A 110,903-nucleotide genomic window follows, 5' to 3' on the forward strand; every position below is an offset into this window, starting at 1 on the left:
AGATTCAAGACTTCGTGCTTTTCAGCTAAAATTATTATATAGAATTCTCGCCACCAACAAAAATGTGGAATATTTGGGGCATAAAATCATTGAAGCTCTGCAGATTTTGTTGTGATGATACAGAATCAATAGACCATTAATTTTGGCATTGCCACTCAGGTAGCCTGTTTCTGGTCTCAGGTTCAGGAATGGCTAAAAATGCATAGCATTGATCAAAATTTACCCTAGAAATAGTACTGTTAGGAGGTCTGGAGAGACCGGGTCAGTCAATTATTAATACTCCTAGTAAAAGTATTTATCTTCAACTCACAATCTGTGGATTCTATTAAATTAGATAGATTGAAATTGGACGTTAAACATCACAGCATAGTTGAAAGATTTACAGTGGGGATAACAAGTATTTGATACACTGCCGATTTACAAAGCATGTTAGGGTAGGTTTTAATAGTCACAGTGGGTCCAACATTTCCTATACACTTCCTGAGAATCGGCTTCCTATTTCGCAACAAAGCATCCTTCACACATGCTGCCAAACATACCCTCGTAAAACTGACCATCCTACCGATCCTCGACTTCAGCGATGTAATTTACAAATTAGCCTCCAACACTCTACTCAGCAAATTGGATGCAGTCTATCACAGTGCCATCCGTTTTGTCACCAAAGCCCCATATACTACCCACCACTGCTACCTGTATGCTCTCGTTCGCTGGCTCTCGCTTCATACTTGTCACCAAACCCACAGGCTCCAGGTCATCTATAAGTCTTTGATAGGTAAGGCCCCGCCTAATCTCAGCTCACTGGTCACCATAGCAGCACCCACCCGTAGCACGCGCTCCAGCAGGTATATCTCACTGGTCACCCCCAAAGCCAATTCTTCCTTTGGCCACCTCTCCTTCCAGTTCTCTGCTGCCAATGACTGGAACGAACTGAAAAAATCTCTGAAGCTGGAGACTCATATCTCCCTCACTAGCTTCCTGTTTGAGTTTCTGCCTATAGGAAGGGAGGAGCAAAATGGAGTTTATTAGATTTGCCGAGGGCCTTGTAGGTATCCTGGAAGTTGGAGTTGCAGTGGTTGAGTGTTTTAGCAGCACGAGTACTACAGTCAATGTGTTGATAGAACTTCAGTAACATTTTTCTCAAATTTGCTTTGTTAAAATCTCCAGCTACAATAAATGTGGCCTCAGGATATGTCGTTTCCAGTTTGCATTAAGTCCAGTGAAGTTCTTTGAGGGCCGTTGTGGTATCGGCTTGAGAGGGAATATACACGGCTGTGAATATAACCGAAGAGAATTGTCTTGGGAGGTAATACGGTTGGCATTTGATTTAGGTATTCTAGGTTGATGAACAAAAGGACTTGAGTTCCTGTATGTTATCACAATCACACCATGAGTCATGAAACATGACACCCTTCTTCCCAAAGAGATATTTATTCATGTCTGCGTGATGAACTGAGAACCCAACTGGCTTTACGGACTCGGACAGTATATCCCGAGAGAGCCTTGTTTCTGTGAAACAGGGTATGTTACAATCCCTGATGTCTCTCTGGAAGGAAATCCTCGCCCTGAGCTCAACAACTTTATTATCCAGAGACTGAACATTAGCGAGTAACATACTCGGAAGTGGTGGGTGGTGTATGCGCCTCCTGAGTCGGACTAGAAGTCCACTCCGAGCACCTCTTTTCTGCCTGGCGGTGTTTTGGATCAGCCTCTGGAATCAGTTCAATCGCCTTGGGGTGTACAAACAAAGGATCCGATTCGGGAAAGTCGTATTCCTGGTCATAATTCTGATAATGCTGGTGAGTTACCGCCGCTCTGATTTCCAAAAGTTATTCCCGGCAGTATGTAATAACAAAACATTTCCTGGGCTAATAATGTAAGAAATAACACAAACTAAATACTGCAAAGTTTTCTAAAAGCTAGAAGCACAGCAGCCCTATCCGTTAGCGACATTTTCCGCGTCATACCCTTCAGGGATCGACCCTTGTTGTGCTTTGCTCTCCAGAGCAGGGCACCGTTCAAAAGAGTGATCAGTGGGGTAGCATTGAGTGTAGAGGTTGATCAAATAAATAAAAAATATTCCTGGTGTTTGACGCCCAGTTTGGTGAGACATAGACCTGGTGGCAATGGCAAGACTGAGAATAATCTGTCTTGTTGAGCTTTGACACAGAGTTTCTCCCTGGTAAGGTAATATTTGTTATTTTGTGAGGGCCTAGGTTCTGAACCGGGCCTAGGTTCTGAACCTGGCCTAGGTTTCGGACATGTTGCAGCAGTGTGATCCCACAATGTGAGATATGTGCAGGATGGCATAGTCAGAGGGAGTTTAAAGTTGGGATAGAGAATGCCTGGGGACCAGAATTCTTTTAAATACACCGTCTGGAACAAGACAGTGTTTCATTCTGGAAATGGTCCTATACAAGCCGAAATGTTGAATAAAATTATATTTGAACTTACTCTTTCAATTTTCCGTGGTCCTTCGAGACAAAATATTCACAGGAAAGTATTATTTACCTGACTTGTTAGAGTGGTACTGAAGTAGACATTTCTATCACATTTGCAAAAACATGTAAACACCTGCAAGACTTTGGTTAGTATGCATGGTTTGCGTGTGTGTGCCTACGGTTCTGAGAAAAACATATTGATTGCCACACACATAGACCCGTGTTTTGAAGTTGGTTTAATAATACTTTCCTGTGGAAAACCGGCAGAGTAAGTTAAGATATAATTTTATTCAACACTCGTTGTCTACATAATTTAGTGACTAGGATTGAGAAAGCACTGTGTGTCAACTATGTGGGCGCCCAAGATGTACTCTTAAAAAGTCTAAATCGATTCTCAATTGCGATGCGGTTCTAGAAACAAAGCCCTTTACTTTAATACCACATCAAAATAGTTTCACAAATGCAAATTATACACTTACTGTTTTAACTGGCTTTATTAAAAGACAGTATTATTCAGTTACAAGTTTCTGGCAGCCTCCTTCCGTTACACACAGGGGTTCAAAGCATGTTAGATAGCTAATTAGCACAGGAGGTCCTTCTGTCTTCTGTAAACATGTGCTGCAACATGGAGATATGGGCTGCGTTTCAAACTCATAAAATACTTACCCTCGCCTTATGCTCCTGGGGGAATCCCCGCGGCCATCTTTGCCGTTGGTCCAAATTATTAGTCAAGCAAGGGAAGTTGGCAACGTAAGCACCTCAGCCCTCGTTTTTGATAGTTTGCGAGTGTACAACTATGTTCACTCCGGGCCTGAAACGCCCCATAATTCAATTCATGATGATTGTACACCCACTAAGAAAAGTCTGCCAAAACTTAAAACCAACATTAATATGGAGAAGTCAACATACAAGTTGTCTTGTTTTGCACACTTTGTACAAAATAATAAAATGCAGTACTATAGGATATTTCTTAACATAGCTCTTTATTAGCTAGCTATAACTGGCATGTTCACGTATCGCCAACCAGGATCAATGTCACGCCCTGGTCTAAGTATTTTGTGTTTTCTTTATTATTTTGGTCAGGCCAGGGTGTGACATGGGTTTATTATGTGGTGTGTTTAGTCTTGTTTTTTTTTGTAGGTTTTGTGATTGTGGTATAGTGGGGTTTTCTAGAAAAGTCTATGGTTGCCGGAAGTGGTTCTCAATCAGAGGCAGGTGTTTATCGTTGTCTCTGATTGGGAACCATATTTAGGCAGCCAAATTCTTTGAGTGTTTCGTGGGTGATTGTTCCTGTCTCTGTGTTAGTTTGCACCAGATTAGGCTGTTTAGGTTTTCGCGTTACGTTTCTTGTTTTGTATTGTTCGTGTTCTTTCTTTTATTAAACATGTATCAAAATTACCACGCTGCATTTTGGTCCGCCTCTCCTTCGACGGAAGAAAACCGTAACAATCAAACTGACCATGACCTAACCATTTGGGTGGTCTTAACCAATCATAGCACAGTATGATATGGTGGTAAACTGCATCCAATTACAATTCAGTATGTTTACACATATGAATATTACACAAGTGTAAGTAAAAAATAATGCAAATAAGTTTGAAATTGTCCTACTAATGCACTTAAGGGCTCAAATACCTATCATATCAGTAATTATGTTTTGTTTGGTTAGCTTTTGGAAACGTTAACTTGCGCACATAACTTTCCCTGAAATCACGTACATTGTAATTTTCGATTTACCTGATATAACGTATTAGGATGGCTAACATTCGATGTCTACGGATGCATTGTCTTCTAGCCAAGATATGAAATGCAATCATAATTGACTTTAGCGCATATAAGGCACACACAACAGTTACCATGATGACTGAAAACACAACGGTGGGATGAATGAGTGACAAATTTCCGGGCAAGAGGGGCCCATTTAAAATTCATTAATTCTTCCCTCGCCCCTTTCCCTGCAAGTGTCAACTCGTCAGACGTCATGATACGACATCAGAAGTGTCCACTTAATTTGAGGGCTGAGGGGCAAGCGTGTGTATTTGAAGTGTTTGGAATGCTGCCATTGACGTCTGGGAACACTAATCCTAACCCTATAAAGGCCTGTTTTAACCTTGTATTATTTTTGCTGATATAAAACTTGCATTCCTTATGTTTCCAAAACCGTACCGCAAGCGATATGTGTTGACGTTTAGAGCTAACATCAATTCTATCATTAATAGGCGGTAGTTAACGTGTATGAATGGGGTAGGGCACCCATACAGCTGGGGATACGAGGTGCTCTGTGAGAGAGACGAGTTTGAGTGGGGCAGAAAGTTTCCTATGCTGAGGCAGTGAAGAGAGTAGAGGATAGCCCAAGGGTAAGTGATTTGACTGGGAGCCCCCAGTGAGTAGGCCTGAAGAGAGCAATCCAGGATGAGTTTTAGTGAGGTAGTATTTATTGCTCTTATTGCTATGGTTACTAATTGTCTGCACTGATGGAGCGTAAATCCCATAAAATAGATGTAGTAGTGGCAGCAGCTGCTGGCCTGTAGTAGGATCTAGTAGGGTATTGGTTTATTGTTGTATATGTGTAGAGTTAGATAGTGGTGCGATTTATTTTCCACCCATCTTTTCTGTGGCATAATGTGCAATTCATACTCCGACCTGTAAAAGACAGCAAGACAGTGTCAATTCTGCCTGCCGGAAACTCACAGGAAGAAGTAAACCTATGCTAGGACATTTGAATATTTACCTTACTGAGTCTTTGGAATAAAGTTATTTCTTATTTTCTATTCTATTCTAACACACTGTTATTTGTAAGCAAGTCTGCTTTGAGCTTGAAAGATACTGATCAGAGGAGATTTTATGTGTAATGTAATAAGGAGTACCGTAATTCAAAGGACAGCGCGCATTCCTTTTTCATTTAACCACACCCTTTAAGCTATGACGCCAACAAATAAGATTCCTTTCTCTTCTGTGTAAACGGAAGTGAACAGGTGACTTAGAACCATTTCCAAGCTAACGTTTTTATTGTTGTTATTTGGACGTTTATTAACGCAATAGAACCTTAAAATATGATCCATTTAACTGCACAGCATCACATACTTACCTCATGTAGTCTTTAATTCGCGTTGGAGATAGGACTTGATATATGTTATGTAGGTAATGCTAGCTAGCTGCAAAAGTTAGCAAACAATGGCTAACTGTATGGTTTTTCACACTCAAATAGCCTCCATCATGGAGGTACTAGCGAATGCAGCAGTGGCAGAGATCTGTAAAATCGTAGACGACGACTATGCAGTGTTTCGTTTGGAAATTTCTCAAAGCCAGAAAGAAAACAGGGGACTGCGGAGGAAGCTACAGCTATCGGAACTAAAGGTGTCACGGGAGCGCGCAGAGAGGACAATTCGAGAGCGCGTCCTCGCCAGTCGTCCCAGTAGTGTCAAGATCCTCGACCGATACAGAGGAATGGCAAGAGGTACATTTTGCAGGGGCCTGTCGCCCCGTTTCCCTCATGTGTTCAGATGTGTTACCCAGAATTGAGTCTTGGTCAGTTTTTGGATAGTATGCAACTTCCCCTGATTACTTAGAATAAAAACGTTTTCGCAAGATAGCTATCTTATTTTACCTGGCACATCAATTAAGAACAAATTCTTCTTGCACAAAGACACTATCCTATTATAACCAAATTCTTGAATTTCCTATTGTTATACTTAATATTTTGGGGGGGATACATGGAATATAATCCATCAAATTGTATATCAAAAAGTTATGAATAAGTGTTACCTTACATCCTTGCCAATTGTAGACAGTGACAATAGTGTACAATATACCTTTGAGCATTGACAGTACATAACTTAACCACCTCTTTTCCCACAATCACTCTCAGGTGAAGGACATCTTATTGGAGGCCACAGGGGCTTTGTGAAGCCAGCGGGACACAACTCGTGGAGAGATGACCAACCCATATCTATAGATGAGGGTTGTGGAACCTCAACCCAGCATGTTATCGTAATAGAGGTTGGTGTCATAGTGTAACATAAAAAATGACAGTACATTGAATGTGACTAGTTTATTTCAGAAAGGCTCCCCTCAGCTATTCATTTGTACATCCTTATTTATCTGCCACAGGGGAGCTTGTGAGACTTCCCTACAACATTGTTATCCAATTCAACTCATGTACCGACAATAACTTCCTCTCTTCTTGTGTCAGTCTGCAGATGCAGAGGCTGCAGGTCCTGGAGAATCGTCTCTCGTCAAGCAGGAGAGGACTGAAGGAGATGACCCACGACACAGCATCCAGACTGGCGTAGTGGCTGGAGTGGTGCCCCCTTTAGCCACGGAGGACCCCGCTGCCCCGCCCCAGCCTAAGAACCGATGCAGCATCATGGAGGTCAGTGGAACGCTGAACGCCGTCCTCAAGTCAGAGACAGAAAGCGAGAATTTAATTGTGACACACAGGCTCTTACACACAGGACCTGACCACAGATCAGACCCAGAGAGACTGGAGTTGGGACCACTGGGGTGTGCTCCTGCTCCCGGCTCAGAGTATTTGCTTTACGGTATTACGAGCCCGAGGATGGTTCATTCCCATCGGGACTCAGGTTGTGTGTTAGAGACTGGCAATGATCTGTCTTGTTCTTCCACTACAGAGATGGACCCTGGCAACATGCCCTTGGGTTTAGAGACACATACTGATCTGTCTAGAGGGGACTGGAACCAGTACAGTAGTAGTATACACTCTGAAGGGTGCCTAGATAAGAATGGGGAGGATCTAGTGGTAGATGACGTGAAAGTGGAGGGCGACGGGCCTCTGACATGGAATGTCGATGAGACTCACTTAGATGAAGGACACTCACAAGGCAGATATTTCTTAGATTACAGGGAAAGCTTGGAGACAAATTCAAATGTCGTGACCCACTCCCATTTGCACGTGCTCAGATATCGTGAACCTGTGTCCACGTCGATGGGGCCTTCCAATTCACATGGCTGTGTCCTTTTCGATCAGGTATTGAACTCAGAAGACCAAAGGGCCAAGGTTCAGGGACAGACACCAACATCCGGCAATAGCAAAGAGAAACGGTTCCTCTGTGTGTTCTGTAACAAAGGCTTCAGCTGCCCCCAGAAGGTGGAGATCCACCAGAGGGTCCACACAGGGATAAAACCCTTCAGCTATACCCAGTGTCACATGCGCTTTGCTGATGCTGGAAACCTGAAGAGGCACCAGAGAGTCCACACAGGGGAGAAACCCTTCAGCTGCCCCCGGGGTCATATGTGCTTTGCCCAGGCTGGCAACCTGAAGGTCCACACGGAAGAGAGGCCGTTTTCCTGTTTGCACTGCGGGAAGAGGTTCTCAGAAAGGAGCTACCTCAAGATACACCTGCAGAAAAAAAATACAATTTCACTCGATAGCTTCTGATTTTCATTCTTGTCAGCAGAAAAGATCCACAGATGCATTCGGAATAATGAGACTAACAGATTTCAGTGTTGAATATTACTGGGTAGAATATTGCATCCAGATATTGTGTGATATACAACGCATATATAAGCCTAAAAAGTCTGTTACATATTGTGTTTGTACTTTGTAGGCTGTTTGGTGTTCAGAAATGCCTGTTTCATTACCTCCATTCAACTACTTAATTTCTTATCCAAGACCATTTTTAGGAAACATTTTATGGAGAAAATTCAGGTTCCTGATGATTGTTTTGTGAAGACATTACATTTAAAATGTAGTCATTTAGCAGATGCTCTTATCCAGAGCAACTCATCATAGCATCATAGTTTACCTCAATAAAGTAGTTCTTTATTCAGCAATATCTGTGCAAGTAGGAAAATACTATTTGTATTTATTTATTTTAATGGGGGGGGGGTTGTTTTACAATCAGATGAAAACATGACGTGTTGTGTTCATGCCACATTAAAAGGTAGACTAATACATTTTTTTACAGTTAAACTACATGTCATTACTATAAAACTCACAATAGAAGCTCTAAAGCAATCATATGGACTGCTCTATTTAAAAAAAAAAAAATGTATTAGGCTTCTCTGCTATTTTTTAACGTCATGCCCCCCTCCATCCTTGACTTTTCCTAAATAAGTCTATAATACACACTTTCAGAATCTTAATATCACAAACAGAACTGGTGTTAGAACGTTTTAGGAGGGCATGTCATTTTGGTTTTCCAAGTTGCCCCTTCTCCCCACAATAAGGCCTTCTCCGATAGTTGAAGATGCCATGCCCAGTTGATAATCATGCCGATAATTGTCTCAAAGCTGAAACTAAACTATACCGAAACTAAATTCACACACATAATAACAGATTAAATAAATGAAGTAGGCTAAAGTATGATGGGTTGATGAGCAAGGGGAAGCAAACAATGCATAATTATGTAATCACCAATTGTTGATGAAGGACAGGGCGGGCCATTCTATTTTATTGATCTATTCTAATAAAAAACTGGTATGTACTCTTTCAGTCTATTCTGGCCCACTTGGAGTACACAGTGAGAGCGTGTGTAATTTACAATGGCAAGAAGGCCAAGATGAATGGATGCACTCGTTAGCGTTGCTACAAAATCTGAATAAAATATTTGGATTTCATGTAATGGTCATACACAAAATAGTCCAAATTGGTGAAGTGAAATGAAAAAAATTACTTGTTAGGTCAGGGACAAAGTTGTGGAGAAGTACAGATCAGGGTTGGGTTATAAAAAAATATCAGAAACATTGAACATCCCACGGACCACCATTAAATCCATTATTAAAAACTAGAAAGAATATGGCACCACAACAAACCTGCCAAGAGAGGGCCGCCCACCAAAATTCACGGACCAGGCAACGAGTGCATTAATCAGAGGCAACAAAGAGACCAAAGATAACCTTGAAGGCGCTGCAAAGCGCCACAGTGGAGATTGGAGTATCTGTCCATAGGACCACTTTAAGCCGCACACTCCACAGAGCTAGGCTTTACGGAAGCGTGGCCAGAAAAAGCCTTTGCTTAAAGAAAAAAATAAGCAAACACGTTTGGTGTTCACAAAAAGGCATGTGGGAGACTCTCCAAACATATGGAAGAAGGTACTTGGGGTGATGAGTGCTTTTTGGCCATCAAGGAAAATGCTATGTCTGGCGCAAACCCAACACCTCTCATCACCCTGAGAATACCATCCCCACAGTGATGCATGGTGGTGGCAGCATCATGCTGTGGGGATGTTTTTCATTGGCAAGGACTGGGAGACTGGTCCAAATTGAAGGAATGATGGACACAGGGAAATTCTTGAGGGAAACCTGTTTGTCTTCCAGAGATTTGAGACTGGGACGGAGGTTCACCTTCCAGCAGGACAATGACCCGAAGCATACTGCTAAAGCAACACTTGAGTGATTTAAGGGGAACATTTAAATGTCTTGGAATGGCCTAATCAAAGCCCAGACCTCAATCCAATTGAGAATCTGTGGTATGAATAAAAGATTGCTGTACACCAGCGGAACCCATCCAACTTGAAGGAGCTGGAGCAGTTTTGCCTTGAAGAATGGGCAAAATTCTAGTGGCTAGATGTGCCAAGCTTATAGAGACATACCCCAAGAGACTTGCAGCTTTAATTGCTGCAAAAGATGTCTCTACAAAGTACTGACTTAGGGGGGTGAATATATATTTTTTTTGTTGTCTTATTCCTTGTTTTACAAGAAAAAATATTTTGCATCTTCAAAGTGGTAGGTAATGTTGTGTAAATCAAATGATACAAACCCACAAAAATCTATTTTAATTACAGGTTGTAAGGCAACAAAATAGTAAAAATACCAAGGGGGTGAATACTTTCGCAAGCCACTGTATCTGTGTGTGCGTGTGTACATAATGTATCTGATGAAGTGTATGTCTATTTAATCAGTATCACCTCTCTTCCAGGAAGAGGAGGGTCCAGAGGTGCTGCTGCTGAAGGAGGAGGGGTGTGAGGATGGTCTGAGGAACCCTGAGGGGACCATGGTCATGGAGGACAACCAGACTCCACCTCCTCCTGAACCCACAGAGGAACCAGCTGAGAAGCACAGGACCACACACAGTCTCACTGAGGTGAGCCCACTGAACTACTGTCTGTATGGTATTAGGTCAGGGCCCGTATCCACAAAGCTTCTCCCAGTAGGAGTGCTGATCTAGGGTCAGTTTAGCCTTTTAGATCATAATGAATAAGACTATATAGACAGGTGTGGACCTAATCGTCAGCACTCTTACTCTGAGATGCTTTGTGGATTTAATTTTGTCTAAACTGTGGGACCATGCCTTTTAATGATCAAACCATTAGAGTGTCAAGTAATCAATATAACTAACATGTTTTTTATTTTAAATGTATTTCATCAGGGAGTCATACTGAGACCAAGGTCTCTTTTACAGATGAGCCCTGAATAACAAACATTTAAGAAAATACACACAAAACATAAATCCAAAATGAAACCAGAATGAAAAACAGTCATAAAAAACAAACACATTAAACAGTAATAAGGTCCTCAATTAGCCTTCTGAATTGCCTTAGAGGCACCAAAACATCAAATGTAACAACATTTGGAAGATTGTTCCACAAAGAAGGTGCAAGAACCTAACTTAGTAGATACCAAAGGAATTCCCTGAGTTTGCCAACCCTGACACCGGTTGTGGTAACTCATAAGTCTAAAGTTTAGCAATAATGTTAGGTACAGTGGGAGTATTTGTAAAAAGGCTTTATAAATGAAAATATAGCAATGTATCAACCTACGTGACATCAAAAAGGGCCAACCGACCTTCTTATAGCGATTGCGTTGATGAGTTCTAAATCTGTCGCCCGTAATAAAGCACTATGATAACAGCATCTAACAGCTTTAATGAAGTGGCAGCTGCGTTCATATAGGTGATGTCGCCATAGACTGAATAATTTGCTGTCTACTATTTAGCGAGAGGCATGACCTATTTCTTTAGAAGCCTATTTTTATTCTCAGCTTCTTAAATAGCTCATCCATGTTCTTTTTAAATACCAGCTTTTCAGCTATAAAGATGCCCAGACTTTTGTAGGCAGGGACACGATCAATATGGACACTGTCCAAAGTACATATGCTGTACTGTGATGTGAGAAACGTTTTGCTGTCTGGTTACAGCTGTACAGAACCTTTGGGAAGAATTAAACTTGGTTAAAGCTTCTCTAGTGTCCGTGAGTTATTTACTCTGAAAAATAAGAACACAACACACTGTAGTTGCTTAACAAGAAGACAGTGAATGTTCCTGAGTGGATAATCTACTTGAAAATATATGGCAAGACCTGAAATTGATTGTCTAGCAATGTACAACAACCAATTTGACAGAGCTTGTAGAATTTTGGAAAGAATAATGGGCAAATGTTGCACATTTCAGGTGTGGAAAGGTCTTAGAGACTTAACCAGAAAGATTCAGAGCTGTACTCGATGGTGCAAAATATTGACTCGGGTGTGAATACTTATGTAAAATAGATATTTCTGTATTTCATTTTCAATAAATGTACAAAAATATCTAAAAACATGTTTTCACTTTGTCATTATGAGGTATTGTGTGTGTGTGTGTATATGGGTGAGATAAAACATATATTTATTCCATTTTGAATGCAGGCTTCAATGTCTTTTTCAGAGACAGAACCATTTAACCATGTTTCCGAGAGAACCAGAATGTCAGGACACTAGTTATGTATCCAAATGACAATTGTGCCCATTTTTTTTATCATACTACGCACATTTAGGTGCATTACCCCCTACGAGATTTAGAGGGGGTATTCAGCTCATCCACTTAAGGGTTAACAGGCATGGAATAATCTGCAGCTATTTGCTGAGTAAGCTGAGGCATTGCCAGGTCCTTGGCCATCCACGTAAGAGCAGAGTAGACTGAGCGTTCGACAGATCTCCTTCAAGTTGCTGGATGCAATGGTTGGAGCGGGAACTGGGTGAGCAGTGTTGGCAGAGCTCAGTCCACCCGGATAAAGCTCTCATAGTATCAAATTACCTAACATGGGTCACTATAAGTACTATGCAAACATCAGAATATGCTCCATCACAGGGTGCTCATATCAGATTTCTTGATCCAACATCCTCTCACTCTGTGTCTCTTACAGTCAGTACACATGGAGGATGGGAAGCCTGATCTGCTGCTGGTCAAAGAAGAGACAATGAAGGACGGACCAGAGAGCATTGACCTGCGGAGTGGACTAAAGATGGGGGAGCAAGGTAAGGAAGAAATACATATAGCCTAGATACAGTAATTGATCTTCAAATGGAATAGTAATGCATATTATTCATTCTTGATTTTCTTCATTGATCAAATGAAATCAATACAACTTATGTTTACATACTAAAGCACACATTATAATGTATGAACTTGACCCGGTAATTGACTCAAACTCCATTGGTCTATGAGTTCTTTGCCATGTTTGTAAAGTCTATTTTGTAACCTCTTCCTGCAGGTGGTTGGCTGGAGGCAAACAGAGGAGACTGGGCGGCCATCTTGGATTCCCAGACTCTGACCGGTGCAGCAAAGGGCCCAGGGGACAACATCACTGAACAGGCCAGGACCAGAAGCGACATAGTGGAGGTCAGTGGATTGGACAGCGTCCTTAACTCTGGGCTGGGGAACAAAACTGTTAACCAGAAACGGACAGTTGAACACAAAACAGCAACCGAACTAAGTCTCCATGACAACAGACTGGCTGAGACCAGGGTGAGGCGTAGATTTGGTCTGCGGGGACGGGGAGGTGTCTGTATGAGAACAGCCACAGACTCGGCTAGCAATGCTCCGTCCTGCTCCTATAGTTTTGATTCAGAGAGACTGATGGCGCCTCAGGTTAACCCCGTAACAGGTGCTGCCTTCAGCCTGCCTTCTATAGGATCTATCAACTGGAACATGGACTCTGCGACAACACAGACACTCCCTGGCCTTCATCCTCCTCACGATCTCCTAATGTTAAACCAGACCTCAGACAATTCCAATGCCGCAACACTAAATGGCAACACAAGCCCATTCACAAATGACAGTAGAAGTAATGGTATCAGTAGATCCGGTGGCAAAGAGAAGCGCTTCCCATGTTCATTCTGTGAGAAAGCCTTCAGTTTCACCAAACAGGTGGAGATCCACCAGAGGATGCATACGGGGGAGAAATTGTTGGGCTGCCACCTGTGCTGGGACGTTTTTCTGACTCGTACCACATGAAGAGGCACCAGAGGGTCCACACAGGGGAGAAACCTTTCAGCTTCCCCCAATGTGAGAAGAGGTTTTCTCACCAGTTGAAGATGCACCTGATGGTCCACACGGGAGAGAGGCCGTTCTCCTTTACACACAGCTAGAAGAGGTTCTCAGAGAGGAGCTACCTCAGGATACACCAGCAGAAAATGCACACAGTCCATGTATAGTGACATGTAACGTAGTACTAGTTAGTTCGTTTGTAGTTCATTCTGTTGGTTTAGGATGTAGTAGGGAACTGGATGAGATGAACTGAGGAAAGAATGAGTATGATGAGGCAGAGTCGATGTCTATAAAAATGCTTCATTATTGAAAAGTGTTTTCATGTAATGTTGAACCTTTTCAAAAGTATCCCCCAACCCGGTTATATCCCTATACCCCCATTGACGGTGGTTAATATTTCAGTATATCTTGTCATGTTTCTGTGTGTACAGCAAAAAGTTTGTTATATAAACCATTATGATTTCTCTTCTATTTGTTTTTACAGTCTGCAGTCAATGAGGACTTGTTGATATCCAGTGTTGAAGGTGGGAGAGACTGGACCTCTGAGGTGGCTGGTCACCAGCCCTGGCCCCGGATCAGGATCATGGATCAGGAGCCGCCGCTCTTCCTTCCTGAGTCGGATCCACGACAGAGAATCCACCACCACACAGAACACAACCAGTGGACAGGTGGACTGAACAATCTCAGTCATGGTGGTCATCAGAGAGACCGAGGCTCCAGTCAGGGATCCAGTCTGCAGCCCAGACCCTTCTCTTCACAGTCTCAGTGCAGGGATGAAGCAGGGCCTGGGGCTGATAGAGATGGACCCTCCTGTTCCTATGATACAAACACCGCAGTATCCATGATGAACAGAGCAGGTCACCCTGGGCTTCAGCCTTCAGAGAGAGTGGTAGGAGACTCCCCTGATGGGAATCTAACAGGAAATCTGTCTTCTCTTTCAGGGTCTCGTCTAATGCCTAGTGACTGGGTTCATAAAAGGCCTGGACCTGGGTCTAGTCTTCCTCAGCTACCTCATCGTTACCCTACCAACACAACACACAATCCCAACAACACCCAAACAATGGCTAGAAGTCAAGGAGGGAGCTCAAACACTAACCACATGAGGGTGGTGGCTCCTGCTTCTACCTCCTCTGGTGTCATTGGGTCACAATGTGGGAGGCTGAGTATTAGGACAGATGCCGACAAGCCGTACGCCTGCCCCACATGTGGGAAGCGCTTCGCTCAGGCGAATTATGTGAAGATGCATCAGACCGTTCACACCAAGGAGAAGCCCTTCAAGTGCAAACTATGTTACAAGAGCTTCTCCTTCCTGACTAACCTTACCAGACATAGGAGTGTCCACAATGGGGAGAAATCGTAGCAGTGTGGTTTTAGATGTACACAGAGGATATCTGGGAACTATTCTTTAGCTGACATATTATCGCTATCTTGTGAAGTGTCTTGGGGTAAGTCCCTCAGTTCAGTGGCGACCCCAGACATTTTTCATCGGGGTGGCCAGATGGGGCCACTGAAAATATTGGGGTGGCAGACCAAAACCAAAAGCCTTAACTGAATTTCAGGAATTCTATTATGCTTTTGTAGTATATAGGCAAGTTGAAAACGATGTCAAAATGAGAGTTAAAGAATCGCATACGGATATACTTTGGTTTCTTATTTTACAGTTAATGTTACTATTTATCTGATGTGCATAGACTAATAACGGTACAATTAACATTTTGAGTTCCACAACAATCCTGTTTTAATGTGTCATGTATCTGTATATACATGTGTTTAGGCGATTCATTGTTCGTCAAATAGGCTTGTTGTCCTTTTCCTTAAAAATACAAATATACAGCTTTAATTTGAAGGAGTACATTGATTGTAAGGAACAATACATTTACTGGGAACAAGCCTACTTGAGTTTAAAAACACCACACAGAGGCCTCCAATTATATTCAATACAGCTTTATTTGGCTGTTGCTGTGTCTTTTTGTAAACAAAAATATTATATATGTCCCAAAATGAAAAACGAAAGCATAATCATGGACAACAATATACATTTTACTATAGCCTACTCACAACCTATTCATATCCCTGCTTTATTAGGCTACATTATTTTCAGTACAGCTTTATTCGCCTGTTGCTGTGTCTTTTGGCAAACACATCCACAAAATTCTTGACTCTACACTTAATCAAGACTGTCTTGAGAAATACAATGAGGGACGAGCGATTGAGCAATTTTGGGGTGTTAACTTTAGCACAGAAAAACGGCGCTCACATGCTGATTCAAGGCTTGTATCCCTTGCATTATGACACAATTTTCTTCAGAAAATCTTCTCTTCACCTCAGAGAGAAGCACGTCAACAATTGGAATGAATGAACTTGCCCGAAATGACTCCTTATCTGTGTTGACCTGTCTTTGAACTATTGGAGTGGAAATGTAATACCCTTGATGTGCCCAAGTTGAATTGTGGGGACTGTAAAATATCTGATAGATGTTTTATCTCACCAAAAACATTGGTGAATGTTATAAGGAGGCCAACAAACTTTAGATATATTTGGGCTAATAGACCTCTTGCCTCTACAGCTCTGTCACCATTTCTCTCTTCAGATATTTCTTTCAGTAGACGTATGATGGCTGGCAGTCAATCCCTCACGGTCTTGCAAGCATTGTACCTACATGCCCACCATGTCTCTATCAGTTGTTGTAACTCTCTCGGGGCCCCCTGAAACATCTCCCTTTGTACCTCTAGCCACCTTTGGTGCACATATGACCCTGACACAAAGACATACAGTTTCTGCAAAATAGAAAAGAAACAATAGGCTTCAGGGATGCATTTTACACTGTCAACTAATACTACATTTAAGCAATGTGCATTTCGGTGAACATAAAAAGCTAATGGGGCCTCTGATTTAATGTGTGCTTGCACACCTGTGTCCTTTCCACTCATGACAGAGGCACCATCATATGCTTGCCCTACTAGGTGGTTTCTGTAGTCAAGGCCATACTTCTGCAGTATTTGTACAATTTTCTGTAAAAGTGCTGTAGCATCCTGGCGCTCTGCTGCTTCAAAGGTGAGGAAACTTTCACATATTGACCCATTGTAATAGTATCGAATTACAAAGGACATCTGTTCCTTCTTGCTAATGTCTTTGGTCTCGTCAACCATAATGCTGAAAGCCTCACTTTGTGCAACTTCACAAATTATTGAGGTGCGTACCATTTCAGCCAGGCAAGCAATTATTTTGTTTTGTGTACAATGCCCAGAGTATGTTGCATTTCTTTGACTTGTCATTTTTCTTTTGACTGTGATCATGCTTGGCTAGCAGTTCCATAGCAGAGAAGAAATGTCCTTTTTATTCTGACCTGCAGTGTCTTTATGTGCTCTCTGTGCAACGTTTTGCATAGCTGTGAGGAGCAGGGTTTCTCCCAACAGTTTTAATGTACTCTCTATTTCCCCTCACTAATTTATTAGATTCTCCATTTAAAGAGGTTGAGAGGGAGCGTTTGCTTGCAGTCGGCTTTTCATATTCTGCCCATGCTAACATAGCATTAGTATGTGATTCTAATTTTTTCATCTTTGTAAGTAGCTTTTTTCAAATTTTTGAACCACTCTTCAGATGTAAACACTGAATCACCTGAGGGGGAGACTGAAGTGCCGGCAAGCATAGCAGTAGGCAGAGTCTTTACTCTGAGAGTATTCTAGTAATTTATGCGTACTGTACCACTCTTTCATGAAGCCTCGTCTTCTATCCCCCTGAAGGGTCAGAGGGAAAAACTACAGATGTGACTGTTTTGGCCCCTCTGCTCTTGACTGGGATATATCTAGGATGAAACAAGAGGCAAAATCAGTTATTCTGATTTTAAAATAATAATAATAATAATAATAACAATATGAGTAGCTAGCCCCGCTCCATAGTAATTACCGTTTACATTTGTAATATCGGCCTATAGACAATTCTATTCAGACTATTCAATCTCAACTACCAATAAACATGAATCAGAAGGCGTTATGGGATTATGTCATGACTCAATGTAGACACGCTATAACCATACATTTATCCAGACAACGTTACTCTCTAGCCACCCATTTCATTATCAGGGGCACTGTCACACCGTCATAACTTCCCCTGTTGGTCCAGGAACGGGTTGATAGCGCTAGCTGAGTCCTGCCTCGTTTGGTTGTCAACCACTGACTGTTGTTGATGCCTGTTCCGTACTTTTGTGCCATGCTGCTGTCTGTCAATGCACATCAAACTGTATTTGTCACTTTCCCCCCAATACAACATGTGTAGACCTTACTGTAAAATGCTTACTTACAAGCCCTTAACCAACAGTGCAGTTCAAGAAGAGTTAAGAAAATATTTACGAAATACACCGTTTTTTTTTATGTAAAACAAAAGTAACACAATAAGAATAACAATAACGAGGCTACAGTTGAAGTTGGAAGTTTACATACACCTTAGCCAAATATATTTAATATTTAAACTCAGTTTTTCACACTTCCTGATATTTAATCCTAGTAAAAATTCCCTGTCTTAGGTCAGTTAGGATCACCACTTTTTATTTTCAGAATGTGAAATGTCAGAATAATAGCAGAGAGAATGATTTATTTCAGATGTTAATTCTTTCATCACATTCCCAGTGGATCAGAAGTTTACATACACTCAATTAGTATTTGGTAGCATTGTCTTTAAATGGTTTAACTTGGGTCAAATGTTTCGGGTAGTCTTCCACAAGCTTCCCACAATAAGTTGGGTGAATTTTGGCCCATTCCTCCTGACAGAGCTGATGTAACTGAGTCAGGTTTTTAGGCCTCCTTGCTCGCACACGCTTTTTCCAGTTCTGCCCACACATTTTCTATAGGATTGAGGTCAGGGCTTTGTTATGGCCACTCCAATACCTTGACTTTGTTGTCCTTAAGCCATTTTCCCATGATGTCAAGCAAAGAGGCACTGAGTTTGAAGGTTGGCCTTGAAATACATCCACAAGTACACCTCCAATTGACTCAAATGATTAGTCAATTAGCCTATCAGAAGCCTCTAAAGCCATGACATCATTTTCTGGAATTTTCCAAGCTGTTTAAAGGCACTGTCAACTTAGTGTATGTAATCTTCTGACCCACTTGAATTGTGATACAGTGAATTAAGTGAAATAATCTGTCTGTAAACAATTGTTTGAAAATTACTTGTGTCATGCACAAAGTAGATGTCCTAACCGACTTGCCAAAACTATAGTTTGTTAATTAACAAGAAATTTGTGGAGTGGTTGAAAAACAAGTTTTAATGACTCCAACCTAAGTGTATGTAAACTTCCAACTTCAACTGTATATACAGGGGGTACTGGTACCGAGTCAGTGTGCGGGGGTACAGGTTATTTGAGGTAATTTGAACATTTAGGTAGGTGTGAAGTGACAATGTATAGATAACAAACAGCGAGTAGCAGCAGTGTACAAAAGGGGGGGTCAATGTAAATAGTCCGGTGGCGATTTTATTAAATGTTCAGCAGTCTTATGGCTTGGGGGTAGAAGCTGTTGAGGAGCCTTTTGGTCCTAGACTTGACGCTCTAGTACCACTTGCCGTGCGGTAGCAGAGAAAGTCTATAACTTGTGTGACTGGAGTCTCTGACAATTTTATGGGCTTTCCTCTGACACCACCTATTATATAGGTCCTGGATGGCAAGAAGCTAGGCCCCAGTGATGTACTGCGCCGTATGCGCTACTCTCTGTAGCGCCTTATGGTCAGAGGCCGAGCAGTTGTCATACAAGGCGGTGATGCAACCGGTCAGGATGCTCTCGATGTGCAGCTGTAGAACCTTTTGAGGATCTGGGGACCGTGCCAAATCTTTTCAGTTCTTCTGAGGGGGGAAAGGTTTTGTCGAGCCCTCTTCACAACTATCTTGGTATGTTTGGACCATGATAGTTTGTTGGTGATGTGGACACCAAGGAACTTGAAACTCTTGACCCAGTCCACTACAGCCCCGTCAATGTTAATATGGGCCTATTCGGCCCACTTTTTCCTGTAGTCCACGATCAGCTCCATTGTCTTGCTCACATTGAGGGAGAGGTTGTTGTCCTGGCACCACAATGTCAGTTCTCTGACCTTGTCCCTGTAGGCCGTCTCGTCGTTGTTGTGATCAGACCTACCACTGTTGTGTCGTCAGCAAACTTAATGATGGTGTTGAAGTCATGTTTGGCCACGCAGTCGTGGGTGAGCAGGGAGTACTGAAGGGGACTAAGTACACAACCCTGAGGGGCCCCAATGTTAAGGATCAGCATAGCAGGCGTGTTGTTGCCTACTCTTACCACCTGGGGTGGCGGCCCTTCAGGAAGTCCAGGATCCAGTTGCAGAGGGAGGTTTTTAGTCCCAGAGTCCTTAGCTTTGTGGGCACTTCAGTGTTGAATGCTGAGCTGTAGTCAATGAACAGCATTCTCACATAGGTGTTCATTTTGTCCAGGTGGGAAAGGGCAGTGTGGAGTGCGATTGTGTCATCTGTGGATCTTTTGGGGCGGTATGCGAATTGGAGTGGGTCTAGGGTGTCCGGGAGGATGCTGTTGATGTGAGCCATGACCAGCCTTTCAAAGCACTTCATGGCTACCGACATGAGTGCTACGGAGTGGTAATCCTTTAGGCAGGTTACATTCGCTTCCTTGGGCACAGAAACTATGGTAGTTTGCTTGAAACATGTAGGTATTACAGACTGTCAGGGAGAGGTTGAAAATGTCAGTGAATACACTTGACAGTTGGTCCGCGCATGCTTTGAGTACACGTCCTGGTAATCAGTCTGGCCCAGCGGCTTTGTGAATGTTGACCTGTTTAAAGGATTTGTTCACATCGGCTACCATGAGTATTATCACACAGTCATCCAGAACAGTAGGTCACTGATGTTGCCTGTGCCTGTTTGTCACTGTCATGCTCTCTCGCTACCTCTGCCTGTTCATTGGCTTGATCAGTGATGTTATCGTCATCTTCGACTTTATCCTCATTAACGTTAACCCTCTGCTGCATCTTCCCTGTCCTACTTTTCTTCTTAAAGAAAGAAGAGATATCTGTGGACTTTCTCTTCATTGTCTGCAAATTGTCATAGCTACAGTGACTAACTAACGTAAGCTAGCTAGCTATTTCGACACCATCAAAAAAACGAGCCGTTAACTAAATACGTACATTTTTTTTACTCTACGTAGTATTGTATGACTTACTTACTAGTAAGCAGTCTGGTGGTCTCAACTCAACAGGCCAGCTAGGCTACCTTCTGACGATGCCACCAGAGACACGAGGCTGAGCTCAGCTGCTGCTGTCCATGAGGCAGACTGTTATCTGGCAGTGCACTGTGCAGTAGCAGGCCGGGGGAGGAGTGACGCAGTGACGGACGGTCAAAAGCGACTGGCTGGCTATGCATTTGTTTGTTCTTTCACATGAAAGATTAAGAAAAATATACATTATTGATTTAAATGAAAAGTACCTAATGTAAAATGTCAGATAGAAGCATATTATGTGACTCGTGAGGGGGAGCCAATGGGGGGGGGCAGTGATTGTATCAGGGTGGCCGTGACCCCTTGGCGGCGCCACTGCCTCAGTTGAGCATCTGGGTACACTCACATTCTCAGATATACAGACTTGTTTGGGGTGCTAGCATAGCCAAAACACTGCCATGTTATTGAAGAGCAACACATTTCCCCTCTAAATTTGGTTTTGCTTATGTTCTATTCATAACAAATATAACGACCCTCCCAACATTATTTGGCATAATCAGGTATCTGTTCCTTTATGTACTATAATTAGGTGATCAAATCTGTTAATAAATTAGAATGAATGTTGTCCTTTTGATTATGTTGATTTTGTATTTCCTTGTTTATCATTTAGAATTCAAATTGGCCTTAGTTTCCTTGTCTTATAGTGCTTTGAGCTTGAAAGATACTTTGAATAGGAGTTTTTATGTGTAATGTAATAAGCAATACTGTACTTTAAAGCCCCCATGCAGTCTTTTGAATTGTATTTTTAAATCATTGTGGTTGTTTATTTCATGAAATTAACTCAAATATATTTATTATTTATTTATTTTCCTGAACCTCTCTTTGCCATTGAAATGCTCAGGGGTAAATCAATGTTTATTCAATTACTGTGACTGCATCCTTGTTGATTTAAATAAAACTTCCATACGTTTGCCCATGGAAGAAGTGGTCAGAAAGTGACTTTTTTTTCATACCTGAATGACAACAAATTTAATGTACAATTACTGCAGAAAAAACTGGATGAACTCCGTTCAAGACTATCCTATCAACGGGACCTGAAGAACTGAAATATCCTATGTTTCTCGGAAACTTGGCTGACCAAGGACATGGATAATATACATCTGGCTGTTTTTTTCTGTGCATCAGCAGGACAGAACGGCAGCGTTGGGTAAACTCAGGGGGGGTGGTGTGTCTCGTTAACAACAGCTGGTGGGCAACCTTTAATATTAATGAAGTCTCAAGGTTCTGCTTGCCTGAGTTAGAATACCTCATGATAAGCTATAGACCATACTATTTACCATGCTGGCATTAAGACAGGACTCAATGAGCTGTATAGGGCCATAAGCAAAGAAGGAAATACTCATCCAGAGGTGGCGCTCCTAGTGGCCGGTGATTTGAATGCAGGAAAACTGAAATCCGCCAGCATGTCACCTGTGCAACTAGAGGCAAACACTCTAGATCATTATCTCCACACACAGGCATGCATCCAAAGATCTCCCTCGTCCTTCATTTGGCAAATCTGACCATAACTCTATTCTGATTCCTGCTTACAAGCAAAAACCCAAACAGGAAGTACAAGTGACATGCTCAATATGGGTCACTGGTACTTCCTATGGATGGATGGTAAGCTACAGGACTGTTTCGCACATTTTATTTTTATTTATGTTTTATTTCACCTTTATTTAACCAGGTAGGCTAGTTGAGAACAAGTTCTCATTTACAACTGCGACCTGGCCAAGATAAAGCATAGCAGTGTGAACAGACAACAACACAGAGTTACACATGGAGTAAACAATAAACAAGTCAATAACACAGTAGGAAAAAAAAGAGTCTATATACATTGCATGCAAAAGGCATGAGGAGGTAAGCGAATAATTACAATTTAGCAGATTAACACTGGAGTGATAAATGCTACACATCAGCTATAAGTGCATTGATGACATTGTCCCCACAGTTACCGTTCATACAGTTGAAGTCGGAAGTTTACATACACTTTGGTTGGAGTCATTAAAACTTGTTTTTCAAACACCCCACAAATTTCTTGTTAAACTATAGTTTTGGCAAGTCTGTTAGGACATCTACTTTGTGCATGACACAAGTCATTTTTCCAACAATTGTTTACAGACAGATTATTTCACTTATAATTCACTGTATCACAATTCCAGACATCATGGGAAAATCAAAAGAAATCAGCCAAGACCTCAGAAAAAAATTGTAGACCTCCACAAGTCTGGTTCATCCTTGGGAACAATTTCCAAACGCCTGAAGGTACCACGGTCATCTGTACAAACAATAGTATGCAAGTATAAACACCATGGGACCACGCAGCCGTCATACCGCTCAGGAAGGAGATGCGTTCTGTCTCCTAGAGAAGAACATACTTTGGTGCGAAAAGTGCCAATCAATCCCAGAACAACAGTAAAAGATCTTGTGAAGATGCTGGAGGAAACCGGTACAAAAGTATCTATATCGAAATAACCTGAAAGGCCGCTCAGCAAGGAAGAAGCCACTGCTCCAAAACCGCAATAAAAAAGCCAGACTACGGTTTGCAACTGCACATAGGGACAAAGATCGTACTTTTTGGAGAAATGTCCTCCGGTCTGATGAAACAAAAATAGAACTGTTTGGCCATAATGACCATCGTTATGTTTGTAGGAAAAGGAGGAGGCTTGCAAGCCGAAGAACACCATCCCAACCGTGAAGCACGAGGGTGGCAGCATCATGTAGTGGGGGTGCTTTGCTGCAGGAGGGCCTGGTGCACTTCACAAATATATGGCATCAAGAGGAAAGAAAATGATGTGGATATATTGAAGCAACATCTCAAGACATCAGTTATAGCTTGGTCGCCAATGGGTCTTCCAAATGGACAACGACCCCAGGCATACTTCCAAAGTTGTGGCAAACTGGCTTAAGGACAACAAAGTCAAGGTATTGGAGTGGCCATCACAAAGCCCTGACCTCAATCCCATAGAAAATTTATGGGCAGACCTGAAAAAGCATGTGTGAGCAAGGAGGCCTACAAACCTGACTCAGTTACACCAGCTCTGTCAGGAGGAATGGGCCAAAATTCACCCAACTTATTGTGGGAAGCTTGTGGAAGGCTACCCAAAACGTTTGACCCAAGTTAAACAATTTAAAGGCACTTCTACCAAATACTAATTGAGTGTATGTAAACTTCTGACCCCACTCCAATTTGCATACAGCCCAACCGATCCATAGATGACACAATCTCTATTCCACTCCACACTTCCCTTTCCCACTTAGACATCACTAAGCTAAGGACCCTGGGACTGAACTCTTCCCTCTACAACTGGATCCTAGACTTCCTGACAGGACGCCCCCAGGTGATGAGGGTAGGCAACAATACATCCACCACGCTGACCCTGAACATGAGGGCCCCTCAGGCATGATTGCCAGGTCTAGCAAACATTTCAAGCCCAATGACCACTCAAAAACCACCTAAAGGGCCTGAGAATTAGGCAATTTTTATTTCCCACAGTAAGAGAGGAGTTGCCACACATCTTCAAGTTCCTCCGTGTCCACATCACTAAGGATCTGTCATGGGCATGACAACGCCTCTTCCCTCTCAGGAACCGGAAATGATTTGGCATCAAGTTTAGAGCATCTTCACTGGCTGCATCATCGCTTGGTATGGCAACTGCTTAGCATCCAAACAACAAGGCGCTACAGAGGGTATTGCGTACATAGAAATACTCCAGCCACCCAAGTCAGACTGTTCTCTCTGCAACCGCACGGCAAGTGGTACCGATGCGGGGACCAACCGGACCCTGAACAGCTTTTACCCCCAAGCCATAAGACTGCTAAATAGTCTGGGTAGCTATTTAGTTAACTATTTAACTATCTGCATTGGCCCTTTTTGGCACAAATGTTTTTTTACTCATCACATACGCTGCTGCTACTGTTGACTATCTGTCACTTTATTTCTACTTATGTACAGTACCAGTCCAAAAATTGGACACACCTACTCATTCAAAGGTGTTTCTTAATTTTTTAATATTTCCTAAATTGTAGAATAATAGTGAAGACATCAAAACTATGAAATAACACATAGGGAATCATGTAACCAAAAAAGCGTTAAACAAATCAAAATATTTGTTAGATTCTTCAAAGTAGACACCCTTTGTCTTGATGACAACTTTGCACACTCTTGGCATTCTCTCAAACAGCTTAATGCATTTCAATTAACAGGTGTACTTTGTTAAAAGTTTCCTTCTTAATGGATTTGAGCCAATCAGTTGTGTTGTGACAAGGTAAGGGTGGTATACAGGAGATAGCCCTATTTGGTAAAATACCAAGTCCATATTATGGCAAGAACAGCTCAAATAAGAAAAGACAGCATCATTACTTTAAGACATGAAGGTCAGTCAATCCAGAAAATGTCAAGAACTTTGAAAGTTTCTTCAAGTGTAGTCACAAAAACCATCACGCGCTACGATGAAACTGACTCTCATGACAACCGCCACAGGAAAGGAAGACCCAGAGTTACCTTTGCTGCAGAGTATAAATGAATTAAATTTAACTACACCTCAGATTGCAGCCCAAATAAATGCTTCACAGAGTTAAAGTAACAGACACAGCTCCACTGTTCAGAGGAGACTGCGTGAATCAGGCCTTCGTGGTCAAATTGCTGCAAAGAAACCACTACTAAAGGGAACCAATAATAAGAAGAGACTTTCTTGGGCAAAGAAACACGAGCAATGGACATTAAACCGCTGGAAATCTGTCCTTTGGTCTGATGAGTCTAAATTTTAGATTTTTGGTTCCAACCGCCGTGTCTGTGAGACGCAGAGTAAGTGAACAGATGACCTCCGCATGTGTGGTTCCCACCGTGAAGCATGGAGGTGGTGTTCAATTAACTTTTAACAAGGCACACCTGTTAATTGAAATGCATTCCAGGTGACTACCTCATGAACTGGTTGAGAGAATGCCAAGAGTGTGTAAAGTTGTCAAGACAAAGGGTGGCTACAAAAGCTTTATTGCTCAAGGTTTTCTACACAACTTGTACCAGTGTGATTTATCCAGTGTTTCCTGACCCTGAGTTCTCTCTGGAACATTTCTGCTCTATTTTTATTCTCTTTGCTGATAACACACCCCTTTTAAAATAGCAGTGTCAAAGACAGATCAAATCATTGGTATACCCCAGAGCTTTCGGAGTTCATTCAACTGAGAAACCAGGCCTGGTCCAAAGCAAGGCAAACTGACTCTGTAGCTGATTGGCAATTTTTCAGACAATTTAGAAACATATGTACTATTTTGATTAAGAAAGCTAAATCAAGCTACTTTATAAGCTCTCTCTGACTATGGAGGTAAACAAATTATGCAAATTCCTCTCCTCTGCCTAAGCACGTTTTGTCAGACTGGCATCATTACCGAAAGAATTGTAATACGTGATGCATTTTATTTCGTCAGGCTATTTATTTGCGAGAAATTGTGGTTTAAATAACTTTGGTCAGTCAGTTTGTTGCTCTTCTCACTCCTAGCCTCAAGCTGACTTCACGGTTAACCTGTCAACTACAGGTGAATCTGTATATTCATAACTACCTGTCAGTGGTGATTTTAGCATGTAAATCTTGGTGGGGTAAAAAAAATAATAATATTGTTTTAGATGCATGCCATCAAACCCACTACACAACACATTAATTGCACTATAACGGTGACAAACAGTGCCCACCAACTGTTAGGGCCTACAAAAACCTGTCCCAACAGCAGAGTCTCAACAGCAGTCCCAACACCTTACTACTGCTGCACCTGGCTATCAGTTGAGCCTTGTCTGGCAGCGAAACAGTTCATTCAGCCTCATTTACTGCCTTTTAGAAAAACATACAGTGGGGAGAACAAGTATTTGACACACTGCCGATTTAGCAGGTTTTCCTACTTGCAAATATGTAGAGGTCTGTAATTTTTATCAAAAATCCAGAAAATCACATTGTATGATTTTTAAGTAATTAATTTGCATTTTATTGCATGCCATAAGTATTTGATCACCTACCAACCAGTAAGAATTCCGGCTCTCACAGACCTGTTAGTTTTTCTTTAAGAACCCTCCTGTTCTCCACTCATTACCTGTATTAACTGCATCTGTTTTGAACTCGTTACCTGTATAAAAGACACCTGTCCACACACTCAATCAAACAGACGCCAACCTCTCCACAATGGCCAAGACCAGAGAGCTGTGTAAGGACATCAGGGATAAAATTGTAGACCTGCACAAGGCTGGGATGGGCTACAGGACAATAGGCAAGCAGCTTGGTGAGAAGGCAACAACTGTTGGCGCAATTATTAGAAAATGGAAGAAGTTCAAGATGACGGTCAATCACCCTCGGTCTGGGGCTCCATGCAAGATCTCACCTCGTGGGGCATCAATGATCATGAGGAAGGTGAGGGATCAGCCCAGAACTACACGGCAGGACCTGGTCAATGACCTGAAGAGAGCTGGGACCACAGTCTCAAAGAAAACCATTAGTAACACATTACGCCGTCATGGATTAAAATCCTGCAGCGCACGCAAGGTCCCCCTGCTCAAGCCAGCACATGTCCAGGCCCGTCTGAAGTTTGCCAATGACCATCTGGATGATACAGAGGAGGAATGGGAGAAGGTCATGTGGTCTGATGAGACAAAAATAGCTTTTTGTCTAAACTCCACTCGCCGTGTTTGGAGGGAGAAGAAGGATGAGTTCAACCCCAAGAACACCATCCCAACCGTGAAGCATGGAGGTGGAAACATCATTATTTGGAGATGCTTTTCTGCAAAGGGGACAGAACGACTGCACCGTATTGAGGGGAGGATGGATGGGGCCATGTATCGCGAGACCTTGGCCAACAACCTCCTTCCCTCAGTAAGAGCATTGAAGATGGGTCGTGGCTGGGTCTTACAGCATGACAACGACCCGAAACACACAGCCAGGGCAACTAAGGAGTGGCTCCGTAAGAAGCATCTCAAGGTCCTGGAGTGGCCTAGCCAGTGTCCAGACCTGAACCCAATAGAACATCTTTGGAGGGAGCTGATAGTCCGTATTGCCCAGCGACAGCGCCAAAACCTGAAGGATCTGGAGAAGGTCTGTATGGATGAGTGGGCCAAAATCCCTGCTGCAGTGTGTGTAAACCTGGTCAAGAACTACAGGGAAGGTATGATCTCTGTATTTGCAAACAAAGGTTTCTGTACCAAATATTAAGTTCTGCTTTTCTGATGTATCAAATACTTATGGCATGCAATAAAATGCTAATTAATTACTTAAAAATCATACAATGTGATTTTCTGGATTTTTGTTTTAGATTCCGTCTCTCACAGTTGAAGTGTACCTATGATAAAGATTACAGACCTCTACATGCTTTGTAAGTAGGAAAACCTGCAAAATCGGCAGTGTATCAAATACTTGTTCTCCCCACTGTATATAAGGTCCCACAGTTGACAGTGCATGTCAGAACAAAAACCAAGCCATGAGGTCGAAGGAATTGTCCGTAGAGCTCCGAGACAGGAATGTGTAGAGGCACAGATCTGGGATAGGGTACCAAATAATGTCTGTAGCATTGAAGGTCCCCAAGAAGACAGTGGCCTCCATCATTCTTAAATGGAAGAAGTTTGGAAGGGGTCTGAATACTTTCCGAATGCCCTGTAGGGTTTGGCAGGGCAAGAGCCCGGGCTTGAGGAGGGGGATCAGAATCTGTCAATAGTAAAGAAAACCGGTTCCTCTGCATGTTCTGTAACAAAGGCTTGAGCTGCCCCCAGAAGGTGGAGATCCACCAGAGGGTCCACACAGGAGAGAAACCCTACAGCTGCCCCCAGTGTGATAAGAGGTTCTCCCGTCAGTACCAGCTGAAGATGCACCTGAAGGTCCACACGGGAGAGCAGAAAAAGCAGTAGAAAAAACAAGCAGCAGAAAAAACATTCCCTTCTATAACATGGAAAGTAACCATTCCAGTTCATTCAGATTTGTAGTTGAGACCTTTGTATGTGTGCTTTTTCTATGGTCTATTTAATTTGTTTATGTTTAATAAACAAAACATTAGACTTTTAATTCCGACTTTCATTGAGACCCTCTTTAATATACATCACATCTGATCATATAAATCACACAACAGCACTTTATAACCGATATAAATATATTGCTATTTTAAAAACAAGCCATAGAAAGCTGGTTGCTATTTCAGTTTAATCCACCAGAAAAGACAGAACAAATATTACAAAATATTATGGTTAAACTCAAATTGATTAAAAACATAACCCCCCCCCCCCCCCCAAAAAAAAACTGTATAATCACTGTACATGATATAAATAGGACTGGTGTAGTTATTTCACATATACAGTTAACAAAAATATTGAAGTGTCTGCTCTATCCAAAATTACAACCAACTGCAGCATTACCGCAAAAATGGACGAGGCAAGTGGAAGAAGGTAAGGAATTTTTATCTGTCAGCCCTGCATTAAAGACCAAAATTGATTGAAGAAAAATGTGATAAATAAAAGTATACCAGTTTCATTTTAGGACAAAAAAAATAGTTGAGAATAGACTTTCGATGTACCGATTCCATGGCACATGGTTAATGTGCCAACTACGCTTAACATTGAGTCTTTCATTTTAAATTATTATACAAAATTCTTGCAACCAATAGATATACACAGTGTGTATAATATTCTATCTATCTACAGTGCATTCAGAAACTATTCAGACCCCTTTCTTTTTCCACATTTTATGTTGAAAGCTTTATTCTAAAATTGTTCTCATCAATCTACACACAATTCCCCATAATGACAAAGCAAAAACTGTTTTTTGAAAGTAGCAACATTTTTTTTTTAAATGTACAAAATGGAAACATTACATTTTACATAAGTATTCAGACCCTTTACTCAGTACTTTGTTGAAGCGCCTTAGGCAGCGATTACAGCCTTGACTCTTCTTGGGTATGACGCTAAAAGCTTTGCACACCTTTATTTGGGGAGTTCCTCCCATTCTTTTCTGCAGATCCTCTGTCGGATGAGGAGCGTCACTGCACAGCTATTTTCAGGTCTCTCCAGAGATGTTAGATCGGGTTCAAGTCAGGCTGGGCCACTCAAGGACATTCAGAGACTTGTTCCGAAGCCACTCCTGCATTGTCCTGTTGGAAGGTGAACCTTCTCCCCAGTCTGAGGTCTTGAGCACTCTGGAGCCAGTCTTCATCAAGGATCTCTTGTACTTTGCTCCGTTCATATTTCCCTCGATCCTGACTAGTCTCCCAGTCCCTGCCGCTGAAAACATCCCCAGCATGATGCTGCCACCCCCATGCTTCACTGTAGGGATGGTGCCAGGTTTCCTCCAGATGTGACGCTTGGCATTCAGGCCAAAGAGTTCAATCTTGGTTTCATCAGACCAGAGAATCTTGTTTCTCATGGTCTGAGAGTCCTTTAGGTGCCTTTTGGCGAACTCCAAGCAGGCTGTCATGTGGCTTTTACTGAGGAGTTGCTGGCCACTCTACCATAAAGGCCTGATTGGTGGAGTGTTGCAGAAATTGTTGACCTTCTGGAAAGTTCTCCCATCTCCACAGATTCTCTCTGAGTGACCATCGAGTTCTTCGTCACCTCCCTGACCAAGGCCCTTCTCCCCCAATTGCTCAGTTTGGTCGGTCGGCCAGCTCTAGGAAGAGTCTTATTCCATTTAAGAATGATGGAGGCCACTATGTTCTTGGGGACCTTCAATGCTGCAGAAATGTTTTGGTACCCTTCCCCAGATCTGTGCCTCGACACAATCCTGTCTCGGAGCTCTATGGACAATTCCTTCGACTTCATGGCTTGGTTTCTGCTCTGACATGCACTGTCAACTGTGGGAACTTATATAGTCAAGTGTGTGCCTTTCCAAATCATGTCCAATCAATTGAATTTATCACAGGTGGATTTGAATCAGGTTGTAGAAACATCTCAAGGATGATCAATGGAAACAGGATGCACCTGAGCTCAATTTCGAGTCTCATGGTGAAGGGTCTGAATATATATGTAAATAAGGTATTTCAGTTGATAATTTTTTTAAATAAATGCTCAAAAATGTCTAAAAACCTGTTTTCGCTTTGTCATTATGGGGTATTGTGTGTAGATTGATGAGGAAAAATATTAATTGAATCCATTTTAAAATAAGGCTGTAACATAACAAAATCTGGAAAATGGGAAGGGGTCTGAATAATTTCCGAATAGTTTTTGCTGCGAAGGGATAGAATCGTTAGATCACTTGTTTTGGTATTGCCCATATGTAGCTTGTTTTTGTTCGCAGGTTCAGGAATGGCTGAAGAATTGCTACATTTACCTGGTACAAACTCTGTAAATAGCACTGTTGGGTGATTTGAAAAGTCATAGTCAATCAATCCAAAATATAATAATACTCTTAGGAAAAATGTTCATTAATTGACAATTATAGAAACTATGAATTTAGCGTGCTGCCTTTTCAGCGGAATGTTGTCGAGGGGTTCCGCTAGCGGAAAGCCTGCGCTAGAAAGGTTAAGAAGTTTTAAGAAAAATATGTGTTAAGTAAAAAATAGAAAATAAAATTCATTATTTGTTAAACAGCAGCAGTAAAATAACAATAGCGTTATGACATTCAGGCATTTCAAGTATACTCGATTTTCATAATGTCACGTACTAGTAACCTTTCATTTTTTCGTATACTCAAACTGCTTACTATTTAGGACACAAATATGGGTATACGGAAACGGGCCATGTCTTTCAATGATCAAACCATGAATGACTGTCAAATAATAAAATAAAATAAATTAATACATTTACATAGTATCAAATTAACTAAAATGTTTGAATACTACTCGTAGCGAATTTCTTAATCCAACATCCTCTCATTCTGTATCTCTTACAGACAGTAGACATGGAGGATGGTAAACCTGATCTGCTAGTAGTCAAAGAGGAGACAATAGAAGACAAACCAGAGAGCATTGATCTGTTGAGTGGACTAAAGATGGGGGAGCAAAGTAAGGGAGAAATACATATAGCCTCCATACAGTAACATCAGGATGTTGGAATGGACATAAACCTAACAACTTAAAAATACACATTTCTCTGAACGGGGATGGGGGGGGTTTGGGGGGGTCACCAAAGGGTCCATGGGTAGAGTTTGACAGTTTATTTGGATTACTCATGTCCAAATTATTGTTAGAAAAAAGTTGGGTCCAAATCGGATGTTAGGTGTTATATTTATTGAACAATATATGAATCCTATAAATTAAAATGGCCAATTTTGGGTGCAATCAATTCCCTTAATTTCTCAGAGATTAAATTATATTTCAATTAAATAATGTTGCAGGAATGCTAATCTTATCTGTTTCAGACAACAAAAACAATTTTAGCACAATCTGAGATGGTGGGTGTCGAAATCGTCTTGAGGTGGAACAACCCTAAAGCAGCCTTACCAGGAGTCCACCCACACATTCCGATACTCAAATTAACTGCATCACATGCAAAAATGAGTCTGAACAATTGGCTCAAAGTGTAAGATGCCTAGTTCTTTTTTGTGTGTTGAAAAGAAAAGTGCAGTCACCTTAAAAATTACACAAACAAACATACTGCTAGGACCTAAACATATCTTTAGTATATGAGGCTGCGTGGTTGTGTACTCTTGCCTACATGTAGGATAGGGCTACAACATTTTTTTAATGCGTTTTTAGAAATATCTAGCTTACCTTGTCTCACGTGTAACAAAGTATAAATTGACTGGTCTGGGTAGGTTCACCAAGTGTCCAGTGAGGGCGCAGCTTCTCCAGGAATCCACTGACGTGAAGCCTAACCTTCTTCTGGCTTCACAACTTATAGTCACAGACCAAAACGCTTGCTATAAAACAGGCTTAATACAGAAATATTTGTCGCTACAATGAACATAGGCCAAAGTTACTTAGACATGTACACTTACTTGTACAAGGTTTTATATGCATTTTGATAATCGGCTATTTCACTTGATGGCCAGCAGTGGAGGGTTCTCTCTTTTAAAAATAATCTTGCCCCGAATGGGATTTGAACTCACAGCCACCATATGCCAACATCTGGAGTGGATCACTTTAGTGTATGACGCCACTACTCTGCTTAGACCATAGGTAACAAATTCAACCAAGCAGTTGGCCAAATTGACTTATTGAACAAATGCGAATGGATGGCGGCTCAACCGTTTAAGGTCTCTGATGGGTTGATTTGTTATTTTGTTACCGGATATAATTACAGTGCCTTGCGAAAGTATTCGGCCCCCTTGAACTTTGCGACCTTTTGCCACATTTCAGGCTTCAAACATAAAGATATAAAACTGTATTTTTTTGTGAAGAATCAACAACAAGTGGGACACAATCATGAAGTGGAACGACATTTATTGGATATTTCAAACTTTTTTAACAAATCAAAAACTGAAAAATTGGGCGTGCAAAATTATTCAGCCCCTTTACTTTCAGTGCAGCAAACTCTCTCCAGAAGTTCAGTGAGGATCTCTGAATGATCCAATGTTGACCTAAATGACTAATGATGATAAATACAATCCACCTGTGTGTAATCAAGTGTCCGTATAAATGCACCTGCACTGTGATAGTCTCAGAGGTCCGTTAAAAGCGCAGAGAGCATCATGAAGAACAAGGAACACACCAGGCAGGTCCGAGATACTGTTGTGAAGAAGTTTAAAGCCGGATTTGGATACAAAAAGATTTCCCAAGCTTTAAACATCCCAAGGAGCACTGTGCAAGCGATAATATTGAAATGGAAGGAGTATCAGACCACTGCAAATCTACCAAGACCTGGCCGTCCCTCTAAACTTTCAGCTCATACAAGGAGAAGACTGATCATAAATGCAGCCAAGAGGCCCATGATCACTCTGGATGAACTGCAGAGATCTACAGCTGAGGTGGGAGACTCTGTCCATAGGACAACAATCAGTCGTATATTGCACAAATCTGGCCTTTATGGAAGAGTGGCAAGAAGAAAGCCATTTCTTAAAGATATCCATAAAAAGTGTTGTTTAAAGTTTGCCACAAGCCACCTGGGAGACACACCAAACATGTGGAAGAAGGTGCTCTGGTCAGATGAAACCAAAATTGAACTTTTTGGCAACAATGCAAAATGTTATGTTTGGCGTAAAAGCAACACAGCTGAACACACCATCCCCACTGTCAAACATGGTGGTGGCAGCATCATGGTTTGGGCCTGCTTTTCTTCAGCAGGGACAGGGAAGATGGTTAAAATTGATGGGAAGATGGATGGAGCCAAATACAGGACCATTCTGGAAGAAAACCTGATGGAGTCTGCAAAAAAACCTGAGACTGGGACAGAGATTTGTCTTCCAACAAGACAATGATCCAAAACATAAAGCAAAATCTACAATGGAATGGTTCAAAAATAACCATATCCAGGTGTTAGAATGGCCAAGTCAAAGTCCAGACCTGAATCCAATCGAGAATCTGTGGAAAGAACTGAAAACTGCTGTTCACAAATGCTCTCCATCCAACCTCACTGAGCTCGAGCTGTTTTGCTAGGAGGAATGGGAAAACATTTCAGTCTCTCGATGTGCAAAACTGATAGAGACATACCCCAAGCGACTTACAGCTGTAATCGCAGCAAAAGGTGGCGCTACAAAGTATTAACTTAAGGGGGCTGAATAATTTTGCACGCCCAATTTGTCAGTTTTTGATTTGTTAAAAAAGTTTGAAATATCCAATAAATGTCGTTCCACTTCATGATTGTGTCCCACTTGTTGTTGATTCTTCACAAACAAATACAGTTTTATATCTTTATGTTTGAAGCCTGAAATGTGGCAAAAGGTTGCAAAGTTCAAGGGGGCCGAATACTCGCAAGGCACTGTATATGCTCAGCTGGCCGTCCACAGCGTTGTGGCTAATTTGGTCAGGTTGCCCTATGAGAAAAGCTAGCAGCTAGCCATTTTAGACTGATGGATTAAACAATGGTCTAAGCAAACATTCACAAGTACGGTCCCCATATGTAGAGTTGTCTCTGCTATGTTTTTAAACATCTTTTTTCTAACCTCTTCCTGCAGGTGGTTGGCTGGAGGCTAACAGAGGAGACTGGGCAGACATCTTGGATTCCCAGACCCAGATGGGTGCAGCCAAGGTTCCGGGGGATGACATCATTGAGCAGGCCAATACCAGAGGCGACATGGCTGAGGTCAGTGGATGGGAATCCATTTGGGAGTTGTTTTTTTTACCAGTTGAAGATGCACCTGAAGGTCCACACGGGAGAGAGGCTGTTTGCCTGTATGCACTGCGGGAAGAGGTTCTCAGAGAGGAGCTTCCGGATGTAGTAGGAAACTGGATGAGGTGAACTGGTGAAAGTATGAGGCAGAGAAGATGATATGGTGATGTTTGGTGTGATGGTTGTGGTAGCAGAATCAGAACTATTTAGGTAACATTGATAAATAAGATGTTTTATTAATTTTCATAAGTATGCTTATGTGGAAAAAGTTGCTTGGGCCCAGAGAGGAGAGAGGTCGGGTTAGTCTTATCTGTGAATGTGTCTGTAACTATTCCTAAACCATGTGAAGGGATGGTGTGATTAATGGGGAACCAGTTAGGTGGCTCCACAATGTCTGTGTGCCAATCACTCTTCTCTCTGTAAGCTTGTCCAGGAGGGGTTGTATTTTTTATGGGAGTATCTAGAAATGGATATATGCCATTGGATGAGGTAATGTTTTGTTTCTAAGTGGTACCAAGAACGAGTTAAGAACTTCGGTTTGGGAGACCAAACTGAAGGATAATTTATAGCTAATGCTGTCTAGCTATAGGATACTCCTTTTTCCAAGTGAAAGGTTCTTTGTGTAATGTTCCTAAGATCTGTTATTTGTCATATGAGTTTAGATGGGTGTGTCTTTGCTATAAAGGATCTCAGTTGCCATTATGTTGACACTCTCAGAGACTTAATTTATAGACACTGAATTGATCTGAGAGTCACAGGGCTATGGTGAAGCTCATATAATTAAAGATGGACTTTATGATAACTCTGACTTGTGTGTGTGGTTTGCTCTCTCATGATTTGGTAATACAGGAAATTTCCACGACATTGTGTCTGTAAATATGCTTCACTGATGAAGAGTGACAACCATATCATGTTGTTTGATGCTGGTGTTTTATAATGAGGAAATGATAGTGCCTTAATTCATGTTTACTTGACGGGAAGTAGCGAAAGCTGTGTGTAATGTTGAACATTCTCTAAAATATTCTAAAATTCATTTTATCGAAGCGAGGGTACCAGATTTAAAGAAAAGGTAAAGTGTTACCATAGTGAGAAGTTATTATATTTGTTACATATCATTTTGTGCAATAAAAGTACTGTACTTTACATTATGTGGTAAAAAATCTGTCGCTCTGCCCCTGAACAAGGCAGTTAACCCACTGTTCTTAGGCTGTCATTGTAAATAAGAATTTGATCTTAACTGACTTGCTCAGTTAAATAAAGGTTCAATTAAAAAAAAATTGTGCATGACCATTTGGTTTAAATGAAATACAAAATCGATTCTGTGCTGACTGACTTTCAAAAAATGTATTTCAGGAAGAGTTTCCCTTATCTCAGTCAAACCAAAACATACTGATTTCTTTAATGAACACATAAGGACATTCTTTTTAATAATAACCTCCAATGGCTCCATATTGTTACGTACTTGAATCAGTGTTAGAGATGGGCTTGACTGTGGTTAACATTTATAATATCACGTCATGTTTCACATCAAAGAGTTTCTTGTATAAACTTGTATGCTTTTCTGTACAATCGTTGTTTGCAGTCTGCAGTCCATGAGGACCTGCTGATATCCGGTGTTGCTGGCGGGGGAGAGTGGACCTCTGAAGCGTCTGGTCACAAACTCTGGCCCCGGATCAGAACCCTGGATCAGGAGCCATCGCTCCTCCTTCCCGAGTCAGAACCAGGACTGAACCACGAGGGACAGAGACTCCACCACCACACAGAACACAACCAGTGGACAGGTGGACTGAACAACCTCAGTCCTGGTGGTCATCAGAGAGACAGAGGCTCCAATCAGGGATCCAGTCTGCAGCCCAGACCCTTCTCTTCACAGTCTCAGTGCAGGGATGGAGCAGGGCCTGGGGCTGATAGAGACAGACCCTCCTGTTCCTATGATACAAACACCACAGTATCCATGATGAACAGAGCAGGTCACCCTGGGCTTCAGCCTTCACAGAGAGTGGTGGGAGACCCGCCTAGTGGGAGTCTAACGGGAAGTCTTTCTCCTTCAAGATCTCCTCTAATGCCTGGTGACTGGGTTCATAGAAAGCCTGAACCTGGGTCTAGCCTTTCTCAGCTGCCTCATAGTTATCCCACCAATATACACAGGGTCAGGATGGGCTTTCACCATGAGAGGTACCTAGCCTATAACACTGCAGACAATCCCAACAACACCGAAACAATGGCTAGAGGTCAAGGAGGGAGCTCAAAGACTAACCACCTGAGGGTGGCTCCTGCTTCTACCTCCTCTGGTATCATTGTGTCACACCGTGGGAGGCCGAGCATTAGGACGGACGCCGACAAGCCATATGCCTGCCCCACATGTGGGAAGTGCTTCACTAAGACTAAATATGTGAAGCAGCACCAGACCATTCACACCAAGGAGAGGCCCTTCAAGTGCAAACTATGTTACAAGAGCTTCTCCTTCTAGAGTAAACTTATCAAACATCGGAGTGTCCACAACAGGGAGAAGTCGTAGCAGTGTGGCTTGAGGTGTGCGCTGGGGATATCTGGGAACCATTCTTTAGTTTAGCTGACATATTATGGTTATCATGTGTGTCTTAGTAATCCACAAAAAATTTTTTATAATTCCCTCAGTTGAACATCTTGGTACGCTCACATTCTCACGTGATACAGACTTACTGTTTGGTGTGCTGGCACAATAAATCCATTTGAATTGACTCACTTTTTGACAGCATCCCTTATGATTTAAACAGAACTTTCTGTACATGTTTGCCCATGGAAGAACTTGTTAGAAAGTGACGCGTAAACTCCAATGTTGCAGCCTGGACACTATTTGACATTATCTGAGTTTTGAGACACCGTCAGTTGAGACGCAACATGCTCTTGAATACAAGGTGGCTGTCATTTAAGTCATAGAAATATAACTCATAGAACGGACCTATTCCTTCAGACCACGGCAATTGACATTTTTACTTCTAATTACTACCACAACTATGACCTTCGGTCCACCCACCGTTTAATGTCAATTTAAATGGTCATGTCATGTCTATTCTATTATCTATATATTTCAATAGGTTTCCTATGGAGGATTGGCAGTATAATTTGAAACCACAGATATTCCCATTCACGTCAACATTCTCAGATATGTGGACCTCCAACCATCTTTGAGGTACCATTTGAAAGTTTGCATTTTAGTACATTATCATCCAAAACATGACACCACCCTGTATTCAAGAGCATGTTGTGTCTCAACTGACGGCGGGCACAACACAAAAACCTTAGATTTTGTCAAATAGGCTAAAATGAAAATATGAAAAAAAAATCTGATTACCGGTTTAGATTATTTACTTTTTATTAATACTTCATTTTAAAATATAAAAAATGTCAAATTATAAAATAGTTTGACAACCCTGTTTGTAAGCTTTTAAATATCAATCTCAACCGTCTATCTTTTCCAGTGATGAAAATATGGAATTCTCATGGTATGACGGGGTATGCAAAATGGGTCAACTTTGAGCACCTAGGCCTCCCGGGTGGCGCAGTGGTTAAAGGCGCTGTACTGCAGCTCTCCAGGCTCTGTCATAACCGGCCGCGACCGGGAGGTCCATGGGGAGACGCACAATTGGCCTAGCGTCGTGCGGGTTAGGGAGGGCTTGGTCGGTAGGGATGTCCTTGTCTCATCGCGACTCCTGTGGCGGAGTACAGTGCGCGCTAGCCAAAGGTTGCCAGGTTCACCGTGTTTCCTCCGGCACATTGATGCGGCTGGCTTCCGGGTTGGATGCGTGCTGTGTTAAGAAGCGGCTAGGTTGGGTTGTGTATCGGAGGACGCATGACTTTCAACCTTCGTCTCTCCCGAGCCCGTAAGGGAGTTGTAGCGATGAGACAAGATAGTAGCTACTACAACAATTGGATACCACGAAAAAGGGGTAAAAAAAATACAAAAAACTTTGAGCACCTTTATTGCTTGAATGTTTTGGTATTCAGATCCAAAAAGTTACTTTCTGAGCACTTCTACCATGGGTTTTGTTCAAATAAAAAGGGATGCCATCAAAAAGTGATTGAATTCAAATGGATTTACCGATAGCTGAAACAGTCATTGAAGTGTAAAACCATATTTCCCCTCTGAATTTGGTTTTGGCTATGTTCTATTCATAACAAATATAATGTCCCTCTTTGGTTAACACCTTTAGCACACCTTTCCCCAACATTACTTGGCATAATCAGGTAAAACCTTTTCCTTTATGTACAAAAAAAATTGGTGATCATATTTGTTCATAAATGAGAAATCATGTTGGAATGTTTTGTGTATGGATCTTCAAAGCAGAGCGCCTATCAAGGGGGTTATCTCTGGGGTGGCGCATAAAGTAAGTGCAGATGTAATACCTGAGGAAGTAGGAGGAGTGATTGGTGCACTTTGACCCGTATGGTAGATGGAGCGAAGAAATTCACTTCATCCATACTTTTGTTTACAGCAGAGGCATTGCAATAAATCCAGGTAAAGAATGTTTTACCCTCACAGGCCCCCGAGCCTGTTTAGTAGGGCTGTAACTTGAATTGGAATGTGACTGAAGGAGTGCGATGGGTTTTTTCAGGGCGGACTGGGACAAAGAATTCGAGCCTGGCATTTTATCCACATCAGCCCACATCCCCGAGCGCCGCCAACTAATTTTCCCCTGGCGTCACTAACTTTTACAGCTGGTAGCACCAGCCCATGATATGGTCGAACCCAAATAATGAGTTATCTAATCAAGTCATTCATAGTGCAAAAAAAAAAAACATTTCTCCAATTCTCATTTCCAAAATCTGGTCACCTTAATTGACAATATTGCAAATATAGCACATCAAAATATCATGAACTCTTACATAAAACGTCCAAGCAGGAATGTATAAGTTCCTGATATGACTCGATATCACTTTTGCTATGGCAATAGCAGCTAGAGGCAGGAAAACAATGTGCAGACAGTGGCGGATTTAGGTGTAGGCAACATGGGCAAGCATCTTGCCGGGGGAGGCACGGGGCACCCACACATTTGCACGTCACGTCAATGATATCATGTCACCGTGTGGGACTATGGGTCAATTAACCTTGTCGGAGTGGGCGCCCTGATTCTAGTTTGTGAGCTAGGCAGGCTACTGCCTGGGAAGGTCTCCCACTCAGAAGTACGAGATGGGGATTGGGTTGGGGAAGGTTGACCTCAGGTCTCCCCACTGGAAGCCCGAGGTAGGGGGAGCAGGGGAATCTATCAAATAGCGCACCTCTAACTTTGTACAGTACTAAAGCAATTAATAAAATCAGTCACACTATGAGATGCTACCAAATAAACCACAATTAATTAATAATACTGTGAATATATAGTTTTATTTGTATTATTTTTTATATTTTTATTTCACCTTTATTTAACCAGGTACGCCAGTTGAGAACAAGTTCTCATTTACAACTTCGACCTGGCCAAGATAAAGCAAAGCAGTGAGACACAAACAACAAAACAGAGTTACACATGGACTAAACAAACGTACAGTCAATAACACAATAGAAAAAAGTCTATATACAGTGTGTGCAAATGGCATGAGGAGGTAAGGCAATAAATAGGCCATAGTAGCAATTGTGCAGATGATGATGTACAAGTAGAAATACTGGTGTGCAAAGGAGCAAAAAAGTAAATAAAAACAATATGGGAATGAGGTAGGTAGATTGGATGGGCTATTTACAGATGGGCTGTGTACAGCTGCAGCGATCGGTTAGCTGCTCAGATAGCTGATGTTTAAAGTTAGTGAGGGAGATATAAGTCACAGACATATTGTTGAAATTTTTCAGAGTTTGTGTGAAATCGTTCATATAAAGCCAGTCTGCACACCCAAGGTGAATTGGTTTAGTCATAACTCTTGGTTGACAGTGTTGGGGGATGGGTAATGTATTGACACTCCAGTGACAAATCAACACATTTGTTTCTATTTGTCTTTGTTACTTTTTTGATATGAGTCTTATTTTTGTATATTGATATAGTTTTAAATGTTATGGGGGTTCGCCCAGGGAGCCATACAAGCTAGAACGGCCACTGTGTGCAGATAACTGTTGGTCAATAGGGTGTTTATTTGAAATACCACATTTAGGCTGCATTTGCAAATTGGCTTGGTTATACTGTATCTGTGCGCTAACGATTAATTTGATACATTATAGTTTATTTCCTCAGACCTTATTTTCGGCCCCTATCCTTTCCCCATTTAGTTTTCCCACAAGGCTGGCTGAAAGTACCAGAGTTAACTTATTTCCGGGTTTTAGGACTACACGCTGGCGTGCTCTTGATTTTTACTTTGAGCAAATCTAAGCGATATTCGACTCCATCACCATCGTCAGTCCAAACTCTCGCGGTAAATCAATTGTAAATCTCGTCCGCAGCTCCATCTAGTCACAACCGTTTCACAACGGTACCAAGTTTGGCATTTATTAACACCATGGAACTGAAACATATGACTAATTTAACAGCACAGCATCAGGTACTTACACCAGGCAGTATTTAATTCGCATTGGAGACGGGACTTGGTTGATAGATGTATCTAGGTAACGCTAATTAGCTGCTAACAATGGCTAACTGTATGGGTTTTCACACTCAAATAGCCTCCATCTTGGAGGTGCTAGCGAATGCAGCAGTGGCAGAGATCTGTAAACTCGTAGACGACGACTATGCGGTGTTTCGTTTAGAAATAACTCAAAGCCAGAAAGAAAACAGGGCATTGCGGAGGAAACTACTAGAACTGAAGGTGTCACGGGAGCGCGCAGAGAGGACAATACGAGAGCGCGTTCTCGCCAGTCGTCCCAGTAGTGTCAAGATCCTTGACCGATACAGAGGAATGGCAAGAGGTACATTTTGCAGAAGTCTGAGGCTGCGCGACTTGTCGCAGTCAACATGAAATTGTATTAGTCACATACACGTGTTTAAATGTTATTGCGGGTGCAGCGAAATGCTTGCATATAGCTCATTGTATGTCGCCCTGTTCCCCTCTGCACGTGTTCAGATGTGTTACCCAGAATTGGGTCTTAGTCAGTTTTTGGATAGTATGATTACTTAGTGTCTTTGTGCAATATGGCTATCATATTCTAACCAAAATCTTGATTTACTGCATTTCCTATTATTTACTCAATGAAATCCATAAATAGTATATCAAGAGGTTCTAAGTGTTACCTTACATCCTTGCCAATTGTAGACGGGTGTCAACATAACCACAGGAAGTAGGGGTGCTGCAACTCCCCCTGATAAACAGAAGATATTGGCCCCCCCTAACCTAACCACCACTTTTCCCCCAATCACACACTCAGGTGAAGGACATCTCACTGGAGGCCACAGGAGCATTGTGAAGCCATTGGGACACGATACATGGAAAGATGAACAACCAATCACTGTTGATGAGGAGAGTAAAACCTCAACCCAGAATGTTATTATGATAGAGGTTAGTGTAATAGTGTTGCATAAAATGTGCTATTTGTAAATCAAATGTGGCCCTTTTTATTTCAGAAAGGCTCCCCTCAGCTATTCACTTGCTTACATGTACATCCTTATTTATCTGCCATTGGGGACCTTGTGAGACTTCCCTACGACATTGTGTACAGTTACAGTGCCTTGCAAAAGTATTCGGCCCCCTTGAACTTTGCGACCTTTTGCCACATTTCAGGCTTCAAACATAAAGATATAAAACTGTATTTTGTGTGAAGAATCAACAACAAGTGGGACACAATCATGAAGTGGAACGACATTTATTGGATATTTCAAACTTTTTTAACAAATCAAAAACTGAAAAATTAGGCGTGCAAAATTATTCAGCCCCCTTAAGTTAATACTTTGTAGCGCCACCTTTTGCTGCGATTACAGCTGTAAGTCGCTTGGGGTATGTCTCTATCAGTTTTGCACATTGAGAGACTGAATTTTTTTCCCATTCCTCCTTGCAAAACAGCTCGAGCTCAGTGAGGTTGGATGGAGAGCATTTGTGAACAGCAGTTTTCAGTTCTTTCCACAGATTCTCGATTGGATTCAGGTCTGGACTTTGACTTGGCCATTCTAACACCTGGATATGTTTATTTTTGAACCATTCCATTGTAGATTTTGCTTTATGTTTTGGATCATTGTCTTGTTGGAAGACAAATCTCCGTCCCAGTCTCAGGTCTTTTGCAGACTCCATCAGGTTTTCTTCCAGAATGGTCCTGTATTTGGCTCCATCCATCTTCCCATCAATTTTAACCATCTTCCCTGTCCCTGCTGAAGAAAAGCAGGCCCAAACCATGATGCTGCCACCACCATGTTTGACAGTGGGGATGGTGTGTTCAGTGTGATGAGCTGTGTTGCTTTTACGCTAAACATAACGTTTTGCATTGTTGCCAAAAAGTTCAATTTTGGTTTCATCTGACCAGAGCACCTTCTTCCACATGTTTGGTGTGTCTCCCAGGTGGCTTGTGGCAAACTTTAAACAACACTTTTTATGGATATCTGTAAGAAATGGCTTTCTTGCCACTCTTCCATAAAGGCCAGATTTGTGCAATATACGACTGATTGTTGTCCTATGGACAGAGTCTCCCACCTCAGCTGTAGATCTCTGCAGTTCACCCAGAGTGATCATGGGCCTCTTGGCTGCATCTCTGATCAGTCTTCTCCTTGTATGAGCTGAAAGTTTAGAGGGACGGCCAGGTCTTGGTAGATTTGCAGTGGTCTGATACTCCTTCCATTTCAATATTATCGCTTGCACAGTGCTCCTTGGGATGTTTAAAGCTTGGGAAATCTTTTTGTATCCAAATCCGGCTTTAAACTTCTTCACAACAGTATCTCGGACCTGCCTGGTGTGTTCCTTGTTCTTCATGATGCTCTCTGCGCTTTTAACGGACCTCTGAGACTATCACAGTGCAGGTGCATTTATACGGAGACTTGATTACACACAGGTGGATTGTATTTATCATCATTAGTCATTTAGGTCAACATTGGATCATTCAGAGATCCTCACTGAACTTCTGGAGAGAGTTTGCTGCACTGAAAGTAAAGGGGCTGAATAATTTTGCACGCCTAATTTTTCAGTTTTTGATTTGTTAAAAAAGTTTGAAATATCCAATAAATGTTGTTCCACTTGATGATTGTGTCCCACTTGTTGTTGATTCTTCACAAAAAAATACAGTTTTATATCTTTATGTTTGAAGCCTGAAATGTGGCAAAAGGTCGCAAAGTTCAAGGGGGCCGAATACTTTCGCAAGGCACTGTACATGCACACAATAATGTGATTTATTAACTCTAGTGAAGTGAGTTTGGATCAATTGAATGTATGCATCTTAGAAGTAGTTTTCACAAACTTTACAAGTCCCAATTCAGAATCCAATATGCTTCCCAAAAATAACATGATAGAATGTTTATTTTGATTGGCGATTTTCTACATTTATCAGAGTGCCAAAAGATGTGTCCATGTAAACAGGACTGTTATGGAAATTGTTTTTTTTGCAAAGCATGTCAATGTTTTGATTAAACTTTTTTATTAATCTGACTATCCACAGAGGGAGGCTCGTTCGGCTAGTGTTAGTATATGCGCAGATCAAATACACCGCTGGAACACCGATTTTAAGGTGTTTACATGTCCTAATAATTCAAAAGATTGCTCAGAAAACCAGGTCTTTTAATCAGCGTATGCTTACTTCGATTTTGACCTTAAGGCGATTATGCTAAGCAGAGTAAGGTGTTTCCATAACTATTGCATAATCTGCCTACTGCCATAATCAGTTTAATATATACTTTTTACTGTGCATGTAAACATACTCTTTGTTATCCAATTTAACTCATGTACCGATAACCTCCTCTCTTGTGTCAGTCTACAGATGCAGAGGCTGCAGGTCCTGAGGTCAAGCAGGAGAGGTCTGAAGGAGAGGAGAACCCGCGGCACAGCAGATACATCCAGACTGGAGCAACTGTAGCAACCCATGTAGCCACGGAGGACCCCACCACCACCCCAGCACAACCCAGGACTCAATGCAGCATCATGGAGGTCAGTGGAACACTGAACTCCGTCCTCAATTCCGAGACAGACACCAAGACTTTAACTGTAACACACAGGCTCTTACACACAGGATCTGACCACAGATCAGACCCAGAGAGATTTGGGCTGTGGAGACTGGGCTGTCCTGCTCCCGGCTCAGACTATGTACCGGTATTTCACCAGAACGAGAGGATGGTTCATTCCCGTGAGGATGGTGATGTGTTAGACACTGGCGGTGAGGATACGCTTTCTTCTTACTCTACAGAGATGGACCCTGGCAACATGCCCTTGGGTTTAAAGACACAGACTGATCTGTCTAGAGGGGACTGGAACCAGTACAGTAGTAGTGTATACTCTGAAGGGTGCCAAGATAAGAAGGTGGAGGGTCTGGTCGTAAATGATGTGACTGTGAAAGTGGAGGGCGACGTTTCTCCCACATGGAATGCAGATAGTCACCTAGGAAACAGACACTCACAGGGAAGATATTGCTTAGATTACAGGGAAAGCTTAGGGACAAATTCAAATGTCGCGACCCACTCGCCTTTATACACGTTCGGAGACTGTGACACAGTGTCCACGATGATGGGGCCTTCCGATTCACACGGCCGCGTCCTTTTCGATCAGGTATTGAACTCAAACGACAGGGCTAGAGCCCAGGCTCCGGGAGGGGAAGCAACATCAGGCAATAGTAAAGAGAAACGGTTCCTCTGCATGTTCTGTAACAAAGGTTTCAGCAGCCCTCAGAGTGTGGATATCCACCAGAGGGTCCACAAAGGGGTTAAACCATTTAACTGTACCCAGTGTCACATGTGCTTCACCCAGTCTAGTGACCTGAAGAGGCACCAGAGGGTCCACAGAGGGGTGAAACCCTTCAGCTGTACCCAGTGTCATATGCGCTTCACCCAGTCTAGTGACCTGAAAAGGCATCAGAGGGTCCATACAGGGGAGAAACCTTACAGCTGCCCCCAGTGTCACATGCGCTTCACCCAGGCTGGCAGCCTGAAGAGGCACCTGAAGGTCCACACGGGAGACAGGCCTTTCGCCTGTCCTCACTGTGGGAAGAGGTTCTCCGAGAGGAGATACCTTAGGATACACCAGCAGAAAAACCATTCCACTCTATAAGCTATTAACCATTCCATGTTATAGCTTATTACGTTTAGATCAAACCCTGCATTAAAGACAAAGATTACTTTTCATTATTGTCAGCAGAAAAGATCCACAGATTAATTTGGAGTAGCGAAAGTAACACATTTCATTGTTGAATATTCCTGGTTTGAATATTGCATCTGACAACTTGAATGAGGATGGTAACAGACTATATTGCCACTCCTATTTGCTATTTCTTCAATCTAAGCTTACAGGAAAGTAAGTGCCCTCAGGCCTGGAGGGAAGCAAAGTAATTCTGCTACCCAAGAATAGCAAAGCACCCTTTACAAACTCAAACAGCCGACCAATCAACCAGCTACCAACCCTTAGTAAACGTGTTTTACCAGATACAATGCTATTTCACAATAAGCAAATTAACAACTGACTTTTAGCAGGCTTATAGGGAAGGACACTCAACATGTACTGCACTTACGCAATGATGATTGGCTGGAAGAAATTGATAATAAGAAGCTTGTGGGAGATGTTTTGTTAGACTTCAGTGCAGATTTTGGCATTATCGATCATAATTTGATGCTGGAAAAATGCATGTTATGCCTTTACATGCTCTGCTAATTTGTGGATTGAGAGTTACATGTCTAATAGAACACAGAGGGTGTTCTTGAATGGAAGCCTTCAACATAATCCAGGTAGTCGGGCATTTCTCAGGGCAGTTGTCTATGTCCCTTTTTTTTTGGTCTTTACTAATGAGCTGGCACTGAGTAAAGCCTGTGTGTCTTACTGCTTTCACAGATGTATGGTATTTTGCTTGTAAAAAAATAAAATAAAAAAATAGGGCAATGTTTATATGACCCCCTTACAAACAGGCACATCTTTACCACATTCTTGCCTGCAATCGCCTTTTATACCTCCTGTGCGCATGCTGGTGGGCGTTTATTTGAATAAATCCATTGAATATACACGATCAAAAAATAAATACATTAGACTAATCAAATGTATTTTCAAAGGAATAGAATAGGCTTAGCAGAGTTTAATTATGTTACGTACAAATTAATTAAGTCAATAGTTCATCAAACTCACCCCATTCAGTCAACACACATTTTATAGTAAGAATAAAATACAAATAATATATTTCCTACACAACCGCTGTTGTGATATTCTGAAACAGAGTCCAAGCCCATTCTTTTTTGATCCACCTTTCATCTATTTCGTTTCTCTCGCTCCACTTTGTTAGGGAGCAGGAGTAGGGTCTTATCTTCATCATGATACTGATAGAAAATAAAAGTTGACTTCATATTTCACAATTTCCGCAGGCTTTTGGAGTTGCCTATACGCGATCGAGCAAAATAATAGGTCTACACTTGAATTAGACTACATTATTGAATGCTATGGGTTTCTGATTTGCTCAGCCAGAAACCAAATAGCCTGAGACAAGTCTGTGAAGTCAGTCTTTTGGTCGAGAGTAGGCGTAGGCTACTAAGCAACTGCTAGTGAAGAGCAAAATAATCCACTTGTTACACTGCATAGGCCTATATTACATGCTGCCATTTTCAAATAAATGAGCCAACTATACAACATGATCATGAGCAGCTCTCACCTCAACATAGCTAACATTTCCCCAGTCTAATTGTAGCCTAACCAATATCCAAACGGAGGTTCAATGAAAACAAAAATCTGACATTGAATTATCAAGACGAGTCCCAACGCTTGTCTCAAAGCAGCACGAGGGTGCAGTCCCAATCAAAATGGTGCGGAAATTATGATTTAGTCGACCACGTGGGTAGGCTATTGCTTCAGATTTATTACCACCGATTGGATGACTTTGGGAGTTTCATCAAGCAACAATTTGATACGTGCCTTCAATTGCATTAACCTACTTTATTCCATAATATTTTTGTCATTCAGTGATATTTATTCTCACAGTAATTCTTTATGGATCCACCCAGTTGTGGTTTAAGAAAACAGTGCACACTTAGTGGTGGGCTATGCGAAGTGATGGGCGAAGTGACGTGCCTCAAAGTTTAGAAACTGGTGGGATGATGGTTACAGGACTGTGCAAAGCAACCATCAAGAATTGAAGAGCATAATGCATGTCAATCATACTACGCGGTAGGAAGAGCTTTACCAAATTGATTACTAGGTAGTTAGGTAGAAATACAAGTTTAGGATTTGATACTGGCAATACCTTTTGAGATATTAAGAGAAAGGAGGGAAAAAAAGTTGGCTGTATGGCGAATAAAAGATGCATGCATGCTGATGACTGAACATTATACACGTCAGCTACCACAGCAAGTGAAATCACTGCAACACTTAAAGAACTGCAGTCAGTTTTAGAATGGGTGGCAAGTAATAAGCTAGTACTAAATATTTAAAAAACTAAAAGCAATGTATTTGGGACAACCATTCACTTGGCAGCAGCTAATCGGGATCACCAATAAATACACATACATTGTGATATACATTCAGTGTACAAAACATTAGGAACACCTTCCTACTATCGAGTTACACCCCCTTTTCCTCTCAGAACCGCTTCAATTCGTCGAGGCACGGACACGACAAGGTGTCGAAAGCGTTCAACAGGGATGCTGACTCAAGTTGGCTGCATATGTCTTACCATACCCCGTTTGTTCAAAGGCACTTAAATATTTTGTCTTGCATATTCACCCTCTGAATGGCACACAAACACACACACACAATCCATGTCTCAATTACCTCCAGGCTTAAAATCCTTCCTTAAGCTGTCACCTCCCCTTCATCTACACTGATCTGAAGTGATTTTAACAGGTGACTTCAGTAGGGGGATCATGGCTTTCACCTGGTCAGTCTATGCCATGGACAGAGCAGGTGTTTCTAATGATTTGTACACTGTGTATAAGCCACATGCCTAACGTCTGTTACATGTTGTTTCTACTGTGTAGGCTATATGATGTTCAAATGCCTATTTCGTTACTTTCATTGAACTACTTAATTCCCCCCCCCCCCCCCCCCCCAAGACACATTTAATGAGAATTTATGCCGTTTATCATGTGTGTGTAGTTTTCATATGGTTTATTTAAAACTTATGTTCAATAAAACACAAAATGGGACTTTTCATACTAAGACTTTCATTCACTCTTTAGTATACATCTCACCCTGTTATGCAACAGCAACCAACAGGACTTTATCACCAATATACACTTACTAAATATACCTACACACACTAACAAACACCTACTGTACACGTCAAAATAGTTTAGTCACATTTGTCTGACTTTTGACTTATCATAACTGCCTTCTCTTTACCCACAACATCATATTTATGTCCATGATGAGTTGAACAATGAAGTCATTCTGTAATTACAGTATAGGACTCAAACGTATTGGGGATGGGTAAACACGTTGGGGCCGTACTTGCGAACATTAAAAGTTGACGTTAAAGGTGAAGTTTAAGTATCAGCAAATTCAAATCCTTGAAGTAGTAGCATGTAATCAAAGGCTACATGTTCGCTGTTCCCATTACATGCACATGTAGCCCTATGATAACCTCACCAGATGGCTGTGATTATTTCCTGTATCAAATTCGGTATTAGCCAAATAAAAATTGTCAATGTAGTTGGACGTGTTCCAATACATGTTCATGGAACAGTCCTTAACAGAAGTATAAAATCCTGTACTGATAATCAAAAACTACACGTGTATTTAACTGACTGGTCAAATTGCCTAGCTCCACAATCTGCAAGGGTTTGAATCTCACATTAGTTGTCCCCCCCCCCCCCCCCCTTTGAAATGTAGAATTATATTTGTGTTAGTGTGTTGAAGGGATGTAGCCAACAGCTTGACAATTAAGAATGACTATCTTTCTTCAGCCTTGTAGACAAACACTGCCACTGCCTAATAATCATATTGCATAGGCTATATTACATAGACATGTACACCTAAATGTAGCCCTACCACGTTTTATATGCATTTTTTATAATCAGCTACTTCATCACGTGTGTTATTTGACTTGAATGAGCATTACAAAGTATAATAGAGTAGGATTACAGGTTACATTTGCGTCATGCAATAGAACAGCCCTTAGCCGTCGTATATTGGCCATATACCACACCCCCTCGGGCCTTATTTCTTAATTATATAGACGTGTAGGCCTACACTTACATATAGAATGTTATATATGCATGATTATAATCATCCACTTCGTCACGTGTGTGGACCAGCAGTGAACAATATTTGTCCTTAACAAAAATGTTTGAAGAAAGGGGTTCTCGAACCCGCAGATAATGAACAGTCGTTTACAAGTAAACCGCTTTAGCTCTGCCACTTGAAAAGCAATGATGGCTACCGTACATGACAGCTATTTGACAAGTCCATAAGGCTCCCTACAACGTTTTTTAAATGTTTTTTTACTATGTACGACAAACTTAAATGTATAGACCTACATATTTTTCCCGTAAGAGCACATGGATGTATGAGAAAGGTATTAAGCAAAAACGTGGGATTTTGTCATATATACGAAAACGTAAGTATCCTAGTCAAGGGTGCGATGATCATGCAATATTGACACAGGCCAAGTGAAGAGGAACAAAAGTAAACCTTGAAGTTGGAGTTTGAAATGTATCCCTCTATCCCTCTGGTGGCCAAGTTGACCTATTTTAAGAAATGCCATTGGTTTGTGGAGAAAAAGTTTAAGATCGTTGATAAGCTAATACAGAATGTGTTACCGGAAATAATCACGACCACCTGGTGAGGTTTGCATAGGGCTAAATGTGCAAGCGTATGTAAGGGGAACAGCTAACGTGTAGCCTTTGATCACGTTCCACTACGTCAACCATGTTAATGGGGTGAGGCTTAACCCCTTACACTCGTGGGAATTGGCCTATATTAAACTTGTCAAACTCATTCCATGGGGGGGCCGAGTGTCTGCGGGGTTTGTACTCGATTGATGAATTAAGGTCACTAATTAGTAAAGATCCATTTGGAGATTATGGGAAAATTTGACCAAGGTGAGGACAAAGCAGTTAATCTGACACAAGACTGAATCCAAACATTAACTGTTGATTAGTGTTTTATTTATTTTTACATTTGTTAATAACGAAATCTGAAAACACTCTGAATACATTCAGTAACGAAGAATATTCCTGGAAAAAGTTGGGGAAGAGTAACATGAAACAAAAAAATTGACAAGGGTTTGAGTGGGAGGTCTAACTGGTATCTCCAAGTGGCCACACCCACCTCTCCAAAATGTGCGCAGTTCCTACGTTATTTCAATGCACTTTTATGACTCAAAGAATAATCAACTATTAGGAGCTATTTTGAGCTCTACTAGCTGTGCTGTTGAGGAACTAGACCAAGTTGTTTTCTTTGGAACACAGCCCTGCATCCCCGCCATCACACAATTACTGTTGTTCACGCATTCCAGAAACGGCCCATTTAAATCACAATCTGCTCAGGTGTGCATAATTTGAAAGCATGTTCTATTGCCAACATGGCTAGCTAAGTAAACAAAATACGATCTTACAGTTGTTGGCTTGCACAAGGCAATTCAGAGAAGCAGATCATACATTTGGTGCGCACAGAATAGTCACAAGTGCATTCAGATGCGTGTTCCCCGCTAAATGTATTCTGTTCAAAATCACATTATTGGTCGCATACACATTTAGCAGATGTTATTGCTGGTCAGAAGAACCCAGGGTATGATGCCATGTCATCTTGTAACAGTACATCAAGCATAGTGAGTGATCAGAAACGTTGACGATGCATTTATTACATGAGTTTTATGATATGCAAATGTGAAGTGCACATTTGGACTAATGGGTGTTTGGCTTGCTTGTATGACATCAAAGCGGTATTTATGATAATCCTCAACATAGCATCTTGCAAAATACATGAAGTCCTCTTTATATACAGCATTTCCCTCACTCAGACAACAAAAAAATGGCTAAAATTGCGCAATTAGCGGGAGGGGTGGGGTCAACTTCTTGCCGCACATGGTGTTCAAGTTCAGAACCGTTGTCAGTCAAAACCATTACTCTGTGAAGGGGAGACCCTGATCTCTGACGTCATGTATTGCGTGTTACTGTATAGCATTCCAGTTTAGGCGCTTGTCAGTCAAAATCTGCTATTTTTAACCCTGCATATGCGTACGAATGTAAAGAGCTACATTCAACTTGTTCTAATGTTTGCAAGTATGGCCCCCATATATTGAAAGTGTGTTTATTATTTGTGTGTATGTACTTGAGGGAGTGTATGTCTGTGTAATCTGTATCTCACCTCTCATCCAGGAGGAGGGTCCAGAGGTGCTGCTGGTGAAGGAGGAGGGTTGTGAGGAGGGTCTGGGGAACCCTGAGGGGACCATGGTCATAGAGGACAACGAGACTACACCGCTTCCTGAACCCACAGAGGAACCAGCTGAGCAGCACAGGACCACACACAGTCTCACTGAGGTGAGCCCACTGTAAACTGTCTGAATGGTATTAGGTCTGGGCCCGTATCCACAAAGCCTTATAGAACATGAGTGCTGATCTAGGATCAGTTTAGCCTTTTAGATCATAATGAATAAGATTATATGGAGAGATCCTAGAACGGCACTCCTACTCTGAGACTTTTTGTGGATACTGGCCCTGGGCTTGAGTAATTTTGTCATTCAAAGACATGATGGCAATGATAAAACCATGAAAGAATATGAATAATCAAATCAACTGACATATTTGCATATTACTCATTGCCCAATCAGAAGATGTTCCATAGCAGGGTGCTCATATCAGATTTCTTGATCCAACATCTTCTCACTCTATCTCTTACAGTCAGTAGACATGGAAGATGGGAAGCCGGATCTGCTGCTGGTCAAAGAGGAGACAATAGAAGATGAACCAGAGAGCATTGATCTGCTGAGTGGACTAAAGATGGGGGAGCAAGGTAAGAGGTACATATAGCCTACATACCAAGTTTATTATAGTTTTGTGTTTTTATTTATATTAGTTTTAAGATTTATTTGAAATTCAGTTTAGTTTGTTAGTTTTCAGAACTGATTTACTCACTTTTAAGTTTTATAAAAACATTTATTTCGTTTTTATAATTTTTTGTTTTAGGGACAGAAAGTAGCCTGTGTGTGGGAGGCTCGGAGCCATTTATAATTTCTGTTTTTGGGGATGTCACTTCTTGCCACTGTGGGGCAGTAATGCATTAGGTGATGGGTCAGGTCATTAGGTTAGGTTTAAAGGTAGACTCAGTGAGATGACAGATGCACCAAGTAAGCAGTAGTAGTGGGTCAATTCCCTCAATGATGACGAGCTTTGGAGAGGGAGGCTAAACTTCAACGCTGTTTTCGTCCCGTAGCTACCAAGTTGTAGCAGCATGAAGCGCATCCATGCGCAGATGGTCTGTGTGACTGTGAGAGCAAAATCTTGCAACACCTGTATAGGCTTTTTTACATACCAGCATACCAGCTTTTGGTATACTGCTATACCATATGATGTGGTTAGCTGATATGTATAATACCCATCTAGGTGTTGTAAGATCTGGCATGTGTTGTGTCTTTACTATCATTAAATGAAGACTTTTAGTTTTTAATCAAAGATTCTCTGTAATTAGTTTTACGTGATTAAACTGATCAATCATGTAACTGTAATTAACTAGGAAGTCAGGGCACCAAGGAAAATATTCAGATTACAAAGTTATAATTTTCCTAATAACTTTTCAGATATTTTATATCTGATCAATTAGTCTTCGAATTAGTGAATTATTCACTTTACCTCACATCAGTCTCATTCTAAACGTCGGAAATTGTTGGTTATCTGCACGAACCCAGTCTTCACTATGAGTCATCCATAAATGATTTAAGACAATTGATGTATTTATTAACTAAGTAATTCACAGAAATGCATAAACAAACAGTTGATAGTTACAAGGAAATGATAACGGAGTTTCCCTAGTGGGCTAAACCGGCTTGGTGTACAAAAGGGAAGTGGAGGTCGACTGAGAAGACAACAGTTGATCATTTATACATTTTGAAATCCTAATACCTTGCACATGAAAGCTCACTCATTCAGGAACAATTGCAATCAATATATAGATTTACGCTCAGTGTGTCGTCGGGATCTGTTGAAAAGTTAGTTTCTGTTGGAGAGTTTGCTCTCTCTCTCTCTCCTTTTGTCTCTCTCTCCTTTTGTCTCTCTCTCTCTCTCCTTTTGTCTCTCTCTCTCCCTCTCCTTTTGTCTCGCTCTCTCCTTTTGTCTCGCTCTCTCTCTCCTTTTGTCTCTCTCTCTCTCTCTCTTTTTCTCTCTCTCTCTCTTTCTCTCTCTCTCCTTTTGTCTCTCTCTCTCTTTCTCCTTTTGTCTCTCTCTCTCCTTTTGTCTCTCTCTCTCCTTTTGTCTCTCTCTCTCTCCTTTTGTCTCTCTCTCTCTCTCCTTTTGTGTCTCTCTCTCCTTTTGTCTCTCTCTCTCCTTTTGTCTCTCTCTCTCTCTCTCTCTCTCTCCTTTTGTCTCTCTCTCTCTCTCTTTTTGTCTCTCTCTCTCTCTCTCTCCTTTTGTCTCTCTCTCTCTCTCTCTCTCTCTTGTCTCTCTCTCTCTCTCCTTTTGTCTCTCTCTCTCTCTCTCCTTTTGTCTCTCTTGTCTCTCTCTCTCTCTTTGTCTCTCTCTCTCTCTCTCTCCTTTTGTCTCGCTCTCTCTCCTTTTGTCTCGCTCTCTCTCCTTTTGTCTCGCTCTCTCTCCTTTTGTCTCGCTCTCTCTCTCCTTTTGTCTCGCTCTCCTTTTGTCTCTCTCGCTCTCCTTTTGTCTCCTCTCTCTCTCTCCTTTTGTCTCTGTCTCTCTCTCTCTTTTTGTCTCTCTCTCTCTCTCTCTCTCCTTTTGTCTCTCTCTCTCTCTCTCTCTCCTTTTGTCTCGCTCTCTCTCCTTTTGTCTCGCTCTCTCTCCTTTTGTCTCGCCCTCTCTCCTTTTGTCTCGCTCTCTCTCTCCTTTTGTCTCTCTCTCCTTTTGTCTCGCTCTCCTTTTGTCTCTCTCTCTCTCCTTTTGTCTCTCTCTCTCTCTCTCCTTGTGTCTCTCTCTCTCTCTCTCCTTGTGTCTCTCTCTCTCTCTCCTTGTGTGTCTCTCTCTCTCCTTGTGTGTCTCTCTCTCTCCTTGTGTCTCTCTCTCTCTCTCCTTGTGTCTCTCTCTCTCTCTCCTTGTGTCTCTCTCTCTCTCTCCTTGTGTCTCTCTCTCTCTCTCCTTGTGTCTCTCTCTCTCTCTCTCTCCTTGTGTGTCTCTCTCTCTCTCCTTGTGTGTCTCTCTCTCTCCTTGTGTCTCTCTCTCTCTCTGTGTCTCTCTCTCTCTCCTTGTGTCTCTCTCTCTCTTTTTGTCTCGCTCTCTCTCTCTCGCTCTCCTTTTGTCTCGCTCTCTCTCTCGCTCTCCTTTTGTCTCTCTCTCTCCTTTTGTCTCTCTCTCTCTCTCTCCCCCCTTTTGTCTCTCTCTCTCTCTCTCTCTCTCTCTCTCTCCTTTTGTCTCTCTCTCCTTGTCTCTCGCTCTCTCTCTCCTTTTGTCTCTTTTGTCTCTCTCTCTCTTTTTGTCTCTCTCTCTCTTTGTCTCGCTCTCTCTCCTTTTGTCTCCCCCTCTCTCTCTCCTTTTGTCTCTCTCTCTCTCCTTGTGTCTCTCTCTCTCTCCTTGTGTCTCTCTCTCTCTCTCCTTGTCTCTCTCCCTCTCTCCTTTTGTGTCTCTCTCCCTCTCTCCTTTTGTGTCTCTCTCCCTCTCTCCTTTTGTGTCTCTCTCCCTCTCTCCTTTTGTGTCTCTCTCTCCTTTTGTGTCTCTCTCTCCTTTTGTGTCTCTCTCCTTTTGTGTCTCTCTCTCTCTCTCTCCTTTTGTCTCTCTCTCCTTTTGTCTCTCTCTCTCCTTTTGTCTCTCTCTCTCTCTCTCCCTCCTTTTGTCTCTCTCTCTCTCCTTTTGTCTCTCGCTCTCTCTCTCCTTTTGTCTCTCGCTCTCTCTCTCATATGTCGTTATAGAATGGATGTTTCGGCGGTTGTCGTTCTTCGCGTTCAATGATACCGAATTCCTAGCTGCAGACTAGTAATTAATATCAAAGACTTGTTCTTATTCTGTCGGTATCGATAGTCTAAGAGTTTAACCACGTGGTATGGTTAAAAGATTCAGCAATCGTCTCAAACCTTGGCCCTCTCTTTATCGAGGTAAGCTGGTCTGCAACCTTTGTCCTCTCGTGATTGAGAGAAAACATGGTCTGTTGAGACATTCAAAGTTGGGGTTTTATTCGGGAGTTGCAGAAAGGGGTCTGTCCCAGGATGCTCGACCCTAACTGGGCTCATGGGCGGTCCTCTGATTTAGTTAAACTCAAAGGGAATTGGAGTTTCCTTCATTAAACAGCCCAAAATCACATTACACAATTTTACAAACAGTATCATCCTCACTCATTCATCTTATACAACAATTAGATGTAAACCTCATATCTGAGGCTATTATATAAACAGCGTTATGGTAATGTGCCGCACCGGCTCCCATGAGCTTCCCCAAGTTGTAACAAACGGACCAGTTCGTAGCGGGATTCTTTTTTTCTTTTCTTTTTTGAATTTGACCCCTTTTTCTCCCTAATTTCGTGGTATCCAATTGTTGTAGTAGCTACTATCTTGTCTCATCGCTACAACTCCCGTACGGGCTCAGGAGAGACGAAGGTTGAAAGTCATGCATTCTCCAATACACAACCCAACCAGCCGCACTGCTTCTTAACACAGCGCGCATCCAACCCGGAAGCCAGCAACGTCTGAGCAGAGGAACACTACCGACATGTTACAGCAATCTAGTGCACGACTGCACAGTCTGACGTGGTACGCAACCATTGGTTGATGCATGTAACATCTGAGCAGGGGAACGCAAACAATATCTGTGGAGCTGCTCATGGCAACGTCATCTCGCTGAGTCTACCTTTAAATGAAAGTAAATCTCAATGTGACCCGCCAGATTCAGAAGCTTAAAGTCCATTAGGAAAAAGCCTAAACTCTTAGATTTTAGCACAATTGTTTTGTTGAAAAAACTACAACTGAACATAATTCATAATATATTTTAGTTTGTTTTGGAGTCAAAGATAAGTTTGTTTTTCAAATGGGTTTCTTAATTATAATCAGTTCACTAAATAGTTTGATTCATTTGTTTTAGTTTACTTTAATAACCTTGTATATACAGTGCATCCGGAAAGTATTCAGACCCCTTGACATTCGCCACAATATTACGTTAGCCTTATTCTAAAAAGAAAAAGAGGTTTTAATTAAAAATTCAATCTACACACAATACCCAATAATGACAAAGCAAAAACAGGTTTAGAAATGTTTGCACATGTATTGACAAAACACCTGGAAATATTACATTTGCATACAGTATCAGTCAAAAGTTTGAACACACCTACTAATTCCAAGGTTTTACTTGTATTATTTTCTACATTGTAGAACAATAGTGAAGACATCAAAACTATGAAATAACATTGTGTTAAACAAATCAAAATATATTTTATAATTTGAGATTCTTCCAAGTAGCTTTTGCCTTGATGACAGCTTTGCACACTCTTGGCATTCTCTCAACCAGCTTCATGAGTTGGAATGGAACGCATTTCAATTAACAGGCCTTGTTAAAAGTTCATTTGTGGAATTTCTTTCCTTAATGCATTTGAGCCAATCAGTTGTGTTGTGACAAGGTAGGGGTGGTATACAGAAGATAGCCGTATTTGGTAAAAGGCCAACTCCATAATTTGGCAAGAACAGCTCAAATAAGCAAAGAGAAACGACAGTCCATCATTACGTTAAGACATGAAGGTCAGTCAATTCGGAAAATGAAAGAATTTTGAAAGGTTCTTCAAGTGCAGTCGCAAAATCCATCAAGCGCTATGATGAAACTGGCTCTCATGAGGACCGCCACAGGAAAGGAAGACCCAGAGTTACCTCTACTGCAGACAAGTTCATTAGTTACTAGCCTCCGAAATCGGCAATTAACTGCACTTCAGATTGCAGCCAAACTAAAACAAACAACATCAATTGCTTGAATTAGGCCTTCGTCAAATTTCTGCAAAGAAAACACTACTAAAGGACACCGATAAGAAGAACAGACTTGTTTGGGCCAAGAAACACAAGAAATGGACATTAGACCGGTGGAAATCTGTCCTTTGGTCTGCTGAGTCAAAATTCTTTGTGACTCAGAGTAGGTGAACGGATGTTCTCTGCATGTGTGGTTCCCACCGTGAAGCATGGAGGAGGTGGTGTGATGGTGTGGGGGTGCTTTGCTGGTGATACTGTCAGTGATTTATTTAGAATTCAAGGCACACTTCACCAGCATGGCTACCACAGCATTCTGCAGTGATACACAATCCAATCTGGTTTGAGCTTAGTGGGACTATCATTTATTTTTCAACAGGACAATGACCCAACACACCTCCAGGCTGTGTAAGGGCTATTTGACCAAGAAGGAGAGTGATGGAGTGCTGACCCGACCTTAACCCAATTAACTTCTTTGGGGTAGGGGGCAATATTTTCACTTCCGGATGAAAAGCATGCCCAGAGTAAACTGCCTGCTACTCAGGCCCAGAAGCTAGGATATGCATATTATTAGTAGACTTGGATAGAAAACACTCTGAAGTTTCTAAAACTGTTTGAATGATGTAAGTCTAACATAACTCATATGGCAGGAAAAAACCTGAGAAGAATCCAACCAGGAAGTGGGAAATCTGAGGTTTGTAGTTTTTCAAGTGATTGCCTATCCAATATACAGTGTAAATGGGGTCAGATTGCACTTCCTAAGGCTTCCACTAGAAGTCAACAGTCTTTAGAATGAGCTAATAAGAGCTGTTTGACCAGGGGTCTGGCTGAAAGCCTCGAGTTGTTGTTCGCGCGCGGCCGTTAGCTCCATTCCCTTTCTAATGAAAAAGGAATTGTCCGGTTGGAATATTATTCTAGATTTATGATAAAAACATCCTAAAGATTGATTATATATATCGTTTGACATGTTTCTACGAATGTTAATGGGACTTTTTTGACTTTGTCTGGACTTAGCCTTGTGCATTTGGATTAGTGAACTAAACGCGCAAACAAAAAGGAGGTATTTGGACATAAAGATGAACTTTATCGAACAAAACAAACATTGTGGAACTGGGATTCCTGGGAGTGCATTCCGATGAAGATCATCAAAGGTAAGTGAATATTTATAGCGCTATTTCTGGCTTTTGTTGACTCCACAACATGGCGGGTATCTGTATGGCTTGTTTTGGTGGCTGAGCACTGTACTCAGATTATCGCATGGTGTGCTTTTGCTGTAAAGCTTTTTTGAAATCTGACACAGAGGTTGCATTAAGAAGAAGTTTATCTTTAAGAAGTTTTGAGATGAGTTGGACCGCAGAGTGAAGGAAAAGCAGCCAACAGGTGCTCAGCATATGTGGAAACTCCTTCAAGACCGTTGGAAAAGCATTCCAGGTGAAGCTGGTTGAGAGAATGCCAAGAGTATACAAAGCTGTCATCAAGGCAAAGGGTGGCTACTTAAACAAATCAAGATATTTTTGATTCTTCTAACAGTTTTTTGGTTACTATGATTCCATATGTGTTATTTCATAGTCTTCACTATTATTCTACAATGTAAAAATAAAGAAAAACCCTGGAATGAGTAGGTGTGTCCAAACGTTTGATTGGTACTGTAAGTATTCAGTACTTAGGTGATGGACCTTTGGCAGTGATTACAGCCTCAAGTATTCTTGGGTATGACACTACAAGCTTGGCACACTTGTATTTGGGTAGTTTCTCCCATTCTTCTCTGCAGATCCTCAAGCTCTGTCAGGTTGGATGGGGAGCGTCGCTGCACAGCTATTTACAGGTCTCTGAGATGTTAGATTAGGTTCAAGTCCGGGCTCTGGCTGGGCCACTCAAGGACATTCAGAGACTTGTCCCGAAGCCACTCCTGTGTTGTCTTGGCTGTGTGCTTAGGGTCGTTGTCCTTGGTTTCATCAGACCAGAGAATCTAGTTTCTTATGGTCTGAGAGTCCTTTAAGTGCCTTTTGGCAAACTTCAAGCGGGCCGTCTTGTGCCTTTTACTGAGGAGTGTCTTCCGTCTGGCCACTCTACCATAAAGGCCTGATTGGTGGAGTGCTGCAGAGATGGTTGTCCGTCTGGAAGGTTCTCCCATCTCCACAGAGGAACTCCCTGACCAAGGCCCTTCTCCCCGGATTGTTCAGTTTGACTGGACAGCCAACTCTAAGAAGTTTTTGGTAGTTCCAAACTTCTTCCATTTAAGAATTCTTTTTTTTTAAAACCACAGGTGGAATCCAATCTAGTTGTAGAAACATCAAGGATGATCAATGGAAACAGGATGCACCGGAGCTCAATTTTGAGTGTCATAGCAAAGGGTCTGAATAATTATGTAAATAAGGTGTCTTTTTATTTTTTTAAAACAACAGTTTTGGCTTTGTCATTATGGGGTCTTGTGTATAGATTGACGAGTTAAAACATTTATTTAAACAATTTTAGAATAAGGTTGTAACGTAAAAATGTGGAGAAAGGGAAGTGGTCTGAACTTTCCGAATGCACTGTAATAACCAGTAATAGATCTAAAATGGGAATAGTGATGCACCTGGATATAGTGAAATTAAATCAATACAACTTATGTTTACATACAAAAACACACTGTATGAAATTGACAAGGTAATTGACAAAAAAATCCATATGTAAAGTTCTCTGCCATGTTTGTAAAGTTAATTTTTTTACTTATTCCTTAAGGTAGTTGGCTGGACGCTAACAGAGGAGACTGGGTGGCCATCTTGGACTCCCAGATCCAGATGGGTGCAGCCAAGTGCCCAGGGGACATCACCACCGAGCAGGCCAGGACCAAAGGCGACTTAGTGGAGGCCAGGGGATGGGACAGCATCCTCAACTCTGGGCTGGGGAACAACACTGTTAACCACAACCAGAAACAGACAATTGAATGCAAAACAACCAAACTTAGTCTCCAAGACAACAGACTGGCGGAGACCAGAGCGAGGCGTCGATTTGGTCTACGGGGATGGGGAGGTGTTGGTATGCGGTGGGAGAGATCAGACACAGACCCGGCTAGCGATGGTCCATCCTGCTCCTATAGTTGTGATTCAGAGAGACTGATGGGGCCTCAGGTTAACTCCCTAACAGGTGCTGCCTTCAGCCTGCCTTCTATAGGATCGATCAACTGGAACATGGACCCTGCGACAACACAGACACTCCCTGGCCTTCGGCCTCACACTCTCCTAATGTTAAACCAGACCTCAGACAATGCCAGTGCCTCAACACTAAATGGCTACACAAGCCCATTGACAAATGAGAGTAGCAGAGACGGAATCAGCAAAGGTGGCAGGGCCAAAGAGAAGCGCTTCCCGTGTTCGTTCTGTGGGAAAGCCTTCAGTTTCCCCAAACAGGTGGAGATCCACCAGAGGATGCACACGGGGGAGAAACCGTTTAGCTGCCACCTGTGCCGGGCCAGTTTCTCGGACTCGTCAAACCTGAAGAGGCACCAGAGGGTCCACACAGGGGAGAAACCCTACAGCTGCCCCCAGTGTGAGAAGAGGTTCTCCCACCAGCACCAACTAAAAATGCACCTGAAGGTCCACACGGGAGAGAGGCCGTTTGCCTGTACGCACTGTGGGAAGAGGTTCTCAGAGAGGAGCTACCTCAGGATACACCAGAAGAAAATGCACTTGGCCCATGTATAGAGGTGACGTAATGTAGTACTAGTTTGTTTGTAGTCAATTCTGTTGTTTTTGGATTTAGTTGGGAACTGGATGAGGTGAACTGAGGAAAGAATGAGAATGATGATACAGTGGCTTGTGAAAGTATTCACCCCTTGGCATTTTTACTATTTTGTTGCCTTACAACCTGGGATTAAAAATGATTTGGGGGGGGGGGGGTTGTTGTATCATTTGATTTACACAACATGCCTACCACTTTGAAGATGCAAAATATTTTTTATTGTGAAACAAACAAGACAAAAAAACTGAACTTGAGTGTGCATAACTATTCACCCTTCCCCAAAAGTCAATACTTTGTAGAGCTACCTTTTGTAACAATAACAGCTGCAAGTCTCTTGGGGTATGCCTCTATAAGCTTGGCACATCTAGCCACTGGGATTCCCATTATTCAAGGCAAAACTGCTCCAGTTCCTTCAAGTTGAATGGGTTCCTCTGTTGTACAGCAATCTTTAAGTCATACCACAGATTCTCAATTGGATTGAGGTCTGGGCTTTGACTAGGCCATTCGAAGACATTTAAATGTTTATCCTTAAACCACTCGAGTGTTGCTTTAGCAGTATGCTTAGGGTCATTGTCCTGCTGGAAGGTGAACCTCCTTCCCAGTCTCAAATCTCTGGAAGACAAACAGGTTTCCTTCAAGAATTTCCCTGTATTTATCACCATCCATCATTCCTTCAATTCTGACCAGTTTCCCAGTCCCTACCGATGAAAAACATCCCCACAGCATGATGCTGCCACCACCATGCATCACTGTGGGGATGGTGGTCTCGAGGTGATGAGGTGTTGGGTTTGTGCCAGACATAGCATTTTCCTTGATGGCCAAAAAGCTAAATTTTCGTCTCATCTGACCAGTGTACCTTCTTCCATATGTTTGGGGAGTCTCCTACGTGCCTTTTGGCGAACACCAAACGTGTTTGCTTATTTTTTTCTAGCCACTCTTCCGTAAAGCCCAGCTCTGTGGAGTGTACGGCTTAAAGTGGTCCTATGGACAGATACTCCAATCTTCGCTGTGGAGCTTTGCAGTTCCTTCAGGGTTATCTTTGGTCTCTTTGTTGCTTCTCTGATTAATGTCCTCCTTGCCTGGTCTGTCAGTTTTAGTGGGCGGCCCTCTCTTGGCAGGTTTGTTGTGACATATTCTTTCCATTTTTCAAAGTTTCAGATTTTTTTTATAACCCAACCCTGATCTGTACTTCTCCACAATTGTGCCCCTGACCTGTTTGGAGAGCTCCTTGGTCTTCATGGTGCCGCTTGCTTGGTGGTGCCCCTTGCTTAGTGGTGTTACAGACTCTGGGGCCTTTCAGAACAGGTGTGTGTGTGTATATATATATATATATATATATATATACCGATCATGTGACACTTAAATAAAGTCCACCTGTGTGCAATCTAACAAATTATGTGACTTTGAGGTAATTGGTTGCACCAGATCTTATTTGGGGGCTTTATAGCAAAGAAACGTGGTGCGTGCATATTTTTTTTCACTCAAACAATTTGCTCTATTTTGTGTATGTCCATTACATGAAGTCAAACTAAAAATCTATTTAAATTACAGGTTGTAATGCAACAAAATTGGAAAAACACCAAGGGGGATGAATGTGACGGTGTCTGTAAAAATGCTTCAACCTTGTCCTGTTGTTTGATGCTGGGGTTTTATGAGGAAATTATAGGCCCTTAATGAATGTTTACTTGAGATGAAGTAGTAAAGATGTGTGTAATGTGATGAACCTTTTCCAAAGTATTCTAAAATTAATTTTTATCAAAGCGAGGGTACCAGCTTTACAGAAAAGGTAAAGTCTTACCATATTGAGACAAGTTATTCTACTTGTCACATATTATTTTGTGCAATAAAAGTTCTGTACTTGACGTTGTGAGTGTATGACCATTTTGTTGAAATTAAATACATTTCATCTGTGCTGACTGGCTTGTTTTTTTTGTATCATTGCAGGGACTGAGTTTCCTTTATCTCAGTGGAACCAAAACATTATACTTCATTCTTGAATCATTAAGTAAGTTGAGCCAAAGGGGTAAGTTCAGCAACTCTTGTTTCTATGTAACCATACAATCATTTTACCAAATAGGTCATAATTTCATGGAGTCTGAAGGAAGAAACCACATGGAAAAAGTGGTTAAGTCCAAAAAACACATTGTCAAATGAGTGTGTTAGAGGTTTCAAAATGCTTGTATCTTAACCAAAATGTATCATTTTAAGATTGTTCTATACATAATTTGGCGTCTCTATAAGATTGAGGTCCTAAACATAGCATGAAAGTGCATCCATGCAGCTGTATAGGCTAATATAGTCAAAATGTTTGCCTTGGGGAAGTTGATCCAATGGAAGTGATTTATTCCCCAGTGTAATGCAAGGCATTATCACTGATATGAGGTTACAACAGGGCCTAGGGTAAAAGTGTTTTAAAAAAGTGTTTGTTAGGTGATAAGCCTGTGTTAAACAATGCTTAAAATTATTTTCTTTAAACAAAAAAGCAATTGTGTTATTGTGTTTGGGACATAAAGATAGACATGGTTTTAAAAAGGTAGTGGTAATATTTCATTCAGTAAAAAAATGTGTAGGAAGCTTAACTTACCCTGTCCTGCGACTCAATTTACCACATACCGCGGTAAATTGTGCCAAAAGACAACTTTCTTTTTTTGGACAAGTTATGTTTTCAAAAGTAATGTTGAGATGAATTCTGATTATTTCCAGGGATACATAACATCCTGAAATATATGTAGATATCTTTGATAGAAAGAATATACTATATTTCCCTTGCTGAATGCTGATGCTGTATGTAAATAATTTACCCTGCGCCTCCCTACTTGAACCACACTGTTAGATGGGCTTGACTGTGGTTAACATGCTCTACTAACTGAGCTAAAGAGGACTACAGAGGGGTCATGTTTGTGTGTACAGCAGTTCTTATATAAACCTTTTGTATGCTCTTCTGTACAACTTGTTTACAGTCTGCAGTCCATGAAGGCCTCCTGATATCCAATGTTACTGGTGGGAGAGACTGGACCTCTGAAGAGTTGGAACCGAGACCGAACCATGAGGGACAGAGACTCCACCACCACACAGAACACAACCAGTGAACAACCTCAGTCCTGGTGGTCATCAGAGAGACAGAGGCTCCAGTCAGGGATCCAGTCTGCAGCCCAGACCCTTCTCTTCACAGTCTCAGTGCAGGGATGAAGCAGGTCCTGGGGCTGATAGCAATAGACCCTCCTGTTCCTATGATACAAACACCACAGTATCCATGATGAACAGAGCAGGTTACCCTGGGCTTCAGCCTTCACAGAGAGTGGTGGGAGACTCCCCTGGTGGTAGTCCATCAGCAAATCTGTCTTCTCCTTCAGGGTCTCGTCCAATGCCTGGTGACTGGGTTCATAGAAGGCCTGGGTCTAGCCTTCCTCACTTACCTCAGGATTACCCCACCAATACAGACAGTCAGGATGGGCGTTCACCACGAGAGGTACCTATAACACAGCACACAAACCCAACAACACCCAAACAATGGCTAGAGTTCAAGGAGGGAGCTCAAAGACTAACCACCTGAGGGTGGTGGCTTCTGCTTCTACCCCCTCTGGTGTCATTGGGTCATAATGTGGGAGGTTGAGCATTAGGACGGATGCAGACAAGTCATACACCTGCGTCACGTGTCGGAAGCGCTTTGCTATGTGAAGAAGCACCAGACAGTTCATACCAAGGACAAGCCCTTCAAGTGGAAACTGTTACAAGAGCTTCTCTTTGCTGACTAACCTTATCAGACACAGGAGTTGTCAACAACGAGGAGAAATCATAGCAGTGTGACTAGATATATACACAGGTGATATCTGGGAACCATTCTTTAGACGTATTATAATTATCATGTGAAGTGTCTTGGTAAGAGGATAATTAACCCCATTCCCCTTATTAACCCTTTAACTTGATTTGAAACAGGCTTGTGTAAATACCTGTTTTTAAAGGGACAGTAAATCTAGACAAGAACCAGGACAGTTGAATATTTACCTTAAGGTGATGTAGATGGAATAAAGTCATTATTTTCTACTCCATTCTTGCTTCTTTCTAAACAAGTCTGTTCTCAGCTTGAAAGAGACTGATATTAGAAGATTTGATGTGTAAAGTGATAAGCAGTACTGTAATTTAAAGAACAGCGCGCATATCTTTTTCATTTAACCACACCCTTTGAGCTATGACGCCAACCAATACGATCCCTTCTCTTCAGTGTCAGAAGTGGCGCTAGCTAGCTTGACCAGCCGGCACTGGGAAGAAGAATGGCGGATGGCAAGATGACGCCAGGCAGAAATTAGGGCGATAGTCTATGTCTGCGAAATATGTGCAAAGTACTTTCTCTTATGAGTCAAATATAGGAGACATAATTACATGTTCCTCTCCTGAAAACCATGAGATGGAGTCGGATAGTGAAAGCTTAGAAATCAAGCCTGACAAAGGTGAAGAAAAAGAACCTGAAGACTTCTGAGCCTCACCCCAATAATCAGGGAAATGCCTGAGATGGCTCTGGCCCAGTGGGAGTAGGATTTATGGAGAAAGTGGATTTGTGCCTTTTGGCCAACCAATTTGTGGTATCAGAAGGAGCGGGCGCTCCACATCTCGAGCCTCGGGACAAGAGCGGTGTCTTGCTTTGCTATCTGGAGCAGAGCACCGGTGAAAGAAGTGATAATTGGGGTGTATTTAAGTGTTGAGGTGGAACAACTGAAGTTGAGGATCCACGGTGTCTGTGATGCACGCTGTTTGGTGCAATGCAAACCCGGGGGCGAGTGCGAGATTGAGGAGACCCTGTTTATCCTTTTGAGTTTTGATATTGAGTGTTTACCTGATAAAGCCATGCTAGGACATGTCAGGTATCCCATAAGAGCTTTTGTTCAGAACCAACTACAGTGTTTCAGGTGCCACATGTATGCTCATGTTGCAGCAGTATGTAGGAGGGACATTATTAGGTGTGAGAAGTGTACAGGAGGGAATGGGACAAAGGAGTGTGTAGTTTTGTTGGAAAAGGTGGTGTGTTTCAATTGTGGAGGTGCGCATGTTGCTGGGGATCAGAAATGTCATGTGCAAGTGAGACAATTTGAGGTTGCCAGGGTTACAGTGCAGAAAGTGTCTCATGCTGAGGCAGTGAGGAAAGTAGATGTTGATGGGGGAAAAAGTGAGGCCAGGTAAGGGAGCCTGAGAGGATCCCTGTGACTAGTAGGCCAGTACAGAGTGACCAGGACAATTTGAGCTTTAGTAAGGTTGGCTTCTTGTCGTTTATTGCTATGGTCATTAACTGTACCACACAGATGGAGAAGAAATCCAAGAAGATAGGTTAAGTAGTAGCAGAAAATTGTTTGGGTGTCAGAGTGTTTTGAGAGAAGGGGATCCAGCCTCCCAGGCCAACAGCCTGTAGTGGGATATATCTAGGGTTAGATGGTGGTGCAATTTCTTTTTCCCCCATTTGTTTGACCAAAATGTGCAATTCGCTCTCCGACCTGGGAAAGGCAGCAAAACGTCTAGTCTGCCGGAAAACTACACGAAGAAGAGCAATTAAACGGAAGTGAACAGTGATCAAGTACAATTTTTACATTAGCGTTTATGTTGTTGTTATTCAGACGTTTATTAACACACTGCACAGCATCACATACTTACCCCAGGTAGTCTTATAATCGCGTTGGAGACAGGACAGGTTGATGTTATCAAGGTAAAGCTAGGTTCTAACAATGGCTAACTGTATGGTTTTTCACACTCAAATAGCCTCCATCATGGAGGTGTTAGCGAATGCAGCCGTGGCAGAGGTCTGTAAACTCGTAGACGATGACTATGCAGTGTTTCGTTTGGAAATAACTCAAAGACATAAAGAAAACAGGGCATTGCAGAGGAAACTACAGCTACTTGAACTGAAGGTATCACGGGACCGCGCAGACAAGATGATGCGAGAGCGCATTCTCGCCAGTCGTCCCAGAAGTGTCAAGATCCTCGACCGATACAGAGGCACCGCAAGAGGTACATTAGGGGCTATTTATGTGTGGGAAATTCCGTAATTATATGTTTGGATTTTAATACGACTAGGGAACCAAATGAGCTGGTATCTCAGTCAAATTCATACATTTAAATAGAAATATTGAAATTTGAACAAAAACTATAAAGTGATATCTGATTAAATATGGTGGTGAAGACGCATACCGCAACCTGAACCCTGCAGAAACAAGGATGTTTCAAAAAAATATACTCAGTGCACAGAAAATGTACATTACCAGTCAAAAGTTTGGACATACTGAATCAAGGGTTTTTTACTATTTTTTTTTAATTTAAATTTCTCCTAAAATGACATACCCAAATCTAACTGCCAGTAGCTCAGGACCTGAAGCAAGGATATGCATATTCTTGATCCCATTTGAAAGGAAACACTTTGAAGTTTGTGAAATTAATGTAGCAACACATTAGATATGGTAAAATCTAATAATACATGTACCATCATCTTTGAAATGCAAGAGAAAGGCCATAATGTATTATTCCAGCCCAGGCGCAATTTAGATTTTGGCCACTAGATGGCAGCAGTGTACTTGCAAAGGTTTTAGTCTGATCCAATGAACCATTGCATATCTGTTCAAAATGTATATATAAAATGTATATATATATATATATATATTTTTTTTTTCTTCACATTTTCAAACAGTACATTTATATTTTCCAACGGGGCTATACATTTGGGTGAGGATTTATTCTCACCTGAGTAGCCTCGTTTCACTGCCAAAAATAAAATTAAATCTAGTGTTCAGCGAAATAACAATGTCAAATACAGGTAGCCTAGTCAAATAATTAACATTCAATCACATTAACCGTTACTCTCCTTCGGGAAACCTTCACTCTTGTGCAGACATTTAGAAACAAATCATGACAATTTGAAAAATAAGCCACGGGAGTTTTTGGAGCAAGAATAAAGATGACTTTCAAGTAGTAAGACATGCATAAAAGCAACAGATACCATTAACAAGAAGGTGCTAGAAGCATCTTATATAGTGAGCTACTGAGTGTCTAGGACAGGCAAGCCCCATACTATTGTGGAGGACTTAATTCTTCCTGCTGCCGTGGATATGGCTTGGGGAAAAGGCCCCAAAAACTATACAGACAATGCCTTCATCAAACAACACTGTTTCACAACACATCAGTGACATAGCAGGATATGTTTTGAAACAATTACTGCTTTGGATACAAGCCAGTGAATTATATGCATTACAGCTGGATGAGTCAACAGACGTGGCGGGCCTGGCACAGCTCCTGGTATATGTCTGTTACGTTTATGGGGGTCAATTAAGGAAGACATCCTCCTCTTTGATTTATCTGTACGGATGGCGTGAAAGCCATGACAGGGAGACATAGTGGAGTGGTAACCCTCGTGCAAGCAGTTGGTCCCAATGCCACTTGGGTACACTGCAGCATCCCCCGAGAGGCTCTTGCTACCAAGGGAATGCCCACACTACAGTGAAAATGGTTAACTTTGTTATAGCAAGGCCCCTGAACTCTCGTGTATTTTCTGCATTATGCAATGATATGGGCAGCGACCATGTAACGCTTTTACAACATACAGAAGTGCGCTGGTTATCAAGGGGCAAAGTAACACATTTTTTAAATTGAGAGACAAGCTTAAAGTTTTCTTTACTGACCATCATTTTCACTTGTCTAACCGCTTGCATGATGACAAACAACTGGATTCGTTATCCCTTTCATGCCCTGCCTCCAGTCTACTTACCGATATCTGAACAAGAGAGCCTCATCGAAATTGCAAAAAGCGGTTCTGTGAAAATTGAATTTAATCCAAAGCCACTGCCATATTTCTGGATTGGGCTGCACTTAGAGTAGCCTGCCTTGGTCAAATCATGCTGTTAAAACACTGATGCCCTTTGCAACCACGTACCTATGTGAGAGTGGATTCTCAGACGTCACTAGCATGAAAACTAAATACAGGCACAGACTGTGTGTAGAAAATGATTTAAGACTGAGACTCCAATACAACCCAACATTGCAGAGTTATGTGCATCCTTTCCAGCACTCCCTTCTCATTAACCTGTGGTGAGTTATTCACAATTTTTGATTAATAAATAAGGTTTTATATGTAAGATGGCTAAATAAAGAGTAAAATGGATTGATTATTATTATTTGTGCCCTGGTCCTATAAGAGCTCGTTGTCACTTCCCATGAGCTGGGTTGTGACAACTCACACTCATTCTTATGTTTAATAAATGTATTGTATAGTGTGTGTGTGGCAGGCTTACAATGATGACAAAAAACAATATTTGAGTGTGCGCTGACCCTGGTGCTAGATGGGGTGCGCAGCTGGAGGTTGAATGTTTGAAGGGTACGGGACTATAAAAAGTTTGGGAACCACTGCTGTAGAGGTTTAAATAAATCAATATAGATTTTATATTTGAGATTCTTCAAAGTAGCCACCCTTTGCCTTGATGACAGCTTTGCACACTCTTGGCATTCTCTCAACCAGCTTCATGAGGTAGTCACCTGGAATACATTTCAAGTAACAGGTGTGCCTTGTTAAAAGTTAATTTGTGGAATTTCTTTCCTTCTTAATGCATTTGAGCCAATCGGTTGTGTTGTGACAAGGTAGGGGTGGTATACAGAAGATAGCCCATTTTGGTAAAAGACCAAGTCCATATAATGGCAAGAACAGATCAAATAAGCAAAGAGAAATGACAGTTCATCATTACTTTAAGACATGAATGTCAGTCAGTCTGGAAAATTTCAAGAACTTTGAAAGTTTCTTCAAGTGCAGTCGCAAAATCCATCAAGCGCTATGATGAAACTGGCTCTCATGAGAACCGCCACAGGAAAAGAAGACCCAGTTACCTCTGCTGCAGAGGATACGTTCATTAGTGTTAACTTCACCTCAGATTGCAGCCCAAATAAATGCTTCACAAAGCTCAAGTAACAGACACATCTCAACATCAACTGCTCAGAGGAGACTGTGAAACAGGCTTTCATGGTCGAATTGCTGCAAAGAAACTACTACTAAAGGACACCCATAAGAAGAAGAGACTTGCTTGGGCCAAGAAACCCAAGCAATGGACATTAGACCGGTTGAAATCTGTTCTTTGGTCTGAAGTCCAAATTTGAGTTTTTTGGTTCCGAACACCGTGTCTTTGTGAGACACAGAGTAGGTGAACGGATGATCTCCATGTGTGGTTCCCACCGTGAAGCATGGGGACAATGTCTGTGATTTATTTACAATTCAAGGCACACTTAACCAGCATGGCTACCACAGCATTCTGCAGCGATACGCCATCACATCTGGTTTGCGCTTAGTGGGACTATCATTTTGTTTTTCAACAGAACAATGACCCAACACAGCCTGTGTAAGCGCTATTTGACCACGAAGGAGAGTGATGGCGTGCTGCATCAGATGACCTGGCCTCCACAATTACCCGACCTCAACTCAATTGAGACGTTTGGAATGAGTAGGACCGCAGAGTGAAGGAAAAGCAGCCAACAAGTGCTCAGCATATGTGGGAACTCCCTCAAGACTGTTGGAAAAGCATTCCAGGTGAAGCTGGTTGAGAGAATGCCAAGAGTGTGCAAAGCTGTCATCAAGGCAAAGGGTGGCTACTTCGAAAGAATATAAAATACAACAAATGTAGTTTTATTTAACATTTTTGGTTTACTACATGATTCCATATGTGTTATATCATAGTTTTGATGTAGAATGTAGAAAATGATTTACAATGTAGAAAATAGTAAAAATAGGAATGAGAATGAGTAGTTGTGTCCAATCTTTTGACTGGTACTGTATGTATAAATCCCAAGTCTGTCTTTCACGGTGTCTTCGATACTCACGTGGATGACATTACTAAAGATTTATGGTGGACAATAATATACATTGTGAACAGTAACATTTGGAAGGCAAGGTGCATTATGACTGAAATAACGTTTTGTTCAATAAAAAAAAATACAAATCAAAACGGAACTAAAAGGAAGAAATAAGATGGACTTTGCCACGGACACTATTAAATCTGTAAATCACGTTATGTAATTATGAACTAAAATGTATTGATGTGAAACTAGAATTGTTTTTATGTGAACTATTTATGATTTGTAAAATGTTCACTTCAATGAAGATAATTTTTTAAGAAAAAAAGCTAAAGGTACATTTTGCAGAAGGTTGTCCTTTCCCCTCTGCGCATATGTGACTTTAAATGTTTTAACCAGAATTGCATCTTGGTCAGTTTTGGGATTGTATGCAATAATTCCCCTGGTTATTTAGCAATCTTGCACGAAGACACTTATCATATTCTAGCCAGGTTCTTGATTTACTGCATTTCCTATTATTTACTAATTGAAAACAATGTGATGCATGGGACATAATCTACTTATCTATAAATAGTGTATCAAGAAGTTATTTGAATTGTTACCTTACATCCTTGCCAATTGTAGACAGTCAACTGTCAATAGTGTACAATATCGCTTTGAGCATTGACAGTACCTAATCACCTCTTTTCCACCAATCACTCTCTCAGGTGAAGGACATCTCACTGGAGGCCACAGGAGCTTTGTGAAGTCAGCGGAACACAACACATGGAGAGATGAACAACCAATCACTGTTGATGAGGGAAGTGGAACCTCTAACCAGCACTTTATCATGATAGAGGTTAGTGTAATAGTATTACATAAAAATTACAGTAGATCAAATGTGGCCAGTATATTTCAGAAAGACTCCCCTCAGCTGTTCACTTGCTTACAAGTACATCCTAATTTATCTGCCATAGGGGAGCTTCTTAGACTTCCCTATGACATTGTTATCCAATTCATCTCATGTACCGGTAATAATCTCCTCTATTCTTGTGTCAGGATGCAGAGGCTGCAGGTCCTGGGGTCAAGCTGGAGAGGTCTCAAGAAGTGGAGGACCCACAGCACAGCAGAGACATCCATACTGGAACGGCTGGAGCTCCCCCTGTAGCCACGGAGGACCCCACCACCGCCCCAGCGCCACCCATTACCCGACGAAACATCACGGAGGTCAGTGGAACGCTGAACGCCGTCCTCAAGTCCGAGACAGATACAGAGACTTTAACAGGGCTGGACCGACTGGGCTGTCCTCCTGCTCCCCGCTCAGAGTATTTACTTTACGGCAACACGAGCCCGAGGATGGTTCTGTCCCATCAGGACTCAGGTGACACATTACAGACTGGCAATGATCCGTCCTGTTCATACTCTACAGAGATGACACCTAGTGACATGCCTGCCGGCTTAGATACACAGACTAATCCATTGAGAGGGGACTGGAACCGGTACAGTAGTAGTGTATACTCTGAAGGGTCCCTAGATAAGAAAGGGGAGGGTCTGGTCGTAGATGAGGTGACTGTGAAAGTGGAGAGCGACACTCCCAAGACATGGAATGCAGACGAGACTCACTTAGGAGAAAGACACTCGCAGGGCAACACCAGTGACTTCTTAGTTTACAGGGAAAGCTTACAGACAAATCCAAATGTCACAACCCACTCCCCTTTACACCCGCTCAGGGATTGCAACCCAGTGTCCACGTCGATGGTACCTTCCGATTCACACGGCCGCGTCCTTTTCGATCAGGTATTGAACTCAAATGACAGGGCTAGAGCTCAGGCTCGGGGAAGAGGAGCCACATCAGCCAATAGTAAAGAGAAACGGTTCCTCTGCATGTTCTGTAACAAAGGCTTCAGCCGCCCCCAGAAGGTAGAGATCCACCAGAGGGTCCACACAGGGGAGAAACCCTACAGCTGTACCCAGTGTCATATGCGCTTCGCCCAGGCTTGCAACCTGAAGAGGCATCAGAGGGTCCACACAGGGGAGAAATCCTATAGCTGCCCCCAGTGTGAAAAGAGTTTCTCCCACCAGCACCAGCTGAAGATGCACCTGAAGTTCCCCTGTGTGTAGGGCTGTTACGGTGACCGTAATACCGCCAGACTGGTGGTCACGAGTCATGACTGTAGTCAAATTCCACTTGACCGTGGAGTCATAGTAACAGGGCTACTCAAACTGTACTCTGTAAATGAATGGTGCTGATGGGTGTTAGTAGCCTGCCAAACTTGCTAACGGCCATCAAGACGCTAATTGCCTGGTACTCAACTCTCTATTGTCCCTCAAATTACTCTGACATCACTGCATTTGAAAATCTTATCAAACACTTCATGATTGAATTTGAATAATCTGCAGGGGTGGAAATAGCAGGAATACGTGTCTATTGACCATGACATTCAATTATTATTATTTTTAACCCCTTTTTATCCCCAATTTCGTGGTATCCAATTGTTGTAGTAGCTACTATCTTGTCTCATTGCTACAACTCCTGAACGGGCTCGGGAGAGACACAACCCAACCAGCCGTACTGCTTCTTAACACAGCGCGCGTCCAACCCGGAAGCCAGCCGCACCAATGTGTCGGAGGCTACACCGTGCACCCGGCAACCTTGGCTAGTGCGCACTGCGCACGGCCCGCCACAGGAGTCACTGGTGCGCGACGAAACAAGGAGATCCCTACCGACCAATCCCTCCCTAACCCGGACGACGGTAGGCCAATTGTGCGTCGTCCCACGGACCTCCCGGTCGCGGCCGGTTACGACAGAGCCTGGGCGCGAACCCAGGGACTCTGATGGCACAGCCATCCGGGAGGCCATGACATTCAATTTTGAGTTCCACATTTTTATATTGAAATAGACTTGCTGCTATTTATTACCCGAAACGTCTCATCCATCCTCCAAATCACGCTCTCTCTCTCTCTCTGCGCAGAGTGATTTGAGGGACAATAGAGTGTTGAGTACCAGGCTATTAGCGTCTTGATGGCCGTTAGCAAGTTTGGTAGGCTACTAACGCCCATCAGCACCATTCATTTACAGAGCGCAGTTTGAGTAGCCCAGTTACCATAACTCAACTGTCACGTGGAATTTGACTACAGTCATTCAATTTCAAGTTCCACATTTTTATATTGACATAGACTTGCTGTTATTATCTGAAACGTCTCCTCAAAACCACGCTCTCTCTCTGCGCTCCAAGTTGCAATTGTGGGAAAATCACAGTTTTGAAAGCAAATAGGTCTACTGTTGTGACTGTTGGAGAGAGGAGGGTCTCAGCTTTCTTTTTTTTTCTTTTGCACTTGTTACCCCTTTTTCTCCCCAATTTCGTGAGACCTAGTAGTAGTTACAGTCTTGTCCCATCACTGCAACTCCCGTACGGACTTAGACGAGGCGAAGGTCGAGAGTCTGGTAGGCTATGGCTTTGAGATATAGTTTATACGGGGCGAAGTAATTGCATAGGCCTATAGATATCATTGGGTATGCAGAAAAGTTTTCAGGACATTACATTAACTGTTAGCTAACTACATGAACTGTTAGATTAGTAAATTACACAGCTAACTATCAGCATATTATATTTAGTTTTCTAGCTAATGCATTTTAAGTTTCCACTTCCTCAGAATTAGCCCAAATCCACATTTTATATATATATATATATATCCATACTGTTGGTGCGTGCAAATGCGAGTCATTTCAACTGAACATTGTGGTTCCATTTTAATGAAGAATGAAATCAAATAAATCGTATTCATAATGAATTAATGATGCGTGTCAGGAGCTGGTCATTTTTCCAACACACCTATTATAGCGTTCGTGTTTTATCGACACTGTCGAGTGCATACGGATGGCATGCACATGCAGCTGATAATGGCCCATTCTAAATCTAAACTAATTTCAGACATACAGTGGGGCAAAAAAGTATTTAGTCAGCCACCAATTGTGCAAGTTCTCCGACTTAAAAAGATGAGAGAGGCCTGTAATTTTCATCATATGACAGACAAAACGAGAAAAAAAATCCAGAAAATCACATTGTAGGATTTTTAATGAATTTATTTGCAAATTATGGTGGAAAATAAGTGGTCAGATGGTCAGATGAAACCAAAATATAACTTTTTGGTAAAAACTCAACTCGTCGTGTTTGGAGGACAAAGAATGCTGAGTTGCATCCAAAGAACACCATACCTACTGTGAAGCATATGGGTGGAAACATCATGCTTTGGGGCTGTTTTTCTACAAAGGGACCAGGACGACTGATCCGTGTAAAGGAAAGAATGAATGGGGCCATGTATCGTGAGATTTTGAGTGAAAACCTTCTTCCATCAGCAAGGGCATTGAAGATGAAACGTGGCTGGGTCTTTCAGCATGACAATGATCACAAACACACCGCCCGGGCAACGAAGGAGTGGCTTAGTAAGAAGCATTTCAAGGTCCTGGAGTGGCCTAGCCAGTCTCCAGATCTCAACCCCATAGAAAATATTTGGAGGGAGTTGAAAGTCCGTGTTGCCCAGCAACAGCCCCAAAACATCACTGCTCTAGAGGAGATCTGCATGAAGGAATGGGCCAAAATACCAGCAACAGTGTGTGAAAACCTTGTGAAGACTTACAGAAAACATTTGACCTCTGTCATTGCCAACAAAGGGTATATAACAAAGTATTGAGATAAACTTTTGTTATTGACCAAATACTTATTTTCCAACATAATGTGCAAATAAATTCATAAAAAATCCTACAATGTGATTTTCTGGATTTTTTTTCTTTTCTTCTCATTTTGTCTGTCATAGTTGAAGTGTACCTATGATGAAAATTACAGGCCTCTCATATTTTTAAGTGGGAGAACTTGCACAATCGGTGGCTGACTAAATACTTTTTTGCCCCACTGCATATTTTTTAGTATAAAGACCTTATTAAATTGAGAATAGTCTGATGGGAGGGAATATTAATGAACAGCGTGTGCAGTCTAGGCATGAAATAGAGCACATGCCTGTTTTGCAACTTTTTCAAATCATCAATATTTGCATCATGCAGCCCATATGTTTTGATTTCTAAGACATTCTAAGGTTTGTCTCACAACTAAAGTAGCCACATAACGTTTCAAATGCTCACTTTTTACACTCAACACAAAATAGCCGCTCCATTGCGCACTCGCTCAGCAATCGTTAAGAGGAAAATACCCTATCCATTTTATCAATCAGTGTTCACTTATATTCTTGTAACTATAAAATCATATGATGTAAAATAATTGTACAGGAATTAAGCGTATCTTTTCTGCTATTGGCATGGCAGACCCAGATCGGTAACATACATTAGGCCGACTCAACATGAAATTCTGTTCTTCTGAAATACATTTTCTTCATATCATAATGTTTCTTAACACCAGCTATTGTGATGGTGTATATTAAATGGATTTATAATACTTATTTGAATTGTAGATGGTCCAAAGGCGCGCATCAGCGGCTTGTATGCGGGGAAACCCGGAGATGCCAACCGTGTTTATGTTAATACAAGGTCAATAACCTTGAGACCGGTGGTCATTTTGCATGACAGTTAACGGCTGACCCATTTTCATGACCGCCACAGCCCTAAGTGTACACACTGCAGGAAGAGGTTCTGAGAGGAGCTACCTCAGGATACACCAGCAGAAAAAACATTCCAATCTATAACATAGAAACCATTCCACTCGATATCTTCTGATGTTTAGATCAAACCCTGCATTAAAGACAAAGATTCATTTTCAATGTTGTCAGCAGAAAAGATCCACAGATGCATTTGGAATAACGAGAGTAAATGATTTCAGTGTTGAATATTCCTAGGTAGAATATTGCAGTCAGACATAAAACATCTGTTACATATTGTATTTGTACTGTGTAGGCTATATTATGTTCACAAATGTTTCATTACTTCTATTCAACTACCTTCTTTTTTTCCCCAAGACACTTTTTTAATGAGAAAATGAATGCAGTTTATCAAGTCTATGGACATGTTTTGTTAAGGCATGTGTGGTTTTCATTTGGCATATATAAAACTTTGTTTAATAAAAACAAAATGGACTTTTCATTCACTTTCATTGGGACTCTCTTTGTAGTATGAATCACATCTGATCTCACCCTATTCTACATACACCCAACAGTGCTTTATAACCAATATACACTTAGGGCCTACATACAGTACCTAGAGAAAATATTCTCAGCCTTTGACTTTTCCATTTTTGTTTTGTTACAAAGTGGGATTCAAATGGATTTAATTGTAATTTTTTTGTCAACGAGCTATAAAAAAATAGTTATTTTATCATGAAAAATAAAACACTATCTTGATTAGATAAGTATTCAATCCCCTGAGTCTATACAGGTTAGAATCACCTTTGGCAGTAATTACAACTGTGAATCTTTTAAGTAAGTCTGTAAGAGCTTTCCACACCTGAATTGTGCAACATTTGCCCATTTATTATTAAACAAAAATCTTCCATCTCTGTGTAATTGGTTGTTGATCATTGTTAGACAACCATTTTCAGGTCTTGGCATAGATTTTCAAGTAGATTTAAGGCAAAACTAGCTTGGCCACTCAGGAACATTTGCGGTCTTCTTGGTAAGCAACTGTGTAGATTTGGTCTTGTGTTTTTCGGTTATTGTCCTGCTGAAAGATGAATTCCTCCTAGTATCTGGTGGAAAGCAAACTGAACCAGGTTTTCCTCTAGAATTTTTCCTGTGCTTAGCTCCATTCTGTTTATTTTCTATCATGAAAAACTCCCCAGTCCTTAATGATTACAAGCATACTCATAACATGATGTAGCTACCACTATGCTTGAAAATGTGGAGAGTGGTACTTAGTAATGTGTTGTACTGGATTTGCATTCTGTATTCTGGAAAAAGTAAATTCTTTGTCACATTTTTTGCAGTATTACTTTAGTGCCTTGTTGCAAACAGGATGCATGTTTTGGAATATTTTTTATTCTGTACAGGCTTCCTTCTTTTCACTCTGTCAAATAGGTTAGTATTGTGGAGTAACTACAATGTTGTTGATCCGTTCTCCTATCACAGCCATTAAACTCTGTTTTAAAGTCAGGGGTTGAATACTCATTGACTCAAGACATTTCAGCTTTTCATATTTAATTCATTTGTAAAAATTTTGAAAAACCACTTTGACCACCACTTTGACATTATCGGGTATTGTGTGTAGGCCAGTAACCCCAAACAATCTCAATTTAACCCATTTTACATTTAGGCTGTAACACAACAAAATTTGGAAAAAGTCAAGGGGTATATGAATACTTTCTGAAGGCACTGTAACAGTGGCGGCTGCCAAGGGGAAAACGGCTCATAATAGAGGCTGGAATGGAGATTAAGGGATGGAATAGAGTGAATGGAATGGTATGAAAACCGTGTTTTTATACCATTCCATTTACTCCATTCCAGCCATTATTATGAGCTGTTCTCCCCTCAGCAGCCTTCACTGCACGGTACCTACACATACCCACATACTAACAAACACCTACTGTGCACATCAAAATAGTTGAGTCAGGCTTGCCTGATGATTACTCATATTTACGTCCACCACGATGGGTTTAACAACAATGAAGTCGTTCTGTAACTACAGTATAGGACTCAAACGTAGTGGGGATGGGTAAACACTCCATGTTGAAAGTGTGTTTATTATCTGTGTGTACGTACCCGAGGGAGTGTATGTCTGTGTGATCTGTATTCCCTTTCTCTTCCAGGAGGAGGAGGTGCTGCTGGTGAAGGAGGAGGGGTGTGAGGAGGGTCTGGGGAAACCTGAGGGGACCATGGTCATGGAGAACAACCAGACTACACCTTCTCCTGAACCCCCAGTGGAACCAGCTGAGCAGCACAGGACCACACACAGTCTCACTGAGGTGAGCCCACTGTGAACTACTGTTGAATTCTTAATTGAATTGAATTCTCCAACCATTAGTATAGTATCAAATCAACTAACATGTAAACATAGTACTCATAGCAATCCCTCATTGGCCAATCAGAAGATGCTCCATAGCAGGGTGCTCATATCAGATGTCTTGATCCAACATCCTCTCACTCTGTATCTCTTACAGTCAGTAGACATGGAGGATGGGAAGCCTGATATGCTGCTAGTCAAAGAGGAGACAATAGAAGACGGACCAGAGAGCATTGACCTGCTGAGTGGACTAAAGATGGGGGAGCAAGGTAAGGTAGAAATACATATAGCCTCCATACAGTAATAGATCTTCAATAGGAATAGTAATACATATAGCCTCCATACAGTAATAGATCTTCAGTGTTAATAGTGATACTCCTGGCTGTTGTTTTTCTTCATTCATAAAATTAAATCCTTACAACTTGTGTTTACATACAACAAAGTAATTGACTCAAAAACACTGTAATTGACTCAAAAACACTCCATATGTAGAGTTTTCTCTGCCAAAGTTTATTTTGTAACCTCTTCCTGCAGGTGGTTGGCTGGAGGCCAACAGAGGAGACTGGGTGGCCATCTTGGATTCCCAGAGCCAGACGGGTGCAGTCAATGGCCTGGGGGATGACATCACTGAGCAAGCCAGGACCAGAGGCGACGTAGTGGTCAGTGGATGGGACAGTGTCCTCAACTCTGGGCTGGGGAACAACACTGTTAACCACAACCAGAAACAGACTGTCGAACACAAAACAACAGCTGAACTTAGTCTTCGTGACAACAGACTGGTTGAGACCAGGGTAAGGCGTAGATTTGGTCTGCGGGGACGGGGAGGTGTCTGTATGAGAACAAACACAGACTCAGCTAGCGATGCTCCATCCTGCTCCTATAGTTCTGATTCAGAGAGACTGATGGCGCCTCAGGTTAACCCCCTAACAGGTGCTGCCTTCAGCCTGCCTTCTATAGGATCTATCAACTGGAACATGGACCCTGCAACAACACAGACACTCCCTGGCCTTCATCCTCCTCACACTCTCCTAATGTTAAACCAGACCTCAGATAATGCAAGTACCTCAACACTAAATGGCTACACAAGCCCATTGACCAATGACAGTAGTAGAGACAGAATCAGTAAAGGTGGCATCGCCAAAGAGAAGCGCTTCCCATGTTCGTTCTGTGGGAAAACCTTCAGTTTCCCCAAACAAGTAGAGATCCACCAGAGGATTCACACGGGAGAGAAACCATACGGCTGCCACCTGTGCTGGGCCAGTTTTTCACACTCGTTCAGCCTGAAGAGGCACCAGAGGGTCCATACAGGGGAGAAGCCATTCAATTGCCACCTGTGCCGGGCCAGTTTTTCACACTTGTTCAACCTGAAGAGGCACCAGAGTGTCCACACAGGGGAGAAATCCTGAAGCTGCCCCAGTGTGAGAAGATATTCTCCCACCAGCACCAGCTGAAGATGCACCTGAAGGTCCACAAGGGAGAGAGGCTGTTCGCCTGTACGCACTGCGGGAAGAGGTTCTCAGAGGAGAGACCTCAGGATACACCAGCAGAAAACATGGCCCATGTATAGAGTATAGTGATATGTAGTACTGGTTAGTGTGTTTGTAGTTAATTCTGTTGCTTTTGGATGTAGTAGGGAACTGGATGAGGTGAACTCCACCCAGCACAGCTAGAAGAGGACTGGCCACCCCTCAGAGCCTGGTTCCTCTCTAGCTTTCTTCCTAGGTTCCTACCTTTCTAGGGAGTTTTTCATAGCCACCGTGCTTTTACATCATGCATTCCTTGCTGTTTGGGGTTTTAGGCTGGGTTTCTGTATACCACCTTGTGACATCTGCTGATGTAAAAAGGGCTTTTTTAATACATTTGATTGAAATGTGATTGAACTGAGGAAAGAATGAGTATGATGAGGCAGAGTAGATGATATGGTGATGGTTGGTGTGTTGGTGTCTGTAAAAATACTTCACTAATGAAGAATGACAAACTTAGTCCCTTTAGGTTGACATTGGTGTTATAGTGAGATCTGGATGGTGCCTTATAATGTTAAACCTTTTCCGAAGTATTCTAAAATTAATTTTTATCAAAGTAAGGGTTCCAGATTTACAGAAAAGTTACCATAGTGAGAAAAGTTCATTTACTTGTATCGTCTTGTGCAATAAAAGTACTGTACTTCATTGTGCATTTGTTGAAATTATATACAAAATTGACTCTGTTCTGACTGTCTTGGTTATTTTTGTATCCTTGAAGGGACTGAGTTTCCCTTGTCAATCTAACCAAAACATTATACTTCATTATTTAATCAATACACACAGTCGTGTCCCTTGCATTTTTATCAACTAACTGACCATTTTCCCTAAAAATAAGTTGAAATTCATCAATGTATTTGGTCTCCACAATTATGTAACCTATGTTTATGATTCAGAACTTAATATATCCATTTAAATCAGAAAATAAACTTGGCATTGACTAAATTATTGACACCATAGACGTAATATTTGCTAGCACAGCCTTTGGTCAATATAATTGCAATCAAGCGCTTCCTATAGCCATTGATGAGCTTCCTGTACCTCTGTACTGGCAGTTTGGCCCAATCCTTGTGTGCTGTCTCCCAACTGAGAGCATCAGCTGTTCCAGGCGATTGTGTGATCCCGCTCTCCGCAGCCGATGTGAGTAAGACCATTAAACAGGTCAACATTCACAAGGCCGCAGGGCCAAACGGATTACCAGGACGTGTACTCCGAGCATGCGCTGACCAACTGTCAAGTGTATTCACTGACATTTTCAACCTTTCCCTGTCTGAGTCTGTAATACCTACATGTTTCAAGCAAACCACCATAATCCCTGTGCCCAAGAAAACTAAGGTAACCTCCCTAAATGACTACTGACGCGTAGCACTCACGTCTGTAGCCATGAAATGCTTTGAAAGGTTGATCATGGCTCACATCAACACGATTATCCCAGAAACCCTAGACCCACTCTAATTTGCATACCGCTCCAACAGATCCACAGATGATGCAATCTCTGTTGCACTCCACACTGCCCTTTCACACCTGGACAAAAGGAACACCTAAACTCAGCAAAAAAAGAAACGTCCCTTTTTCAGGACCCTGTCTTTCAAAGATCATTTGTAAAAATCCAAATAATTTCACAGATCTTCAATGTAAAGGGTTTAAACACTGTTTCCCATGCTTGTTCAATGAACCATAAACAATTAATGAACATGCACCTGTGGAACAGTCGTTAAGACACTAACAGCTTACAGACGGTAGGCAATTAAGGTCACAGTTATGAAAACTTAGGACACTAAAGAGGCCTTTCTACGGACTCTGAAAAACACCAAAAGAAAGATGCCCAGGGTCCCTGCTCATCTGCGTGAACGTGCCTTAGGCATGCTGCAAGGAGGCATCAAGACTGCAGATGTGGCCAGGACAATAAATTGCAATGTCCATACTGTGAGATGTCTAAGACAGCATTACAGGGAGACAGGACGGACAGCTGATTGTCCTCGCAGTGGCAGACCATGTGTAACAACACCTGCACAGGATCGGTACATCCGAACATCACACCTGCGGGACAGGTACAGGATGGCAATAACAACTGCCCGTGTTACACCAGGAACGCACAATCCCTCCATCAGTGCTCAGACAATCCGCAATAGGCTGAGAGAGGCTGGACTGAGGGCTTGTAGGCCTGTTGTTAGGCAGGTCCTCACCAGACATCACCGGCAACAAAGTCGCCTATGGGCACAAACCCACCGTTGCTGGACCAGACAGGACTGGCAAAAAGTGCTCTTCACTGACGAGTCGTGGTTTTGTCTCACCGGGGGTGATGGTCGTATTTGTGTTTATCGTCGAAGGAATGAGCGTTACGCCGAGGCCTGTACTCCGGAGCGGGATCTATTTGGAGGTGGATTGTCTGTCATGGTCTGGGGCGGTGTGTCCCAGCATCATCGGACTGAGCTTGTTGTCATTGCAGGCAATCTCAACGCTGTGCGTTACAGGGAAGACATCCTTCTTCCTCATGTGGTACCCTTCCTGCAGGCTCATCCTGACATGACCCTCCAGCATGACAATGCCACCAGCCATACTGCTCGTTCTGTGCGTGATTTCCTGCAAGACAGGAATGTCAGTGTTCTGCCATGGCCAGAGAAGAGCCCGGATCTCAATCCCATTGAGCACGTCTGGGACCTGTTGGATCGAAGGGTGAGGGCTAGGGGGCCATTCCCCCCAGAAAATTCTGGGAACTTGCAGGTTTGTTCAGGGACACATTATTCAATTTCTGTTAGTCACGTTTTTGGAACTTGTTCAGTTTATGTCTCAGTTGTTGAATCTTATGTTCATACAAATATTTACACATGTTAAGTTTGCACAGTTGACAGTGAGAGGATGTTGCTGAGTTTATGTCAGAATGCTAATCATTGACTTCAGCTCAGCGTTCAACACCATAGTGCCCTCAAACTCATTACTAAGCTAAGGAACCTGGGACTAAACACCTCCCTCTGAAACTGGATCCTGGACTTCCTGATGGGCCGCTCCCAGGTGGTAAGGGTAGTTAACAACAAGGGGTGTGTGCTCAGTCCCCTCCTGTACTCCCTGTTCATTCATGACTGCACGGCCAGGCACGACTCCAACACCATCATTAAGTTTGCCGATGACACAACAGTGGTAGGCCTGATCAACGACAACAATGAGACCACCTATAGGGAGGAGGTCAGAGACCTGACCGTGTGGTGCAAGGACAACAACCTCTCCCTCAAAGTGATCAAGACAAAAGAGATGATTGTGGACTACAGGAAAAGTTGGACCGAGCATGCCCCCATTCTCATGGACAGGGCTGTAGCGGAGCAGGTTGAGAGCTTCAAGTTCCTTGGCGTCCACACCAACAAACTAACATGGTCCAAGCACACCAAAACCTCTTCCCCCTCAGGTGACTGAAAAGATTTGACATGGGTCCTCAGATCCTCAAAAGGTTTTACAGCTGCACCATCGAGAGCATCCTGGCGGGTTGCATCACTGCCTGGAATGGCAACTGCTCGGCCTCCGACCGCAAGGCACTACAGAGGGAAGTGTGTTAGGCCCAGTACATCACCGGGGCCAAGCTTCCTACCATCCAGGACCTTTATACCAGGTAATGTCAGAGGAAGGCCCTAAAAGTTGTCAAAGACTCCTGCCACCCTAGTCAAAGACTGTTCTCTACGCTACCGCACAGCAAGTGGTACCGGAGCACCAAGACGAGGTCCAAGAGGCTTCTAAACAGCTTCTACCCCCAAGCCAAAAGACTCCTGAACATCTAATCAAATAGCTACCCAGACTATTTGCATTGCCTTCCCCCTCCATGCTGCTGCTACTCTGTTATTATCTATGCATAGTCATTTAATATCTATACCTACAGTTGAAGTCAGAAGTTTACATACACCTTAGCCAAATACATTTAAACTCAGTTTTTCACAATTCCTGATATTTAATCCTAGTAAAAATGCCCTGTTTTAGGTCAGTTAGGATCACCACTTTCTCAAGACATCAGTCAGGAAGTTAAAGCTTGGTCGCAAATGGGTCTTCCAAATGGACAATGACCCCAAGCATACTTCCAAAGTTGTGGCAAAATGGCTTAAGGACAACAAAGTCAAGGTATTGGAGTGGCCATCACAAAGCCCTGACCTCAATCCCATAGAAAATTTGTGGGCAGAACTGAAAAAGTGTGTGCGAGCAAGGAGGCCCACAAACCTGACTCAGTTACACCAGCTTGGTCAGGAGGACTGGACCAAAATTCACTCAAATTATTAAACTTGTGGAAGGCTACCCAAAACGTTTGACCCAAGTTAAACAATTTAAAGGCAATGCTACCAAATACTAATTGAGTGTATGTAAACTTCTGACCCACTGGGAATGTGATGAAAGAAATAAAAGCTGAAATAAATAATTCTCTACTATTATTCTGACATTTCACATTCTTAAAATAAAGTGGTGATCCTAACTGACCTAAGACAGGGAATTTTTACTAGGATTAAATGTCAGGAATTGTGAAAAACTGAGTTTAAATGTATTTGGCTAAGGTGTATGTAACCTTCCGACTTCAACTGTATACTGTAAACCTTAATATGCTCTAATGTACAATTTGTGTTTACAGTCAGCAATCCAGTAGGACCTGTGGTGTTGATGGCGGTAGAGACTGGACCTCTGGCCCCGGATTGCAGTTCTTGACACAAACCGGTGTGCCTGGCACCTACTACCGTACCCCATTCAAAAGGTACTTATATATTTTGTGTTGCCCATTCACCCTCTGAATGGCACACATCCACAAGCCATGTCTCAATTGTCTCAAGGCTTAAAAATAATTATTTAACCTGCCTCCTCCCCTTCATCTACACTGATTGAAGTGTATTTAACAGGTGACTTCAATAAGGGATCATAGCTTCACCTGGATTCACCTGGTCAGTCTATGTCATGGAAAGAGCAATCATTCCCACAATCTCCTGTTTCTGCCCCACGCTTCAGAAACAGGAGATGGCTCCTGCCCTTTGAACCCTTCCAGCTCCTGCAAGGCCCATCATTTACATAACACAATACAGTTTAAATTACAATACACAGCCATTTTTATATATTTTGTGTTTTCACAGTCCCTGTTGTGCCGTAAGAAATAGGTTATGATCAATGATATCAAAAGCTGCACTGAAGTCTAACAAAACCGCTCTATCAATTTATTTCAGCATATCATCAGTGCAGAGCATTTTGAGTGCCCTTCCTTGTAAGCATGCTGAATGTCTGTTGTTAATTTGTTTTCTGTAAAATAACTTTATTTGTTTTTTTGTATCTAAAAGCATGGGAAGCACTGGTAAAAGGATGATTGGTCCGCTGTTTAAGCCATTAAAGGGTGCTTTGCCATTTCTGGGCAGTGGAATGACCTTAACCTTCCTCCGGGCCTGAGGGCGCACACCGTCTTCTAGGCTTAAATTGAAGATGTGGCAAACAGGAGTCTCAATGTATTCCACTACCAATCTCAGCAATTTCCCATCCAGCTTGTCTTTATATATAGATACCAACACTCACCTCTTCCACACCCACTTTGCTGAACTCAAAACTACAGTGCTTGTCTTTCATTACTTGGTCCGTTAAGCATGAATATGATGGCTCAGCGTTTGATGTTTGCATCTTGTCAACAAAAAAGTTACCTCATGGTTACCCCACAAATACAGACAGGGTCAGGATTGGCATTCACCACGAGAGGTACAGTGCCCTCAGAAAGTATTCATGGCCCTTGACTTATTCCACATTTTGTTGTGTTACAGCCTGAATTCAAAGGGGATTAAATAATTGTTTTCTCACCCATCTACACACAATACCCCATAATGACAAAGTGAAAACATGTTTGTTTTTTAAACGTGTGTGCATTTATTGAAAATTAAATACAGAAATATCTCAATTATTCACACCCCTGAGTCAATACTTTGTATAAGCACTGTTGGCAGTGATTACAGCTGCTTTCTCGGTAAGTCTATAAGAGCTTTCCACACCTGGATTGTGCAACATTTGCCCATTATTCTTTTCAAAATTCTTTAAGCTCTATCAAATTTGTTGTTGATCGTTTTCAGGTCTTGCCATAGATTTAAAAAAAACGAAAAAAAAACCCATTTAATCAAGTGGCCAGAAGTGGGAGAAGATGGAGCAATATGGATTTTCCAGCAAATTTCCTCATCTATTAAACATTTGATCTCCATACAGTTTTCTGTTTCCTGAACTAGAATCTGTAACAAACAGAGTGGATTGTGTTTGGTAGACTTTACTCTTTGCCAAAGTTTCCCCCAAAAATGCGTTATTGCACGATCGCACTTCAGACTAGGCGTCCCCTAACGGAACGCACCAATAGAATCTCACTAGCTTGTGCTTGGCTCTGCCTGCCTCCTTGCTTGTTCTGCCCACTATGATCAATTTGCCTCCATCGGAAACGACAGGCTCTGGTCTATCTTGGGTTCGTATATAGTATAGAAATATTGGTCTCCACTGTGGGGGTTAGTGGGTTGGGACCTTTATAACTTGTAATGGACTCACACTCCAGTCCAATTGGTGGCGGTAATGCAACTTTTTGGTTGCCAACCGCCATTTAAAACCCAGATAAGTACGGATGTAAACATGACCAAGAACCATTTTGTCGTTAGGGTTTTTATTTAGACATTAATACGATGGAATTCAAAATATTACTAATTTAACTGCTCAGCATCACATACTTACGCCAGTTAGTGTTTCATTCGCGTTGGAGACAGGACTTGGTTGATTTATCAACGCTGGCGTTACATGGATAACATCTAACGTTAGCAAACAATGGCCATGGTTTTTCACACTGAAATCGCCTCCATTATGGAGGTGCTGGCGAATGCAGCAGTGGCAGAAGTCTGTAAACTCGTAGACGACGACTATGCAGTGTTTCGTTTGGAAATAACTCAAAGCCAGAAAGAAAACAGGGCATTGCGGAGGAAACTACAGCTACTGGAACTGAAGGTGGCACGGGAGCGCGCAGAGAGGACAACGCGAGAGCGCGCACCCTCCAAACGTCCCAGTAGTGTCAAGATGATCGACGGATACAGAGGAATGGAAAGAGGTACATTTTGCCGAGGCAGCGGAGCCCCCTCTGCACATGTGTGACTAGATGTTAACCATAATTGGGTCTTGGTCAGTTTTTGGATAGTATGCAATAATTCCCCTGATTACTTAGCTATCTTGCACAAAGACACGATCATATTCAAACCATATTCTTGATTTACTGCATTTACTAATTGAAAACAATATGATGAATGGAACATAATTAATCAATCTAGAAATAATATATCAAGAAGTTATGCAAAGTGTAACCTTACATCCTGGCCAATTCTAGACCCTGTCAAAACTCAATATTGTACAATATAGCATTGGCAGTAACTAACTTAATCATGTCGTCTCCCCCCCCCCCCAATCACTCTCTCAGGTGAAGAACATATCACTGGAGGCCACAGGAGCTTTGTGAAGCCAGCGGGACACAATACATGGAGCGACGACCAACCAATCACTGTTGATGAAGGGAGTGGATCCTCAACCCAGCACGTTATCGTGATAGAGGTTCGTGTAACAGTGCATCAAATGTGGCCAGTTTATTTCAGAAAGGCACCTCACCTTTTCACTTGCTTACATGTACATCCTCATTTATCTGCCATAGCAGAGCTTGTGAGACTTCCCTATGACATTGTTATCCAATTCTACGCATGTACCGGTAATAACCTCCTCTCTTGTGTCAGGATGCAGATGCAGAGGCTGCAGGTCCTAGAGGATCGTCCCTGGTCAAGCAGGAGAGGACTGAAGAAGAGGACACACTACACAACATCACGGAGGTCAGTGGCACGCTGAACGCCATCCTAATGTCGGAGACTTTAACTGTAACACACAGGCTCTCTCTTGCGCACCGGATCTGTCCACGGATCAGACCCAGAGGGGCTGGGGAGACTGGGCTGTCCTCCTGCTCCCGGCTCAGAGTATCTACTGGTATTTCACCAGAGCCAAAGGGCTGTTAATTCCTGTGTAGATGGTGATGCGTTATACACTGGTGTTGATGATCTGTCTTGTTTTTACACTAAATAGATGGACCTGGCAACATATCCTTGGGTTTAAAGACATACTGATCTGTCTAGAGGGGACTGGAACTAGTACAGTAGTAGTGTATGCTCTGAAGGGTGCCTAGAAAAGAAAGGGGAGGGTCTGGTCATAGATGAAGTGACTGAGAAAGTGGAGGGCGACATTCCTTCCACATGGAATGCAGATAGCCACCTAGGAGATGGACACTCACAGGACAGAGACTTCTTAGACTACATGGAAAGCTTAGCTTCACATGGCCTTTTCGATCAGGTATTGAACTCACACGACAGGGCTAGAGCCCAGGTTCCGGGAGAGGAAGCCACATCGGGTGGTAGTAAAGATAAATGGTTCCTCTGCATGTTCTGTAGCAAAGGCTTCAGCTGCTCCCAGAAGGTGGTTCCACCAGTAGTTCCACACGGGAGAAATCCTTCAGCTGTACCCAGTGTCACATGCACTTAGCCCAGGCTGGCAACCTGAAGAGGGTCCACACTGGAGAGATCCTACAGCTGCCCCCTGTGTGAGAAGAGGTTCTCCCACCAGCACCTTCTGAAGATGCACCTGAAGGTCCACATGGGGAAGAGGCCGTTTGCCTGTGGGAAGAGGTTCTTAGACCAAAATAGTTTCACTTTGTCATTATGGGGTATTGTGTGTAGATAGCTGAGGAATAGTTTTTTTTAATGTAATCCATATTAGAATAAGGCTGTAACAAAATGTGGGAAAAATCAAGGGGTCTGAATACTTTCCAAAGGCGCTGTAGTGTATTAATGACACCTTGAGCTGTCCTAACCAGTTAAGAGTTACCAGCAGGTGCCTTGATAATAGAAAAATGCAATCAGTGGTTCCTGTGCCACATGCAATTGCTTTGGAGTTGTTGAAATAATGTTAATATTGATGCATACATAAATGATCTAGACCTACATGCAACAATACATTTTGTTATTTTAAAATGATTTCACATGAGCCCTATTTCACATGATATGCCTAAATTCTTATAACCACATAGGCTAATAAAATAATCACATATTTTTATTTTTATTATTTAAGTAACTTACATCATGTTATTTTAAGATATCCCTTTGGAGCGCAATATCATGTTAAAAAATATATTGCTAAATGGGGAATGCCTTTTAAGTTGTGAAATTGAAGGCATCTAGGGCCTATGTTCAATTTGATTGTGTTCGAGGAAAATGATAGATCTTTCAAACGTTTTATGCAACACTTTCGGCAAGTGATTTTATGCCAACTGTGCCAAAGCCAGTTGTTAAACAGCAGTGACAGCAGAGTGTGTTGATATAACAGTATAATTATAAAAAAAATTCTGCTTCAACCATCAGCTTATGCATGCCAACATATTTGCCAAGAATTAAGAGTAGGGAAATAGATTTTATCAGACAAAAATGAGATGAAACGTTTTACCATTGCAACATGTGATGTACAGTCACATTCACCGTGGTTGTGTGAAGCACAGAGCCCATATCCACAAACCATCTCAGAAAAGGTCGTAGGAATCATTTTAAAACCTGTTTTCAGACCCCAAAAAAAATCCCAGCTCAGAGTAGGTTTTTAGGATGATGTTCTTGACACTGCCCAGACAAAATCTGAGCCAGGATTAAAATGAACTCATAAAAGTTTCTCTGTTGGTGATCCCGACAGTTGGGAGTTACTGCAAAGGAAAGATGGTGATGACGCTCATTAACATTGTTGCAAATGATAGTTTATACCCTGTCGCAATGAGGCATCGCCAGCTTTGAATGCTATAGCACGCTTCAGACTACAATGGTGAATGTAACTGTCCGTCATATGTTGCAGTGGGAAACCGTTTTATAACTTTCACCTGACACGATAACTTTGCCTTCTCTTAATTCTTTCCTAATGTTGGCATCCATAATCTTTTTTTTTTTTTTTTTTTTTTTTTTTTTTACAAATTCTGATATTTTTTATAACGTATATTGTACTGAATCATACAGTATGGTTGTTAAAAGTAGAATTTGGACCTGACAGGTATGGCATATCAAGAAGCTGATTAAACAGCATGATCATTACACAGATGCACCTTATTCTGAGGACAATATAAGGCCCTTCTCTAAAATGTGCAGCATTGTCAAACAACACAATGCCACAGAGAGTGTGCAATTGGCATGCTGACTACAGGAATGTCCACCAGAGCTGTTGCCAGAGAACTGAATGCTAATTTCACTACCATAAGCCGCCTCAAAAGTTGTTTTAGAGATTTTGGCAGTACGTCCAACCGCCGTCACAATCACAGACCATGTGTCATGTGGGCAAGCTGTTTGCTGATGTCAACGTTGTGAACAGAGTGCCCCGTGGTGGTGGTGGGGTTATGGCATGGGCAGGCATAAGCTATGGATAATTAACACAATTACATTTTGTCTACGGCAATTTGAATGCACAGAGATACCGTGACGAGATCCTGAGGCTTATTGTCGTGCTGTTTTTCTGCCACCATCACCTCATGTTTCAGTATGATAATACACAGCCCCATGTCACAAGGATCTGTACACAATTCCTGGAAGCTGGAAATGTCCCAATTTTTTTTGTTCATGGCTTGCATCCTCACCAGACATGTCACCCACCCATTGAGCATGTTTGGGATGCTCAGGATCGACGTATACGACAGCATATTCCAGTTCCCGCCAAAGTCCAGCAACTTCGCACAGTCATTGAAGAGAAGTGGGACAACATTCCACAGGCCACACTCAACAGCCTGATCAACTCTATGTGAAGGAGATGTGTCGCGCTGTATGAGGCACATGGTCACACCAGATACTGACTGGTTTTCTGATCCACGGCCCTACCTTTTTTTTAAGGTATCGGTGACCAACCGAGGCATATCTGTATTCCCAGTCATGTGAAATCCATAGATTAGGGCCTAATACATTTATTTCAATTGACTGATGTCTTTATATGAACTGTAACTCAGTCAATTTTTTTAAATTGTTGCGTTCATGTTTTTGTTCAGAGTACATTATTTATGGGTTGATCATGTAGAAATATCTAAATATTCTATCAACTCCAACGCAATTGCATGTGGTGCAGGAGCCACTGACTCTCTGCCTTTTCTTATAATCAAGAAACCTGCTGATAACTCTTAACTGGTTAGGACAATTCATGAGGGGTCCTAAATATCTGTCGACTAGAAGAGGCTTCATGCAGAGCTTTTATTTTTACCCATAAGAGTAGGAGTAAAATGTGTCTATTCTCAGCACAACCAATTTTCTAGTCTAAGATGCTTTGTGGATACAAACCCTAATCTTGATTAATGTTGTCTTAATAGTGGGACCATGCCTTTGAATTAGCAAACCAATAGTGTCAAGTGATCAAAACAACTAGCACGATTGCATAGTATCAAATCAACTAACATTTGCATAGTACTCATAGCAATCCCTCATTGCCCAATCAGAAGATGCTCCATAGCAAGGTGCTCATATCAGATTTCTTGATCCAACATCCTCTCACTCTGTATCTCTTACAGTCAGTAGACATGGAGGATGGGAAGCCTGATCTGCTGCTGGTCAAAGAGGAGACGATAGAAGACGAACAAGAGGGCATTAACCTGTTGAGTGGACTAAAGATGGGGGAGCAAGGTAAGGAAGAAATACATATATGCACCTGTGATGCACCTGGCTATTATTATTAATTTATTTTCTTCGTTCATAAAATGAAATCAATAAACCATATGTTTACATACAAAAACACAATGTTTGAACTTGACCAAGTAATTAAGTCAAACTCCCTATGTAGTTTTCTCTGCCATGTTTTTAAGATCTATTTTCTAACCTTTTCCTGAGGTGGTTGGCTGGAGGCTAACAGAGGAGACTGGGCGGCCATCTTGGATTCCCAGACCCAGACAAGTGCAGTCAATGGCCCGGGGGACAACATCACTGAGCAGGCCAGGACTAGAGGCGACAATGTGGAGGTCAGTGGATGGGACAGTGTCTTCAACACTGGGCTGGGGAACAAAAGTGTTAACCACAACCAGAAACAGACTGTCGAACACAAAACAACAACCGAATTTAGTCTCCGTGACAACAGACTGGCTGAGACCAGGGCGAGTAGTAGATTTTGTCTGCGGGGACAGGGAGGTGTTGGTATGCAGCTGGAGAGAACAGACACTGACTCGGCTAGCGATGCTCCGTCTTGCTCCTATAGTTGTGATTCAGAGAGACTGATGGCACCTCAGGTTAACCCCCTAACAGGTGCTGCCTTCAGCCTGCCTTCTATAGGATCTATCAACTGGAACATGGATCCTGAGACAACACAGACACTCCCTGGCCTTCATCCTCCTCACACACTCCTTATGTTAAACCAGACCTCAGACAATGCCCGTGCCTCAACCTTAAATGGCTGCACAAGCCCATTGACAAATGACAGTATTAGAGATGGAATCAGTAAAGGTGGCAGCGCCAAAGAGAAGCGCTTTCCGTGTTCATTTTGTGGGAAAGCCTTCCGTTTGCCCAAACAGGTGGAGATCCACCAGAGGATGCACACAGGGGAGAAACCTTTCGGCTGCCACCTGTGCCGGGCCAGTTTTTCAGACTCGTCCAACCTGAAGAGGCACCAGAGAGTCCACACAGGCGAGAAACCCTACAGCTGCCCCCAGTGTGAGAAGAGGTTCTCCCGCCAGCACCATATGAAGATGCACCTGAAGGTCCATACAGGAGAGAGGCCGTTTGCCTGTACTCACTGTGGGAAGAGGTTCTCAGAGAGGAGCTACCTCAGGGTACACCAACAGAAAATGCACACGGCCCATGTATAATATGTAATATTATATGTAATGTTGTACTACTAAGTACTAATTCTGTTGGTTTTGGATATAGTAGGGAAGTGGATGAGGTGAACTGAACTGAAGAAATAATGAGTATGATGAGACATAGAAGATCAGGGGTTAGCAACAGGATTTGGGGGATTTGTTTTTGGTTAAAAAAAGACCAGGAATTCAGCTGAAAGTATTCCCACAAATAAATAAATAAAAAGTATCTCAATGTTATCAAGGTATGAAATTCTTGTTATTTTTCAATACAATCTCTTTGGGCTTAGTTGTGGTCATTTTGCAGTGTACAAATTATAATTATTTTCCATCCCCCTGACCATTCGCTCCGAGAAAGATTCAGCCCGCAGCTGAGTCTAGTTGCCTACCCCTGGAGTAGATTATATCGTCATGGTTGGGGTATTCTAAAATGCTTCATTGATGATTTGGACAACCTTGTCCTGTTGTTTTGATGCTGGTGTTTTTATGAGGAAAATGATAATGCCTTAATTCATGTTTACTTATACTGATCATGGCAATGGGGTGAAACTCCAGGACAACAGTTGTGATTGTTTATTTTACTTTGTCCTGTCCTGTTTTTAGGGTATGTATCTTTGTTTACATGACAGCAATTTATTTTATTTTAATTGAGCGCCATTTAGGTTAGGCTATTTGTTCGGAGAAGCCTGCGTTATGTAAAAAGAGTCTGTCTCATCACATTGTCATACATTTTATCTCCAGCCTGTAGATTACAGAAAAGGCCACGCACGCTTTCTACCATGTCATAGATCTGCTGCATGATTTATGTTAGATTTTTTTTTTCTTTCAGAATGTTGGCTGAGCGCTGCAGAGGTGCATCTTTCCAACAGCACCCTGGAGAGGCGCACTGGGAATGAACAAGCAAAATATTTTACGCCCCTGCCTTTGATAAAGTGGGCACTGCTTATCGAAGGGCGGCATCACCGCTCACCTAAAAAGCCCATATGCCACTGGTTGAGAGAAATTGTCATTGTTTTGTGGCAGAATTATGTGAGGTTTTATGTGTTGGTGTTGGAGGTGCGTCTCGGTCTGTTCAGCTCAGAATATGCCGCCCTCATCAATCTCCCGCCATCGGCGGCCCCCTAATCCTGCCTAATGAGTGGGCAGACCATGCCTATAGCATATCATAATCACATCAATAAATTGGTTATAACAAACTCTGAACACCGTAACACCAAAATGGATGCAGAGGACATGACAAATAAACTCAAAAGGGGGGAATATTTACAGGTTGCTCAGGAGGTAAAGAGACAGTGGATTAAATGTGATTAGTTGTGGAAAATACTGGAGATCAAGAAAACAGAGGTAAGGAGCCAGCACTGCGTGCATATAATATGCAGTAAAGTATAAGCGTACCAGAGAGTCTGTAACATGTTTGTTTTTTGTTTTTTTATTACAGAAAAGACTAAAAACATTTTAATTCATTCGTGAATGCAATTTCCGAAATGGAATGGTTTATTGTTTAAGCTAATTATTCAAGGCTCGCTTTATTTTAAAATTGAAACGCTTAAATGCATTTCAAATCATGAATGACTCGTGTGATGACATGAACGAGTGAAGGATTGACTGATACAGTAGCCTATAGAAGTGTTGAAATGCAGTCCTAAGTAAGTTATGGTATTAAGACTAAACAGGCCTACAGCTTGACGGTGGTTATACAAGGCTGCTATGCTAAGCCTACTAATGATAATGACATTACTTATTATTATTATAATAATAGTAATAATGAGATCAAGAAAAATGAGTGTTATTATAAAAAAAAAAGACTCAATTATAAATAATACCAGAGGCTGTTCTAACAAACAAAAAGTGTAAAGCCTTTATTACAGCAACGCAAAGATTAAAAACAGGCATCTCGTTGCGTAGCCTCACGGAATCAGTAGGCTATTAAACAAACATTCATACCGAAAACAGAAGCAGGCTCTGTCTCATTTCTATAGGTATATTGATGATTTTTAAAGCTAGGCACATTTAACAGTTAGGCTATTGATAGTAAACCTAATTAAGTTTGTGTTTCCTCCTCACTTTTCTTAAGATTATAAGGCAAGGGCTGTTTTCTCATTTCCTCGTTCTGCTGCTCCTCCTGCATTGTTCTCAACACCAATATGCTGGTTAACTTTGCTATTATGCACATAGCAACATGGTCTAGGAAAAGAAGCCAATTCAACAGTGCACTGATGTGTTTCAGAACCATGGACAGCAACCGCTATCGAACAAAGGAGAAAGCTCATTTGTTATTATTTTTATAATTGTTGCACCATTGTTAATGTTATATAACCACTCACTTTCAGGAACACACCTTAGACTGATGGACTGTGCCTCCACCACGGCCTCCACAATGGATCAGTCCACTCAGCGCGAATCAGACAGGTGTCTTGTACACCATGATATATACAGCACCAGTCCAAAAGTTTGGAAACACCTACTCATTCCAGGGTTTTCTTTGTTTCTACTACTTTCTACATTGTAGAATAATAGTGAAGACATCAAAATTATGAAATAACACATATGGAATCATGTAGTAACCAAAAAAGTGTTAAACAAATCCAAATATATTTTATATTTGAGACTCTTCAAAGTGTGTGTGTGGTGGGGGGGTATTAGTATTAGGAATGGTGTTTCTAATGTTTGGTATACTCAGTGTAAGTATTCCTGTATTGCTACTACTGTACTGTCAAATGAATTATCTAAGTAAGCCTCATTGATGGCCAACATAAAGTTAGCAAGTTATTGAGTTCATTATCCTTACAGTGCCTTGCGAAAGTATTCTGCCCCCTTGAACTTTGCGACCTTTTGCCACATTTCAGGATTCAAACATAAAGATATAAAACTGATATAAAAACTTTTTTTTGTGAAGAATCAACAACAAGTGGGACACAATCATGAAGTGGAACGACATTTATTGGATATTTCAAACTTTTTTAACAAATCAAAAACTGAAAAAAATTTTAACAAATCAAAAAAAAAAACATTTGTGAAGAATCATTTTTCAGTTTTTGATTTGTTAAAAAAGTTTGAAATATCCAATAAATGTCGTTCCACTTCATGATTGTGTCCCACTTGTTGTTGATTCTTCACAAAAAAATACAGTTTTATATCTTTATGTTTGAAGCCTGAAATGTGGCAAAAGGTCGCAAAGTTCAAGGGGGCCGAATACTTTCGCAAGGCACTGTATTTCTGAGGCTATATATTGTATATTAATATTGGCTATTTGGGTGGGAGAGTGAATGCGCCTGGGTGAAAGGTAGACTAGTGGTTAGGGTGTTGGGCCAGTAACCGAAAGGTTGCGAGTTCGAATCCCCGAACCTGAAAAATATTTCAATCTGCCCTTGAGCAAGGCTCCAGGATCGCTGTCAATAATGTCTGAACCCTGGCTGCGACTTCACTCTCCGAGGGTGGTTATTTTTTATTTATCCCTTATTTTACCAGGTTGACTGAGAACACATTCTCATTTACAGCAATGACCTGGGGAATAGTTACAGGGGAGAGGAGTGGGGATGAATGAGCCAATTGGAAGCTGGGGATGGCCATGGTATGAGGGCCAGATTGGGAATTTAGCCAGGACACCGGGGTTAACACCCCCTACTCTTACGATAAGTACATTGTGTTATGAAGCTAGCCCTTTCAGTGAATCGGCTAGCAGAGATGTGAACAACCCCTCCCCCTCCTCTCCTGTTAAGAGGGGCCTCATTTATGACTTCACAACTACGTCATAAATTCTGGTCAAAACTTGTCTCTCTGACCATGCAGTATGGGAGAGAGAGGGTCACAGTAGAGCAAAGGAACTCTCCCGCCAAATACTCCTACCTCCGCGAATTGGAGAATTAAACATTGTTCCTAATTTAGAGAATGTGGAAACGGTCTGTGGAGAAGCCAGCTACGACCTGGTCCGTTTTGATTCCATGTTTGTGACCTCATGAAAGACAGCCACATTACCCTAACTTTGTTTATACAGGTTCCGCAGTTATGAGGCTTGCATCTGAATGTTGAATAAAATGTTTGACAAAGTATAAGAATACTTTTGAAAAGATAACAATGTTATTTAGTCTTCTAAAATGAAAAGTGTTTGTTTTATAGTAACGTGTGCCCACTCAGTGGGCCCCGCCCAAGTGAATAGACATTGGTTGTAAATTATGAACCAACCCCTTTTCCACTCTAGCATAAAAGCCCCTGTGAAGAAAAGTCACCTCAGTTCCAAATAATGTGAGGACTTGTCCTCATTTTTAAAAAGAGCTAATTCTAATTTCAACCCTACAGGCCAGAAAACGTGAGAGCTTGCTCCACACGTGAAATGGTATGAACTCTGCACTATTGATCACTCAAGAAGAAGTGAGTCCTAGATTACAGCCTAACAGACTGCAGCTGGAAAGGTAGCAAATCTAGAAAGAACATTGACCGACTCAGAAAACCACAACTTCTCACTCCACAACGACCCGGCAGACTCTACAGAGGACAAGGGCGACCTCGACTGGGCAAACCAGAGCCTTACATTACCAGCTCGATTGTAAATACTGATTATATTCCTTTATCAAACGAGCGATTGTTAAAGTGCATTTGTATTCATATTTATGCGAGAATAGCTTCCCGCGTCCGATAGAGACCCATGTTCCTTTGTATTCCTCCCCCCGCCTTTCCTCTCTGAATCAATCGTGTTATAACCAAACTGTTTTTGTTTTGTCCACTAAGGACGGTATTTACTGTATAATGTTATTTATTATGTGTCGTATATTCTGTAATTGTTTAATTAGTTAGTAAATAAATAATTGAGCCAATTTGGGTATGGATGATTCATAGTAAAGGCTGGGTTTGTGCAGATAACCAAGAATTTTACGATGTTCAGATGAGACTGATATTAGATAAAGAATAATTAAATTCTGATTGACAGCTATTGATATAAAATATCTTCAGATCTTTGAGTGGATTCGGGAGATGGAAGCTCTATATAAACTAACTATTCTGTGGTGCCCCAGGTTATTAATGAGTTAATTGTTGCATGGTTTAATTCAATCACGTAATCAATCAAACGTTAGGTAATCGATTTGATAAAGTAGCTTGTCATCACATTAAAGAAGTCAGAGACACGACACTTGGGATCTTTAGTGACCACATAGTCAGGACACCCGTTTAACGTCCCATCCGAAAGACAGTATCCTACACAGGGGCATTGGGATAAAAAATAAATTTACCAGAGGAAATAGTGCCTCCTATTGGCCCTTCACCACCACTTCCTGCAGAAACTGGTCTGCCATCCAGAACTGCTTAGCTTCAGAGGCAAACTAGCAGTGGGATGCAGGGTGGTGTGCTGCTGGTCTCAGGGGGAGTTGGGATATGCAAAAAAACATGTTTCCAATTCACGCCTCACACTTATACAGGTTACCAACTTGTACATGCAGTGAAACAGGACAAATATAAACATTCCCTATTTTACCTTTTCATCGGATGTAAGCAATGTCCCCATGCTACCTGGCAGCCTTCATTGCTGTGATCAGTTATTTTCGCCTTTCGCGCACAGCTTCAGAGTAGTCCTTGTTTAGGAAGATAGGGAAATGTTGGTTCCTCTCAAGTTCTTAGCTCTCTCCAGAACAGCCACCTTGTCCTTGTTCCTCAGGAACTTCATCACTACTAGTGATATATTTTCCAGTCTTGTGGGCGTGCTTGATCTCAATCTTTCTTGATCCATCTGCAACTTTCCATCAATCATTTTCCTCACTCTCTCCTCGGACTCTATATAGGTCTCACGTGGAGACTATGGGATTCCATCCACAACGATGTCATTTTGCCTTGATTGTCCTTCTAGGTACTACCGTTTCCCTGTCATTTATTAACATATATTTACAGACAGTGTTGTTGTCTTTTCTCTTGGACTCAGAGTTAGTTATGTTGCTGCCGTCTTTTATTCAACTCATCAGGCTCTCCCTAGGAGAAATGCAGACTGGTTTTCAGGTCGTGGACCTCTCTGGTCAAGTCGTCCATTCTTGGATCTACCAGTATTTGGACAAAGCTTTTGAAGCTATTTTCCTTTTGTTGTAACAGCTCCCTGTATAATTATTTGTGTTGGTTTAAAAGATCTTTCACCTGCGTAAGCGTGACACTGTCCTTTTCTTTGCTTGTCACAATAGCAGCGTAGGCTATTGTTGTAATACCGCGTAGTTCCAGCCTTGTCAGTACGCCCTTCACACACACACTCACAGCTCAGTTCAGTCCGTTGACCGTCTATGTACAGTGCCTTGCGAAAGTATTCGGCCCCCTTGAACTTTGCGACCTTTTGCCACATTTCAGGCTTCAAACATAAAGATATAAAACTGTATTTTTTTGTGAAGAATCAACAACAAGTGGGACACAATCATGAAGTGGAACGACATTTATTGGATATTTCAAACTTTTTTAACAAATCAAAAACTGAAAAATTGGGCGTGCAAAATTATTCAGCCCCCTTAAGTTAATACTTTGTAGCGCCACCTTTTGCTGCGAACAGCAGTTTTCAGTTCTTTCCACAGATTCTCGATTGGATTCAGGTCTGGACTTTGACTTGGCCATTCTAACACCTGGATATGTTTATTTTTGAACCATTCCATTGTAGATTTTGCTTTATGTTTTGGATCATTGTCTTGTTGGAAGACAAATCTCCGTCCCAGTCTCAGGTCTTTTGCAGACTCCATCAGGTTTTCTTCCAGAATGGTCCTGTATTTGGCTCCATCCATCTTCCCATCAATTTTAACCATCTTCCCTGTCCCTGCTGAAGAAAAGCAGGCCCAAACCATGATGCTGCCACCACCATGTTTGACAGTGGGGATGGTGTGTTCAGCTGTGTTGCTTTTACGCCAAACATAACGTTTTGCATTGTTGCCAAAAAGTTCAATTTTGGTTTCATCTGACCAGAGCACCTTCTTCCACATGTTTGGTGTGTCTCCCAGGTGGCTTGTGGCAAACTTTAAACAACACTTTTTATGGATATCTTTAAGAAATGGCTTTCTTCTTGCCACTCTTCCATAAAGGCCAGATTTGTGCAATATACGACTGATTGTTGTCCTATGGACAGAGTCTCCCACCTCAGCTGTAGATCTCTGCAGTTCATCCAGAGTGATCATGGGCCTCTTGGCTGCATCTCTGATCAGTCTTCTCCTTGTATGAGCTGAAAGTTTAGAGGGACGGCCAGGTCTTGGTAGATTTGCAGTGGTCTGATACTCCTTCCATTCAATATTATCGCTTGCACAGTGCTCCTTGGGATGTTTAAAGCTTGGGAAATCTTTTTGTATCCAAATCCGGCTTTAAACTTCTTCACAACAGTATCTCGGACCTGCCTGGTGTGTTCCTTGTTCTTCATGATGCTCTCTGCGCTTTTAACGGACCTCTGAGACTATCACAGTGCAGGTGCATTTATACGGACACTTGATTACACACAGGTGGATTGTATTTATCATCATTAGTCATTTAGGTCAACATTGGATCATTCAGAGATCCTCACTGAACTTCTGGAGAGAGTTTGCTGCACTGAAAGTAAAGGGGCTGAATAATTTTGCACGCCCAATTTTTCAGTTTTTGATTTGTTAAAAAAGTTTGAAATATCCAATAAATGTCGTTCCACTTCATGATTGTGTCCCACTTGTTGTTGATTCTTTCACAAAAAAATACAGTTTTATATCTTTATGTTTGAAGCCTGAAATGTGGCAAAAGGTCGCAAAGTTCAAGGGGGCCGAATACTTTCGCAAGGCACTGTATCTCCTTTTTCTAATTAAGGGAAATCCCATGGGCTCTGTTGTCTACAACAGAGGAATGTGAACTAAACTCTCTTTCATGACCACATGCTCTGCTGAAATGCAGTACCTTTATCAAATTCAACTATCTGAATATATAATTTGTTGCTGTTTTGCATTATATTGTAACATGCTGTTAGATACCTGCAAGGGATAAGAGAGTTGGGTGTGGATAATCTTTCGACCATGAGTTAGCAAGCCGGAAATGTCAGAGTTTCCAAGTTCCGACTAGCACCTGAACGCTGCATTATTCTTGCTAGGTCATGCTTATTCTTGCTGGCTTCTCAGGGGTCTGCTAACGTTAGATAACAATGGCTAACTGTATGATTTTACACACTCAAATAGCCTCCATCATGGAGGTGCTGGCGAATGCAGCCATGGCAGAGATCTGTAAACTCGTAGACGATGACTATGCAGTGTTTCGTTTGGAAATTTCTCAAAGCTGGAAAGAAAACAGGGCAGAGCCCCACCTGTTTTGAGCCCAACCTGTTGAGCAAAAACAGTTGGGGCTATTTTTTTGTGCCTGTTTTGCATGTTACTTTGGCGTTAATACATGTCACATATCAGTTTGCAAATAAATAATTGAGTTAATAAAGCTGCATACAAACATGCTTTCTTGAGTAAGGCAGCTCCAAAATGCAGGTGTTTCAGCCTAGCTCAGTGCTTTCTGTGATGGTTAGTCAGCCAGTGGAAAATACAGAGTGTAGGGGTTGGTAATGTTCTCTTGTTGCGCCATGATTGGCTCAGTGTTCTGTCACTCATGGGGATACTACGTCACCGCAAAATCTAAGGGTAGAGCTGGAAAATTCAAGCCCCTTGGGTGCTGCAATAGAGTTACATTATAAGTGCCTATCCAAGAAGGCTCATATGAAGAGAAATTATAGATAAAACTTATTGGCCATTGGACATAAACATTACTCAAGTTGAAAATCGCAAATTCAATAATGAGTGGTTTGGAAGGAATCAGTGGCTAACTGCAAGCATGGCAAAGCAATCACTAGCCTGCTATTTAGTGGAGTGGGTGTGTGGTCCAAGTCTGGGTTTAAGGGTCTCTTTACCAAGCTTAAAATGATAAATATTCAACATTGGCCATTCTGTCAATCCAGCATGACTTCTGCCCTGCTGGAGACTCAGAACAGGGAAATCTCAGACTTCAGAGAGTTCAAGATAACTGGGAACTCTGAGAAAAAATGAGCTCAGACTGGGAAAATACGTTTTGAATGGTCATCTAGCTCAGAATTGCAAGTCGGGAACTCGGGCATCTTTCTAGAGCACCAACCTGAATATCACTGATGTCATCATGATTCGACATTGTTTTTTTCCCGAGTTCCCAGTTGTCTTGAAAGCACCATAAATCCAGAGAATGCCAGACTTTGATGACAAAGTTTAATGACAAAAGTTTCCCATGAAATACTGCTGTGCCACCTTCCTGTTCAGGTGAGAACAGCACAACATGTCCAAAAATGTATTGTATTCTGGTGCATACATTATGTAATATGCCAGGGAGATATGTATATTGTACCTAAGAAAGTAATACTAAGTCTATGTTGTGTAGTAAGCTGTTAGTATCCCATGTGCCTCAACCTAATAATTTGGTCCCTTTTCCCCTCATAACTTATCCTACTGTTCTGACTTGGTGGTGCACATGTAGCCTATAGCCTGTTTTAGAGAAATGTCATCATCAAATATTGTAAAAGCTTTCATTGTCAGCTTATATTCCCTTTTTTTTTGCCCCACCAAGTTTTACATGCTAAAATCTCCACTGGAAACAATATATCCACCTAAAAGTATAATTACATCAAATTTACAAAGCGCTGGTAATGCAGAACCATGTAAGCATCGTGCACGTATTTTCATCTTGTGCGCATGTTTCACGTGCTAGAAATCTGTACGCAATACCAGTGCATAATTTAGCGAGCCACCTACTATGTTGGATAGAAACAGGATAAAAAAAAACAGAACCGATGTTGGGTGGGGGGTGGGGGGTAAAAATACTGAACAAAAATATAAACGCAACATATAAAGTGTTGGTCCCATGTTTCATGAGCTGCAATAAAAGATCCCAGAAATGTTCCATATGCACAAAAATATTATTTCTCTCAAATGTTGTGCCAAAGTTGGTTTACATCCCTGTCAGTGAGCTTTTCTCTTTTGCCAAGATAATCCACCATCTGACAAGTGTGGCATATCAAGAAGCTGATTAAACAGCTTGATTATTACACAGGTGCACCTTGTGCTTGGGACAATAAAAGGCCACACTTGTCAATGTGCAGTTTTGTCACAGAACACAATGCCACAAATGTCTCAAGTTTTGAAGGAGCGTGCAATTAGCTGGCTGACTGCAGGAATGTCCACCAGACCTGTTGTCAGAGAATTGAATGTTCAATGTTGTTTTTGAAAATTTGGCAGTACGTCTAACTGGCCTTACAAACGCAGACCATGTGTAACCACTCCAGCCTAGCACCTCTCCATCTGGCTTCTTCACCTGTGGGATTGTCTAAAACCAGCCACCCGGACAGCTGAAACTGTGGGTTTGCAAGTGGGTTTGCAAAAACTGTCAGAAACCATCTCAGGGAAGCTCATCTGCGTGGTCATCGTCCTCACCAAGGTCTTGACCTTACTGCAGTTCGGCGTCGTAACCAACTTCAGTAGGATAATGCTCACCTTCGATGGCCACTGGCACGCTGGAGAAGTGTGCTCTTCATGGATTAATCCCGGTTTCAACTGTACCAGGCAGAATTCAGACAGTGTGTATGTATGGCATTGTGTGCGCGAGCGGTCTGCTGATGTCAATGTTGTGAACTGAGTGCCTCGTGGTGGCGGTGGAGTTATGGTATGGACAGGCATAAGCTACGGACAACAAACACAATTGCATTTTATCGATGGCAATTTAAATGCACAAGGATCTGTAACGAGATCCTGAGGCCCATTGTCGGGCCATTCATCCGCCGCCATCACCTCATGTTTCAGCATGATAATGCACAGCCCCGTGTCGCAAGGATCTGTACACAATTCCTGGAAGCTGAAAATGTCCCAGTTCTTCCATGGCCTGCATACTCACCAGATATGTCACCCATTAAGCATTTTTGGGATGCTCTGGTTCGACGTGTACTGACAGCGTGTTCCAGTTCCTGCCAATATCCAGCAATTTCGCACAACTATTGATGAGGAATGGGACAACATTCCACAGGCCTGATCAACTCTATGCGAAGAAGATGTTGTGCTGTATGAGGAAAATGGTGGTCACACCAGATACTGACTGGTTTTCTGATCCACTCCCTTACTTTTTTGAAAGGTATCTGTGACCAACAGATGCATATCTGTATTCCCAGTCATGTTAAATCCACTTTTATACTATTTTTTTGGACTGATATCCTTACATGAACTGTAACTCAGTAAAATCTTTTTAATTGTTGCATGTAGTGTTTATATTGTTGTTCAGTATATTTGGTGTTACCTTAGATTGTAAACTGTCATGGTCCAAAAATAGAGATTCAATGGTTGTAAAGATGGAGAGTGGTCTGTCTGTGATAAAGAGATGCTTTGCTTTTTTGACACCACACTCCACAAAACAAGTCCTGCAGGCTGTAGTTTTATCTTATCTTGATTATTGTTCAGTCGTTCTTCATTCAAAGACTGGACAGTCTTACTGACAGTTGTGGCTGCTTTGTGTGATGTATTGTTGTCTCTACCTTCTTGCCCTTTGTGCTGTTGTCTGTGCCCAATAATGTTTCTACCATGTTTTTTGCTGCTACCGTGTTGTGCTGCTGCCATGTTATGTTGCTACCATGTTGTTGTCATGTTATCTTGCTGCCATGCTATGTTGTCGCCTTAGGTGGTGTTGTGTTGTCTCTCTTGCCGTGATTTGTTTTGTCCTATAATTTGATTGAATTTATGTTTAATCCCAGCCCGTCCCCGCAGGGGGCCTTTTGCCTTTTGGTAGGCCGTCATTGTAAATAAGAATTTGTTCTTAACTGACTTGCCCAGTTAAATAAAGGTTAAATAAAATAAAAGTATGGTCAAGTCCTGCAGGCTCTAGTTTGATCTTATCTTGATTATTGTCCAGTCATGTGGTCAAGTGCTGCAAAGAAAGAACTAGTTAAGCTGCGGCTGGCAGAGTGGCACTTTTTGCTCTTCATTGTAATCGGAGGGCTAATATCAATACTCTGTATGCCAGTCTCTCTTGTCTAAGAGTTGAGAAATGACTGCATCACTTCTAGTTTTTATAACAAACATGAATGTGTAACAAAATTCCACATTGTTTGCATGGTGAACTTACACACAGCACTGACACACGCACACTTACCACACCAGACATACCACCATGGTTCTTTTCACAGTCCCCAGGTCCAGAACAAATTCAAGGCAACGTGCAGTATTATACAGAGCCGGGATTGCATGGAACTCCATTCAATTTCATACAGGGCAAGTGAACAGCAAACCTGGTTAGCAAAAAACAAATAAATCAACACCTCACGACACAACGCCTCCCCCCCATGTCACCTACCTGTTGTGTGGATGTATTGACGTGTGTAACTGATTAACACACACACACAAACACACCCCCCGGTAAGACTAGCTTTCGCCATTGGTGTTGGCTAATGGGGGTCCTAATAATAAATTTTAAAATCCTCCTCATGATAACCACAGTATATTTCAAGCTCAGAGCAGAATTGTTTAGAAATAACAGTGTGTTAGCAAGAACATAGTAGAACAAAAATTGTATTACTTTATTCCATCTACATCACCTCAGCAAGGTACCTATTCAACTGTCCTTCTTCGAGCCTAGGATTCCTGTCTCTGAAAACAGTTTACGCAAACCAATTTCAAATGACAAGTTAACAAAGGGTTAATGAGGGGCGTGTGGTTAATTACCCTCCTGGACAGTTTGAAGAGCCATCCAGTCACTCTGCAAATCTCATGTACAGGGTTGCATTCGTTCATGTTTAATATTTTACCCCAGTCATCACAAGACCTGAAGCCTTCAGGCTATTAACATGGTGACGTACGTCAGTATAAATACAGCTAACTTTGAGTGTGACTTGTTTTGCCTGGCTACCCAAACGCTATGCCAAACGCTCCGCAATGAGTCTGGATCTGAGTAGACTCATTCAAACACATTCTAACTGTTCTGATTGGCCCCAGAAACTGATGGGTTGGGCCAAAGCCAGAACACACATTGGGTAAGGCTGCGTTTTGAAAATTCATCATTGTCTTTGACACTGACTGGTTAGAAATGATCCAATCGCTGATGACTTTGTTTTGTAAAACACCCCTCATTTTGACGTCACCACAAACAACCTCAATGATGGCAGTCTCAGACTGAAGCACGTAGCGAATGATAGAGCATCGGAACAATTCAGTTTGATTCGTCAGGCAATGACTTGTGTGGCTGAGGAAGTCAATTATTGAGGGGCAATGTTTGCTACAACCATGGAAGATGCATAACAATAGTACACATAAAAGACATGGGAGATGAAAGTTGATAGAGGGGAGGATGACAGATATCTGATTAAGGACAAATCCTACCTTCTACCCAGTGCCATGGGAGGGCTATAGGGGAAAGGGACACAGTAGAGGTTGTTTTGGGACCTCTTCATCTCAACCGACCTGGCTTGTTATAAAGGTGTTATAAAAAGAGGGTGTATTTTGATCACCTTTTAAGTAAATAAAGGACAGGTACAACCTGATTGTGTGTGTGCGTGTGAGTGTGTAGGGGGGGGGGGGGGATTATAACAGTTAGAAAAAAGAAAAAAAAAGAGGGACATATTTATTATGAATAGAACATAAGCAAAACCAAATTTAGAGGGGGAATACAGTGTTACACTTCAGTAACATGGCAGTGTTTTGGCTATGCCAGCACACCAAACAACAAGTCTGTATCATGTGAGAATGTGAGTTTACCCAGATGCTCAACTGAGGGACTTGGTAATCCCCCTAAAACTCCAGGACATTTCACATGTGAAATATAATATTTCAGCTAAATAATTGTTTCCAGATATCCCCTGTGTACATCTCAGGACACAATGCTATGATTTCTCCCTGTTGTGGACACTCCTATGTCTGATAAGGTAACTCAGGAAGGAGAAGCTCTTGTAACATAATTTGCACTTGAAGGGCTTCTCCTTGATGTGAATGGTCTGGTGCTTCTTCACATAGGTCGCCTTAGCAAAGCGTTTCCCACATGTGGGGCAGGTGTATGGCTTTTCTTCGTCTGTGCTTTCGCTAGGCCTCCCACGTTGTGATCCAATGACACCAGAGGAGGTAGAAGCAGGAGCCACCACCCTCAGGTGGTTAGTGTTTGAGCTCCCTCCTTGACCTCTAGCCATTGTTTGGGTGTTGTTTGGATTGTGTGCTGTGTTATAGGCTAGGTACCTCTTGTGGTGAAAGCCCATCCTGACCCTGTCTGTATTGGTGGGGTAACCATGAGGTAGCTGAGGAAGGCTAGACACAGGTCCAGGACTTCTATGAACCCAGTCAACAGGCATTAGCCGAGACCCTGAAGGAGAAGACAGACTTGCTGCTAGACTATCACCAGGGGGGTCTCCCACCACTGTCTGTAAAGGCTGAAGCTCAGGGTGACCTGCTCTGTTCATCATGGATACTGTGGTGTTTATATCATAGGAACAGGAGGGTCTATCTCTATCATCCCCAGGCCCTGCTTCATCCCTGCACTGAGACTGTGAAGAGAAGGGTCTGGGCTGCAGACTGGATCCCTGACTGGAGCCTCTGTCTCTCTGATGACCACCAGGACTGTTGTTCAGTCCACCTGTCCACTGATTGTGTTCTGTGTATTGGTGGAGTCGCAGCCCCTCGCGATTCGGTCCCCGTTCCGACTCAGGAAGGAAGAGCGATGGCTTCTGAGTCAGGGTCCTGATCAGGAGCCAAGGTTTGTGACCAGCCACCTCAGAGGCCCAGTCTCTCCTGCCAGCAACACCAGATTTCCTCAGGTCTTCATGGACTGCAGACTGTGAATACAAATTGTACAGAAGTGCATAGAAAATGTTTATTAAATAAACTCTTCGCTGTACACACAGAAAGATGACATGATAATTATCAAACGTTAACCACAGTCAAATCCGTCTCTGACACTGATACAAGCACCTAACAGTATGGAGCCATTGGAGTTTATAAAAAAAACTGTCTATATGCATTTATTCAATAAATAAGTTTAACGTTTTGGTTCGACTGATAAGAGAAACTCAGTCCCTGTAATAATACAAAAATAACCAAGTCAGTCAGCACAGAGTCAATTTTGTATTTAATTTAAAAAAAAAGGTTCATACACTCACTTAACGTGAAGTACAGTACTATTATTGCACAAAAAACGATACGTGACAAAAATAATAACTTTTCTCACTATGGTAACGCTTGACTTTTTCTGTAAATCTGGTACCCTCACTTTGATCAAATTAAATTTAGAATACTTTGGGAAAGGTTCAACATTACACACATCTTCATGTCAAGTAAACACAAATTAAGGCACTATAATTTCCTCATTATAAAACACCAGCATCAAACAATAGGTCAGGGTTGTCACTTTTCAATAGTGTAGAATTTTTACAGACAGCATCACACCAACCATCACTACATCATCTACTCTGCTTCATCATACTCATTCTTTCCTCAATTCACCTACTTTACATACAGTGCCTTGCGAAAGTATTCGGCCCCCTTGAACTTTGCGACCTTTTGCCACATTTCAGGCTTCAAACATAAAGATATAAAACTGTATTTTTTTGTGAAGAATCAACAACAAGTGGGACACAATCATGAAGTGGAACGACATGTATTGGATATTTCAAACTTTTTTAACAAATCAAAAACTGAAAAATTGGGCGTGCAAAATTATTCAGCCCCCTTAAGTTAATACTTTGTAGCGCCACCTTTTGCTGCGATAACAGCTGTAAGTCGCTTGGGTTATGTCTTTATCAGTTTTGCACATCGAGAGACTGACATTTTTTCCCATTCCTCCTTGCAAAACAGCTCGAGCTCAGTGAGGTTGGATGGAGAGCATTTGTGAACAGCAGTTTTCAGTTCTTTCCACAGATTCTCGACTGGATTCAGGTCTGGACTTTGACTTGGCCATTCTAACACCTGGATATGTTTATTTTTGAACCATTCCATTGTAGATTTTGCTTTATGTTTTGGATCATTGTCTTGTTGGAAGACAAATCTCCGTCCCAGTCTCAGGTCTTTTGCAGACTCCATCAGGTTTTCTTCCAGAATGGTCCTGTATTTGGCTCCATCCATCTTCCCATCAAGCAACACTTTTTATGGATATCTTTAAGAAATGGCTTTCTTCTTGCCACTCTTCCATAAAGGCCAGATTTGTGCAATATACGACTGATTGTTGTCCTATGGACAGAGTCTCCCACCTCAGCTGTAGATCTCTGCAGTTCATCCAGAGTGATCATGGGCCTCTTGGCTGCATCTCTGATCAGTCTTCTCCTTGTATGAGCTGAAAGTTTAGAGGGATGGCCAGGTCTTGGTAGATTTGCAGTGGTCTGATACTCCTTCCATTTCAATATTATCGCTTGCACAGTGCTCCTTGGGATGTTTAAAGCTTGGGAAATCTTTTTGTATCCAAATCCGGCTTTAAACTTCTTCACAACAGTATCTCGGACCTGCCTGGTGTGTTCCTTGTTCTTCATGATGCTCTCTGCGCTTTTAACGGACCTCTGAGACTATCACAGTGCAGGTGCATTTATACGGAGACTTGATTACACACAGGTGGATTGTATTTATCATCATTAGTCATTTAGGTCAACATTGGATCATTCAGAGATCCTCACTGAACTTCTGGAGAGAGTTTGCTGCACTGAAAGTAAAGGGGCTGAATAATTTTGTACGCCCCATTTTTCAGTTTTTGATTTGATAAAAAAGTTTGAAATATCCAATAAATGTCGTTCCACTTCATGATTGTGTCCCACTTGTTGTTGATTCTTCACAAAAAAATACAGTTTTATATCTTTATGTTTGAAGCCTGAAATGTGGCAAAAGGTCGCAAAGTTCAAGGGGGCCGAATACTTTCGCAAGGCACTGTATCACTATACTCTATAGATGGGCCGTGTGCATTTTTGCTGGTGTATCCAGAGGTACATCTCATTCCGAAATCAAGGGCACTAATATGGAGTTGGTCCCCCCTTTGCTGCTATAACAACCTCCTCTGGGAAGGCTTTCCACTAGATGTGGAACATTGCTGCAA

At 41.9% G+C, this 110,903-nt stretch overlaps 5 protein-coding genes across 8 annotated transcripts in view; 4 read left to right on the forward strand and 1 right to left on the reverse strand.

Annotated features, from left to right (window-relative positions):
- Positions 1–5,381: 5,381 nt before the first annotated feature.
- Positions 5,382–17,965, forward strand: LOC139374772 (uncharacterized). Its single transcript, XM_071115907.1, has 8 exons — positions 5,382–5,895; positions 6,307–6,437; positions 6,631–6,810; positions 10,318–10,482; positions 12,515–12,626; positions 12,863–12,990; positions 14,123–16,096; positions 16,245–17,965. Exons 1-7 carry the CDS (start codon positions 5,613–5,615, stop codon positions 14,996–14,998), a joined length of 1,875 nt encoding a protein of 624 aa, XP_070972008.1. The 5' UTR covers positions 5,382–5,612; the 3' UTR covers positions 14,999–16,096; positions 16,245–17,965.
- A 23,434-nt stretch (positions 17,966–41,399) lies between these two features.
- On the forward strand, positions 41,400–63,728 carry LOC139374775 (zinc finger protein 768-like). Of its 3 annotated transcripts, none has more exons than XM_071115910.1 (6): positions 41,400–41,878; positions 42,335–42,465; positions 44,854–45,027; positions 52,383–52,544; positions 52,905–53,016; positions 60,821–63,728. In XM_071115910.1, exons 1-6 carry the CDS (start codon positions 41,602–41,604, stop codon positions 61,780–61,782), a joined length of 1,818 nt encoding a protein of 605 aa, XP_070972011.1. In that variant the 5' UTR covers positions 41,400–41,601; the 3' UTR covers positions 61,783–63,728. The 3 variants fall into 3 exon arrangements, with proteins under 3 accessions (XP_070972011.1, XP_070972012.1, XP_070972013.1); XM_071115911.1 differs by having other exon boundaries at positions 41,422–41,514; positions 60,821–61,951; XM_071115912.1 differs by lacking the exons at positions 41,400–41,878; positions 42,335–42,465 and adding an exon at positions 44,547–44,611.
- Positions 63,729–67,390: 3,662 nt separating this feature from the next.
- LOC139374819 (uncharacterized) lies at positions 67,391–81,654 on the forward strand. The gene is made up of 7 exons (XM_071115965.1): positions 67,391–67,813; positions 72,334–72,464; positions 72,665–72,832; positions 79,351–79,506; positions 79,702–79,813; positions 80,079–80,877; positions 80,937–81,654. The coding sequence occupies exons 1-7, from the start codon at positions 67,531–67,533 to the stop codon at positions 81,109–81,111; spliced, it is 1,824 nt and encodes a 607-aa protein (XP_070972066.1). The 5' UTR covers positions 67,391–67,530; the 3' UTR covers positions 81,112–81,654.
- Positions 81,655–87,623: 5,969 nt separating this feature from the next.
- On the forward strand, positions 87,624–94,104 carry LOC139374797 (uncharacterized). Of its 2 annotated transcripts, XM_071115941.1 has the most exons (6): positions 87,624–88,130; positions 88,494–88,624; positions 88,801–88,893; positions 92,628–92,739; positions 92,944–93,071; positions 93,618–94,104. In XM_071115941.1, the coding sequence occupies exons 1-6, from the start codon at positions 87,854–87,856 to the stop codon at positions 93,909–93,911; spliced, it is 1,035 nt and encodes a 344-aa protein (XP_070972042.1). In that variant the 5' UTR covers positions 87,624–87,853; the 3' UTR covers positions 93,912–94,104. The 2 variants fall into 2 exon arrangements, with proteins under 2 accessions (XP_070972042.1, XP_070972041.1); XM_071115940.1 differs by having other exon boundaries at positions 92,944–94,104.
- Positions 94,105–106,401: 12,297 nt separating this feature from the next.
- Positions 106,402–110,903, reverse strand: part of LOC139374761 (uncharacterized) — a 20,689-nt gene continuing 16,187 nt past the window's right edge. Inside the window, exon 7 of the mRNA XM_071115891.1 lies at positions 106,402–108,663. Coding sequence (XP_070971992.1) covers positions 107,725–108,663 — 939 coding nt within the window. The 3' untranslated portion in view covers positions 106,402–107,724. The remainder of the gene's footprint in view (positions 108,664–110,903) is intronic.

This window comes from Oncorhynchus clarkii, chromosome 19 (genome assembly GCF_045791955.1).
Source record: "Oncorhynchus clarkii lewisi isolate Uvic-CL-2024 chromosome 19, UVic_Ocla_1.0, whole genome shotgun sequence".
Taxonomy (NCBI): domain Eukaryota; kingdom Metazoa; phylum Chordata; class Actinopteri; order Salmoniformes; family Salmonidae; genus Oncorhynchus; species Oncorhynchus clarkii.

Excerpts from the sequence above, each read along its gene's own strand:
- LOC139374772 (XM_071115907.1), top strand. The coding sequence starts at position 5,613 with ATGGCTAACTGTATGGTTTTTCACACTCAAATAGCCTCCATCATGGAG. Across the intron at positions 12,627-12,862 it reads ACTAAAGATGGGGGAGCAAG|GTGGTTGGCTGGAGGCAAAC; the intron begins GTAAGGAAGAAA and ends CTCTTCCTGCAG. Across the intron at positions 12,991-14,122 it reads CCAGAAGCGACATAGTGGAG|TCTGCAGTCAATGAGGACTT; the intron begins GTCAGTGGATTG and ends TTGTTTTTACAG.
- LOC139374775 (XM_071115910.1), top strand. The coding sequence starts at position 41,602 with ATGGCTAACTGTATGGGTTTTCACACTCAAATAGCCTCCATCTTGGAG. Across the intron at positions 45,028-52,382 it reads CTCAATGCAGCATCATGGAG|GAGGAGGGTCCAGAGGTGCT; the intron begins GTCAGTGGAACA and ends CCTCTCATCCAG. Across the intron at positions 53,017-60,820 it reads ACTAAAGATGGGGGAGCAAG|GTAGTTGGCTGGACGCTAAC; the intron begins GTAAGAGGTACA and ends TTATTCCTTAAG.
- LOC139374819 (XM_071115965.1), top strand. The coding sequence starts at position 67,531 with ATGGCTAACTGTATGGTTTTTCACACTCAAATAGCCTCCATCATGGAG. Across the intron at positions 72,465-72,664 it reads AGCACTTTATCATGATAGAG|GATGCAGAGGCTGCAGGTCC; the intron begins GTTAGTGTAATA and ends TTCTTGTGTCAG. Across the intron at positions 79,507-79,701 it reads CCACACACAGTCTCACTGAG|TCAGTAGACATGGAGGATGG; the intron begins GTGAGCCCACTG and ends TATCTCTTACAG.
- LOC139374797 (XM_071115940.1), top strand. The coding sequence starts at position 87,854 with ATGGCCATGGTTTTTCACACTGAAATCGCCTCCATTATGGAGGTGCTG. Across the intron at positions 88,894-92,627 it reads CACTACACAACATCACGGAG|TCAGTAGACATGGAGGATGG; the intron begins GTCAGTGGCACG and ends TATCTCTTACAG. Across the intron at positions 92,740-92,943 it reads ACTAAAGATGGGGGAGCAAG|GTGGTTGGCTGGAGGCTAAC; the intron begins GTAAGGAAGAAA and ends CCTTTTCCTGAG.